At 37.5% G+C, this 144,179-nt stretch overlaps 4 protein-coding genes and 4 pseudogenes across 4 annotated transcripts; all 8 read left to right on the top strand.

Moving 5' to 3' along the window:
* Positions 1-13,590: 13,590 nt before the first annotated feature.
* On the top strand, positions 13,591-14,520 carry LOC114081448 (olfactory receptor 14C36-like; annotated as a pseudogene).
* A 19,202-nt stretch (positions 14,521-33,722) lies between these two features.
* LOC114108454 (olfactory receptor 14C36-like) lies at positions 33,723-34,655 on the top strand. Its single transcript, XM_027956085.2, has one exon. It carries the CDS (start codon positions 33,723-33,725, stop codon positions 34,653-34,655), a length of 933 nt encoding a protein of 310 aa, XP_027811886.2.
* Positions 34,656-68,173: 33,518 nt separating this feature from the next.
* On the top strand, positions 68,174-70,282 carry LOC139703661 (olfactory receptor 14C36-like; annotated as a pseudogene).
* An 8,326-nt stretch (positions 70,283-78,608) lies between these two features.
* Positions 78,609-79,541, top strand: LOC114108453 (olfactory receptor 14C36-like). Its single transcript, XM_027956084.2, has one exon. The coding sequence runs from the start codon at positions 78,609-78,611 to the stop codon at positions 79,539-79,541; it is 933 nt and encodes a 310-aa protein (XP_027811885.2).
* A 6,857-nt stretch (positions 79,542-86,398) lies between these two features.
* Positions 86,399-87,331, top strand: LOC114108452 (olfactory receptor 14C36-like). Its single transcript, XM_027956083.2, has one exon. The coding sequence runs from the start codon at positions 86,399-86,401 to the stop codon at positions 87,329-87,331; it is 933 nt and encodes a 310-aa protein (XP_027811884.2).
* A 15,044-nt stretch (positions 87,332-102,375) lies between these two features.
* LOC114108451 (olfactory receptor 14C36-like) lies at positions 102,376-103,310 on the top strand (annotated as a pseudogene).
* Positions 103,311-104,210: 900 nt separating this feature from the next.
* Positions 104,211-110,380, top strand: LOC114108456 (olfactory receptor 14C36-like; annotated as a pseudogene).
* A 9,993-nt stretch (positions 110,381-120,373) lies between these two features.
* Positions 120,374-121,306, top strand: LOC114108455 (olfactory receptor 14C36-like). The gene has a single exon (XM_027956087.2). The coding sequence runs from the start codon at positions 120,374-120,376 to the stop codon at positions 121,304-121,306; it is 933 nt and encodes a 310-aa protein (XP_027811888.2).
* Positions 121,307-144,179: the final 22,873 nt, after the last annotated feature.

Here is a 144,179-nt window from a genome sequence, read left to right as displayed (position 1 = left end):
ACAATCTGTGCACTTAAGACTACAAACTATTGATGAGTAAAATTAAGAAAGAAAAAAAAATAAATGGACTCAGGCCTCTGGACAAGGTAGGATTAGCTGGGGTAGGCACTGATGGCAATGGGCCATTCAGGCTGGAGTTGCAGCTCCCCTGGTCTGTCTGGGGCCATTAAGCCAGGCAGAGAAAAGATGCGGAAAGAGCAAAGGACAGTGGAGGAGATCAGATCCTAGAAGAAGTGAAACATATTAGATTGGACTTTCCTGCCTTCATACCCACTGTGAGGATTCCCAGTGTAAGGGGAATCTCTGAGCAACTGTGAGAAGAGGGAAATGTCCCCTCAAGGTTTGTGACTGAGGCTGTGGGTTATATTCAACATGAATAAATCAAATAAAAAGCAAAGGAGAGTAAAATGATATTGACAAGCCATAAACTTCAGGTCAGTTGGTGGAACTCTTGTAGCTACAGTTGAGAGAAATCAGGGTACTACTGACAAGAATAAAAGTTAGTCCACTATCATATGCACAAACTTGTCTATCAAATATTGGCATAAGAACAACACAGAATTTTTTGCAAAGAAATTTACAAAATGACAGAAAAAAATATATTCTTATAAAGGCAACAAGAGGACAAAATGCCAAATGTCTTGTAGGTGACAAGGAGGTAGATAAGAATTTATTTGTGCAAATGACATACATTCATAATTTTTAACAACTGTTGGAGACAAAAACATTTACCAGTATGTACAATTTTCATTGAACCATTTTGACTTCATTAACCTCAGCTTTTTGTCCTGATCACAATTATGTTCTCCTTTTCAATGATTTTTCCCATTTCATATTAAAAGTATATTGTGTGTGATGAGCATGTGTGTCCAGTGGCAAAATGATTAAAATAGGGTTACAGACCTTTGGAAGCACATTATGATGTTCATCATGTAATAAAGTGTCCCTCAGCATTCCTCATTGGTTGATCAATAGCACTAAGAGATCATTGTTAATAGGGGGCGGGGGAAAGAAATTTAGAAAGTAATTAATTCCCATATCTTACAATCCAAGCAATCTTTTGCATTTTTTACATGCAATCAATTTACCATACTTAAATTTCCTTATTTTAATCAGAATAAAGAGAAGAACCAAAGGGGAAACCCCCAGCTTCCCAACATACAGAGAAAAGTACTTGCCGCAGTCTTTCTTCAAATCATTGGCATTAAAAATATGCTAACTTCTCCTCATACTCCTTTTCATGACCCTCCTGCTAACAGAGATTTGTTTTACTTATGAATCATCTTATGGTTTTTCAGAGGGAATTTTCAATAAACCTTTTCACCCTTAAAGGAGAATGTAGTTCTGAACACTCTAAAATTATTGAAATCAAACTACAGAACATAAAGCTTATTCCTTATTTAAAAAAAAAAAAAGTAGGTTCATAAAGTAATCATATTTTGTAGATCTATAGGATGTGAGGCTGTTTGAAACCTAGGATGTGATTCATATATGTATTTTACCATCACCATAATCTGAAGTTTCCTATGGGAATGATCCATGAAAAAAGTAAGTCAAATTTAGAGAATAATTTTTCAAAAGTTAATTAAACAACAGAATCAAAGAAAGATATCAATTAAGTTATATAATTCAAACTACTTTACTAGAGAATTTGATAAGTTCTTTTGGAGAAACTAAAATAGTACACTGTTTAGTAGGAAAATAAATAGAAACAAAAATGTCTCTATAATTCTAGGTGAGCTTCCATATCCTGAAAACATATTTATTTTTCCATCTTGTATTTGACACAAATGTCTAGGGCTGGTCAGAAAGGACCCCCTACAGGGCCTGAAAGTCAGTACAGAAATGAAAAGCTGCAAGGTTTTTAATATGGATTTGTCTCTTCACCCATCACCTTCTGAATTTGTTATATGTATTTACATGCTTACATATTATATTATTGTATTTTTTCTGTCATGGTAATCAAAATACTTAAAAATATTAATATTTTTCTTCTTTCCAAAACTTCACCATCTGAAATAGCAGTGGCCATATTTGTGTCATAAACAATGCTTTTTGAGTGATTACAGCTGTACAGAGACCTTACCTTGCAAGTGCACGGGCCCCTGGGCTTGCATGGCCTTCGAACAACATACACTGTGTGTGCTGCAGCAGTGGAAAAGGGGCTGAGTCTGCTTGGGAGCTATTCCTTTGTAAATTAGTAGCATAAAGGAAGTCAGTCCAGGGGAATGGTCAGTCAGTAAAGCCACCAGGCTTTAACTATTGTTCAGGAAGTAATGCACTTGCTCCTAAAAGGGTATAAAGTTGAAGATACAAAGTCCCAAATCAAAAAATTTACACCAGTGATTTGGCTGATGAATACCTACTGACTTAGTGAAAGGTAGTACAACAAGCTGATTTCTAACACTACACAAGAGTGGAAAAAAATTGAGATTGGAAAGCAGTTTCCAGAGAATTTTTTGCATTTGACTGTTCTTTAAAGCCCAGTACATAGTAATGGGTGAATTTAAATCATTATGTCACAGTAGAAAAGGGGCTCTCTCAACAATTCCTAGGGTAGATTGTGAACAAGGAGTGAGATTCAGGTTTGTGACATGTAGGGATGTGGGATGGAGCTAGACCCAGATTGCAGGTAGAGGGAGTAGGGCCCCTTGAACATCACCCACACTATGAAATTAACAGCAGCCTACCTGTGTTTGGCCACCCCCCCGACCATGGGAGACACAAACATTTCCAGGGTAGCTAAGGCAGGTTCAGCATGAGGTCACATTTCTAAGTGTGAGTGTGGTTAACCTGTCAAGTTGCTGAGGAGGACCCAGATTTTCAGAGGGCAGAGGAAATGACAATGTAGGTGATGTGAGAATGAACTTGTCTGAGCTACTGCAGAAGTGCTACAACTATGAGCAAAACCTTTCTTTTAAGATATACAGGCAGTGTCTTTTTGTACACTTGTGATGCCATTGAAAAGATAGGAATAAAATAAAGTGTCAAGAAGAGGAAAGCAAATTATTGTATAGACAAAGGAATCTTCGACTTTGTGCTGCTGAATACAGAGTAAAATCATTTATGTAAAATGATATTGACTAGTCATAAACTTCAGGTCAGTTTGTCAAACTCTTGTAGCTACAGTTGAGAGAAATCAGTGCCGTCACATACTGCTGACAAGAGCAACAGTTAGTCCAATATCATATGCACAAACTTGTCCATCAAATATTGGCAAAAGTGAATCCCAAGATCAACTGACCTAGATGCTGCCTGAACTGTGTACCTTCCATGTATTATGTGTGAAAATGTCTGACATTTTATATGTGGTCATAGTCTGTTGGTTGATCATTCTTTCACACTTCTGAAATTGGGAAAAATGTTATGTATGGACTTTGTCCTGAAGATCAAACTTCTTTTTTAAAAATCAAGAATAGGCTAACTTTAAATGAGAGACATTAGAAGCCACTTTTACTAAGATTTATTAATGAAAATAGAACCATACAAGGCAAAACCTATGACATTCATGAAGCACTACTAAGGCAGAAGGTGTTGCACTAAATGCCTCCATCAAAGAAGCAGAAAGTCTAAGTGGAGACCCTTACCACAACAATATAAAAAGACACCCACATGTATAAAAAGCAGTTGGAAAAGAAATGATAAAACATTGAATCAGAAATAAGAAATCAACACTAAATACCAATAAAAAATATCAATGATACAAAAGGTTGTTTGTGAAAATAGAAACAAAAGTAACAAATCTTTAGTTATACTAACATTTAAAATGCTCCAAATGAATAAAATATCAGAAAATTAAAAGGAGACCTTTTCACTAATGCTACAGAAATGCTAAGGCCTACTAGCAACTCTTATCAACAAACACATATCAACATATTGGAAAATCTACAAGAAAGCATTAAATTTGGGACAAATATAACATACCAGAACTGAATTATGAGAAAATATAAGACCTGCACATCAATATAGCCAATAAACTTGAATCAGGAAGATCAGTTTTCGGTAAAGAAAACTCCAGCAGCTCATGGATTCAGTACTGTTCTATCAAACATTTAAAGAGAAGTTTCACCATGTCTTCTGAAAACATTCCAGGGAACTGAAATGAACTTGAACTCCTCAAGTAACGTTCCACAAAACCTTTATTTTCCTAGATTCAGACAACTACACAACAATTCAGTCTCAGGAATAAGCAGATAAACGACGCTGTGAGGAGAGTAATGCAAAGACAGTTGTTCTCAGGGAAATGATAAAGCTGCCTTTAAGCATCATCCTAATTTCTCTGAGTGAAATTCAAGATTCGGTCAAATGTTCTTCATATCTGGGTGACACAAGTTAAAGTGCCTACTCTAATGTCACTTTGTTTGACTCTGAGAATTTTTATTATTTGATTTTTTTCATTTACCTATTATTCCATGAATCCTTTATGCAATGTGTAATTTAATCAATGTAACTTTTAATGAGTAAATATAATTTAATATATTTGTTGAAATCATTTGTGGAGGCATGCATTAAAGATTCATAAAATACAATGCAGTACCTGTATCAAGTACTATCACAGAGGAAAATTTTAGCAATCAAATCTGAAAAAAACTTACACTCCCATAATGTGCTATTATTCAGAGAAATGTCAAGCAAATTTCTAAGCACTGTGGTACATAACTGTATCTATCAATTTAACTACTTTGAATATATGCAATAATTAAATCCTAAAGAAGTTATAACCAATCTATTTGGCACATGAGAAGAGTAATACCTTGTCCATGAATAAACAGGGCCATGTTTACCACACCCTGTGTCCCGACAGTCAAATCCACCAACCAGGAAGAGCACCCAATGCTTCCTTGGCAGTGGCAGCTGACAGTCTTTTATTATGTCCATGAGTGATTCAGTATGGGGGACAAAGTCTGGAGCATGAGTTGCAGGTCAGCCCTGATGGTTTACCTCCCACACATCTTACTTCTGTGACATCTATGCTAATGTGCCCGGCCTCAAAGTTATGACATGGTGGATCATTATTTTTTGACCTAAATTTCTGACTTGGGTAAACTCCTAAATTTCCCTCAGTTTACTGTACTTCTTAAAGTACATCTGTCTATACTTGTTCCCTAAAACTTTATGGCAGTGTATGTGCTCTCTGATTATTATTATTATTATTATCATCATCATCATCATCATCACCATCATCATCATCATTATTATTTTCATTCTTCATTTTTTTAACCAAAGATTGAACTTAAGTTCTCATCCCCAGTCCCTTTTTTGTGTGTTTTACTTAGACCGGAGACTTGCTAAGTGGCTTCAGGCTTTGCTTCATTGCTAATTCTGTCTTGATACCTCTGATCCTCCTGCCTTAGCCTCCTTAGGCATTGTGATTGCAGGCTTTCAACACCACACCTGTCTTGTAGCAGTCTTTCATCACCTCCCACAAGATATTTCTCTCCAAGTATTCTAGTGCCCTCACTGGCATATACTTTGATAATTAACAATAATAACTGACATATTCTTAAGAACAAGTTTATCTAGAATTACTTATATAATACAATGAGAAAAAATATTTATTTAATATCACATTCAAGATTTTAAATTACAAATTCTGAAAAACAATTTTTTTCACCATTACACTAATATGAAAATATGGAGAAAAATATAAATGTACTTATTACCTAAGAAAATACAAAATAATAAACATATATGATTAATTGATGAATACACTTATTAAAGTTTTTAGGCAAGGGAATTCTTGTGGTAGGAGCAGATGAGCACCCCAACATTGACTGCATCAGGAAGCTTAAGAGGATCCAACCATCCCCACACTGTGTCCCATGGCTTCTGGTTCTGACTACTCCAATGTTCCCTGCTAGAACAGAAAGACATTCAATGAACCTCAGATAAAGTCTGTACACTCCACCTTTACATGAATTTCCTCTACAACTATAGCTTACTGAATCCTAGTGAGTAGTATTGGACATTTTACATAGATGAGAGGGCTAGTTAAATTAATTTTAAATTTAATGTAAAAAGTTGAAAAGAAATTAAATTATACACACCAGTTCTTTTTTTTGTATAGATGGTAATTATTTTATTTGTCCTAATTAATTAGTTTTACATGGTAGCAAAAGGCATTTTGACTCATTGTACATAATTGGAACACAACTTCTCATCCTCTGGCTGTACATGAGGCAGAGTCATGTGTGGTGCAATCACACGTGTATATAGAATAATAATGTCCTCATTCCACTGTCTTCCCACCCCACAATCTCCTACCCTAACTCCCCTCTGTCCAATTTAAAGTTTCTCCATTCTTCCCTAGCCCTCCCACCATTACAGATCAGCATCTGTGTATCAGAGAAAATATCAGGCCTTTGGTTTTTATGAATTGGCTTATTTCCATCAGCATGATTTTCTGCACCTTCATCCATTTACCTGAAAATGCTGTAATTTCATTCTTCTTTAATGCTGAGTAATATTCCAATTATATATACCACATTTATTTATACATTCTGTTGAAGGGCACCTAGGTTGGTTCCATAGTTTAGCTATTTTGAATTGAGCTGCCATAAATATTGATGTGGCTGTGTCACAATTGTTTGCCTACATTGTCCTTAGGATACAAACCAAAGAGTGGGATAGCTGGGTCAAGTGGTGGTTTGTAGGAGTTCTGCATTTGAGATTGGGTCTCTGATTAACTTCATTTTTTTTTAATATTTATTTTTTAGTTTTCAGCGGACACAACATCTTTGTTTGTATGTGGTGCTAAGGATCGAACCCAGGCCTCACGCATGCCAGGCGAGCGCGCTACCGCTTGAGCCACATCCCCAGCCCCCTCTGATTAACTTCATGACTGTGGCAAGCTTGGTGGATAGGAATTTTCTGTGCAAAGGTGCAGAATGCCTGGCTGCTGGAAAACTTCCATGTTAAAGACAAAGGATGCCTGGCCACTCTAGTAATGCTCTTCACGAGGGTTTCCATCTTGATCTTAGGCACATAGCTCCTGGGAATAGAAGAATTTGCTGGCTAGATAACTACAATGTTTCATCAAGCTCCTGTGCTCCTGGAGCTGCCCACCTAATAGTAACTTCAGACAATGGACTTTCTGGAGAGCTGCACAAAGCTCCTGACATCACAAATTGTAACTGTGAAATGTAACTGCAGAATAAGCGACCTCAGTGATACTCCAAACAATAATGTGGTTATGGTACTAACGACCTAATGTAACCTATTGATATAGATAAATGTGGCAGCTTACACAAAGCACCACTCTGTCATTCTAAATTTTCTGTAGAATCTCGATAGTGATTTCCAGAGTGTTTGCACCAATTTGCAGTCCCACCTGCAATGTATGAATGTACCTTTTCACCCACCTCCTCGACAATGCTTATTTGTATTCTTGATAATTTCCATTCTGATAGGAGTTTTAATTTACATTTCTCTAATTGCTACAGATGTTGAACATTTTTCACATATTTGTTGATCAATTGTATTTCCTCTTCTGTGCAGTGTCTGTTCAGTTATTTAGCCCATTTGTTGATTGGATTATTTGTTTTTTTATCTTCTCATTTTTTTGAGTTAAGTTTTTTGAGTTCTTTATATATCCTGGAGATTAACGCTGTACCTGAGTTGCATGTTGTAAAGATTTTCTCTCATTATGTAAGATGTTTCTTCATGTTATTTTTTGTTTCTTTTCTGAGAAAAAGCTTTTTTGTTTGACTCCATTCCAAAAGACGGCCCAAATTTTTATCATGTCAGCTTAGGCCTGGACTTCCTTAACAAGACTCCTAAAGCTCAAGAAGGAAAATCAAGAATCAACAAGTGGCATGGATTCAAACTAAGAAGCAAACACCTGTTCTATTGAAAGGTGTCCCTTTTGATGAAAGATGTTGGATATTTAACACCTGTTTTAAGATGTTTTATATCATAGTATCTGGTAGCAATAGATAAAAAAAAGGAAACATTGGTATAAGAATATGTGATATCTCACATCTTGTGTCAAATAACACAGAACCCTGCAGGTGCATGAGAATGGTATAAAATTTCTGCAGAATTTAACAAAAACATTTTCTTTGTGTATTAGTCATGAACAAAGAAATAGATTTTTACAGTAATATAAATTATGTGAAAGATATGTATTGGAAAGAGAGCTCTTCTGAAATATTAACTCTACCCTTTAAGGAAACAATATTTAAGAGTACTTGTTAGATCCTTTATTGTGATTGTGTTTTTTCAGTGCTTTATAGAATCAAAACTTCAGAAGACAAAAGACTTAGAACAACACATAGTTAGAAATTTGATGTGAGTTTAGCAACCACCAAGAAAATGTTGTAACTTATTCTAGAGTGTGTTTCACAGTAATGTTTATGAATATTATGCCAGAACATTCAAAATTCTCTAAGTTTTATAAAGACTTTAGAATATTTATATTAATACCAGAGATATATTGCATTATAATAAAGCAGTTGTTTATATTAGTAGAGTTAAAATCTAAATTGGATCAGAGATTTGAAGGGATTGTTTAAGAAACTAGGGCCAAGGAAGGTGTAATTGTAATAGATACCAGCACCTAAAGAGATACTAAGCATTTCACACAGAGACATCAGGAAAGTGGCTGAGAGCATCTAAGGAATTTTTTTTTCTTTTTGCAGTACTGGGGATTGAACTGAGGATCATTCAACTACTGAGGCATATCCCCAGCCCTATTTTGTATTTTAGTTAGGGACAGGGCTTCACTGAGTTTCTAAGTGCCTTGCTGTTGCTGAGACTGGCTTTGAACTCACAATTCTCCTGCCTCAGCCTCAGGAGCTGTTGGGATGATATGCATGCGCCACAGTGCCTGCTGTTTTTTGTTTTTGTTCAGGTATTTTTGTCACAGCAATGCAAAGCTCATGGAAACAGGTTCTAAACATAATCATAGAGAGTGTAGAGTGTTTACCAGAGAAGTCAAATACGACAAAATATAAGGTAACAAAACAAATCAGTCAAATTATAGTAGAAAATGAAAAATATGTCCACAAATAGATATGTTGATTAAAATATTTCTGGCATATGCAAATAATGGTTTTCTTTCATCTTTCAGAAATGATCAAATGATACATGCTATAAGGTGGACTAATTTCAATGATGTTACGCTCACTTCAGCCAGAATACACATCATATACTGAGCGACTTTATTTATATGAAATTTCACAAATATGTAAATTCAAAGATACAAAATACATTTAGTTTCCAGTGACTGCAAGTAGGGATTATATGGACAATGTATGTAATGGGTTAGGTGGTCATTTTGAAGTAAAAATTATTTTGGAAAAGATGTAGCTGGAAATTGTATAATTATGCAGTGTGGTAACTCACACTGACATGAGAACTATAAACTGTTACAAAGGTTAATTTTAAATCATGTGGATTTCATCTTAATGATAAGAAACTTCTGCTGCTGAACTGGTGGTAGTTTTAGATGTTTCCCTCTTACAGGTTGGTGAATGAGTTAGAGCTCTCCACCACACTTAATGTTAACTAATCCATACAAACACCTACTGCGAAATCACACTGAGGTGAAGGAGGGCAGAGATGAAAACACACACAGTGAGCACCATCAGTCTCTCCTCAGTGTCGTTAGTTTATCAATAACGACTAAAGTCAATGCCCAGCAGAGGAGTTCCCATGTGTCATCCACTGTCCATACTGGCATATGGCCAGGTCCTCTCCCCTGGGCTCTGCAGGTTCCACTGCCTGGTGGTGGGCTCAGGCCTCCTGCTGGCCCTGCAGCCTGAGCTCTGGGCTCCCAGGGGCCCTGTTCCCACTGGCCTGGTGCAATGCTCACATAAAGCAGTAGTGACTGAGCTCACCACATCCCACAAGGCACTGGGCTGACTGGACAGATCCACCCTGGCTGCAGACACAGTGGATGGGAGAAGCCAAGGAGAGATTCGGTACTGCAACATCATGGAGAACAGGTGACACTCAGGAGTGAGTACTTGGCATTTAGAGTCCAAATGCATCTAAGATTCATAATTATTCTGCTCTGCAAATTGCAATTTCATCCAAAGAGTCAGGTAGCCCAGGAAAATTTTGTGAATTTTGAGAAGAACACAGGAAGCACAGAGAGTCCTTATAACTGCATTATGATGTTTGCGGTGATTGTGACCACTGCAATAGGAACACAGGGACCCTGGGGACATCTGCATGGTGTATGGAAGTAAAGTGTGTAATAGTTCTTTGTGTTGCTTCTTGTTGGTTTAAAATTCTTTTATTCAGATTACTTTAACTATTAGTACACTTGGATAACGCCCAAAGTAGTCTGCACAGAAATTCCATAGAATACTAATAAAAACATTCACATTAAAACAACAAGAATAAAATGCAAAACATGGTATAGGATAGATAGGTAGATAGGAATGATTTTATATATCTGATACACATGCACCTAAGTCAATAACTATGGGAAAAAATATTTAATGTGGTAGGCAATATTCTTTGAAATATTTTGAACATTAATCTTATTTCTTTTGTTCACAGAACATGTTTTCAATTATATATTGTTTGTTTGTTTGGTGTCAGGGATTGAACCCAGGGCTGCCTAATCATTGAGCAACATCCCAGCCCTTTTGAACATTTATTCTGAGACAGGGTCTTGACAAGTTGCTGAGGCTAGCTTTGAAGTTGAAATCTTCCTGTCTCAGCCTCCTGAGCTGCTGGGGTTATAGGCATGCACCACTATGCCCAAGTTTTCAATTGCATTCTTAAGTTTTTATACTAAATATATGTTATGTATGACTATGAGGATGTGTGTATCCAGTGGAATAAATATAAAAATAATGTTGTGCAACATTTGGAAACATATTTTTATTTTCATTAAAAATGCCTCAGTATTTTAAATGCCTTATAAGAACACTAATCAATAATTCCTAATATGGAAAATATAATTTAGAAAATAATTCATTCTTGTGTCTTCCAAACCAAGTAATATTTGCAGTTTTGAAGTGCTCTATTCATTATGTAATTCATTATTTGAAACACTATCAAGAGCAATTAAAAAGAGAAAATTCTCAGCTTTTACCAGTTACAGAGAAAGCACCTGGGCAGTCCCTCTTCATGTTCCTGGAGTTAAAACATGCTAGTTCTCCTCACAAACATTGTGCTGACTCCCACTTCTACCAATGCTTTCTGTTATTTATACCTTCATCTTATTGTCTTTATGAGAGAATCCTCTATAAGCATTTTTGCCCCTTAAATGAGAATGTAGAATTGAATCACACCAAAATATTAAGGCCAATCTATGCAATCTAAGCCATACTTTTATTTTTAAAAATCCAGGTTCAAAAAGTCATCCTATCTTTAGAATCTAATGAAATTATCTGAGGCTCTCTGTAAAAATTAGGTGGTGCTTTGTACAATTATTTTATTGTATTTATACATGACTTTGGATTGGTGCTCCATAAATGGAAGTTTTTGAAGACTGATACATGAAAAAAGAAATTCAAATTCAGAAGAATTTTTGAAACCATACCTAAATCACACAAAGGAGGGCATCAAGTAATTAATGTAACTCAAACTGGTTTGTGGAGAATTTGCTAAGTTCTATTGGAGAAGGAAAGACAGTATTTGCCTTAGTGTAGAAAACAATAATAAAGAAAGAAAATGTCTCTGTAGTTTTATGCACCTTCTAGATTTGAACCCACCTTGATGTCCCATCTGTATATTACAGGATGTCCTGGGGTGATCAACAGGAGCTCCTGTAGCTCCTGGAATCCAGGTTAAAGGGTAAAAAGTCTGGCAGATTTCCTTATTAGTCTCATCATATATCACATTCAGAAGTTTTCATATTAATTTGAATATTTATGTAGGTATCATTTTATTTTTTCCCTCACAGTACTGAAATAATGTTTTTTAAAAAACAATCTTTTACTAAAACTCAGTATCTGCAGCAGATTTTGCCATATTATAAATCCTTAGTAAATATTTGTCAAGATTGCCTGCTTTGAAAAAAAATCTTTCTTTCTGCACAGAAGTGGGGATATGTTCAAATGAACACACACTGTATTTCTTACAGAAGTGAAGAATGGGCACCACTGATTTAGAAAGTACTCACTTGTAAATTAGTGGAATAAAGAATCTTAGTTCATGTTAGAAGTTAGTCAATTGTGCTACATTGCATTTTTTATTAACTACTATGAACGAAGTCACTTACTTGCTACTAAGAGAATAAAATGATGAATGATACAACGTTCAAAAATCAAGGAATTTATTCCAGTGATTTGGTTGACTAGTACATATAGATCTACTAAAAAGTAAAATAACACTAACAGAAATGTATAAGAAAAATTAGAGGCTAAGAAAGGGATTTGGAGAAAAAGTTGCATTTCAGCCTCTTTAAAGAGCAGTATATAATAATGGGGAAAACTAAATCAATTATGTCTTGGTAGAAAAGAGGCTCGGTCACCAAGATCCAGGATATGCTGTGAACAAGGAGGTCACTGAAGTTTGAGTTCAGTTTTGTGTCAGGGAGGAATGGGGGATGGGGCTAGCAAAAGATTGCAGGTAGATTAAGTAGGACCCCTTGAACTTCACCAACACTGTGAAATTAACAGTAATGTTCACATGTCTGGCCACCCACCAATGACCTTGGGGGGCACACACATTTTCAGAGCAGCCCAGGTGGGCTCAGCAAGAAAGTCTCTTTTCCAAGGGTAAGTGTGGTTAACCTGGCAAGGTGCTGAGATGGACTCAGGTTGCAGAGGGCTGAGGAGATAATGATTTTGGTGACAAAGGATTGAACCAGTCTGAGGTGATGCAGGAGTGTTATAACTATGAGCAAAACATTCCTTTTAGGGTATGCAGTCAGTAACTTTCGGTACACTTATGATAACTTTAAGAAGATTGATATATAAGGGGAAGTGTCAAAAAGAAAAGGAAAAATTATTATGTAGACAAAAGAATCTTCAACTTCATGGTGCTGAGCAATAAGTAAAAATATATTAAGGTAAAAAGTAGAAGTTTTGTAGAATGTCAGTCTCTAAAGACCTTACACTGATCTGCTGGAGAAAAAAATAGCCCCTGGGGGAGCTGAAACAGGTCTGGTGAGCATGTATGAGTTTTTATGTCCATGATGATAAAGTCTCTGAAAGCACACCTACAAAAATATTTATAAAATATAATTTGAATTATTTAGTGTGTATACAATGGCAAAAAAGTGGTGAACTTTAATTTATGGAAGACAATGAGTTAACTAAATTACAGAGCATTAAAGAACGCACAGTCGCACAGGTCTCAAACAGGAAAGAAGGTGACCAATGCTTGCTAGTACTCTGCATGGGAGTCTCAGGAGGTCAGAGGAGGCCTGATGAGAAGCTGAGGAAAAGCTCTGAATGTCACACACAGATCCTAGGCTGCAGACCTCCACTCCTGCACTGGGAGTTGCACTATGCTTAAAAATGTTTAAAAATATCAGAGAAAAAGAGTGACCTTTCCTCTGTAGGGAAAGCTAATGCAGACTACAAGAAAACAATCTGGACATAAATATGTAAAATAATTGTATTAATTATTTTTTGCTTCCTCTCACATCTATTTATCTTATTAGGTAACCAGATTTTCCATCAAATGACCAATACCTCCATGGTAACTGAATTTCTCCTCCTGTGCTCTCCTGATGGCTGGAATCTGAATTTTCTCTATTTCACAGTATTCCCAATGACCTACCTGGGTACCTTGTTAGGGAACCTTCTCATTGTCACTGTCACCACTGTGACCAGAACCTGCACACACCCATGTACTTCTTCCTCAGGAACCTGTCCATCTTGGACATGTGCTTTATTTCCATCACTGTCCCCAATGCCTTTGTCAACTCTCTCACTATCAACTGGGTCATTTCAGAGACTGGTTGTGCAACACAGATCTTCTTGGTCCTTTTTTGTGCATATGTAGAGATTTTGATTCTCTCTATCATGGCCTGGGACTGCTATGTGGCTATCTGCCAGCCCCTCCAGTACCCCGTCATCATGAACCCTCAGTTTTGTGTCCACATGACCCTGGCTTCCCTTCTCAGTGGTCTGCTGTATGCAGGTGTGCACACTGGGAACACATTCCGGCTGTCTTTCTGCCAGTCAAACGTGGTACACCAGTTCTTCTGTGACATCCCCTCTCTGCTGAGGCTCTCCTGCTCTGACACCACCAGCAACATGGTCCTTCTTCTTGTCTCTGCTGTGGTCATTTGCGGTGGCTGCTTCCTTTTTATTGTCGTGTCATACATTCGCATATTTTCTGCTGTGCTGAAATTTCCCACCAGACCCATGGAAGGCCTTCTCCACCTGCACCCCTCACATCCTCGTGGTGTCCGTCTTCATCAGTTCTGGCTCAGGTGTCTACCTGAGGTCCTCAGCAACCTCTGACACCCTCCAGGACATGGTTCTCTCTGCCTTTTACACCATGATTCCTCCCTTCCTGAATCCTCTCATCTACAGTCTCAGGAATAAACAGGTAAAAGAAGCTGTGAGGAGAGTAATGCAAAGACAGTTATTATCAGGGAAATAATATAGATAACGTTTCAGCATCATGCTAATTTCATTGATCTTGGTTCTTAATTAGATACAATACTCTTCATATTTATGATTTACAAGTTACATTGTCTACCTTTCTATTACATTATTAGAAGCTGAGTTATTTCATAAGGTATTTTTCTGTTTTACCATATCATTTCCATGGCCCTATTATAGAATGTGTAATTTCATCAATGCATCTTTTAATGATTAAATATAATTCAAAATATTTGCTGAGATCATTTGTGGTTATTTATTTTAAAGAATCATCCCATATGTCAATTACCTATATCAAATTCTGACACCAAAGAAAACTCTAGGAGATAATTTATTCTTATATAATTTGCTCTTATTCAGAACAGTGTAGAACCTACTTGTAAACACTGTGATACAGAATTTGTCAATTTATTTACTTTTAAAATATATTAAAAAATCAAATCCTAAAGAAATTGTAGTCAAAATGTAAAGAATTTTTTTTTTTTTTGTATGTTCAAACAGCAACTCTTTACTCCCGAACTCTCACTGGCACTCTACACACACTTCTCGGGAATACACTCCCTCCACCGGGCTCCGTGTGCCAATTCTCAAAATGTAAAGAATTTAACAGTAATATTTTTCTCCATCTGGACCAGGCAAGAAGAAGAGACTCCTTTCTGTGAAGTAAAAAGAGGGCAATGGTTAATGCACCCTGTGTCCCAACATTCACATCTTTCCACAGGGAACAGCAGCCTGTGCTTCTTTGGCCATGACAGGGGCCGGTCTTTGATTATGTCCATGATTTGATGTCAGCTTTCTGATGGTTTATCTTCCACACATCTTACTCCTGTAGTGTTGTGCTAATGACTTAGTTCTAATAGTCATGTAGAAATGGACCATAGTTGTCTGGCACATGTGTCTGGGCCATGCCAACTCTTACATTTCCCCTCACTTTTTTTGAATTTGTAATGTAAACTTCTATCTTTATTTGTGATAGTCATTTTGTTGTTTTCTTGCTGGTAGTGTTTTATTTATTTATTTTTTTAAATTTTAATTTGTTATATATGACAGCAGAATTCATTATAATTTATACTGCACATATAGAGCACAATTTTTACTTGTTTAAAATAAATGACAGCCGAACGGATTTTCTTTCTTATTACACATTTTTTATATCTCTTTGTATATAAAGTATGATCATGCCAATTCATGTTTTCATACATGTACTTTGGATACTAATGTCCTTCACATTCTTCCAACCTTGCTAACATCCTGCTCCTTCCCTTCCCCTCCCATCTCTCTGTCCTATCCTTGCTAATCCCCTGCCCCCTCCCTTCCCCTCACATCCTCTTCCCTATCTAGAGTACATCTATTCCTCCCATGCTCCTCCTCCCTACCCACTATGAGTCAGTCTCCTTATGTCAGAGAAAACATCGGCATTTGTTTTTTGGGATTGGCTAACTTCACTTAGCATTATCTTCTCCAATGCCATCCATTTACCTGCAAATGCCATGATTTTATTCTCATTTACTGCTGAGTTATATTCCATTGTGTGTACATGCCACTTTTTTTTATACCTTCATCTACTGAAGGGCATCTAGGCTGGTTCCACAGTTTTGCTATTGTGAATTGTGCTGCTATAAACATTGATGTGGCTGTTTTGCTGGAGTAGGCTATTTTTAAGTCCTTTGGGTATAGACTGAAAAGAAGGATAGCTGGGTCAAATGGTGGTTCCATTCCAAGTTTTCCAAGGAATCCCCATATTGCTTTCCATATTGGCTGCACCAATTTTCAGTCCCACCATCCATGTATGAGTGTGCCTTTGTCCCTTTTTCCTCACATCCTCGCCAACTCTTATTGTTGTTTGTCTTCATAATAGCTGGCATTCTTAAAGGAGAGAGATGAAATCTTAGAGTAGTTTTTATTTGCTTTTCTATAATTGCTAGCAGTGATGAACATTTTTTTCATAAATGTGTTCATTGATTGTATATCCTCTTCTGAGAAGTGTCTGTTCAGGTCCTTGGCCTAAATATTGATTGTTTTATTTCAATTTTGGTGTTTAGCTTTTTGAGTTCTTTATATGCCCTAGAGATTAGTGCTCCATCTGATGTATGAGGGGTAAAAATTTGCTCCCAAGTTGTAGGCTCTCTATTCACCTCACAGATTGTTTCTTTTACTGAGAAGAAACTCTTCAGTTTGAATCCATCCCATTTATTGATTCTTAGTTTTAATTCTTGCACTATAGGAATTTATTAAGGAAGTTGGGGCCTAATCCCACGTGATGAATATTAGGGCCTACTTTTTCTTCTATTAGGCTCAGGGTCTCTGGTTTAATTCCTAGGTCCTTGATCCATTTTGAGTTGAAGTTTTGTGCATGGTGAGAGATAGAAGTTTAGTTTCATTTTGTTGTGTATGAATTTCCAGTTTTCCCAGCACCATTTTTTGAAGAGGCTATCTTTTCTTCAATGCATGGTTTTGGCACCTTTGTCTAACATAATTGTAATTTTGTGGGTTAGTCTCTATGTCCTCTATTTTGTACCATTGTTCTACCCATCTGTTTTGGTGCCAATACCATGCTGGTTTTGTTACTATTGTTTAAGTTTAAGTTCTGGTTTAGTGATGCCACCTGCTTCACTCTTCCTGCTAAGGATTGCTTTAGCTATTCTGGGTCCCTTATTTTTCCAGATGAATTTCATGATTGTTTTTTTCAATTTTTATGAGGAATACCATTGGGATTTTTATTGGAATTTCATTAAATCTGTATAGTGCTTTTGGTAGTATGGTTATTTTGATATTAATTCTGCCTACCCAAGAGCAAGTTAGATCTTTCCATATTCTAAGATCTTCATTGATTTCTCTCTTTAGGGTTCTCTAGTTTTCACTGTACAGTTCTTTCACCTTTTTCATTAAGTTGACTCCCAAGTATCTTTTTTTTTTTTTTTGAGGTTATCATGTATGGGGTAGTTTTTTCCTCATTTCCTTCTCAGAGGATTTGTCATGGATATACAGAAATTCCTTTGATTTATGGGTGTTGATTTTATATTCTACTACTTTTCTGAATTCTTTTACTAGTTCTAGAAATTTTCTGGTGGAGCTTTTTGGATCTTCTAGGTATAGAATCATATTGTCAACCAATAGTGCCAATTTGAGTTTTTGTTTTCCCATGTATCTCTTTAATTTCTTTCATCTGTCTAATTGTTCTGGCCAGTGCTTCAAGAACAATATTAAATAGAATTGGTGAAAGAGGGCAGCCCTGTCTTGTTCCAGTTTTTAGAGGGAATGCCTTAAATTTCCTCCATTTAGAATGATGTTGGCCTGGGGCTGAGTGTTGATAGCCTTTATGATGGTGAGATATGTTCTTGTTATCCCTAGTTTTCCTGGTGTTTTGAAAATGAAGGAGGTGAATTATGTCAAATGCTTTTTCTGCATCTATTGAGATGATCATATGATTTTTGTCTTTAAGTCTATTGATGTGATGAATTACATTTATTGATTTTCATATGTTGAACCAACCTTACATCGCTGGGATGAATCCCACTTGATTTTGGTGCACTATCTTTTTGATATGATTTGTATTTGATTTGCCAGAATTTTATTGAGAAATTTTGCATCTATGTTCATTAGAGATATTGGTCTGAAGATTTCTTTCTTTGGTGTGTCTCTGCTCTGCCTGTTTTTGGAATCAGGATGATATTGACCTCATAGAATACATTTGGGAGTGCTCTCTCTTTTTCTATTTACTGAAATAAATTGAAGACTATTGGTGTTACTTCTTCTTTAAAGTCTTATAGAATTTGGCTTTGTATCCATCCAGTCCTGAGCTTTTCTTGGTTGGTAGTAGACTTCTGATGGTGTCTTCCATTTCATCACTTGATATTGGTCTGTTCAAATTGTATATTTCATCCTACTTCATCCTGGGAAAATTGTATGACTTAAGAATTTGTCAATGCCTTCAATATCCTCTACTTTAATGGAGTGTATGTTTTCAAAATAATTTCTAATTATCCTCTGTATTTTTGTAGTATCTGTTGTGATAGTACCTTTTTTATCACATATGCTGATAATTTGATTTTTCTCTCTTCTTCTCCTCATTAGCATGAATAAGTATCTGTCATTTTTAAAAAATTTTTCAAAGAACCAACTTTCTCTTTTGTCAGTTTTTTCAGTTGTTTCTTTTGCTTCAATTTCACCTCTAATTTTGATTATTTCTTGTCTTCTACTGCTTTTGGTGTTGATTTGTTCTTATTTTTCTAGAGCTTTCAGATGTAGTGTGAGGTGATTCATTTGTTGACTTTTTCTTCTTTTAAGTAATGAACTCCATGCAATGAACTTTCCTCTTAGTACCACTTTCATAGTTTCCCAGATATTTCAATATGTTGTGTCTATGTTCTCATTTGCCTCTAGGAATTTTTCAATTTCCTCCTTGATATCTTCTACAACCCATTGTTCATTTAGTAACATATTGTTCAGTCTCCAGGTGTTGGAGCAATTTTTATTTAAAATTTTATCTTTGATTTCAAATTTCATTTCATTGTGATCTGATAAAATGCAGGGTAGTATCTCTACTCTTTTGTATTTGCTAAGAGTTACTCTGTGGCAATTTATATGGTCTATTTTAGAGAAGAATCCATGTGGTGCTGAAAAGAAGGTATAGCCACTTGATGCTGGTTGTTATATTCTATACATGTCAGTTAAGTCAAAGTTATTAATTGTATTATTGAGATCTATAGTTGTTTTTTTATTCAATTTTTGTTTGGAAGATCTATCCAGGTTTGAGAGAGGTGTGTTAAAGTCATCCAAGATTATTCTGTTTTGGTCAATTTGACTCTTAAATTTGAGAAAAATTTGATGAACATAGCTGCTCCATTGTTTGGGGAATATATATTTATGATTGTTATGGCTTGTTGGTATGGTTCCCTTGAGCAGTATATAATTTCCATCTTTTTCCCTTTTGATTAACTTTGGCTTCAAGTCTACTTTACTGACATGAGGATAGAAACCCCTGCTTACTTCCACAGTCCATGTGAGTGGTATGATTTTTCCCAATCTTTCATTATCAGTCTGTGTATGTATTTCACTAACAGATGAGTCTCCTGGAGGCAGCATATTTCTGATTTTTTAAATCCAGTCTGCTAGCTTATGGTTTTTGATAGATGAGTTTAAGCCATTAATATTCAGGGTTATTATTGAGACATGTTTTGCATGTCCAGCCATATTTATTTACTTTTGTTATTTAACTTGACGTGATTTTCTTCTTTGATTAGTTTTTTTTTTTTTTTTTTTTTTTTTAGGGCACTACCTCACTCTGCTGATTTCATTGTTGTTGTTTTTTTCCTCTTCATGGAATATGTTTCAAGGATGTATTGTAGTGCCAGTTGTCTAGCTATAAATTCTTCTAACTTTTGTTTATCATGAAATGTTTTTATTTCTTCATCAAATCTAAAGGTTAAATTTTTTAAAAGAGAGATAGAGAGAGAGAGAGAGAGAGAGAGAGAGAGAGAGAGAGAGAGAGAGAGAGAGAGTTTAATATTTATTTTTTAGTTTTCGGTGGACACAACATCTCTGTTTGTATGTGGTGCTGAGGATCGAACCCGGGCCGCACCCATGCCAGACAAGCGCGCTACCGCTTGAGCCACATCCCCAGCCCCTAAAGCTTAATTTTGCTGGATACAAGATTCTTGGCTGGCATCCATTTTCTGTTGGAGCGTTATATATGTTTTTCCAGGTTTTTTTTTTTTTTTTTTTTTTTTTTTTTTTAGCTTTTAGAGTCTGTGCTTAAAAATCTGCTGTTATTCTAATTGGTTTTTCCCTATTTGTAATTTGATTCTTTTTTCTCATGGCTTTTAAAATTCTCTCCTTATTCTGCATGTTGGGCATTTTTATTATAATGTGCCTTGGTGTGGCTCTTTTGTGATTTTGTACATTTGGTGTTCTGTAGGTTTCTTGAATTTGGATTTCCTATTCATTCTTCATGTTTGGAAAGTTTCCTGACATTAGTTCATTAAATAGATTGTTTATTCCTTTGTTATGAACTCTATGATTTCTTCTATCCCAGAAACTCTTAAATTTGGTCTTTTTATGATATCCCATATTTCTTAAATGTTCTGCTTGTGGTTCCTTACCAATATTACTGTGTGTTCTTTCAACATTATATATATATATATATATATATATATATATATATATATATATATATATATATATATATTGTCCTACTTCAAAGGCTGAATAGGACCCCTTGAACTACACCCTCACTGTGCAATAGCAGCACCCTACTTGTGTCTGGTCTCCCAACATCTACCCCAGGAGACACACACACATTTTCAGAGGAGCCCAGGCAGGCTTAGCAGGGAGGTCATTTTACTAAGGTTGAGTGTGTTTAACCTGTCAAGGTGCTAAAGAAGACCCAGGATGACAGAGGCCTGAGGATATTATGATGGAGGTGACCTGGGATTGAAGTGGTCTGAGCTGTTATGCAAGTATTCAACTATAAAAAATTCTTCCTTTCAGTGTATTCAGTCAGTATTTTTTTGTATGATTATGAAATTGTGAAGAAAAAATATAGGGCTGTGGTTGTGACTCTGTGGCAGTGTGCTTGCCTTGCATATGTGAGGCACTGGGTTCAATCTCAGCAACACATAAAAATGAATAAACAAAATGAAGATATTGAAATTAAAAAGAAAGAAAAAAACAAAATAGAAGATGTCAAAAAGACTAAGGCAATTTAATTTTTAGACAAAGGAATCTTTAACTTCAGGGTGCTTGTTAGGAGTCACCCCAGCTCCAAAGACTAACTTCGCCATCCCTTAAGAAGAACCATCCAATTGTGAGCCCTGCTGGCTCACATGATCCTGCTATCTAATGGTGATTGCTGCTGGCTTACATGACCCTTACCCACCAATCAGACTAGCCCTGCTGGTTCACATGATCCTTATCCACAAATCAGACTGGCCCTGCTGGCTCACATGATCCTTACCCACCAATTAGACTGGCCCTGCTGACACACATGATCCTTACCCACAATCAGAAAGCACCCCATGTCAATTGTCAAACCCTTCAACCATGAATCTCTCATAACTGTCAAACCACTCCTGGCTCTATAAATATGGAGAGCTATTCCTCAATAAACGGGCATTTTCTCCAACAATGAGCCTTGTTCTTTCTTTCAGTGCTGAACATGAAATATAAACACCACAGGGTAAAAATAGAAGTTTAGGAGAATGTCAGCTGTGGGTATGAAGACCTTACTCTGATCTGTTGAAGAAGGAAAAAGAGCCCCAGTGAGAACAGGAACAGGTTCCTGTTTGATGGTGTGTTACCATGAGACAGACTCATGTCCTGGGGAGCAGCAGGGAGAGTAGCCAGGTGTAGTCAGGTCACCTCAGTTTACTGTAACACCAGACCTGTGAGCTTTGAATGGGAAAGTGTTGTGGAGAACTTTCCTCATCAGAATTTTTTTTGATGTTCATGAGAATAAATACTCTAACATTATGAATTACTTCGAACCTAAAATTTTTTTTGAATTATGATTTGAATTATTAATGTGGGAAAAAGGAGAAAATAATTTGGACAATTACATTAATGAAATAAAATGAATGTGACAAAAATGGAGAACAAAATGAATGCATGGTGACACACAAGGTCATGGGGAAGAGGAGGTGGGCCACCCTGGAAGTGCTCTGCATGGAGTCTCAGGAGGTCAGGGAGGCCTGATGGGGAGCTGAGGACAAGCCCTGCAGATCACACCCAGACCCTGGGCTGCAGACCTCCACACCTGCACTGGGAAGTGCACTCTGCTCAGAAATGATTAAAGATATCATAAAACCAAGAGTGTCCTTCCTCTGCAGGGAAAACTACTAAAAAGTACAAGAAAACACATTGGGCATGAATGGGTAAACTAACTGTATTATTTTTCAAATATGTTTCAGTTGTCTATAAATATTTATATTTTATTTATTTTTTATTCATATGCAGGGCTAAGAATCCATCCCAGTGGCTCACACATGCTATTAAAGTGCTCTACCACTGAGAAACAGACCCAGGCTCAACCACTTGTATTAATCATATTTTTGCTTCCTCTCTCTCATCTGTTTATCTTCTCAGACAACCAGAATATCCACTCTATGTCCAATTTCACCATGGGTACTGAATTTCTCCCACTGGACTCACCTGATATCTGTAATCTGAGTTTTCTTTTTTTTTTCACAGTATTCCCACTGACCTGCCTTGTTAGGGAAACTATTTTCATCACTGTCCCCAATGTCTGTGTCAACTCTCTCAGGAGCATCAGGGCAATTTCAGTGGCTGGCTGTTCAACACAGATTTACCTGGTCATTTTCTGTACATGTGTTGAACTCCTGTTTTTCAACATCATGGCCTGGGACCACTATGTGGCCATCTGCCAGTCCTCCATTACCCTCTCATCATGAACCCTCAGTTTTGTGTCCACATGACCCTAGCTTTTCTGCTCAATTGTATGCTGTATGAAGGTATGCACACTGGGAATCTATTCTGGCTGTCCTTCTGTCAGTGAAACGTGGTCCTTCAGTTCTTCTGTGACGGCCCCTCTCTGCTGAGACTCTCCTGTTCTGATACCACCAGCAGCATGGTCCTTCTTCTTGTCTCTATTGCATATTTTATGCTGGGCTGAAATTTCCACCAGAGCCCCAGGGAAGGCCTACTCCACCTGCACCCCTCACATTCTCATGGTGTCCCTCTTCCTCAGTTCCATCACAGGTGTGTACCTGAGGTCCTCAGCAACCTCTGACACCCTCCAGGACCTGGATCTCTCTGCCTTTTACACAATCATTCCTCCCTTCCTGAATCCTCTCATCTATAGTCTCAGGAACAAAGAGGTAAAGGAAGCTGTAAGGAGACTTATGCCAAGACAGTTATTCTCAGGGAAATGCTAAAGATGTGCTTCAGCATCATCCTTATTTTACTGATTATAGTTCATAATTGGATAAAGCTCTTCATATCTGGGCTTTCCATTTTACACGAATATCCTAGTATCAACTTATTAAGACCAAGTATAGAAAAATTTACCATAATAGTTATGTGATTTATACTTTTATATCTATCCTTCATAAAATGACACTAGGTTCAGCTATAGAAAAAGATAAGGCAGTAATATATTTAAAAGTTACACAATATGTCAGTGAACATGCTGAGTTAAGTAAATAGCTTTACACATTTTGACAATAATATATTTTCTCACAGTCACATATAAAATGATTAAAAATCAGAGTAAAATTTGTTTTGTCTCTGTGCTCCTCTTCATGTGAAAGGGTGCAAAAGTATAAGTTCAAATGAAAACTCTTGAGTGAGCAGCCAGGAGATCACTTTAGGCTCAACAGCATTGTCCAGTGACCACTGAGCAGGACTGTGGTGCATGGTGAACATGAGTCTGATCATGCACAGGAGTGTGCCTGGAGCAGACAGGCTGCTTTTGGTTGCAGGGATCATTATTGCTCCAGCCTGTCCTCTAGAAAACCTTGTTTTCACACTGTGCTTGCTAAAACTCAGGGCTCAATGCATCCCTCAATTAAAGCAGCCCACAGGACAACTGGATTTGCTCCAGCGCTGAGTACAGGGTTCTCACTTCCATAAAAGCCATCTGCATAGGAGAGCCAGGCCCCCACCTCACATGCCCACCTTGACCTGTGCACTATGAATGAGATTGATGAGTGTCATGTGATCAGAAGTCTGCAGCTAGCTCTATCCTGGAAAATGGGGCTCACTTCTTTGGCTTGTGGGGTTTGGGAGGAAAAATAATTACAATAGTAAATGACAGACCAAGGCCAAGATCAAGCAGGAGTCCACTGTAGGCTATAGTGCTCCTTTCCCTCCATGGCCTACAAGGCGGTCAGTACTGTAAACACTGGACTCCTAGAGGGCTCCAAGAAGCTGATGCCCATTTGTTATGGTTTGAATGCGGTGTCCCCTGAGAGCTAAGTTGTGAGACAATGTAAGAAGTTTCCAAGAGGCACTGATTGGGTTGTAAGGGTATTAACCCAATCAGTGATTTAATCCTCTGATGAGGATTAACTGAGTGGTAACTGAAGTGGTGGGGTGTGGCTGGGGGAGGAGATGGAAATTAGAGCATGGATTTGGTGTCTATATTTGTATGTGGAGAGTGGAGTCTCTCTCTGCCTCCTGATCACTGTGATGTGAGCTTCTTCCCCCCACCACACTCTCACACCATGTTTAGCCTCACTTGGGCCTTGAGGATTGACCCTGGCCTTATATAGACTAAAAGCTCTGAACTGTGAGCCCTCACATAAACTATAATTGTGTGTGGTTGAGTCCTTTAATCACAGCCAAAAAGAAAAAAAGAAGAAAGAAAGAAAGGAAGGAAGAAAGAAAGAAAAATCTGACTAAAACACTATTCTTTATTATTGATAACTTTCTTTCCTGATTCCCTAATCATTCCTTTTCATAGATATAAAAAACAGAGGTGTGCTTTTTATCTTGCATCCCTCACCTGGGAGAACACAGATAGACATGAAGAGAAGGTGACCACCCATGTCTCCCTTTCTCCATGAAACTTAAACTTTCTCCATTAAGCTGTCTCTAGACAGTTGACTTGATTTTATTTCATAACACTTTTTATATTCTTGTACTCATGCCCCAGATATTCAGAAAGGTTATACTAGAAGTGGTAATATAAATTTTTAAATAAATAAAACAAAAAACAAAGACCAGTCCACCATAAGATCATTTTTGTTTTTACAAGCTACATTGTTCTGAGCACCAGTGCCAGGTCCTGCTCTCCACATATCAGGTGGGATATTCATAAGGCATGGAGGTTGCTGGCCTTGGCCCAGGTTCTGCTGAAGATCATGAGTGAGACAGGGGGTCGATGCTCTCTGGTCACTCTCTGACTGTCCTTCAGCGGGCTTACCACTGTGGCTCATCATAATCAGTGTTCCTTCCATGTGCTGGGTCCTGGGCCACAGACAGTGTGGTCTGTACACCTACAATTATAATAGGTAAAACATACCTTAGTTACATTTTATACTTTTTAAGATATCCATTAATCTATCCACCAGTTGCCAAGTCAAATACTGACTTCTATTCCTGGACATTTTCCATCCTTTCATAGTCCATGGGAGCTCAAGTTAAATAATCCTGTAGACATAGTAATTAATGTTGTCTCCATTGCAGTGAAGTCCTTAACATTGCACTCTTTTACTAGCCTGTGAACACCCTGGGTACATCCAGTGACATGTCTGCTCATTTAGTTCTCCAATTTTAGAGACATTTTGGCCTGAAGACAAGGTGACCATCATTCTTGGTGCCTGTAGAGATATGATCTTTGTACTTTGTCTATTTGGCTGGTTTAACACACATTTTTTTTTTCTTTAAAATAGGTACAAGGTATGGGATTAGTAGCTAGGACAATGAAGAAAATGCCAGAACAAGAAAAGAAGACCTCAATACAATATCCCTGACAAGAACATAGGCAAACCTTCTCAATAAAATCTAGCCAAAAAATTCCACAGAACACCAAAACCAGAATAGACCATATTCATATGGTATCAATCCCAGCATGCAATAAAGCACTTACAGAAAATCCCCAACAAATCCTACAGTGGGTTAACAGAACAAAGGGCAATTCATCCATCAATAGGTCGATTTTGAAAATGCTGGTGTATACATATAATGGAACTTAATTCATCCATTCAAAAAATAAAATAGTGATAAATGCTACAATGTGGACTTTCTTTGAAAACATCAGGATGATTCAAATCATGAAAAATAGCACATATTTAATAATTCTAGTCATACAAAATAATCAGAACATATATATTCAAACATGGTGATTACACTTAGTGGTTTCCAAAGTAAAGATAAACAGGGACTATGTGCAATGGATTAGATGGTTCATTTAAAAAATTACAAATACTTGGGAACAAGAGGTAGTTGAAAGTCATACAGTTTTGTCATGTGGTAAATAATATGGAATTGGTAACCACAAACTGTTACGAATTTAACCTCATGACACATGAATTTCATCTCAATGATAAGAAATTTTGCTGCTGAACTGCAGACAGCCTTAGATGATTCCCACTTACAGGTTGAGGAGTGAGTGGGAGTTGCCCATCACCCTCAGTGTTAACTGATCACCATAAACACCCCTAACTCACACTGAGGTGAAGGAGGGCAGAGATGAAAACACACAGTGAGCACCACCAGTTTTTCCTCAGTGTTACTGGATTCTCAATGTGAATAAGCATGATGTCGAGCACAGAAGTTCCACTTTGCCATACACTGTCCAAGTGGAAAAATTAGCACACATTTCCTTATTTTAAGCACTACCAAGAGAACTACCAAATGGGAAAACTCCCAGCTTCCCCACTTGCAGAGGAAAGTACTTGCGGCAGCCCTTCTTCAAATAATTGCCATTAAAAATATGATAACTCTTCCTCATACTTGTTTTTCTGAACTTCATGCTACCTGATCCTGGTTTTATTTTGATTCCAAACTTTTGTTTTTATACCAAATTCTACATATACATTTGCACTCCTTCAAGGACAATGTAGTTCTGAACATTCTAAAATTATTGAGGTCAAACAATAGAAGCTAAAGCTTATTTCTTACTTTAAAAAAATCCAGGTTCCTAATGTAATAATATTTTGTAAATCTGCAGGAACACTCTGAGGATCCATGCAAGTTAGGTGGTGATTCATATATTTTATCACATCCAAAATCTAAAGTTTCATGAGACTGATCCATGAAAAAAATCAAGTCAAATTTGGAGAAGTGTTCAAGTTGTAGTTAAAGCAATATGCAAAAATGACATAAATTAAGCTCATGTGATTTAAACTACTTACTGGAGAATTTACTAAATTCTTCTTATGAAACTAAAACAGTACATTGTTTAGTAGGAAAAAGAGAACAGAAATGAAGAAAATATATCTGTAGTTCTCTGCCAGCTTCCAGATCTTGAACACATGTTTATTTTTCCATCTTATATTTGACAAAAGTTTGTAGGGGTAGTCAGCAAGGACCCCTGGAGTGCCTGGAAGACAGAATTGAAGAGTGAGAAGCTGCATGATTTTCCATATGGATTTGTCTCATGACCCATCACCTTCTAAATTTGTCAAATTGTATTATTTTATAATTTCTATCATGGTAAACAGATTACTTAAAAAATACCAATATATTTCTTCTTTCCAAAATGTCACCAACTGAAGCAACTGAGGCCCTATTGGTGTCATCAGTAATGTTTGTTGACAGATTACTGCTGTAAAGAGATCTTACCTTTCAAGTGCACAGGGCAGTGGGCTTGCATGACCTCCCACCAGACTGCACTGTGTGTGCTAAGGAAGTGTGGAAAGGGCAGAGCCTGTTTGGGAGAGACTTCTTTGTAAACCAGTATTATACAGAAAGCCAGTTCACGTGAGTGGTCAGTCAACAAAGCTACCAGGTTTATTAACCACTGTGCAGGAAGTCATGCATTTGCACCTAAAAAAATACAAAGATGAATGATACAAGGCCCCAAATTAATAAATTTCCACAGACTGATCTCCAATGCTACACAAAAGTAGGGAAAAAATTAAGATTATTCAGCAGTTTCCAGAGAAAAGATTGCATTTGGACCTCCTCTAAAGACCAGTACAAAGTAAATGGGTAAAATTAAACCATTATGTCACAGTAGAAAAGGGCTCTATAAACAAGTTCCAGGATATTCTGTGAACAAGAACATCACTCAGGCTTGAGCTTTAGGTTTGTGTCATGGAGAAATGGGGGTATATGACAAGAAACAGATTCCAGGTAGACTGAGTAGGACCACTTGAACTTCACCCACACTGTGCAATTAGCTGCACCCTACCTGTGTCTGGCCACCCACCATCTCTCTGGGAGACACAAAAATTTCCAGAGGAGCCCAGGAAGGCTCAGCAGGAAGGTCATGTTACTAAGGGTGACTGTGTTTAACCTATCAAGATGCTGAGGAGGACCCAGGATGACAGAGGCCTGAGGAGATTATGATGGAAGTGACCTTGGATTGAAGTGATCTAAGCTCTTACAGAAATGTTGAACTATGAGCAAAATCTTTCTTTCAGTGTATTTGTTCAGTATCTTTTTGTATAATTATGATACTGTGAATAAAAAATATAGGACTGGGTTTGTGATTCAGTGACAGAGTGCTTGCCTCGCACATGTGAGGCATTGGGTTCAATCTCAGCAAAACATAAAAAGGAATAAACAAAATAATAATATTGAAAATAAAAGGAAAGTAAGAAATATAATAGAAGATGTCAACAAGACTAAGGCAAATTAATTTTTAGACAGAATAATCTTTAACTTCATGGTGCTGAACATGAAATAAAAACACAACAGGGTAAAAATAGAAGTTTAGGAGAATGTCATCTGGAGGCTATGAGGACCTTACTCTGATCTGTTGAAGAAGAAAAGAGAGTCCCTGTGGGAATAGGAACAGGTGCCTCTCTGATAGTGTGTGACCATGAGACAGCACCACTCATGTTCTGGGGAGTGAGCAGGGAGAGAAGGGGACTGCAGAGAAGCCAGGTGCAGTCAGGTCACCTCAGTTTACTGTAACACCAGAGCTGAGATCTCAGAATGGGAAAGTTTAGTGGATAACTTTCCTCATGAGAAATTTATTTTCATGTTCATGAGAATAAATAGTACAACATTCTGAATTATTTCCTACCTATTTTTTTTTAATTTTGATTTGAATTATTAATGTAGAAAAAATGAGAAAATACTTTGGATGGTAACATTAATGAAATAAAATGAAGGTGACTAAAATGGAGAACAAAAGGAATGCATGGTGACCCACATGGTCATGAAGAAGAGGAGGTGGGCCACCCTAGAAGTGCTCTGCATGGAGTAAAGAGAGCCCCTGTGTTCTGCAACTGGCAAGGCCAAAGGGCAGGAATTACCAGTCCTTTTGGAAATATTGTTTTACACTCAAGAGTCCTAACTGCTTCATGAGGAATTACAGATGGAGTTGTTTTCTCAGCTGGTTTTATATTTCCTCTACACCATCCATTCTTTCGACAGCCCTACTAAGTCCTTTTAGAATAAGAAAGTTTATGTTCTACAGTGGATATTGATGCATGTAACTTGCTTTTGATTTTTATGGGGGCTCACAATGAAGATTTTACCTTCAGTTTTAGGTGAGATTTTTGGCTAAAACTTTAGGATAAAGCTGGAATTTATTAGACTATCAGACACTTGGAGATGGGCTAAATTCATTTTGCATTGTGAAATGGACATGAGTTTTGGAGATCTGTGGTTGAAACATTATGAATGGGATGTGAGATGTCTCAAAAAGTTCCTGAATTGAGGCAGGAATTTTCTTCTTTCTTTCTTTCTTTCTTTCTTTCTTTCTTTCTTTCTTTCTTTCTTCGTCCTTTTGCATTCCTGAGTGTTTTTATCAGTGATATAAAATCTTGTTTTCACACAAGAATTTTTTGAATCAAATGGGGTATAATATCTCATTTTTCCAAGTGTACAGGTTGCAGAATCACATTGATTATATAGACATGTATAAACATTCAGCAATACTAGTGTCTATTTATTCTGCTGCCCGTTTTATCAGGCAGGAATTTTCAAAGGTAGAATGATTGGATTATGAGAGCTGCAACCTAATCAATCCATCTTAATTTGAACAAATTGACTGGGTGTTAGCTTTAGGCATTTGGACATTGGTTGATTAGGTGGACCACTGGGATTAATCCCTGATAGCTTTCCTCTAACCCTAACCCTCTTTCCCCTTCCCTGTCTTTGCCTACCTGGAGCCATATTCTGAGCATCTTTCATCTGCTGTGGTGGTCCTCAGTGTGCCACCACCATGGGCACAAAATCATGAAATTGGATGAAGATAGACTAAATCTCTGAATCCCTGAGACATAATATGCTTTCCCAAATCTGGGAAAGATTTTTTTTTTTTTTTATTGTGGGTGTGTTGTTTTTAAAACCACATATTTTGGTCACAGCCATGCAAATCTGACACAGTTATTCATCATAATCACATAGAGTGCAGAGTGTACAACAGAGATGACCAAATGGCCAAAATTATGATAAACAATAAATAAGTCACATTATATTACCAGACTGAGGTGAAATAAGTCCACAGATGGACGTGCTGATTTAAAGATCTGTGGAATATACATGTAACAGAATGACGTTCATCCTAAGGAATGAACATACGATGCCTGTACAAGGTGGACTGATTTTGAAAAAGTTAGGTAAGTCAAGTCAGAACATATATTGAATGATTTTATTTATATGAAATTTCTCAAATATATAATTTCAAAAGTACAGAATATACTTAGAGTTTTCTAGTGTCTGAAAGACCATGTGTAACAGATTAGATGGTTCATTTGAAGTAATGAAAGTATCTGGGAACAAGTTGTAGTTGGATGTTTTACAACTTGGTAATGTAGTAAATATCACTACATTTATAAGCATGAACTGTCACAAAGGTAAACTTTGTGTCATGTGAATTTCATGTCAATGAGAAGAAATTTTTCTGCTGAACTTCAGATAGAGTGAGATGTTTCCAACTTACAAGTGAGAGTTGCTCAATTGCCTTAAAGTTGCCTGTTCCATACAAGCACCCTTAATTCATAATGAGGAGAGGAGGGCAGAGATGAAAACACACAGGGAGAACCATCAGTCTTTTCAGTGTTAATCACTTCTCAGTAATGACTGACAGCAATGTGCACCAGAGCAGTTCCACTGTCCATGCTGGCACATGGCCAGGTCCTCTCTCCTGGGCTCTGCAGGTGCTGTTGCCTGGTGGTGTGTGCAGGCCTCCTACTGTCTCTGCAGGCTGAGCTCTGTGCTCCTGGGGGCCCCGCTCCCACTGGCCAGGCCCCAGATTCACATAAAGCAGAGGTGACTGAGCTCCCCACATCCCACATGGCACTAGGCTGACTGGACAGATTCACCCTGGCTGCAGACACCATTGATGGGAGAAGCAAGGGGAGACACAGTTCTGTTCCATGTTTACAACAAGTGACACTCAGGAGTGAGTAATAAGCAGTTAGAGTTTAAATGCATCTGAACTTCACTTTTATTCTGTTCAGCAAATTATAATGTCATCCAAAGTGTCAGCTAGTCCAGGAAAAGGTTTCTTAATTCTGAGAAGAACACAGCAAGCGTGAAGAGTCCTTAAAACTGCACTATGGTTTTGAGTGATTGCCACTGCTCCAATAGGAACACAGGGACCTTGGGGACATCTGAACTGTATATGCTAATATAGTGTGTGAAAATTTTTCATCTGATTCTGGATGGTTTAAAATTCTTTTCTTCAGATTACTATTACTTATAGTATACTTGCAAAGTTCACAAAATTTCAGAGAAAAACAAACACATTCACATTAAGATAACAAGAACAAAATGCAAAATATGGTATAGGATATGTAGATAGATAGGAATGCTTTTATACAACTGATAAACATGCACATATGTCAATAACTGTGGGAAATAAGATATTTAATGTATAATACAATTTTCATTGAAATATTTTAAACATTAATCTCACCCCTTTCTTTTGTTCACAAATACATTTTTTCACTTATTCAGTTTGTTACATATTTTTTTGGGGTTTCAGGGATTGAACCCAGGGGTGCTTAACCACTGAGCCACATCCCAGCACTTTTGATTATTTATTCTGAGACACAGTCTTGACAAGTTGGGAGGCTAGCTTTGAGTTTACCATCCTCCTCTCTCAGCCTCCTGAGCTGCTGGATTACAAGCATGTGTCACTGTGCCCAAATTTTCAATTGTATTCTTAACATTTTTTACTGAGTATATGTTCAGTATGACTATAAGGATGTGTGTGTCTAGTGGTATCAATATAAATATTAAGTTGTGCAACATTTTGGAAGCATATTTTAATTTTCAGATTATATGTACCTCAGCATTCCTCAATGGTTTATCAAAGACACTAATCAATTTCCTAATATGGAAATGTAATTTAGAAATAATTAATTCTTGGATCTTTCAAACCAAATATTTTTTAGCAGTTTTGAAATGGTCTATTTATCATATATTTAATTATTTGAAACACTATCAAGAGAAATGCAAAAAATAAAAACTCCTGGCTTTTCACTTCCAGAGAAAGCACCTGGGCAGTCCCTCTTCATGTTCCTCGAGTTAAAACATGCTAGTTCTCCTCACACACATTGTCCTGATTCTGTATAGACAAAAGAATCTTCAACTTCATGGTGCTGAACACAGAGTAAAAACACATTGAGGTTAAAAAAAAATAAAAGTTTAGGAGAATGCCACTCGGGTGGAATCTGGAGCTTTAAACACCTCACACTGATGTGTTGGAGAGAAAAAGAGAGCCCCAGTGGGAACAGGACCAGATCCCTGTCTGAGATTGTGTGGCCTGCATACAGTACCACCCCACCCTGGGGAGCACCAGGGAGAGTGGGGGACTTCAGGAGAGTCCAGGTGCAGTCAGATCCCCTCAGTTTACCACAGCACTGGACCTGAAGCCCTGGAATAGGAAAGTTTGAATACTTGAAATGCTTTTTTCATGAATAAAATTTTTTCATGTTCATGGAGATAAATACTCCTATATAATGAAGTGTTTCCTTTGAAAAATATTAGAAAATTGGGCTGGGGATGTAGCTCAAGGGGTAGCACGCTCACCTGGCATGCGCAGGGTGCCTGGTTTGATCCTCAGCACCACATACAAATAAAATAAAGATGTTGTGTACACCAAAATGAAAAAAATAAATATCAAAAAAATTCTCTCTTTCTCTCTCTTTAAAAAAAATTAGTAAGTTGTAAATCTTGAGAGACAACACAACAAATATTAGAAAATTAATGACAATAGGAATTATTAATTACACTTTTAATAAATTGTATTCATGGAAGAGAATAAAGGTAACTATATTATAGATCATTAAAAAAAGAAAAACATTGTCACATGCTCTGCATGGAGTCTCAGTAGGTCAGGGGAGGCCTGATGAGGAGCTGAGGACAAACCCTGCAGGTCAGGCCCAGACCCTGGGCTGCAGACCTCCACACATGCACTGGGAGGTGAACTCTGCTCAAAAATAAGTAAACATATCAGAAAAACAAGAGTGACCTTCCTCTGAAGGGAAAAAAACTGCAAAATACAAGAAAACATGGTATATATGAATATATAAAGTAATTGCATTAATTCTGGTGGTTTTTTTTTTTTCACTTTATCTCTTTATCTTCCCAGACAACCAGAATTTCCAGCAAATGGCTAATGCCACCATGGTAACTGAATTTCTCCTCTTGGGCTCTCCTGATGGCTGGGATCTGAGTTTCCTCTATTTCACAGTATTCCCAATGACCTACCTGGGTACCTTGTTAGGGAACCTTCTCATTGTCACTGTCACCACTGCTGACAAGCACCTGCACACACCCATGTACTTCTTCATCAGGAACCTGTCCATCTTGGACATGTGCTACATTTCCATCACTGTCCCCAATGCCTGTGTCAACTCTCTCACTGGCAACTGGGCCATTTCAGTGGCTGGCTGTGCAACACAGGTTTTCCTGGTCATTTTCTGCGCATGTGTTGAACTTCTGTTTCTCACCATCATGGCCTGGGACCGCTATGTGGCCATCTGCCAGCCCCTCCAGTACCCGCTCATCATGAATCCTCAGATTTCTGTCCGCATGACCCTGGCCACCCTGGTCAGTGGTCTGCTGTATGCAGGTGTGCACACTGGAAACACATTCTGGCTGTCCTTCTGTCACTCAAACGTGGTCCACCAGTTCTTCTGTGATGTCCCCTCTCTGATGAGGCTGTCTTGCTCTGACACCACCGGCAACATGGTCCTTTTTTTTGTCTCTGCTGTGGCAATTGGTGGTGGCTGCTTTACTCTTATTGCCATGTCATATTTTCGCATATTTTCTGCTGTGCTGAAATTTCCCACCAGAGCCCCAGGGAAGGCCTTCTCCACCTGCACCCCTCATATCCTCGTGGTGTCCGTCTTCTTTAGTTCTGGTGCAGGTGTATACTTGAGGTCCTCAGCAACCTCTGACACCCTCCAGGACATGGTTCTCTCTGCCTTTTATACCATGGTTCCTCCCTTCCTGAATCCTCTCATCTACAGTCTCAGGAACCAGCAGGTAAAGGATGCTGTGAGGAGCGTAATGGGAACACAGTTGTTCTCAGGGAAATGATAAAGATGCATTTCAGCCTTCCCTGTGTGATGATCTTAATCAGAGATCATGCTTTTCATAGCTGGGCTTCAGAAGTCATACTGCTTACTCTAAAGTCACCTTATTTGGTCCTGGGTACCTCAACTTATAAAATAATTTTTATTTTAATTTATGCCATCATTTCTACTTATTCTTCATAAAATGTATAATGTTAACAAATGCATCTTCAATGAATGAGTATAATTCAAGTTTTTTGCTATAAACATTTGAGATTATATTTATTTATGATTCATCAAATACTTTATAGTACTTCTATCAAGTAAACTCACAGATGTAAACCTTACAAATTAATCATGAAAACATCCTGAAATCATTTGATCATATTTAGTGATCTCATTTTAGTGATGTGTGAAATAAATATGGAAGGTCTCTGGTACATAATTGTGTCAATATAAATACATTGAAAATACACAAAAATCAAATCCTAAAGAAGTTATAACCAAAAGTGTAGAGGGAATCATAGTAACATTTCTTTCCTTCTGGAACTTAGAAAACGAGGAAAGTCCTTGTCCATGAAGTAAACAGAGGGCCATGGTTACCAACCCCTGTGTTCTGACAGTCAAATCCATGCCCTGGGCCATGGTGGCTGCCAGTCTTTTTTATGTCCATGATTGACTCAGAGATGGGGACCAAACCTTGGGGCTAAGTTGCATGAGCATTCAGATGGTTTCCTCCCCCTTGTAAATTAATTCTGTAATATTTAAGACATCTATCATGTCTGATAAAAATGAAATGACAGACACTAATTATCTGATCTAAGTGTCTCCCCTATGTCAACTGTCAACTTTGTATAAGTGTAATGTAAGCCTGTATCTGTACTTGTCTTCTAATGCCTTTTTGTAGTCTTTTATCCTCTCACACAGGTTATTTCTTTTGAAATATTTTAGTGGCCTAACTGGAATGTGTTTTGCTAGTTATTAATTGCAACTAACATATACTCACTGTCAACGTATCTAGAAATTTTAATATAACAAAATAAGAAAAAAAAGAGTTCATACATATTGCAGGAAATGCATCAAACTCCAAATTCCGAGAACACTAACACTAACTTCACTAATAAGAAAATAGTGGACAAAAATATAAATATATGTATTACCTAAGAAAATACAAAAGTCTAAATATATGTGATTATTGAATAAAAGCATTTCTTAAAATTTGCAGGCAAGGGAATACTTGTCGCAGGAACCAATGAGCACCCCAGACAATTAGCAGGAAGACTTGCCTTGCTGTCATGTGATCCAACCAGAACACAGACTCCATCCACTGTGTTCATGAAGACTGAGTATCACTGCTCCAGTGATCCCTGCTAGAGCTAAAGGGCCTTCAGAGCACCAAAGTTGAATTCTGCGACCTCCACCTTTACATGCATTTCCTCTGCAACTAGAACCTACTGAATCCTAATGAGTGGCATTCAAATTCTTACATGAGTTGAAGTGAAAAGTAAATTAAGTTTAACTTTAATGTATAAAGTTAGAAAAAATTAAATAGCATACACCAGTCCTATTGAGAGACATCCATCTTGGTGAAAGTCATTGGATGTTTAACTTGGGTTCTAAGATGTTTTATACCAAAAAAGCTGGTTGCAAAGGAGATGCAAATAACTAAATATTGGTACAAAGACTATATGGAATTCCATATCTGATGTCAAATTATGCAAACCCCTGAAGATAACTTCCCCAAGGGGGAAAAAAGAGAACATCAGTTAAAAATATATAATAGCAGCAGCTAATTATTAAGATATTTCTTTCACATATAAAATAAGGGATTGTTTTAATCTATTTTCTGTTGTTCTTCTCTGGGATTACCAAATTATTTAGAATACATTAAAGAATATAAAAATATGAAATATTATTTTGTGCTGAAATTCAGTCTAATGTTCTGAAAAGAGGCCATGACATGAAACATAAATTCCAATTTCAGTATCTGCACATCATATTTCAACCTAGTCATGTGAATTTTAACTGAATAAAACATTTGTGTGTACATATCTAAATCTGTATCAGAGTTGTCTCAGGTATATTAAACAGCTTATAACTTATTGCTTCATTTAATATCTACATTAAATCCGATATGAAAATAATCAATGTTAATGAAAAGATTTTCAGTTTTAAATTAATTTTTTAAAAAATAATTTCTCTCTCATATACATGGTCATTGAATCAAAAACAAAAACATAGCATTTCCCGGCACACCTCCTTTAAAATTCATTTATTTCACTGCCAATAGCCTTGCATCACAATGCATTAAATAAATATGGGAGCTTACTGATTCATTATCAATTTCCTACTTCTTTTTTTTTAGAGAGGGAGACAGAGATAAATTTTTAATATTTATTTTTTAGTTTTCGGTGGACACAACATCTTTATATTATTTTTATGTGGTGCTGAGGATTAAACCCAGGGCCTCGCTCATGCTAGGCAAGTGCTCTACCACTGAGCCCAGCCCCAGCCCCAGGCCCTTGACTCTGCTTTCTCAATAAGTACTTACAGGACCCCTCGGTTTGTTAGTGTATCTGGTGATGCAAAGCTGGAGTGTGGAATATGCCCAGGGATGGAAGTGACCAATTCAGATGTGCACTGGTGTTGGCTGAATCATCTGGGCAGATCCATAATTACATCAAGATCAATTCAAAGTTTTAGATGTTCTTCTAATTTTTGTAATTTTATGGATGCAAACTTCTTTTTTTTAATTTTTATTGTTGGTTGTTCAAAACATTACATAGTTCTTGATATATCATATTTCACACCTTGATTCAAGTGGGTTATGAACTCCCATTTTTACCCCGTATACAGATTGCAGAATCACATCAGTTACACATCCATTGATTTACATATTGCCATACTAGTGGAGGGGAGGGGAGATAGTAGAGGATAAGAAAGGCAGCAGAATACAACAGACACTAGTATGGCAATATGGATGCAAAATCTGTTGAAATAGTTGTTCAACATTTCAAAAATCAGAGATACACACCAACAGCAGAGAAGTAGAATCAGAGTCTGTGGTGCATCTGCACCTGGTCCAGCAGCCAATCATGCTCAAGTCAAAGACAGAAAGTTTCCTTTCTAATGTACCAACCAAAGTGGATTTCCTATGAGGAAAATTGCTTTTACTTTGATTTCAAGATACTGGTCCCAATGCAATGGCATGACAGGCCACAGACTTCTGTAGGACATAAGATTCCCAGTAAGACAGGATGTTCTTCCATCTTAGGAATCCTGTGTCATGTCCACATTTGCTCTGTCAAACTAACATGTGTCCAGCTCAGTCTACTCATCAGAGTGAACATTTTATGGTGTTTGGGGCATCAGTAGCACTTTCCCCCAATTTAGCAAGCCTTATTTAAACTTGGAATTGTATAGGTTCTAGGATAAAAGATGGGGTGCAGAACTTCCTTTCAGAAGTCAAATTGTTGATTTTTCAACTGGAAGTGAGCTTTTCTCCTCCCTTAGTCACATCTCTTATGATGACAGTGGAAAATGCAAGGCCAGTATCAGTCCTGGATGTTTTAAGTGTTGATTTGAATGTAAGAAGCAATCCCTGGGATCTACCCTGCCTAGTCTAAGAGCAGAAAGCAACATTTGCTCAGTGGCTTGGACCACATACCAGTCCCTGTGAAAATGCAAATAATTTATTTTTGGTAAAATACCTCTTTAGAATTGTGTAATTGCACAGTGTGAGCCTCACTTCTCAAAACTGGTGTTTTACTAGATGGAGAGATTTCAAGTAGAAAGATCAGCAAACTGAACTACAGAGAAGCATAAAACCACAACTAATGAGTTTACTGTGAGTTTCCCAGATGGAAGATTTGAATTTTGTATTCTGATATCCAGAGTCTCTCTCTAAGCCCCATTTTTGTGAAAATCTGGAGAAGTAGCTAAAATCTCCAGAAAGCCCATGTGTTATTTCAGCAGTCACACTCCATTCTGGCTTTTACTTACTGGGCCTTACAGAATTGTGGTCACTTCCACTTGGGGTATTTTCATCTAAAATGCTGTTCATTGTTTGAATGGAGTCAGGTAAAAAAATAAATAAATCACTACCACTTCTTAGTTACAAATGGATTTTGGTGGCACTCAAATAGAAATAAGAACAAGCACAACATTGGCTTGAAAGTTTTAAGCAAATTCTGAGTCAAATCAAACCACATGTGTCTTTTTCAGGGAGAAAGTAGGAATATTAAGGACAAGATGACAAGAGTGACAGGAAAGAAGGGCTCCAATTGGTAAAAACACCATAATGCATCCAAAGTCTTAAACAGGAGGGCAGCAAAGAAGAGAGCTCAGACATGAGAAAGAGCACTCAGCCAAGGAACTGTGATCGGCAACTTCAGCTTGACAGGGGCTGCCTGGTGTCCCAGGACCTGGGAAGGCTTCCCTCTGCATGGCAGGGAACACTGGCTCTGCATTGTCCTTTACAGAGGCCAGATTGAGTTCTCCTGCTTGGGCAGCCTGTAGTCTTTTCCAGGATGACTGCTTAGGTTTACGTCTGAGGGAGGAGTCCACAGGGCACACTTTCAGGATCTCACTGACTTGCTAGCTAACCACAGTTGATGAAGGCCCTTTTCAAATGGACCCAAAGTCCATGTTTCTCTGCATCCTCTTATAAAGCTGTAGTCTCTTACCTGTGGGGAGCATGAGTCATTGTCAAGAGGTTAAAAACCATCATATCTAAGCTCCTTACTGACTAACAGTCATTCATTTGATTCTCTTCTTTTTGGTGCTAACTATGAGCAAGCAAAAAAAGAATGAGTACCATCTTGAACAGTTTTGTGGGAATCTCCCTGGGAGAATCCCCTGTTTCACTTTCCATGTCACTTCAGGAAACTCAGGGCCAACCTCATGCCACAGCAGAAGTACTATATACCTTGTGTCTCCATGTACCTGGGCGGAAGCCTCACAGGGAAGCAGGAGGCTGTGTCAACGAGCCCACCTTCACTCACATACTGCAGCCAACACACCCTGACATCAGAAACACTGCTCTGTCTTGGGTTGGCTCCTGCTGTCCTTGTGTCAGTATCCACCCATCAGTACCATATCACAATCATGAGCCCTGACTGAGGGAACAAGTCTCCATTGAACCATGAAACCCCAGAGTCCCAGCTTTTCAGCACATTCCTCACCTGAGCCAGGAGGCAAACTTTAACTCCCAGTGAATCTTAAGATGGGTTCTATTAGAAAGAGACATTGAAGTCCTGCTAAAGCTGTACAGGAACTCTTAAGTATTGCCAGTCATCTGGGAAAGACCCACAGTCTTCTACCAGGGTGACTGTGCACCAAGAAAAATAAAATAATGAGATCTTTTTGGGCTCTCTGACATGGGCAGTTTTTTTTTTCTCCAGTTTAATTTAGTACAGGCTACTGGAAGCAAACTTCTTTCACCTGGTAAGACCAAGAACACACGCTTAGTGGCCTCATCAGGTACATATCAACATTTCAGTCATACATCATGATTTTTAGCAGAGACTTTGACAACCTGCACCATCTCCAGTACTAGCAATGGGTCGATTGTGCAATACTGATTGGACAAACCAAGCAAGAAGCAGGAACTGCTCTTGGCTGGCTGGCAATAATTTGTGTGTCAGAAACTGAATAAAAACATCAATAAAAGCTCAGGGGTCTCACATATCAGGAAAACAGCTGGGATATCATAGTCTGGGTCATGAGATCTGCCCTCTTATGTGAAATATAAGTCATTCTATCTGGTCTCTTCAACAACTGAAAGGAGTCACGCTGGGTAGAAAAAAATGCTCTGAATTTTCAAGACATCCTACTACTAGCATGGATGTGCTACTTCAGCCCATTGACCAGGTGGCCATGAAGCCTCTGACTCTCAGTGGGAAAGAGTAGAAGAGATGGCTATGTGAAAATTCCAAGCTGGATGCAAACTTCTCAGTCACTTGAGCCCTAGGCTTCAGCAGAACCAGACATATCTGAAGTGACAGTGGCTTCCAGTGACACTGCTCAGAGCATTTGGTTGGTCCCTATAGGTGAAGCACAATACAGACACTTCAGATTTTGTAGCAGATTCTTGCCATATTCTGTGAATACATTTCTTCATTTTAATTGGTATATATTAATTAATTTAAAATGGAGCTTTGTAGAGACACAAAGCACTACAGGAAACCAGCATGAAGAAATGCATGCTGAGCAGCAGAAGAGGAGTCCTTGAAAGAGAAAAGGAATCTTAAGTTCATGCACCTGCCACAGGCCAGGGGAGAAGAACTACAACCTCTGTTCAGACCAGTAATGTGCAAAGTGAAGGTATCTGTGAGAAGTTATGAAACAGGCATGAAAGCATCTTCCTGAAACTTCTACTCAGCAACGAAGACTTCAGGACAAGGAGGTGAGATAGAGCAAGAGCATGCATCCAATAGGATAGGAAGAAGAGAAATTTTCATTGTCATTGTCTGATACATAGAATTCACATGCGCATATGCAAACATACACGTAGAAATAATAATTGCAAAATTGATAGCACATTTGAAATAAAATTTTATTTTATTTACTCTAGCTTGGGGTGGTGTGATATCTTTTAACCACTCTTATCAGTCACATATATCCTTGGTGCAGAAAGAAAGGTAAATTAGATGGAGAACTTCATTGTTTTTAAATCTGCATCATAAGTAAACATAATGTTTGAATTGCTTAAGTTTAGGAAGATAAATTTAATATATAGCATCTGCTTTTTATCTCCAATATTTTACAAGGAGAAATTTTTCAAAATTATAGTTGTATACAAGAGTAACTCTATTGATCAATATAGACTTTAGATATTGTAAAGAATTTGAAGAAAGAACTAAAGTTGAGGAAAATATGCTTCCTCCTTACTTATCATTTCCTCTGTAGTGTCAACTTCAGGTGGCACCCATTGGCACCATCAGTGTGGCATATCCTGGCCAGCAGCTGGCCTCATGATGTGTGGTCAAAGACATCTCCTTTCTATCTTCTGTCTCTAAAAATCTGAAAAATTTCCTCCAAATAATCTATAATAAATTGCATTTATAACATATTGCATACTGTTAATTCATTTTGAAGCAATCCATTTCATGACACCAATGTAATACTTTGATTTTGCATGCAGCTCAACACTGATTTTGATGTAGACTATCATGTTAATTTGAAGTCTACTCATGAACAATCAGATGAAAAAATAGACACTTTATCTTTTGATTTCTTATACTAACATCTTTTCCCATGTTGCAAAAATTTCTCTTAAATGACTGGAATTTCATTTTACTTTTTATAAATCATTTTAATATTAATGCATGCTATAATTGAACTAGGTATACAACGTCTAGCATATAAAGATTGCAGTGAATATGTTGATCTAAGAAAATGAAATAGATAAATGCTTTTAACTTCAAATCTAATTTTGACTCATTTTGATTTTTATTTTTTAGTTGAGATGTAGTGTCTGTATGTGTTAGACAGAACACCATGTTAACGTGATCCCCTGTCAAACGTGTGATGATCAAAGCTGAGCAACCTCCTTAGACCTTAGCCTTCCTGTGTGCTAGGCATGTCATCCTCCTCTTCTCCAGTCCTTCTGACACCTCGCCCCACCTGCTCTCTCCAGTAGCTTCCCACTGCCCTACAGCAGAGCCAGTGCACAGTCCCCTCCTCTCACTAGCTGGGTGGCCACCCTGACACTTCTTTCTGTCCTCCCTTCCCAGGCCTTCCATGTCTTTAGTGACACCATCCCATTCTCTTCTTCCCTCAGATCTGCTTTTCAGCTTTCACAAATGAGTTAGAGTGTGTGGTGTCTGCTTTCTGTGTCCACTTTATCCCACACAATGACTCCCCTTCCACCAATCTGTGTCCAGCTTCAAGTGAAAGCATTTCACCATTTTTCACCCTGAGTAACATTCCTTGTGGCCATATTCCACACGTGTCTCCATTAACCCACTCAAGGATATCCAGATGGAGGCCATTCTTCAGCTGCAAGGTTAAGATGATGTTTTTTGCTAGCATTTCTCATACTAAAACTGAATAATATAATCAAAACAATGTAATATGTTCAAAAAAAGATGCCTCAGCATTTAAGTTTTTCTAATTCATTTTCATTATTGGTAACACATAATAAGTTTACCATTAATGAGATTCATTGTGAAAATGAATAGTCTGGTGAATATGAGGCTTATGTACAGTAGGACCATTCTACAGTTTCATGTCCTATGGAACTGCGGAGCAGGAATATAATAACAGCAAACTTGGAGATTGTGAAAAAGATAAATTTTTAGATATGATTATATCCCTAAAATTTATGTTTTGCAGAAACCAAAAATATTTAAAAATTATAGGCTAGTTGGAGGGATGTCTCCCATAGCTAAGCTTTCCTGGAAATTCTGTTTAAACTGACGTGTGTTGTCATATGAAGTCATGTGGGGACTGCAAGGAGGGCAGGAGTTGATAGTCATCTATTTGTGAATTAAGTTTTATTAAGAGGGATGGGAAGAAACTCTTTGTATTAAGGTTTTGTTAAGGTCAGGGGAAGGTGTTTGCTGTCTGAGCCTGTCCTACAGCACACATCTGGGAAATGGCATGGAGACACACATGACTTGAAAACAAATTAAGCAAAGTTAATCAGGAAATGGTTAATGATCATGTGTGGAATAGGAGATAAAAGGAAGTACCTTTCTTCTATAGGGATAGTGTAAACACTCTGGGTTTGCATTGATTGTCAGACAGAAGAATATGCACATTTGCTAGTGTCACAGTAGTGAAAATAATGTCTTCATATATTTCTACATTAATCAGTCATAACTTTTGTGGTTAACTTGAATGTGCTAACACATAGATATTTTCCATCTTTAGATAGCTATTTCTTTTAATTCTCTTTTTTACTAGACACAAATTTTAAGCAATTAAAGAATTATATCTGTCAATTAATTCATTGTGGTGTTTATTTTGTTAAGCAGACTATGTTAACATCACATAATACACATTCTGCATCACTGTCATTTTATAAATAATGATGAGCATGTGTATCCTGAATTCAAATGATTTAGAATTGGTTTGCATAGAAAATTTGAAGAAAAGCAGAAGACCTATCCCTGAATATTCTCAAACTTGCATCAACCAAGGCCCTTCCAACCCACTGACAGGCATGAGGAGCTGCCCCTCCCAACGGGAATGCACACACCCTGATGGTGAACACAAGAGGGCACAAGCACTTGGCATTGGTCTCCACATTCTTTTTTCTTTTAAAGTACTATCTTTTTTATTTATTTTTGTTTGTTTGTTTTTAGTTTTATTGATTTTATTTTTTTAAATACACAAAAGTGGAATGCATTACACTTATAGAGTACAATTTTTCCTATTTTTGTATATAGAGTATGTTCACGCCAATTCATGCCTTTATACATGTACTTTGTTTTGGGGTTTTTTGCATTACAATTCTTAATACACATATACACCACAATTTTTCATATCTCTGTTTATATATAAAGTATTTTGCCACCCAATTTGAGTCTTCATACATGTATTTTGGATAATGAGGTCCATCATTTTCCACTACCCTTGCTAATAACTTGCCCCATACCTTTTACTCCCACCTCTCTTCCCTATCTAGAGTTCATCTATTCCTCCAATGCTCTCCCTTCCTACCCCACCATGAGTCAGCCTCCTTATATCAGAGAAAACTTTAGGTATTTTTTTTTGGGGGGGGAGATTGGCTAACTTCACTTAGAATTATCTTATCCAACACCATCCATTTACCTGCAAATGCTATGATTTTATTCTCTTTTAATGCTGAGTAAAATTCCACTGTGTATATATGCCACATTTTTTTATCCATTCATCCACTAAAGGGCATCTAGTTTGGCACAGTTTAGCTATTGTGAATTGTGCTGCTATAAACATCAATGTGGCTCCACCAGAAACCTATTAGAACTAGTAAATAAATTCAGAAACGTCACAGGGTATAAAATCACCAACATAAATCAAAGGCATTTCTGTATATCAGTGACAAATTCTCTGAGAAGGAAATGAGAAAAACTACCACATTCACAATAACCTAAAAAAATAATAAGATACTTGGGAATCAACTTAACAAAAGAAGTGAAATATTTATACCATGAAAACTACAGAACCCTAAGGATAAAACTCAAAGAAGATCTTAGAAGATGGAAATATCTGCCTTGATCTTGGATAGGGAGAATTAAAATTATCAAAATAACCCTACTACCAAAAGCACTATACCGCTTTAATGCAAATCTGATGAAAATTTCAATGGCATTCCTCATAGAAATAGAAAAAAAGCAATAAGGAAATTCATCTGGAACAATAAGAGGCCCAGAATAGCTAAAGCAATCCTTGGGAGGAAGAGTGAAACATGTGGCATTGCTATAACAGACCTTAAACTATACTATAGAGCAATAGTAACAAAAACACCATGCTATTGGCACCAAAACAAACTGGTAGACCAATGGTACAGAATAGAGGACACAGAGACTAACCCAAAAAATTACAATCATTTTATATTAGACAAATGTGCCAAAAACATGCACTGGAAAAAGAAATCATCTTTAACAAATGGTGGTGGGAAAAATGGAAATCCATATGCAACAAAATTAAATTAAACCTTTATCTCTCATCATGCACAAAATTTCACTCAAAAATGGATCAAGGACGTAGGAATTAATAGGAGAAAAAGTAGATCCTAATCACCATCATTTGAGACTAGACCCCAACTTCCTTACTAAGACACCTATAGCACAAGAATTAAAACCAAGAATCAATAAATGGGATGGAATCAAACTAAAAAAGTTTCTTCTCAGCAAAAGAAACAATCTGTGAGGTGAACAGAGAGCTTATATCCTAGAACCAAATTTTTACCCCTCACACATTAGATAGAGCACTAATCTCTAGGATATATAAGGAACTCAAACAGCTAAGCACCAATAAAACAAATAACCCAATCCATGAATGGGCCAAGGACCTGAACAGACACTTCTCAGAAGATGATATACAAATATATGAAAAATGGCCTAGACCTTCTTGACTGTCCGCATCTCCACTAAGCAAGTTTCTAAGCAGTGACTTGAGACTGTGCAGGTTACTTGATTTTATAGGTGTCACCACTTATCTTTGGCCTCTCATTTTACCCAGAGGACCAAGTGACCAGCTCATGCCCCAGTGTTTAGAAAAGAGCAAGCACAGTGTCTCTATAAATCTTATGTCAATAATGCAAGTGCTGGGAAGGGGCCCCCAGCAAATGCTGTTGGTCACTCCTCAACTGTCACTGATGGAGAACCTACTGCTGTACAGACACTGTGGCTGACGCCACCATCACACTGAATAGTTTTATGCAGATTCTACTCTGGAAGCTCTGTGTGATTTTAACTAATGTCTTCCCTTATAATCTTCCTGAGCAGAAAATTAAAACTAAATAAAAATAGGAGCCCCTGGAGCACTCCTGTGAGAAAGCATGGTCCCAACAAGCAGAGGATGGAGATGCCCTGTGCTTTGTGCCACACACCTACAGGGTGTCTTGCCCTCTACAGGACTGGTCTTCAGCAGGCTGGCTTCCTGTGCGCGAGTGATCAGGGCTCTATTTTCACATATGGACCAATCATTAACTATATATTTCACTTGACATTTATGTTTATATTTTCAAATAGTGAAATAAATATGAAAAAATCAAACATTTCAAATGACAGCATTTTATACACTTAAAGAATGTGCAATTGTATTAAATATTATGTTTGCAAAAATACAAAGGACTAATGGAAAATTATAGGACTAATGGAAAATAAATGAAAAAAAAAACGTGCAACCAAAGAGTAGAGATAAAAATTTATAGAAGAATACTACAAAAATATTCAGGCAAAGACATTTTGTAAACTATATTTTTATTGGAAAAAATCCATCTGTGAAACAACAAATGTAAACAGGAGAAACAACAAGTGAAAATGATGACTGATAGCCAGAAGTATCCCACATCCTAAGTCCATGGCTCCATTCCAGCAGTGATAGAACTTCATCAAATGCTTTTCCTTCAAAATACAGGCACTAGATGTGTTTTTGCACATGACAGTAAATTTAAAGCTTTCTTCACACATTAAATGTGACTATACAACCTTTATAACCAAATGAGACCAGATGACATCCAGTATATAAAATTATACAGGGAAGAAACTCATGAGCATCAGTAGAACATTCTACCATATACAGACAAATGACTCATATACAGACAAACACACACACACACAACACAACACAACACAGCATATTGGAGACTAATCTGCAAAAATAAGAGGTGGTTGAATACAGAGCCCAATACAACGTGTGCCTTGGATTTTAAGAAAGTGCCTTCCCTCTACATGCCCAGTGTCCCAGGACTGGAATGGCATTCTCTCTTTATCCTGAGGATGACATCACCAGGAATTACTAAGGGCAAATACTGAGAGGGGTACAATCTCAATTGAACTTTCAACTCCTTTAAACATATATGTATGAATTCCAGAAAAAAAATTAGGTATTGCATCCAGAAGATGTTGCAGGAAGTTGTGGGAACAACCAGGAATCAGAATCAAAGCTCAGACTACAGTCTCAGGTTAACTTCTTTATATTCACTTGCTTTACCTGCTACACACTACAATGACCCTTCTTTAATATTCATTAATGCATAAGTAAAACTCTTGTGTGGAATTTAATGTTTTTTAATGAAAGATGATGGGTTTGTCTTGTGCATATCAAATATCATCTATTTTGCTGTTACTTTTCATTCATTTCCATATTATAATTTAAAACAAATAATGTTCTGTTTTGAATGTCTTTTGAGTATTTCCTTTAAGGTTTTATGTGCTAGAGAATGGTCCCCAATTTAACAGTATGGGTGGTGTTTACCCAAAAGCATTAAAGTCAGCATACTGTACTGATAGATGCATACCCATGTTCATAGCAACACAATTCACAATAGCCAAACTATGCAAACAGCCTAGATGTCAGTCCTTGGATGAATGGATACAGAGTATGTGGTAATATAAATTTTTTTACTCAGCCATAAAGAAGCATGAAATTATGTCATCTATTGAAAAATGAATGGAGATTGAGAAAATTAGATTGAGCAAAATAAGCCAAACTCATAAAGTCCAGGGTCATATATATTATCTCAGATGTGGAAGCTAAAAAGGACAAAAATATGTGTGGGTTGGACCTCAGGAAATCACAGGGAGATAGTAGAGTATAGGAAATTGTCCAGTGGAGAGAGGAGGACAGGGGAAGTGGAAAAGTGGGGCTCAATGGGGGTGAATTACATTGTCATATCTGCACAAGTATGAATATGTAAAAATGAGTCTAATTATTTACTACTCTAATGCACCAACAAAAATATGTAACAAGAACAGTCCTGAGGTGGTGAGGCCTGGAATGATTCCACATGGGAGCAGCACCATCTGAGAGACTAGTGGGGCTCTGATAGGACTAAATCCATTCCTGTCAGACCTGGCTGTTGTAAAGTGTGACCAAGGACTTCCTCCCTGTCCTCAGGCCTCCTGGCTCACACGGTGCTCCTTCTTCATATGGCCAGTTCTCTTTTTGATTCTCCATTGTTTTTGCATATTCAGTGGTGGTACCATGATGTTTTCACTTCCCAGCAATCAAAATGGTCAGACAACTCTTCTTCTTTCTTTAGACATTACACAAAATTAGGTATTATTTTATGGCAACACAAACACCAGGAAAATTCTCCTTTAGTTAAAATTATAGGAAGTCAGCATGATCGTGGGCTAGGCAGTAACAAACCATCAGTCCCCATGGATATATTGAAAATCTATACATTGGCTAAGATAGACTCTTAAGAAATATAGACACACTTCAATGACCCATAAGAACCCTCTGGATGTCCAAACATCAAAAACTCACATCCAGTTAGTAGGGAAATTTGTAGAGTCTTTTCATATTCTTTTTTTTTTCTTTTAAATCTTTATCACATTTATACATCATGACATACAAGAGGATGTTGTCATATTCTCAGTTTTCTCCCTTGGGATGGAGGGAAAGGACAGAATTTGATGCAGTCTGTCCTATCTGTGGGACATCATAGGAGCTATTTCTGTATCACTTGACTCATATTTCACAGACAATAGCAGCAAAATTGTTTCCCAAAGTTGGAAATTGCCAATTTCTGTGGCAGGCACCATGGGAATGAAAGATCAAAAAAGAGAGACCTACAGATATGGGGTCAAGTTATTTTAGGCCAAAGAACATAAAAGAACATTCAGTCACTAAGAAAAAGAGTAGATAAGAATCACAGGAAAGTGAAGACATGACCCTGGAGGATTGTGGAAAGACACATGGCAGGGTGAGAAAAGATGTCTCTCAGTGAGCCTTCAGATCAATGATGTTTCTAGCACACAAAGAACCAGCCTTCAATGGCAGAATATAGTTGATGCCTTATAAAAATCCCCCTTGTCAATAAAAGATCATACAATGCACAAAGAAACAGGGAAGTGTCTAGTTAAAGGAACAATACGAATCTACAAATACTAAAGACACCAACTCCAGATTTACTAGACAAAGATTTAATATCCATTGCTTTAAATACATTAAAAAAGCTAAAGGAAAATACTAAGAAAGAGTGAAAGCAAAACAGAAAAATTATACCTGGAAAAAGTGAAATTACCAACAATTACATAGAAATTGTAAAGTAAAAGAAATGGAAAAATCATGAAGCCACAAGTCAGAAATGAATTGAAAAATGTACTTAAATGTCCAATATCAAATTCAAACTCACCAAAAGAAGAATCAAGAAACTGTAAGACATTTAAATTGAAATTATCAAATCTAACAAAAAGAAAATGAAAAAAATAAATATTCTTAGAAACTTACAAGATAATGTCAGATTGTAGAGAAAGATTTGAGATTTTCTGAAAAAACCTACAAAAACTATACATACTTAAATAAATATATATGTAAATATATCTGCAAATCAAGATGCTCAATGTACTCCCAGTAAAATAAATCCAAAGAGATGAAGACCAAGAGTCATTACTATCAAAGCGTCTAAAGCAAAGGCAAAGAAAATATTAAAAGACACAAGAGAAAAGCAACCCATCACATAAAACTAATCCTCTAGAATATTACTGGTCAGTCACTCAGTAGAATCTTTGCATGCTAGAGAACAGTGGTTTGATATAATTAGAATTGGGAAAGAAAAACTAACAGCTGAGAATTTTATATATGGCAAAACTACTCTTTAAAATAAGAGAGAAATAATGATATTCCAGAAACAATAAAAAGTAAGCAAGTTAATTAGCCCTATACATGTCCCAAAAATGGTTAAATTAAAATAAAAATGACACTAGAGAGTGATATGTAGTCATATAAAAGTAAAGTTCTCTGATAAAGGAATATATAAAACTATTAATATTGTTATTTCAGTTGAATTCTCCACATTTAATTTTTCTTACAGTTTAGAATAAAAAACATCCAAATGATTTTAGGTTTATTATTTGGTAGATAACATATTAATATGTCATTTGTGACATTGTTAATGTAGTAAGGTAAAATAGAAGAAAGTAGAAATTTTGTGCATGATCAAAATTAAGTTAGTGACTTTTAAAACAGAGTGTTATGAACCAAGATAAACTTAGGTTGACAGATATCATTCCCAAGTTAACCAGACATGCACACACTCACACACAACATGTATATATATATATATATATATATATATATATATATATATATATATATATATATATATTACTTAATACAAAGGAGAAGTGAATCAAAACATATCACTACAGATAATAATCAAACACAAAGGACATCCATAAAGAAATGAATAAAAATGAAAATAGCTCCAAGACACATAGAAAACAACAAGTGACAAGAAGTCCTCTGACATTAACATCATTAAATGTAACTGGATTCAATTTTCCAACGATAATGCACAATCAGCAAATTGAATTTAATTTTTTTTTTTTTTTTTTTGGTCCCGAGGATTGAACACGGGGGACTCAATCATTGAGCCACATCCCCAGCCCTATTTTGTATTTGATTTAGAGACAGGGTCTCAGTGAGTTAGTTAGTACCTCATTTTGCTGAAGCTAGTTTTGGTCTTGAAATCCTCCTGTCTCTATCTATCAAACAGCTGGAATTACAGATGAGTGTCAATGCACTTGGTGAGCAAATTGGATCTTAAAAATCATACAACCATTTTCTGTCTCTTGGAGTATCAATTCAGATTTTTGTACACACAAAGGCTAAAATAAAGAAATCCATCCCATTTAAAAAGCAACTGAAAGAGACCAGAGTGCTATAATAATATCAGAATGCAAATTAATTCAAAGTCAAAAACTTTTAAAAATACAATGGCCATTGCATAATGATAAAAGGTCATGCACACATGGGGTTAACAATCATGAGCACATATTCACCACATATTAGAGCTTCATTATAATTTGAGAAAAAATGGCAGAAAGGAAAGAAAGAGACAGCTCTGAATTAATAGTCATATACTACAATACCCAACTGAATTTAACTAGTAGCTACAGCAGAGAACAGATAGGAATATAGAAAACTAAAATAGTACCACATACCACCTGGACCTAACAGACCTCTTTATAGCACTCCACCCAGTGATAGGGAAGGGATAAACTTGAAATACGCATTGCAACTACATAGCAAAAACAGAAGAAAAATGATAAATACACAAATGTGTGTAAATTAACATTGTCTCATGAGAAAACAGGCAGTTAAAGAAGAAATTGCAATCACTATCAGAAAATTTATGTATAAAAATGAAAATAAAAGCAAAACACACCAAAACTAAAAGGAAAATGAAATTTGTATTTGAACATACCCAGATTTGAAAAAGAAACACTTCACAGCAGTCACTTAACTTTACACATTGAAGACGCAGCACAAGCAAAACAAATTTAGACAAAAAAAAAATAAGAAAGAATGGAGTAATAGGAATTGAAAAAAAAAGAAAAACTAAATAGAAAATCACAAAGAAAAACCAATGCAACTTATACTTCATTCTTCAAATGCTTAAAAGAATGACACCAAGCTCAGCAAAACAGCAAGACTTATTTCAAAATAAAATGAATATTAAAGACCTGGGGATGGAGCTCAGAGATAAAGTGCCTGGGTTCAAAACCAGTACCACAAAAAGAACTTTTACAAAACTCTTATACAATAAAAGACAGAAAGTATATCCTGATTCATTTTTCTGAGACTGGCATTAATTTATGCCAAGCCAAAGGAAAAAAGATATTAAACACAAAACAGATATCTCTGGTGAGTATTTTTAAAATCATACTCCTTGGTATTGATCCAAAAGAAGTAAAATCAGCATACTACAGTGAAACAGGCTCATCAATGTTTACAGCAGAGCAATTCTCTCTGGCCAGTCATAGTCTAGCCCAGAAGCCTGTCAGTAGATGATGGGTTAAGAAAATGTGGTACAAAAACACAATGGGGTTTGAGTAACCATAACCCTAACACTAACCCTCATGTGTGGAGAGCAAAATTAAGAAAAAAGGGAGAAATCCCATCAACAAAGTAGGTAAATCAGTGGAATAGAGAAAGGGGGCTGGAGGAAAGGGAAGAAGGATGGAAAAGAGAGGAATGGTGGAATGAATTGATCAAATTATCCTATCTACATATATGAGTATTTCACAGTGATTCTACATTTTTGGGTATCTATGGAGATCAATTTAAAAGACACATAAACAGAAGGAACATCAGAAGAGCAGAGGGAGGGGAACTAGTGAGGGAGGAGAGGAAGGAAAGAGGAGACACTGGGTCCTGGATTAGAGTAAATTATGTTCCATGCTTGTATGACTGTGTCATAATAAACCCCAACATATGAATAACTAGATTGTACTAATAAAACATTGAAATGTACTATCTAACAGAGTTTAACAGCAAACTGAAAGTGTTACATAGCATAAATAACTGGCACTTATCCCAAAAAGCAAGAGAGTTTCAATGCCCACACACAAACGTAATCTATCATGTCACAATACACGATAGCAGGAATAAGGGAGAAAAATCACTGATGATCCTCTCCACTGGTGGAGAAGAGGCACTCTGTAAAACTCAGTATAGTTTCATGATAGGTTATTAAACTGGAAATTGAAGGAGATGGGAATCCACTTAGGAAAACAATAGGAACAGGAAAAGAATTTGAATAGCAGGAATAATAAGAAGGATTCTACCTCTGAACAGTCAGAGTCTTACAGTAAATCTCAAAGCAAAGACAATGACCAGTGATTAATTTCTGAAAGTTTCTTTCTAAGAGAAGAACAAGAAAAATTTCCTACTTTCACTTAATGAAGAACTGTATGTCACAGCCAGAATAATGAATTAAATAAAAGTAAATAAAAGACATCTAACAAAATAACTGACAAAATTATCTTAATTTACCAATAGCATGATCTTATTTATTTAAAAAATCCTGAAGTTTTCCCAATAAACTGCTATAATTAATAAATGAGTGCAGCTAAGATGCAGAATACAAAACCATAGAAAAAAGACAGTGATTCCTATAATATAACCATGAGCAATTGGAAGAGATAAAGAAAACAATTCCATTGGTAGTAGCAACAAAAAGAATAAACATTGTTGTCTTTTTTTCTGATTTCCTTCCAATGTGGATTTGAGGTCTCTCCCTTGACAGTGGCCAGAGGCCAAGGTGGGCACTCCATGGAAGAGCCCTGATTGGGGAACATCAGGTTCAAGTGTGTCAGACAGAAGGCACAAGAGAAAGTGAAAGCCCAGCACATGACACAGAAGAAATGTATTGCTCTCCTATGCTCACATCCCAGAGGTGTCAAAGGTAACAACTGATAGTTGGAGGTGACAATGAGAAAGAGTTAAGTTTGGGGAGAGAAACCATGGGACTCTTCTTTCATCAAGGTCCACAGGGGTTATCTATAGGCTTTCCCAGGGAACTGGCTAATGTAAAGAAAACTCAGCAAAAGGTGCTTGTATACCTCACTGTGGTGCTGGCCAGCAGCTGTGGGGGTGTTGGTTTTGCGCTCAGTGAGATAGGTAACCAGCTGCCTCATCTCCACAGTGACATGAGAAAGGCTCGCTTCACTCAGGCCAAAGGCGGTCCGTACAGCTAGGCTTCAAACCCCTTAGATGAGGTCTGTAAATGGACCCCAAGGAATTCTATTAATCAAGGCACAACAATAAAACATTCAGGAATTAACTTGGACAAAGAGTTGACAGGTTCGTGTACAGAAAATTACAAACACGGCAGAAAGAAGTCATAGTAGGCTCAGATAACTGGAAAGGAATTCCACACATAGGTAGTTGAAGACTTGAGCATTCAGAAAACCTGATAGAAATGTTCAAGTGACCTAAAAACATGCCTGTAGGTGAGATACAGAGAGGAATCATGCAGAGTTCGAATAATAATAAATGTTGGAGAGGAAGTGGGTAAAGGAACAATTTTAAACTGTTGGTGGGACTGTAATTTAATACAACAACTATCGGAGTCAGTATGGAGGTTCTATGAAAGACTGGGCATGGAGCCACCATGTGACCCAACTATACCACTCCCCAGTATTTATAAAGAATTAAAGTCTTCAGACTACAGGGATACATGCAGACCCATATTTATAGCAGCACAATTCAAAAAAGCTTCCAACTATGGAACCAGCCTTGGTGTCCATCAATGAATGATCAGATAAAGAAAATGTGTTGTATGTATACAATGAGGTTTTAGTCAGCCAGGAAGAACAATGAAATTGTGTCATTTGCAGGAAAGTGAATGAAACTTGAGATCATTATGTTAAGTAAAATAAGTCAAACTCAGAAGTCAAATGTATAAGGGAAAATAGAAAAAAGAAAGAAAAGATGGGGAGTCTCCTAAAAATAGAAATGACATCAGTAAAGTTTGAGGGGTGGGAGGAGGGGAGGAAAAAAGGAAGTACTGAGGAATGATATTGGCCAATTATATTGTTATAAATACTCATATGTATCAATGAGTCCCACTAATACCAAGACTATAATGCACAAAAAATTTCAAACACAAAAGAAGAATAAATAATATACTATAAAGTCAAAACACAATCCTAATATATATAAGTATATTTAAAACACCTTATAAACAAATGGATTGATATCTTATTTTAAAATATAAAATATTCTTTGGTCTTATTTGAGAGAAGACATATTTCATAAGGAAATAGGTAAAGAGGACATGAGGGCTTCACAAGTCCAAAGTTAATGAACATCAAAAATAATAACCAAAGAATGTTACACATGTAGAAATATGTAAAAGAACACATTTTGTGTTAATAGAAAGTGAAATGCATGACATAATTCATTTTTTTTTTTCTTTCAGGGACTGGGGATACAGCTCAGTAGATTAAGCGTTTGCCTCACATGCACAAGGCCCTTGGTTCAATCCCCAGCACCACTAAAAACAAACAAACAAACAAACCAAAACCTCTTATAAAAATGCAGTTATAATACACACAAGTTCTGAAATATTAGTATGAAGATTAAGAGTGATATATGGACAACCAGATTTCTACATGCAGAATACCACTGAAAACTCCTAGCACTTCCTTGATGTACAAACTCAACTGTATTAACGACTTTAACAAAAGGCTGGATTCTGCACTATAGCACAGGGAATCCCACTCTCACAGCTCTACCTCCCTGTACTGGAAGTACTAGGAAGAAGTATCAGAAAAGAAAAAGGGATCAAAGTCATCCCAATCAAAAAGGAAGTTACAAAATGATTTCTATTTGTGGATAACATAATTTATATATAGAACTTATCAAAGGCATTACAAAAATTTAGAATTAATAAATAAATTCAGGAAAGTGCATGATACAAAATCAACATACCATGGTGAAATGAGATGGACATCATTACCCTAGGTACATGTATGAAGGCATGAATGGTGTGACTCTACTTTGTGTACCACCAAAGAAATGAAGAATTGTGCTCAATTTGTATACTATGAACTGAAATGCATTCTACTGTTATGTATAACAAACTAAAACAAATTAATTAATTAATTTTAAAAAACTAGAAAAAATCAACATACAAAACTCAGTAGTACTTCTCTGCAGAAATAATTACCTAGGAGAAAAGGAAATCAAGAGAATAATCACACTTATGATTGGATAAAAATAACTGTAGAAATCAATTAAGCAAGGAAGTGAAAGATTTTTACACTCAAAACAAAGCATTGGTGAAAAAAGTAAAGAAGGCATAAATAAATGGATATATACCATATGTTCATGGTTATTCTATGGAAATTATATGGTTAAAATATCCATGCTACCAAAATAAGTGTAGATTTGATGGAGTCTTTATTAAATCTCAGAAACATTCTTCACAAAATAAATGGAAAATAATTTTATGGAGCCACAAAAATTTGAAATGTTCATAGGAACGCTGAGGAAGAAAAACAAAGTTGGAGGCATTACACTTTCTAATTTAAGATATTTTTACAAAGCCATAGCAATCTACAGTATAACACTGGCACAAAACTAGGAACCTAAATAAATGGAACAGAGTAGAGAGCTAAGAAATCATCCAAATATATGTGGTCACGTAGAAAGAATTTCAACAAAGGCACCAAGAAGACACATTGAGAAAGAGGAGTCTCCTCCAGAAATAGATGAGAAAAAAAGGAATATCCACATGTGAAAGGATGAAACTGGCCTTTTTCTTACATCACATGTATAACCATCTTGAAATGGATAAATGACACAAAAGGAAGGCCTGAAACTACAAAACTTCTAGAGAGGAGCTTAAGGGAAAATGTTTTCAATACTGGTCTCCATGGTGAGATTTTTGGATTCCAGTAATGGAAAGTTGCAGACAGCCTGCACTCAGAGCAAGCACTTCTAACCCCTTCTGGGCACAGTTAGAGGGCCACAAAGGACAGAGGCACAATAATGAGCAAAACATAGAGATAAGCAATGGCTGGAATAATGAGGGAAAGGTTTGGAATCTGGCAAATGAAGTTTTTGAAGAATAGTCATGAGTGTCATTAAGCTAAGGAGATAGCAGATAACCTCTGGGAGCTCATCTTCAGAGTTCTGCCTACTGAGCATCCCTCCCACATGAACCTTGGTGCACCTAACAGGCAACACACAGAGGCATCTGATGTAAGCTTCAGGTGTCTGATGCAGGCAGTATCTTTGGGGAAATTAGGTGGCCAAAAGGACTGGGAAAATTAGTGCCCTAAAGCTTGTTGCAAGAGCAATGTACCAAGAAAGAAGAGAGAGTACTGAAGATGTTGGGCTAATTGTGCTGCCAGAGGAAGAATTCGGCTCCTGGCATGAAGAGGCAGCACTTCCCATGCTTCTGTGAGAGAATTCTGCTTACCTTAACATGCTTTTTTTTCAAATAATGTGATATTGAAACTTTGATAGTTTAATCTTTTAGAAAGATGATTTTGATTGGCAAATTTTCCCTTTGACAAATTAAACTAGACACATGACTTACTAGATAATTCTAGAAAACATTTCAAGAGTTTACAGCAATCTTCGTGAAACTCTTTTGAAGAACTGAAGAGAAAGTAGCCCTCCCATAATTCATTCTGAGAGGGCAATAATTGCCCTGAAACTATAAAGAAGAATATAACAAGAAAAGAAAACTAAAGAGCCATATCCCCAAGGAACTAGTAATACAAAAGTCCTGGAAAAAATCAAATTGAATTGGACAGCACATTAAAATAAAAAGTCATACTCCTGAGCAAGTGGGATTTATAAATGGGATGCAAGAGTGGTTCAACTTACATCAATCAAGCAATGTAATACATCAAATTAACGAAATGAAATACAAAATACCTGATCATTGGGGAGACTGAAATCAGTGTATCTAACGTCAGGAATAAGGCAAGGTCCACTGTCTCAGTACGACTATTCAACAGAACACTAGGATGTTACATTCTATCCAGAGGACAGGGATATGAGGAAGAAGCAGGAGTCATTCAGACACATTAGCACGTTTACCACTTCACATAGTTATCATTAATTTTTTTATGTCTGTGATGAGAAAATTTAGGATCTGCCCTCTGCAACCATCAAGAATACAATGCCCTGGAGTGCAGTCTTCATGCTGGGCAATAGCTGACCAGAACTTATTGACCCCAGCCAACCTCACTCCATTTCTGTTCCACATAATTTTGTGGGCTCAAAATTCCCAGAGTTCACATTCTAAGAGCCTTATTATGATTATCATTTTGTATGTAGTACACAGCTACCTCCTATATACTTGAAACGTATATATATATATATATATATATATATATATATATATATATATATATATATTACGTATATATATATATCGTCATACAGAGTAAATGTAGGCAAATTTTGTTGTTTTATTATATCTCTATAATATGGAAATTATATTATTAGTGAATATTCTTTTTAATAGCACTTTTTGTTTTTCTTTATTTCTGCTTATTGAACTCAGGGAATTAAACTGAACTATGTTCATAGCAATTTTAATTTTTTAACTTGAGGCATGATCTTGCTACATTGCCCAGGCTGGCTTAGAACTTGAGATTCTCCTACCTTGGGATCCTTGTGATAAATCCAGCCTAATTCCATGTTAAGTTTGGGAGCCATCTCATCACAAAGTCATGAAAAGTTAATTTCTGTTTCACTATAAATTACTGCAATTTCTAAACTTATGTGGGATTCCTGCCCATGCCTTGAACTCACCCATGCCTTGCTCTCCCTGACCAGAAAATAACCCTCTCTGAATCCACCATGGTGCCTCATAAATTCTAATGTGGGGATCTAAACTTATTCCTTACCTTGAAATGTTAAGCCATGTAGATCATTAACTTACTATCTTCCTTTGTATTATGCTTGTCAAAATACTGTTATCTGTAAGTTCTCATGACACATCCTTTGCAACTTTTTGTGCTATAAAACTGTGTTCCTAGAGAGCTGGGGTACTACTCTCTAGCCTGGGGTTTTGGGAGAGATCGTCCTAGCCAGTTCCTGTGTACACAAAGATAAGCTTGCTTTAATTTGATTCACAATTCGAGTTGGTGGTCTTTTCTTTGCATCGTGGTTTAACACTGAGTCACTGGGATTACGGGTGTGCACCACCATACCAGGCCTCATCCACACCCTCAAAGAGAGACAAACTATTAACTCCTCACAGTTGATATGTTCCCTAATGGCACTGAAAATGCTGAATTAGGACATACTGTCTCTTTGCTCTCATAATAAATGCAGTTAGGTCCCACAACCCTGATAAAAACTGATCACAGCCTTTTTACCAGCCACATAACCCTGTTCTGGGGTAAGATCAGGGATAAGGGAGAGAGCTATTGTTCATTGCACCCTGTGGGTTCATTCATCAGCTCTGAGATCATCACCATCAATACTGTGATGGAAGACACTCAAAGCTCCTCACACACGTGTATACTCCTAGTAAGACATATCAGAATCTAATGGTTCTCAGGGACACTGGACAGCACCTAATACCACACCTGGGTGGCATTTTGAACAGCAAAGCACCAAGAGCAGAATAATGACAGCAGTAAGACAGGACCTTGACAGAGAAGAGGACATTAGTGTATGAACTGAGAGCCCAAACAAGAAGGCAGAGTCCTGCTCCATCCTTCCTAAACCAGGAGTGTGCACTGGAGGTAACTCAGATAGTGCACTGTTCTTGCATTTAAGGAGTGGTTCTTAAGGGCTGCAAGTACAGAGTCTGTGGTCACATTTGTGGGAAAATCACAACGAGCAAGCTCACAAACACTGAATCTGAGGAGAAGAAAATTCACCTGTATATGGTCTGATTTAAAGAAGTCTGATAAATAAAATTATGAATATATAACAAGAAATTGTCTCAAATGGACTGACAGGATAAATTGGGGAAATTACATACACCGCAAGTTTGCCATTAAAAATTCACCATTAATTTCAAAAGAAAAAAATCATTGAGATTGATATAAAAAAAGAATTTATAAAGCACATTATTTTACATATAAAGTACCCTAAAGCTCACCAAAAAATTTGTTAGAACTAACAGCTAATTTAAAGAAGTTGGAGGATACAAAAACAACACTCAAATTTTATCATTTGTACTAACAATGACTAATCAAAAAAGGAAACCAAGAAAGTGATTCATTCAATTTTGTATCAAAAAATATACATTTAATAAAAAGTTTAAAGATTCTTACATGAAGTTATAATAAAAACAATGTCAAAATAAAAAAAAAAATATGTATAAGTACAAAGAATGATGTTTTATGTCCAGGATAAGAATTCTTAATGTTATTAAAATATAAATGTAGTTCCTTAAATATTCTACAGCTTTATTGCAATCATTGTCAAAAATTTTAGCCCTCTTTTCCTTTCAGAAAAAAAAAAAAAAAAGTATTGTAAAACTCATGTAGAATGAAGCTGTCCGGAAAAGCTAAATTAGTCTTGAAAAGAACTGAGCAAAATTAAATGCCTCACACTCTGGTTTCCAAGACAGGACCTTGTCAGAGAGGAGGACACTAGTGTATAAACTGAGTGTATAATTGAGGTTCTGGAGTTGCCTGAATTGTTTAGACCTAAAGTTACTTGCTCTCCTACTGGTACTATGGAGACTACTGATAATTCATGGTGTGAACAGTTTAAAGAGATTTGTGAAGTAAATGAATTTGATGCTCCCAATTTGCCACTTGTAAAAATCAAGGAATGGGGCTGGGGATGTGGCTCAAGTGGTAGCACACTCGCCTGGCATGAACGGGGCACTGGGTTTGATCTTCAGCACCACAGAAAAATAAAGATGTTGTATCCACAAAAACTGAAAAATAAATATTAAAAAATTCTCTCTCTCTCTCTCTCTCTCTCTCTCTCGCTCTCTTTAAAAAAATCAAGGTGTTCAGTGACTATATGTGCTATCTTTGAACAGTTCTGAAAACCTAAGAAATATGATGATATAGATTGGTTGGTTCTGGCTTCACTGGGAAAATTAAGAAGGAGAATCATCATCTCAAAAATTCAGTTTCTTAGCTGCACTCATGTGTAACTGATCTGAAAGCTGCTAAGTTATTTCTCAAGGAGACTCTTCTGTCTTGTTGTCATAGGGCTGAGGTTGCTGAAAACCAAACATAAATCCTAATCCTGCAATTGGCTAAATTAAGCAGAAGTTTAACTCTCAGCCTTGGAAGGTGTCTGCAGTTAATGAGGGCACTGCTTGGAAAAGAATGGGATCCTGCAAATTGGGATGGAGATGTATGGGAGGAGGCTGAAGGCGCTGGGGTTACTCATCTCCCATATTCTGATGGGCTTACTTTTCCAGAAGTTGTTGAGCCCCCATTTTAGCCATGACTGAGACATTCCTACCCGTACCCTGTGTTGAATTGGCTTCTCCACCCTCCTGGAGGGAACTAATCCTGCTTTGCTTATAGAAACAGTAAAAACCTTCTGTGATTCAGTTGCTCAGCATGAAGATGTTCATACTCCTTAAGACCCACCCTCACCACCCACTTTTGCCTCCTGGCCTACAACTAGATCTAAATCTAAGCAGCCCCTAGAGGTGAGGTACAGAGTGTGACCCCCAAGGAGGTACCCCACATTCTGAAGGAATTTCTTGGGTTTTCTAATTCATACAAGTAGAGGTCTGGGGAACATGTGTGGGAATGGATTATAAGAGTGTGGGATAATGGTGGGAGGATCATAAACTTAGGTCAGGCTGAGTTTATTGATATTGGCCCATTAAGCTGATATTCTAGATTTAATGTAATAGCTTGCAGTGTTAAAAAGGGTACTAATAGTTTGTTTGGATGATCAGCTGATGTATGGGTCCAAAGATGGCCTACTATAAATGATCATGAAATGACTGACATCCTTGTATTGGTGTCAGATCAATATTGGCATCGGATTTACAATTTTAGGTCAGGAGCCATTTTATCTAGAGGCTCCAAAGTTCTGATTCTGAGGCAATGCTGCTTAACATGTACCTATGTTGTGATGGACAAAAGGTGAGAGTTAAGCAGTCCAAGGGGAGAAATAAAGAATGTCCAGATGCTTCTGCCCTAGTCAATGCTTTATTCACTCAAATCACTCAATACAATTTTAATCTATAGGCTCCTAATCAAGAAAATGATAACCCTTAATGCTAGGCTCTGCAATAGACATAATCAATTCATAGCAAACAATTCTAGATTAATTCTAAGCACTTCAAACACACTTAATAATGACAGGATCATGACAGGCATTCCATCTGCATGCTAAGCTCAGATGTCAGATCAAAAGTCTGAAGCCTTAGGCTTTAAGTCCAGCAGATGCACACTCACTCAGACAGTAGTGATTAGGTCAGGAATCAAGGCAGGATTCTCCTGGGTTGAGCTTAGTGCCAGTGGGAGGAGAGGGAGAAGTGGGTCATAGGAGACAAGTTGCAGCTCTCACAAGGGTCAAGATGTGGCAGCAGAGTCTGAGAGTGGTGAAGAAAATGCAGAGGATCAGCAAATATTGAAAAGTGTTGGGATATCAGTCCAGGTCCTCATCACGCTCTCAGAGTGAGGGCATTGGCTGACTGAATATCTGTTCATTTGCTCCATTATTTATACCAAATTTTATGGCTTTTGACTCCCCTTTAATGCCATTGGGGCCTCTCAGTGACATCACTTACCCTGGGGTTAAAACATCTGATCTGATGGTCAGACCCTGATCTTTTCACCTTTCCCTCTTATTGGGTACCTTTCCCTCTTATTGAGCAAGGACAGCCTGCCAGAAGCTTCACTCTGAGTTTGTCAGGGTTGGGGAAGTGACTTGTTTGTGTCTGAGGGCCACACTGGAGGGCTCCATAGGTGTGCCTGGTGAGACTGCAGGTTTCAAACTGGAGTTTTTAAAATGGAGATGTTTAAGCTCAGACCTGAGGCCATCCTCACAGCCTGCTAAAGGATCAACCGTACTCCATCTTAGGACACAACTCCTTCATAGCTTATGAAATTCTTTTTGTGGGCTCTAAAGCTGCTCTGTGAGTGCCAACTGGCTGCTGCTCTCCTCAGAGGAAGAGCCTTGTCCATGTGCTATTGACAATAAATCTCTCCTGAGATTCTGGTGTGTGGCATGGTCTTTAGACTTTGTGTCAAATCTGCAAATGTCCTTTCAACATGGTTTAATATTGATGAGGGAATTCAGAGTCTCAAAACTATTGGAATGCTTGGGTAGATCTGTCATGTGCCACCTTCTCCTCCATACCTGGGCAGTCCAGAACATGTGTGCTTAACCAAAATTATAAGAAACACATTTATGAGGGGAGCACCAGGCATCCATGAGGGGCTCTGTCCTTGCTCTGCTCTGCATGCCAGACCTTATTGTGGGAGCTGGGGTCAATCAATGGAAGACTTCAATGTGATGGGCATGATTGAATCTTAGGGAAGAAGAGGCCAAGTGGTAGCCTTCAATCACCAAAGATGGGGTAGTCATAGTTAGCATGTGGACAGCAAAGGATAAGAAATGAACACAATGGCCTGGCCCTTGTAGATCTCTGGTGTTGGCTAATTAATCATGGTATTTCAGGAAGCCAAATAAATGAGAAACCCACCAAATTCTTACTTGATTTATATTAACAGAAAATTTCCATGGCAAATTGTATAAAAGACTTCCCCAAATCATAACACCACAGAATCATGGCCCCTCAACCATTTCCAAATTTTGAGTCAATTTACAGATCCAGAACCTGTTGAATGAAGGTGAGGCCAGGTCCCCTTGAGGGGGGACCTTGGTACAATATCAAAAATCTTTACTGTTAATCTTTCTCCCATCCTTCCCCAAAGGAACCTAAGGCCTGTTGCCAGGGTAACTGTACATTTTGGAAAAGACAATGATCAGACTAGTGGGGACAACTAGACACAGGCTCTGAACTGATATTGATTCTGGGAGATCCAAAACGTCATTATATCCTTCCAGTAAATATTGGGGCTAATGGAGGTCAGGTGATCAGTGGAGTTTTGGCCAAGGTCCAACTCACAGTGGGTCCAGTGCCCCCCCCCCCAATATATCCTGTGGTTATTTCTAAGTCTCAAAACATATCATCAGGATAGATAGACTTAACACTTGGAAAAACTCCCATATTCCTTCTCTAACCTCTGGAGTGAGGGCCATTATGGTGGGAAAGTCTAAAGTGAAGCCTCTGGAATTGCCTATACCTGGGAAAATAGAGAATCAACAGCAATAGCACATCCCTGGAGGGATTGTAGAGATTAATGCCAACATCAAGGACTTGAAGGATGCAGGGGTGGTGATTTCCACTACAGCCTCATTTAACTCTCCTATCTAGTCTGAGTAGAAGACAGATGGGTCTTGGAGAATGGCAGTTGGTTATCATAAGCTTAATCAGGTGGTGAATCCTGGTACCTGGTAAGTGGCTATTGATTTGGGAAATGCTTTTTTCTCTATCCTGGTGCATAAGTACCACCAGAAACAATTTGCTCTCAGCTGACAAGACCAGCAGTGTACCTTCACTGTCCTTCCTCAGAGGTATGTCAACTCTCCAGCTCTGTGTCACAGCTTAGTTTGCAGAGACCTTGATCATCTTTCTCTTCCACAAGGTATTGCACTTGTCTATTATATCAATGACATTAGCTCCAGTCTTTTTCAAATTTTTCCAAGAAATTTAAAGACTGGGAACACCCCCAATTACATTTTATGAAGCCAGTATAACCCTGAAACCAAAACCAGACAACAACACACCAAGGAAAGAAAACTACAGATCAATGTCCCTGATGAACACAGATATAACAATCCTTAACATTTTTTTTTAGCAAATCACATTTAAAAATACATTAATATGGTAATACACCATGATCCAGTGGATTTTATCCCAGGGATGCATGGTTGGATTAACAAATGCAAATCAGTAAATGCAATAAACAACAATAAATATATTCAAGACCAGGAATCACATGAGCATCTCAATACATGTGGAATAATATCTTTGATAAAATTCCCCACCCCTTCATGTTAAAAATCCTGGATAAAATAGGGATAAAAGGAACTTATCTCAACATTATAAAGGATATATGTGAATAACTCAAAGCCAACTTCATACTAAATGGAAAAAAAACTGAAAACATTTTTTTCTAAAATTAGGAAAAAAAAAACATGGATATATACTCTCACCACAGGCAAGATAAGAAAAATAAAAGGATTCACATAGGAAAAGAACAAGTCAAACTATCTCTATTTGGTGATAACATGATTCTATATCTAGAAAACTCCAAAAATTCCACCAGAAGACTGCTAGAGCTGATAAATAACTTTAGCAAAATACTAAGATAAAATATCAAAATCAATAGACTTTCTATACTTCAACAATAAATCTGCTGAGAAAGAAATCAATAAAACTATTCTATTCACAACCAACCTCAAAAAAATTTTAAAAAATTGACAATATAACCAAGAGGATGAAATTCTCTACAATGAAAACTATAGAACACTGAAGAAAGAAATTGAAGAAACAAATTTAAGAAATTTAGAAGATGGAAATAGCTCCCAGTTCTTAGATAGAAAGACTTAATATTGTCAAAATTATCACATTACCCAGAGAACGGTACATACTCAGTGTGATCCCTATCAAAATGACAATGATGTTCTTCACAGAAGTAGGAAAAACAGTCCTAAAATTCATTTGGAAGAATAACAGACCCAGAATAGCCAAAGCAATCTCAAGAAAGAAGAGCAAAGCTGGAGGCATCACAATAACATATCTCAAACAATACTACATACAAATATGTCAAAATATACTCTACTGTCATGTATAACTAGAAAGAACAAATATAAAAAATATGTATCAACTACTCAGGACCAAATTTAACCTAAGAGGTGAACAATCTGTGCACCTAAGACAAATATTGATGAGTGAAATTAAGAAAGAAAAAAAAATGGACTCAGGCCTCTGGACCAGGTAGGATTAGCTGGGGTAGGCACTAAGGGCAATGGGCCATTCAGGCTGGAGTTGCAGCTCCCCTCGTCTGTCTGGGGCCATTGAACCAGGCAGAGTAAAGATGTGAAAGAGCAAAAGAACCAGTGGAGGAGATCAGATCCCAGAAGAAATGAAACATTGTAGATTGGATTTTCCTGCCTTCATATCCACTATGAGGACTCACAGTGTAAGGGGAGTCCCTGAGCAACTGTGACAAGAGGGAAATGTCCCCTCAAGGTTTGTGACTGAAGGTGTGGATCATATTCAACATGAATAAATTAAATAAAAAGCCATATATGTAGGTCAGGTGGTGGAACTCTTGTAGCTACAGTTGAGAGAAATCAGTGTACACACATACTGCTGACAAGAACAGCAGTTAGTCCAATATCATATGCACAAACTTGTTCATCATATATTGGCATGAGTGCATCCCAAGAACAACACAGAATATTTTGCAAAGAAATTTACAAAATGACAGAAAATTACATTCTTATAAAGGCAACAGGAAGAAAAAATGCCAAATGTCTTTCAGGTGACAAGAATGTAGATAAGAATTTATTTGTGCAAATGACATACATTCATATGTTTTAGCAACTGTTGGAGATAAAAACATTTAACAGTATGTACAATTTTCATTGAATCATTTTGAATTCATTAACCTCAGTTTTTTGTCCTGATCACAATTATGTTCTCCCTTTCAATAATTTTTCACATTTCATGTTAAAGGTATATTGTGTGCAATAAGGATGTGTATCCACTGGCAAAATGATTACAATAGGGTTACAGAGCCTTTGGAAGCACATTATGAAGTACATGATGTAATAAAGTGTCCCTCAGCATTCCTCATTTGTTGATCAATAGCACCAAGTGATCATTGTTAATAGGGGGAAAAAGTAATTTAGAAAGTAATTAATTCCGTATCTTACAATCCAAGCAATCTTTTGCATTTTTTACATGCAATCAATGTACCATACATAAATTTTCTTATTTTAAGCACTATAAAGAGAAGAACCAAAGGAGAATCCCCCATTTTCCCCACTTACAGAGAGAAATACTTGCAGCAGTCTTTCTTCAAATCATTGGCATTAAAAATATGCTAACCTCTCCTCATACTCCTTTTCATCACCCTAATGCTAACAGAGCATGTTTTATTTATGCATCATCTTATGGTATTTCTGAGGGAATTCTCAATAAACCTTTTCACCCTTAAAGGAGAATGTAATTCTGAACCCTCTAAATTATTGAAATCAAACTACAGAACATAAAGCTTATTCCTTATTTAAAAAAAAAAATAGGCTCATAAAGTAATCATATTTTTTAGACCTACAGAATGTGAGGCTGTATGAAACCTAGGATGTGATTCATTTATGTATTTTATCATTACAATAATCTGAAGTTTCCTATGGGAATGATCCATGAAAAATTAAGTCAAATTTAGAGAATAATTTTTCAAGAGGTAATTAAACAACAGAATCAAAGAAAAATATCAAATAAGTTATATAATTCAAACTACTTTACTAGAGAATTTGATAAGTTCTTTTGGAGAAACTAAAATAGTACATTGTTTAGTAGGAAAAAAATAAAAACAAAAAAATTCTCTATAATTCTAGGTGAGTTCCATATCCTGAAAACATATTCATTTTTCCATCTTGTATTTGACACAAATGTCTAGGGCTGGTCAGAAAGGACTCCCTACAGCGCCTGAAAGTCAGTACAGAAGGGTGAAAAGCTGCAAGGTTTTTAACATGGATTTGTCTCTTCACCCATCACCTTCTGAATTTGTTATATGGATTTACATGCTTACATATTATATTATTTATTTTTTTCGGTCATGGTAATCAAATTATTTAAAAATATCAATATTTTTCTTCTTTCCAAAACTTCACCATCTGAAATAATGGTGGCCATATTTGTATCATAAACAATGCTTTTTGAGTGATTACAGCTGTAAAGAGGCTTTACCTTGCAGGTGCACAGGGCCCATGGGCTTGCATGGCCTTTGACCAAGGTACACTGCGTGCTACAGCAGTGTAGAATGGGCTGAGTCTGCTAGAGAGCTATTCCTTTGTAAATCAGTAGCATAAAGGAAGTCAGTCCAGGGGAATGGTCAGTCAGTAAAGCCACCAGGCTTTAACTACTGTGCAGGAAGTAATGCAATTGCTCCTAAAAGGATATAAAGTTGAAGATATAAAGTTCCAAATCAAAAAAATTGACACCAGTGATTTGGATGATGAATACCTACTGACTTAGTGAAAGGTAGTACAACAAGCTGATTTCTAACACTACACGACAGTGGAAAAATATTGAGATTGGAAAGCAGTTTCCAGAGAAATTGTTGCATTTGATTGTCCTTTAAAGCCCAGTACATAGTAATGGGTGAATTTAAATCATTATGTCACAGTAGAAAAGCAGCTTTGTCAACAATTTCTAGGGTAGGTTGTGAACAAGGAGTGAGATTCAGGTTTGTGACAGGGAGGGATGGGGGATGGGGCAAGACCCAGATTGCAGGTAGAGGGAGTAGGACCCCTTGAACGTCACCCACACTGTGAAATTAACAGCAGCCTACCTGTGTCTGGCCACCCCCCTTCCCGACCATGGGAGACACACACATTTCCAGAGGAGCTGAGGCAGGCTCAGCAGGAGGTCACGTTTCTAAAGGTGAGTGTGGTTAACCTGTCAAGTTGCTGAGGAGGACCCAGATTTGCAGAGGGCAGAGGAAATGACAATGTAGATGACTTAAGAATGAACTAGTCTGAGCTACTGCAGAAGTGCTATAACTAGGAGCAAAACCTTCCTTTTAAGATATACAGGCAGTATCTTTTTGTACACTTGTGATGCCACTGAGAAGAAAGGAATGTACTGAAGTGTCAAGAAGAGGAAAGCAAATTGTTGTATAGACAAAGGAATCTTTGACTTTGTGCTGCTGAATACAGAGTAAAATCATATTATTGTAAAAAGAAGTTTAGAAGTATATCACCTGGACTGGAACCTTATGCCAATTTTTGGAGAGGAATAGAGAGTCCCAGGGGGAGCTGGAAAAAGTTCCTGGCATAGGTCGAGTGCCCAGGGGCAGCAACATCCATGTGGAGGTGTGCAAAAGGGAGAGTGGGGAACTGAAGGAGAGTCCAGGTGCTATCAGGTCACTACAGTTTTCACCACGCAGGACCTGCAGGCCTGAAATGGAAAAGTTTGTGTATTAGAGACTCTTTCCTTTTTAGTGAACTTTTTCATGTTCATGGTTATAAGTACTCCAAGGTTATCTACATTTTTCAAAATAAAAAAATAATTATAATCTGAATTAGGAATTATAATTTGAATTACTAATTGTAGATTAAATGAGAAAATAATGTTTAAATTATATTTATGGAAGAAAGTGAAGGTAACAAATACACAATTAAGGAATGCAATATCTCCCAGATGATCATGCAGGTGAGGAGGTGGGCCACACTGGAAGTGCTCCACATGGGAGTCTCAGGAGGTCAGGTGAGGCTTGATGGGGGAGCTGAGGACATTCCCTGTAGGTCACACCCAGACCCTGGGCTACAGACCTCACACCTGCACTGGGAGGTGCACTCTGTTTAGAAAGATTATACCAGAAAATATATGTTTATACCAGAAAACCAATAGTGACCTTTTATCTGCTGGGAAACCTACTGCTAAATAGAAGAAACTAATGTGCATATGAATATGTAAAGTAGTAGTATTGATCTTGCTTTGCTTTCTCTCTCTTATTTCTCTATCTTTTCTCACAACCAGAATTTCCAGCAAATAGCTTATTTCACTATGGTAACTGAATTTTTTTCCTCCCAGGCTTTCTTGATGCCTAGAATCTGAGATTTTTTCTATTTCACAGTATTCTCACTGACCTACCTGGGTACTTTGTTTGGGAATCTTCTCATTGTCACTGTCACCACTGTTGACCAGAACCTGCACACACCCATGTACTTCTTCCTCTTGAAACTGTTTGTATTGGACATGTGCTACATTTCCATCACTGTCCCCAATGCCTATGTCAACTCTCTCATTGGCAACTGGACCATTTCAGTCACTGGCTGTGTAATCCAGAATTTCTTGGTCATTTTGTACATGTGTTGAACTTCTGTTACCATCATGGTCTGGGACCACTAGTGCCCATCTGCCAGCCCCTCCAGTATCCAGTATCCAGTCATCATGAACCCTCAGTTTTGTGTCCACATGACCCTGCCTTCCCTGCTCAGTGGTCTGCTGTATGCAGGTGTGCACACTGGGAACTCATTCCAGCTGTCCTTCTGCCAGTCAAACATGGTCCATCAGTTCTTCTGTGATGTCCCCTCTCTGTTGAGGCTCTCTTGCTCTGACACCACCAGCAACTTGGTCCTTATTCTTATCCCTATTATAGTCATTGGTGGTGGCTGCTTTGCTATAATAATCATGTCATATATTCGCATATTTTCTGGTGTGCTGAAATTTCCCACCATTGCCTCAAGGAAGGCCTTCTCCACCTGTACCTCTCACATCCTCTTGGTGTTCCTCTTCCTCAGTTCAAGCACAGGTGTGTACCTGAGGTCCTCAGCAACCTCTGCCACACTCCAGGACATGGTTCTCTTGTCTTTTACACCATGGTTCCTCCCTTCTTGAATCTTATCATCTAGAGTCTCAGGAACAAATAGGTAAAGGATGCTGGGAGATCACTAATGCAAAGAGAGTTATTCTTAGGGAAATAATAAAGGTGCATTTCAGCATTATCTTAATTTTACTCTTTGTGGTTCTTAGATAAAGCTCTTCACATCTACTTTCTTTTTCTATTAGGCACAGGGACTCTTGTCTAATTCCTAGGACTCTGATCCATTTTGAGTTGAGTTTTGTGCAGGGTGAGAGATAGGGGTTTATATTCCTTTTGCTACAGACGGATTTTCAGTTGTCCCAAAACTATGTGTTGAAGAAGTTATCTTTTCTCTGAAGTATTTTTGGCACCATTGTTTAGTATGTTATAACTGTATTCATGGGGGTTAATCTCTGTTGGTGTCTATTCTGTACCATTGGTCTACATGTCTATTTTGTTACTATAGCTGTGGTATAGTGTAAAGTTTGGTATTGAGATATCTCCTGCTTCACTCTGCTTCCTAAGAATTGCTTTGGCTATTCTGTGTCTTTTATTTTTCCAAATAAATTTTGTGATTTCTTTTTCTAGTTCTATGAAGAATGTCATTGGTATTTTAATTGGAATTGCATTAAATCTGTATAATATTTTTGTAGAGTATGGCCATTTTGACAACATTTATGTAATCATTATATGACCCAGCTGTACAATTCCTTGGTATTTACCCAAAAGAACTAAAATCAGTACACTACATTGAAACAGCCATATCATAGCTTATGGAAACTCAGTTTACAATAGCCAGTTATGAAACTAGTCAGATGGTGGTTGACAGATAAATGAATGAAGAAAATGTAAAAAATGTACATAGTAAAGTTTTATTCATTCAAAAGGAATAATTAAATTGTGGCATTTTCTGGTTAATGGATAGAAGAAGAAAGCATCATGCTAAGTGAAATAAGACAGACTCAGAATCTCAAAAGTCAAACAAATTCTTTCATGTGCAGAATCTAGAGGAAAGTAAGTGAGAAAACAGGGTTGGATATTATAAAGACATAGAGAAGATCAGTGGAATAGAGGAAGGAGATCCAGAGAAAGGAAGAAGGGATGGGGAAAAGGTTATGAATGTGTGTAAATGTACCACTGTGGATTCCAACTCTATGTGCATCCATAAAACTCCAATTGAAAATAAATAAATAAATGAGGATAAGGTAGATTAGTAGAATACACCAAGGGAATCAGAGAAATGAGGAGGGGAGAAAGGCAATCCAGGGTCTGAAATAGAGTAAATTAAGTTCCATGTGTGTATGATTATGTTAAAGTGAATCTTTATATACAACCAAAAAGCATTAATGAAAGCAAAATAAATTAAAAGTGTTCCATAAATAAATTCTGAGATAAGCAGTTTCTACCATTGGAACTGTAGCATATCAGGTAAATGCTGGGGACAAGTGGAGATATGACCCCTCAAAGCTGCAGAAGAGACCTCTGAAAGCAAGATCTATCCAGTGAACTTGGCATTGGGGGTTCTGAGCTGGATCTCACAATGCCAGGATGTGGACTTCTGGTAGGGAACTGTGCCTGGCCAATACAGGTATCCCTGAAGAGTTCAATGAGGCTGGTTCTCAATATGACCTGAGATAAAGCAGAAGAACCCAGTGACTGGTATTAACTGCTGTTATCACACACAGGGGAAACTGTAAAAAATAATGTATAATATGCCCAATTCTCAGGAATTACTGAGGAATAATTACAGAGGATTGATATGCATTGAACTACAGAAGATGTTGAGATAGAGAAGAAATTTTTTATTTTGATAATTTTGCCAACAATGGCTTTTCTGTTCATCATATTGTACTATTAAAAAATCAATTAAGCGGCTTAGGGTTGTGGCTTAGTTTTCTTAGTGTTTTCCTTGCATGTGTGAGGCACTGGGTTCAATCCTCAGCACCACATAAAAACAAATAAATAAAATAAAGGTATTGTATCTGTCCACAGCTAAAAGAAATATTTTTTTTAAAAATCAATAAGACAAAGCATTTTTTATAATAACATCAAACAATGTATATGCTTCAAAGGACTGGGATTCACATTAGAATAAGATGTACTCCATGTTTGTATAAATCTGTCAAAATATACCCTACTGTCATGTATAAGTAAAAACAACAATTTTTTTTAAATATGTCTAAACTACTTAGGAGTAAATGTAGACTAAAAATTGAACAATCTGTGGACTTAAAACTACAAAATATTGATGAGTGAAATTAAGACAGAAAAAATAAATGAAATTAGCCTGAATGCACACAGCTGGACCAGGAACTGAAGGCAAAAGGCCACCCATCTGGAGTTGCAGCTCCCTCTTATCTGTTTGGGGACACTGAGCCAGGCAGAGAAAAGATGTGGTAAGAGCAAAAGAGACAGTGGAGGAGATCAGAGCCCATAAGATATAATACACAGTAGATTTGATTTTCCTACCTTCATACCCACTGTAAGGGGAGACTCTGAACCAATATAAGGAGAGAGGAATGTCCCCTCAAATGTGTGATTGAAAGTGTGGGTTGTGTTAAACGTAGATAAATCAAATTTAAAAAAGGAGAGTAAAATGATATTGGCTAGTCATAACTTTCAGGTCAGTTGGTGGAACTCTTGTAGCTACAGTTGAGAAATCAGTGCAACAGTTAGTCCAACATCATATGAACAAACTTGTACTCAAATATTGGCATAAGTGTATCCCAAGATCAATCCACCTAGGTGCTGCCTGAACTGTGTACTTTCCATGTATTATATGTGAAAATATCTGACATTCTATATGTGGTCATAGTCTGTTGGTTGATCATTCTTCCACACTTCTGAAGTTGGGAAAAAATGTTATGTATGGACTTTGTCCTGATGATCAAACTTCTTTTTTAAAAATCAAGAATAAACTAATTTTAAATGAGAGACATTAGAAGCCACTGGGAAACACCCCTTTTACTAAGTCTATTAATGAAAATAGAACTATACAAAGTTAACCTCTGACATTCATGAAGCACTACTAAGGCAGAAGGTGTTGCACTAAATGCCTGCATCAAAAAAGCAGAAAGAGTAAGTGCAGACTCTACCATGACAATAGAAAACAGACAAATCACACCTATAAAAAGCAGTTGGAAAAGAAATTATAAACATTGGAACAGAAATAAGAAATCAAAACTAAATACCAATACAAAATATCAATGATACAAAAGCTTGTTTGTGAAAATAGAAACAATAGTAGCAAACCTTTAGTAATACTAACAATTAAAATTCCCCAAATGAATAAAATATCAGAAAATAAAAAGGAGATCTTTTCACTAATGCTACAGAAATGCAATGGCCTAACAACAACTCTTACCAACAAACACATACCAACATATTGGAAAATCTACAAGATCTGAATTATGAGAAAATATAAGAACTGGACATTGATATGACTAATAAATTTGAATCATGAATAACATTTTCACTACAGAAAACTCCAGCAGCTCATGGATTCACTACTGTTCTATCAAATATTCAAAGAGAAATGACAACATGTGTTCTGAAACCACTCCAGGGAACTGAAATGAACTTCAACTCCTCAAGTCACAATCCACAAAACCATCATTTTTCTAGATCCAAACAATAACACAACAATACCACAAAAAAAGGATTACACACACGTTTCCTTGATAAAGACATAGGAATGCATTCTCAGCAAAAACTAGAACACCGAATCCTAGAGCACATCAAAAAGATGGCACATGGTGTTCATTTGAAATCTATCCAGAGAGGCAACAAAGCCCACCAGACAGTGACTGACAAATCTTACACTATGTTAATAGAACAAAGGAATGAAATGGCTATTGCTGTATATATGAGCTTTTAAAAGTGCTGGTATACACATATAATGGAACTATATTCATCCACTAAAAGAATGAAATAGTGATAAATGCTATAATGTGAGCCAATTGGGACAACATCAGGCTGAGTGTAGTCATAAAAAAAGAGCACATACTGAATTATCTACTCATACAAAATCCCCAGGACATAAATTAAAATGTGGAGATTATACGTAGTGGCTTCAATTGACAGGAAGTAAAGTTGAGAAGGGAAAATGGATAGGTGTCTCATTAACAATGAAACAAATACTTGGGAGGTGTATGAATGTTGTACAATTGCATATTTTGTACATAACACTGAATTGAGAATTACAAACTGTTACAAAGGCTAAATTCATGACATGTGCCTTTCATCTCCAAGATAAGAAACTTTGCAGCTAAAATGCAGACAGCATGAGATATTTCCCACTTACAGGTTGGGGAGTGAGTGAGAGTTGCTCACCACCCTCAGTGTTAACTGATCCCCATAAACACCCCTAACTCACAGAGGTGAAGGAGGACTGAGATGAAAACACACAGTGAGCACCATCAGTCTCTCCTCAGTGTTACCCAATTCTCAATAACCACTTAGGGTGATGCCCAGCAGAGGAATTCCATTGTGTCATCCACTGTCTACATTGGCACATGTCCAGGTCCTCTCTCCTGGGCTCTGGAAGTGCTGCTGCCTGGTGATGTGCTCAGGCCTCCTCCTGTCTCTGCTTAGCTCTGGGTACCCTGGGGCTCTGCTCCCACTGGCCAGGCACCAGGTTTACATAAAGAAGAGATGACTAGGGTTCCCACATCCCACATGGCACTGTGCCGACTGTACAAATCCAACCTGGCTGCAGACATGTTAGATGGGAGATGCCAAGGAGAGACTCAGTTCTGCTCAGGAGTGAGTACTTGGCATTTAGAATCTAGAGGAATATGAGCCTCATCTTTATTCTGCTCAGCAAACTGCAATTTCATCCAGATTGTCAGCTAGACCAGAAACTTAATTCTGCAGAGAATAACTGGCACACAGAAGTCTTGTAAACACTGTAGTTTTGTGATGATTTCTATTCTTCACTAGTAATATACCTGGAGTGTAGTGGACATCTGCAAGTGTTTGCAAGTACCACATGTGATAGTTGTTCATGCTGCCTCTTGTGGGTTTAAAATCCTTCTTTTCAATTAGCTTTTACTTACCACACACACAAATGCAGAAACTTATGTGCACAGATTTGAGGGATAACAAAGAAATATATTCAGATTAAGGCATCAGGGACTCAATGCCAAATATCTTGCAGGTGACAGGGAGGTAGATATGAATTCATTTATGCAAATTACATACTTACATATTTTTCAGTAGCTGTGGAAAATAAAAACATCTCATATTGTATACAATTTTCATTGTAGCATTTTGAATTTATCAACCTCAACTTTGTGCGCTGATCACAAATATATTTTCTTTTTCAATAATTTTTCACATTTTATATTAAAGGTTTATCAAATGTGAGTATGAGGATGTGTAGCCATTGGTATAAATAAAAGAAAAAAAAAAGAGACTTGTGCAGCTTTCAGAAGAACCTTATGAAAGTCAGGAAGTAATAAAGTGCCCCTCAGCATTCCTCTGTGGCTGATCAACATTATTAAGACATAATTGTTAATACAGAAAAATATAATTTAGAAAATAATGAATTCCTGTATCTTACAACTCAAGAAATCTTTACATTTTTACATGCAATCTGTGTACCATACCTTTCCTCATGTTAAGCACTGTCAAGAGAAGTACCAAAAGGAAAAGCTCCCACTTAAGAAGGAAAGCACTTGGAGCCGTCCCTCTTATATTTGAGCATTAAACACATGGTAACTTCTCCTCCTACTTCTGTTCCTGGGCTCATGCTACCTGAGATTTGCTTTATTTATGTCCCTATCTTTGTACTTTTCTGAAGGAATTTTCAATGATCACTTTCACCCTTTAAAGGAGAATGTAGTTCTGAAAACTCTAAAATTGTTAAGGTCAAGCTACAGAAACTAAACTTTACCTCTTATGTTAAATATTCTAGATTCACAAAGTAACCATATTTTGTACATCTGCAGGAATACTCTGAGTGCCCATGAACATTAGGTGGTGATTCATATATTTATTGCATCACATCCATAATCAGAAATTTCTTAAGAGACTCATCCAGGAAAACAGTAAGTCAAATTTAGAGAAGAATTTTTCAAGTTGAAGTTGAATCACATAAGCAAAGAAGAATTAAGCTCATAGAATTCAATCTATTTACTGGAGAATTTACTAAGTTCCTTTGGAGAAACAAAAAGAGTACAAGTATTATTAGGAAAAACTAGAAAAAAGAAAATGTCTGTATAGCTCTGTGCTAGCTTCCAGATCCCAAATAAATATTGAATTGTCTGTCTTATATTTGGCACAAATGTCTAGGGGTGGTTGGCAAGGACCCCTGGAGTGCGAGAAGTCAGTATACAAGGGTGAAAACCTGCAAGGTTTTTAATATGGATTTGTCTCATCACCCAACATCTTCTGAACTAGTCAAATTTATTTACTTTCTTACACTTTGTATCATTGTATTACTTCTCTCATAATAATGAAATTATTTTAAAATATCAATACCTTTATTCTTTCTAAAACATCAGCATGTGAAACACCTGTAGCCATATTTGTATCATTGGTAAACACCTGTTGACAAATTACTGCTTTAAAGAGAGCTGACTTTGCAAGTGCACAGACCCTTGGGTTTGCATGACCTCATAGCAGCCTGCACTGTGTGTGTTACATCAGTGTAGAAGGGGCAGAGCCTGCTTGGGAGCTCTTTATCTACAAATCAGATTTATCTAGAATACAGAAAGCCAGTGCAGGTGAGTAGTCAGTCAACAAAGTCACCAGGAATTATTTCACTAACCACTGGGCAGGAAGTCATGCACTTGCTACTAAAAGGAGAAAAACACAAATGATACAATGTCCAAAGTCAAGAAATTTGTACTAGTGATTTGAGTGATGAATACATACTTGTTTAATGAAGGGTAGTATGATGTACTGTTACTAACAGTACATAAAAGTGAAAAAAAATAAATTGTACAGAGTTCCCAGAGAAAAATTTTCATTTGAGTCTCTATTGTAGCCCAATACATAGTAATGGAGAAAGTAAAATTAACATGTCAAGTAGAAAAGAGGCTGTGTCCCAAAGTCCAAGGACCATGCTGTGAACAATGATGTCACTCAGGTGTGAGCTTCAGGTTTGTGTCAGGGAGGAATCAGGCAGGGGAGAAACAGATTGCAGGTAGATTGAGTGGGACCACTGGAAATTCACCCACACTGTGAAATTAACACCAACCTATCTGTGTCTGCACACCCACCCTTGAACCTTGGGGACACACACATTACCAGTGGAGCCCAAGCAGGCTCAACAGGAAGATGGCTTTTCTAAGGGTGAGTGTAGTTAAACTAGCAAGGTGCTAAGGAGAACCCAGGTTTTCAGAGATTAAAGGAAATGACAATGTAGGAGACTCAATATTGAACTGTCGGAGCTACTTCAGAAGTGTTTTAACTATGAGCAAAACCTTCCTTTAGGAAATGTAGTCAGTATAATTCTGTATACTTATGATGTCTTTGAGAAGAAAGGAAGATAATGGAAGGTGTCAAGAAGAAGTAAGCAAACTATTATATCGGAAAAGAATCTTCAACTTCATGGTGCTGAACACAGAGTAAAAACATATTAAGGTAAAAAAATGGAAGTTTAGGAGAATGTCAGCTGGCCTGGAAACTGGAGACTTTAAAGACCTCACACTGATGTGTTGGAGAAGAAAAGAGAGCCTCAGCTGGAGCTGGGTCAGATCCCTGTCTGAAGGCATGAGGCTGTGAGACAGCCCTGTCCATGTCCTGGGGAAGCAGCAGGGAGAGTGGGGAACAGCAGGAGAATCCAGGGGCAGTCAGATCACCCCAGTTTTCCACAGAATGATCCTGTGGGCCTGAAAGGGAAACTTTGAATTCTTGAGATGCATTTCCATGAATAAAAGTTTTTCATGTTCCTGGTGTTAAGTATTTCAAGGTTATGGTCATATTCCAATGTAGAAATGTTAAAAAAATAATTATAATTTGAATTGTTATTCATGATTTGAATTGTTAAGAATTGATAAGTGGCAAAATAATGTTATAAATGTATTTATGGAAGAGAATGAAAGCAATTAATTTATTAGTTAAAGACAGCATTAAAGAACACACTGTCACACAGGTGGCCATGCAGAAGAGGTGGGCAACCCTGGAAGTGCTCTGCATGGAGTCTCAGGAGGTCAGGGGAGGCCTGATGGGGAGCTGAGGACAGGCCCTGTAGGTCACGCCCAGACCCTGGGCTGCAGACCTCCACACCTGCACTGGGAAGAGCACTCTGCTCAGAAATGAGTAAACATATCAGAAAACTAAGAGTGACCTTCCTCTCCAGGGAAAGCTACTGCAAAGTACAAGAAAACACTTTGGACATGAGGATCATTATATTATTCATTATAATTGTATTATTCATGCTTTTTTCCCTTCCTCCCTCTTCTCTCTTTCGCTTCTCAGAGAACCAGAATTTCCAGCAAATGGTAAATGTCACCATGGTAACTGAATTTCTCCTCCTGGCCTCTCCTGATGGCTGGGATACGAGTTTCCTCTATTTCACAGTATTCCTAATGACCTACCTGGGTACCTTGTTAGGGAACCTTCTCATCATCACTGTCACCACTGCTGACCAGAACCTGCACACACTCATGTCCTTCTTCCTCAGGAACCTGTCCATCTTGGACATGTGCTTCATTTCCATCACTGTCCCCATTGCCTGTGTCAACTCTCTCACTGGCAACAGGGCCATTTCAGTGGCTGGCTGTGCAACCCAGATCTTCTTGTTCATTTTCTGTGCATGTGTTGAACTTCTGTTTCTCACCATCATGGCCTGGGACCACTATGTGGCCATCTGCCAGCCCCTCCAGTACCCCCTCATCATGAACCCTCAGATTTGTGTCCACATGACCCTGGCTTCCCTGCTCAGTGGTCTGCTGTATGCAGGTGTGCACACTGGGAACACATTCCGGCTGTCCTTCTGTCAGTCAAATGTGGTCTATCAGTTTTTCTGTGACATCCCCTCTCTGCTGAGGCTCTCTTGCTCTGACACCACCAGTAACATGGTCCTTATTCTTGTCTCTATTATAGTCACTGGTAGTGGATGCTTTGCTATAATAATCATGTCATATATTCACATATTTTCTGCTGTGCTGAAATTTCCCACCAGAGCAGCAGGGAAGGCCTTCTCCACCTGCACCCCTCACATCCTCGTGTTTTCCGTGTTCCTCAGTTCCAGCACAGGTGTGTACCTGAGGCCCTCAGCAACCTCTGACACCCTCCAGGACATGGTTCTCTCTGCCTTTTACACCATGGTTCCTCCCTTCCTGAATCCTCTCCTCTACAGTCTCAGGAACAAACAGGTAAAGGAAGCTGTGAGGAGAGTAATTCAAAGACAGTTGTTCTCAGGGAAATGATAAAGATGCCTTTCAGCATCATCCTAATTTTTCTGAGTGAAGTTCAAGATTAGATGTTCTTCATATCTGGGTGACACAAGTTAAACTGCCAACTCTAATGTCACTTTGTTTGAATATGAGATTTTTTTATTAATTGATTTTTTGATTTACTGTATTATTCCATGGATCCTTTATAAAATGTGTAATTTAATCAATGTATCTTTTAATGAGTGAATATAATTTAATATATTTGTTGAAATCATTTGTGGAGACATGCGTTAGAGATTCATCAAATACATTGCAGTACTTGTATCAAGCACTGTCACAGAGGAAAACTTTACCAGTTAAATCTGAAAAAACTTACAGTCACTTAATATGCTCTTATTCAGAGAAACATCAAGCAAATTTCTGAGCACTGTCGTACCAAACAGTGCCAATTTAACTACTTTGAATATATGCAATAATTAAATCCTAAAGAAGTTATGACCAATCTCTCTGGATCATTAGAAAAGTAATTACTTGTCCACAAATAAACAGAGGGCCATGTTTACCACACCATGTCCAGACAGTCAAATCCATCCACCAGGAAGAGCACCCAGTGCTTCCTTGGCAGTGGCCACTGCCAGTCTTTTATTATGTCCATGAGTGACACAGTGTGGGGGACAAAGTCTGGAGCATGAGTTGCAGGTCACCTGTGATGGTTTACCTCCCACACATCTTACTTCTGTGACATCTATGCTAATGTGCCAGGCCTCTAAATTATGACATGGTGGACCATTATTTTCTGGCCTTAATTTCTGACTTGGGTCAACTCTTAAATTTCCCCCAGTTTACTGTACTTCTAAAAGTACATCTGTCTGTGCTTGTTCCCTAAAACCTTATGGCAGTGTATGTGCTCTCTGTTATTATTATTATTATTATTATTATTATTATTATTATTATTATTATCATCATCATCATCATCATCATCATCATCATTATTTTCATTCTTCTTCTTCTTTTTTTAACCAAAGAATGAACTTAAGTTCTCATCCCAGCCCCTTTTTTTGTGTTTTACTTAGAACGGGGTCTTGCTAAGTGGCTTCAGGCCTTGCTCCATTGCTAATGCTGTCTTGGAACCTCCTGCCTTAGCCTCCTGAGGCACTGTGATTGCAGGCTTGCACCACCACACCTGTCTTGTGGCAGTCTTTCATCATCTCCCACAGGTTATTTTTCCCCAAGTATTCTAATGTCCTCACAGGCATGTACTTTGAAAATTATCAATAATAACTTACATATGCTTAATAACAAGTTTATCTAAGATTACTTATATAATACAATGATAAAAAATATTTATATAACATCACATTCAAGATTTTAAATTACAAATTCAGAAAAACAATTTGTTCACCATTACACTAATATGAAAATATGGAGAAAAGCATAAATGTACTTATTACCTAAGAAAATACAAAATAATAAACATATATGACTAATTGATGAATACACTTATTAAAGTTTTTAAGCAAGGGAATTCTTGTGGTAAGAGCAGATGAGCACCCCAGCACTGACTGCTGCAGGAAGCCTTGAATTGCTTAACAGGATCCAACCATCCCCACACTGTTTCCCATGGCTTCTGGTTCTCACTGTTCCAATATTCCCTGCTAGAACAGAAATACCTTCAAAACCCCCAGATAAATTCTGTACACTCCACCTTTATATGTTTTTCCTCTACAACTATAGTTTACTGAATCCTAGTGTGTGGTATTGGATATTTTACGTGGATGAGAGGGCTAGTTAAATTAATTTTAAATTGAATGTAAAAAGTTGGAAAGAAATTAAATTATAAACACCAATTCTATTTTTTGTATAGATGGTAATTTTTTATTTGTCCTAATTAATTAGTTTTACATGGCAGCCAAAGGCATTTTGTCACATTGTACATAATTGGAGCACAACTTCTCATCCTCTGGCTGTACATGAGGCAGAGTCATGTGTGGTGCAATCACACATCTATATAAAATAATAATGTCCTCATTCCACTGTTTTCCCACCCCACACTCCCCTACCCTCACTCCCCTCTGTCCAGTTTAAAGTTTCTCCATTCTTCCCTAGCCCTCCCACCAGTACAGATCAACATCTGTGTAAAAGAGAAAACACTGGGCCTTTGGTTTTTATGAATTGGCTTATTCCATCAGCATGATATTCTGCAGCTTTGTCCATTTACCTGCAAATGCCAAATATCATCCTTTTTTAATGCTGAGTAGTATTCCATTTATATATACCACATTTCCTTCATCCATTCTGTTGAAGGGCACCTGGGTTTGTTCCATAGTTTAGCTATTGTGAATTGAGCTGCCATAAATATTGATGTGGCTGTGTCACAATAGTTTGCTGACATTTTCCTTTAGATATAAACCAAAGAGTGGGATAGCTGGGTCAAGTGGTGGTTTGTAGCAGTTCTGTGTTTGAGATTGGGTCTCTGATAAACTTCATGACTGTCACATGCTTGGTGGCTAGCAAGTTTCTGTGCAAAGCTGCCTGGCTGCTGGAAAACTTCCAGGTTAAAGACAGGGGATGTCAGGCCACTGTAGCAATGTTCTTCAGGAGGGTTTCCATTTTGATCTTAGGCACATAGCTCCTGGGAATAAAAGAATTTGTTGGCTAGAAAACTACAATGTTTTATCAAGGGTGCTCTTGGAACTGCCCTCCTAATAGTAACTTCAGACAAAGGACTTTCTGGAGAGCTGCACAACGCTCCTGACATCGCATATTGTAACTGTGAAATGTAACTGCAGAATAAGCAACCTTACTGATACTCCAAATAATAATGTGGTTATGGTACTAATGAACTAATGTAACCTATTGTTATAAAAAATGTGGACGCTTGGACAAAGAACCACTCTGTTATTCTAAATTTTCTGCAGAGTCTCTATACTCTTTTCCAGAGTGTTTGCACCAATTTGTAGTCCCGCCTGCAATGTATGAGTATACATTTTTACCCACCTTCTTGCCAATGCTTATTTGTATTCTTCATAATTTCCATTCTGAGTGGAGTGAGATAAAAATCTTAGAGTAGTTTTAGTTTACATTTCTCTAATTGCTACAGATGTTGAACATTTTTCATATATTTTTTGATCAATTGTATTTCTTCTTCTTGTACAGTGTCTGTTCAGTTATTTAGCCCATTTGTTGATTGGATTATTTGCTTTTTTCTCTCATATTTTGAGTTAAGTTTTTTGAGTTCTTTATATATCCGGGAGATTAGCACACTACCTGAGTTGAATATGGTAAAGATTTTCTCTTGTTCTGTAGGATGTCTCTTCATGTTATTATTTGTTTCTTTTCTGAGAAAAAGCTTTTTAGTTTGACTCCATTCCAAAAGTCAGCCCAATTTTTTATCATGTCAGCTTACCACTGGACTTCCTTAAAAAGATTCCTAAAGCTCAACAAGGAAAATTAAGAATCAACAAGTGGCATGGATTCAAACTAAGAAGCAAACACCTGTACTATCGAAAGGTGTCCCTCTTGATAAAAGCTGTTGGATATTTAAGATATTTAAGATCATAAGATCTGGTAGCAAAAGATATGAAAAATGGAAACATTGGTATAAGAACTTTGTGACATCTCAAATCTTTTGTCAAATAGCTCAAAACCCTGCAGGTGCATGAGAATGGTATAAAATTTCTGCAGAATTTACAAAACCATTCTCTTTGTGTATTAGTCATGAACAAAGAAATAGGTTTTTTATAGTAATATAAATTATGTGAAAGATATCTATTGAAAAGTGAGCTCTTCTGAAATATTAACTCTACCTTTTAAGGAAACAATATTTAAGAGTGCTTGTTAGAGCCTTTATTATGATTATGTTTTTTCAGTGTTTTGTAGAACCAAAACTTCAGAAGACAAAAGACTTAGAACAACACGTAGTTAGAAATTTCATGAGAGTTTAGCAACCAAGAAGAAAATGTAGTAACTTATTCTATAGTGTGTTTTAAGGTAATATTCATGACTGAGAATATTATGCCAGAACATTCAGACTTTTCTAAGTTTTATAATGACTTTAGAATATTTATATTGATGCCAGAGATTTATTGCATTTTAAAATAAAAGCAGTTGTTGATATTAGTACAGTAAAAAACAAATTGGATCAGAGTTTTAAAGGGACTGTTTAAGAAACTAGGGCCACGGAAGGTATAATTGTAATAGATACCAACACATAAAGAGATGCTAAGCATTTCACACAGAGACAACAGGAAAGTGGATGAGAGTATCTAAGGAATTTTTCTTTTTAATACTGGGGTTTAACCTGAAGATCATTCAACCACTGAGGCATATCCTCAGTCCTATTTTGTATTTTAGTTAGAGACAGGGCCTCACTGAGTTGCTTAGTGCCTTGCTGTTGCTGAGACTAGCTTTGAACTCGCAATTCTCCTGCTTCAGCCTCAGGAGCTATTGGGATGATATGTATGCACCACAGTGCCTGGCGTTTTTTTGGTTTTTTTTCAGGTATTTTTGTCACAGCAATGCAAAACTCACCGAAAGTGTTTCGAAACATAATCATAGAGAGTGTAGAGTGTTTACCAGAGAAGTCAAATATGACAAAACTTAAGATAACCAAACAAATCAGTCAAATTGTACTAGATAATGAAAAAATATGTCCACAAAGAGATATGTTGATTAAAATATTTCTGGCATATGCAAATAATGGTTTGTCATTCATCTTTCAGAAATGAACAAATGATACATGCTACAAGGTGGACTAATTTCAATGATGTTACACTCACTTCAGCCAGAATACACATCATATACTGAGTGACTTTATTTATACAAAATTTCACAAATATATAAAGTCAAAGATACAGAATACATTTAGTGTTTTCCAGTGACTGCAATTAGGGATAATATGGACAATGTGTGTAATGGGTGAGGTGGTCAATTTGAAGTAAAAATTATTTTGGAGAAAGATGTAGCTGGAAATTGTACATTTATGCAGTGCAGTAACTAACACTGACTTGAGAACTGTAAACTGTTACAAAGGTTAATTTTAAATCATGTGGATTTCATCTTAATGATGAGAAACTTTTGCTGAACTGGAGGCAGTTTTAGATGTTTCCCTCTTACAGGTTGGTGAATGAGTGAGAGCTGCCCACCACACTTAATGTTAACTAATCCATACAAACACCTACTGCTAACTCACACTGAGGTGAAGGAGAGCAGAGATGAAAACACACATAGTGAGAATGATCAGGTCTCTCTTCAGTGTCATTGTTTGTCAATAACAACTAAAGTCAATACCCAGCAGAGGAGTTCCCATGTGTCATCCACTATCCATGCTGGCATGTTGCCAGTTCCTCTCTCCTGGGCTCTGTGGGTTCCACTGCCTGATAGAGGGCTCAGGCCTCCTGCTGCCTCTGCAGGCTGAGCTCTGGGCTCCCTGGGGCCCTGCTCCCTAGGGCCAGGTACCATGCTCACATAAAGCAGTGGTGACTGAGCTCCCCACATCCCACATGGCACTGGGGTGACTGGACAGATACACATTGGCTGCACACACAGTGGATGGGAGAAGCCATGGAGAGATGTGGTTCTGCACCATTGTGGAGAACAGGAGACACTCAGTAGTGAGTACTTGGCATTTAGAGTCCAAATGCATCTAAGATTCATAATTATTTTGCTCTGCAAATTGCAATTTCAGCCTCTTTAAAGAGCAGTACATACTAATGGTGAAAATTAAATCAATTATGTCTTGGTAGAAAAGGGGCTCGGTCAACAAGATCAAGGATATGCTGTGAACAAGGAGGTCACTGAAGTGTGAGTTCATGTTTGTGTCAGGGGCTAGCAAAAGATTGCAGGTAGATTAAGTAGGACCCCTTGAACTTTACCCACACTGTGAAATTAACAGTAATGTTCATGAGTCTGGCCACCCAACAACTGACCTTGGGGGACACACACATTTTCAGAGAAGCCCAGGCAGGCTCATCAGGAAGGTCTCTTTTCTAAGGGTGAGTGTGGTTAACCTGGCAAGGTGCTGAGGGGGACCCAGGTTGCAGAGGGCTGAGGAGATAATGATTTTGGTGACAAAGGTTTGAACCAGTCTGAGATGCTGCAGGAGTGCTATATCTATGTGCAAAACTCCTTTTAGGGTATGCAGTCAGTATCTTTCTGTACACTTATGATAACTTTAAGAAGATTGGTAAACAAGAAGAGGTGTCAAAAAGAAAAGGAACAATGGTTGTCTAGACAAAAGAATCTTCAACTTCATGGTGCTGAGCACTGAGTAAAAACATATTAAGGTAAAAATTTCAGTCTCTAAAGACCTTACACTGATCTGCTGGAGGAAAAAAAAATAGCCCCTGGGGGAGCTGAAACAGGTCTGGTGAGCATGTATGAGTTTTTTATGTCCATGATGATAAAGTCTCTGAAACCATACCTACAAAAATATTTATAAATTATAATTTGAATTATTCAGTGTGGATACAAAGGCAAAAAAGTGGTGAACATTCATTTATGGAAGACAATGAGGTAACTAAGTTACAGAGCATTAAAGAACACACTGTCACACAGGTCTCAAACAGGAAAGAAGGTGACCAATGCTTGCTAGTGCTCTGCATGGGAGTCTCAGGAGGTCAAAGTAGGCCTGATGAGGAGCTGAGGACAAGCTCTGAACATCACCCACAGACCCTGGGCTGCAGACCTCCACTCCTGCACTGGGAGGTGCACTATGCTTAAAAATGATTAAAAATATCAGAAAACAAAGAGTGACCTTTCCTCTGTAAGGAAAGCTAATGCAAAATACAAGAAAATAATCTGGACATAAATATGTAAAACAATTGTATTAATTATTTTTTCCTTCCTCTCTCTTATCTCTTTATCTTCCAGGCAACCAGATTTTCCAGCAAATGGCCAATTCCACCATGGTAACTGAATTTCTCCTCCTGGGGTCTCCTGATGGCTGGAATCTGAGTTTCCTCTATTTCATAGTATTCCCAATGACCTATCTGGGTACCTTGTTAGGGAACCTTCTCATTGTCACTGTCACCACTGTTGACCAGAACCTGCACACACCCATGTACTTCTTCCTCAGGCACCTTTCAATTTTGGACATGTGCTTCATTTCCATCACTGTCCCCAATGCCTGTGTCAACTCTCTCACTATCAACTGGGTCATTTCAGTGACTGGTTGTGCAACACAGATCCTCTTGGTCCTTTTTTGTGCATATGTAGAGATTTTGATTCTCTCCATCATGGCCTGGGACCGCTATGTGGCCATCTGCCAGCCCCTCCAGTACCCCCTCATCATGAACCCTCAGTTTTGTGTCCGCATGACCCTGGCTTCCCTACTCAGTGGTCTGCTGTATGCAGGTGTACACACTGGGAACACATTCCGGCTGTCTTTCTGCCAGTCAAACGTGGTCCCTCAGTTCTTCTGTGACGTCCCTTCTCTGCTGAGGCTCTCCTGCTCTGACACCACCAGCAATGTGGTCCTTATTCTTGTCTCTGCTGTGGTCATTTGTGGTGGCTGCTTCCTTTTTATTGCCATGTCATATATTCGCATATTTTCTGCTGTGCTGAAATTTCCCACCAGAGCTGCAGGGAAGGCCTTCTTCACCTGCACCCCTCACATCCTCATGGTGTCCTTCTTCCTCAGTTCCAGCACAGGTGTGTACCTGAGGTCCTCAGGAACCTCTGCCACCCTCCAGGACATGGTTCTCTCTGCCTTTTATACCATGAGTCCTCCCTTCCTGAATCCTCTCATCTATAGTCTCAGGAATAAACAGGTAAAGGAAGCTGTGAGGAGAGTAATGCAAAGACAGTTGTTGTTAGGGAAATGATAAAGATAACGTTTCAGCATCATGCTAATTTCATTGATCATGTTTCTTAATTAGATACAATACTCTTCATATTTGTGCTTTACAAGTTACCTTGTCTACCTTTCTATTACATTATTAGAAGCTGAGTTATTTCATAAGGTATATTTCTGTGACTTAACATATCATTTCTTTTTGGGACTGATTTATTTTATTTTTTTTAAATTTTTTATTGTTGGTTGTTCAAAACATTACATAGTTCTTGATATATCATATTTCACACTTTGATTCAAGTGGGTTATGAACTCCCATTTTTACACCGTATAGAGATTGCAGAATCACATCAGTTACACATCCATTGATTTACATGTCGCCATACTAGTGTCTGTTGTATTCTGCTGCCTTTCCTATCCTCTACTATCCCCCCTCCCCTCCCCTCCCCTCCCCTCCCCTCTTCTCTCTCTACCCCCTCTACTGGCATTCATTTCTCCCCCTTGTATTATTTTTCCCTTTCCCCTCACTTCCTCTTGTATATAATTTTGTATAACCCTGAGGGTCTCCTTCCATTTCCATGGACCTATAATAGAATGTGTAATTTCATCAATGCATCTTTTAATGATTAAATATAATTCAATATATTTGATGAAATCATTTGTGGTTATATATTTTAAAGAATCAACCCATATGTCAATTACCTATATCTAGTACTGACACCAAAGAAAACTCTAGGAGATAATTTATTCTTATATAATTTGCTCTTATTCAGAACAGTGTAGAACCAACTTGTAAAGACTGTGATACATAATTTGTCAATTTATTTACTTTTAAAATATATAAAAAATCAAATCCTAAAGAAGTTATAGCCAAAATGTAAAGAATTTAACAGTAATATTTTTCTCCATCTGGACCAGGCAAGAAGAAGAGACTTCTTTCTTGAAGTAAAGAGAGAGCAATGGTTAATGCACCTTGTGTCCCAACATTCACATCTTTCCACAGGGAGCAGGAGCCTGTGCTTCTTTGGCCATGACAGGGGCCAATCTTTGATTTTGTCCATGAATTGAAGTCAGCTTTCTGATGTTTGTCTTCCACACATCTTACTCCTGTAGTGTTGTGCTAATGACTTAGTCCTAATAATCATGGAGAAATGGACCATAGTTGCCTGGCACATGTGTCTGGGCTATGCCAACTCTTACATTTCCTCTAACTTTTCTCGAATTTGTAATGTAAACTTCTATCTTTATTTGTGATAGTCATTTTGTTGTTTTTGTTGTTGGTAGTGTTATATTTATTTATTTATTTTAAATTTTAATTTGTTATATATGACAGCAGAATTCATTATGATCTATACTGCACATATAGAGCACAATTTTTTTTATTTTTTTTAAATAAGTGACAGCAGAATGCATTTTATTTCTTATTACACATAGACAGCACATTTTTTATATCTCTGTTTGTATATAAAGTATGTTCACGCCAATTCATGTCTTCATACATGTACTTTGGATAATGATGTCCCTCACATTCTGCCAACCTTGCTAACACACTGCTCCCTCCTTCCCCTCCCATTCCTCTGTCCTATCCTTGCTAATACCCTGCCCCCTCTCTTCCCCTCCCATCTCTCTTCACTATCTAGAGTTCATCTATTCCTCCCACGCTCCCCCTCCCTACCCACTATGAATCAATCTCCTTATGTCAGAGAAAACATTCGGCATTTGTTTTTTGGGATTGGCTAACTTCACTTAGAATTATCTTCTCCAATGCCATCCATTTACCTGCAAATGCCATGATATTATTGTGGTTTACTGCTGAGTTATTTTCCATTGTGTGTACATGCCACTTTTTTTAATACCTTCATCTACTGAAGGGCATCTAGACTGGTTCCACAGTTTAGCTATTGTGAATTGTGCTGCTATAAACATTGATGTGGCTGTGTTGCTGTAGAATGCTATTTTTAAGTCCTTTGGATATAGACTGAAAAGAGGGATAGCTGGGTCAAATGGTGGTCCAATTCCAAGTTTTCCAAGGAATCTCCATACTGCTTTCCATATTGGCTGCACCAATTTTCAGTCACACCATCCATGTATGAGTGTACCTTTCCCCCCACATCCTCGCCACCTCTTATTGTTGTGTGTCTTCATAATAGCTGGCATTATTAAATGAGAGAGATAAAATCTTAGGGTAATTTTGACTTGCATTTCTCTAATTGCTAGCAATGATGAACATTTTTCATAAATATGTTCATTTATTGTATATCCTCTTCTGAGAAGTGTCTGTTCAGGTCTTTGGCCATTTATTGATTGGATTATTTGCTTTTTGGTGTTTAGCTTTTTGAGTTCTTTAAATACTCTAGAGATTAGTGCTCTACCTGATGTATGAAAGGTAAAAATTTGCTGCCAGATGTAGGCTCTGTATTCACCTCACAGATTATTTCTTTTGCTGAGAAGAAACACTTTAGTTTGAATCCATCCATCCCATTTATTGATTCTTAGTTTTAATTCTTGCACTATATGAGTCTTATTTAGGAAGTTGGGGCCTAATACCATGTGATGAAAATTAGGGCCTATTTTTTTCTTCTATTAGGCTCAGGTCCTCTGGTTTATTTCCTAGGTCCTTGATCCACTTTTGTAAAGTTTTTTGCATGGTGACAGAGATTTAATTTCATTTTGTTGTGTATAACATTTCAGTTTTCTCAGCACCATATTTTGAAGAGGCTATCTTTTCTCTAATGCAAGTTTTTGGTACCTTTGTCTAATATAATTGTAATTTTGTGGGCTAGTCTCTGTGTCCTCTATTGTGTACCATTGGTCAACTAGTCTTTTCTGGTGCCAATACCCTGCTCTTTTTGTTTCTATTGCTCTGTAGTATAGTTTAAGGTTTTGTATAGTGATGCTACCTGCTTCACTTTTCCTGCTAAGGATTACTTTAGTTATTCTGGGTCTCATATTTCCAGATGAATTTCATGATTGCTTTTTCTATTTTTATGAGGAATGCCATTGGGATTTTGATTGGAATTGCATTAAGTCTGTATAGTGCTTTTCGTAGTATGGTTATTTTTATATTAATTATGCTTGTCAAGAGGAAAGTAGATCTTTACATATTCTAAGATCTTCTTTGATTTCTCTCTTTAGAGTTCTGTATTTGTCATTGTATAGATCTTTCACCTTTTTCGTTAAGTTGATTCCCAAGTACCTTTTTTTTTAGGTTATTGTGAATGGATTAGTTTTCCTCATTTCCTTCTAAGAGGATTTGTCACTGATATACAGAAATGCCTTTTATTTATGGGTGTTGATTTTATATCCTGCTACTTTTCTGAATTCATTTACTAGTTCTAGAAGTTTTCTGGTCTAGCATTTTGGATCTTCTAGGTATAGAATCATATTGTCAGCAAATAGTGCCAATTTGAGTTTTTGTTTTCCTGTGAGTATTTCTTTAATTTCTTTCATCTCCCTAATTGCTCTGGCCAGTGTTTCAAGAATTATGTTAAATATAAGTGGTGAAAGAGGGCATCCCTGTCTTCTTCCAGTTTTTAGAGGGAATGCTTTCAATTTTCTCCATTTAGAATGATGTTGGCCTGGGGCTTAGCATAGATAGCCTTTATGATGTTGAGATATGTTCCTGTTATACCTAGTTTTCCAGGTGTTTTGAACACGAAGGAGGTATGTTTTGTCAAATGCTTTTTCTGGATCTATTGAGATGATCATATGATTTTTATCTTTAAGTCTATTGATGTGATGAATTACATTTATTGATTTTTGTATGTTGAACCAACCTTACATCCCTGGGATGAATCCCACTTGATCTTGGTGCATTATCTTTTTGATATGTTTTTGTATTTGATTTGCAAGATTTTTTTGAGAATTTTTTCATCTATGTTCATTAGAGACATTGGTCTGAAGTTTTCTTTCTTTGATGTGTCTTTGGCTGGTTTTGGAATCAGGATGATATTGGCCTCATAGAATGAGTTTGGGAGTGCTGTCTCTTTTTCTATTTACAATAAATTGAAGAGTATTGGTATTACTTCTTGTTTAAAGGTCTTGTAGAATTTGGCTGTGTATCCATCCAGTCCTGGGATTTTCTTGGTTGGTAGTAGAATTTTGATGGTGTCTTCCATTTCATCCCTTGATATTGGTGTGTTCAAATTGTGCATATCATCCTGGTTCATTCTGGGCAAATTGTATGACTTAATAAATTTGTCAATGCCTTCACCATCCTCTACTTTATTGAAGAATATGTTTTCAAAATAATTTCTAATTATCCTCAGTATTTCTGTAGAATCTGTTGTGATATTACCTTTTTCATCACATATGCTGGTAATTTGAGTTTTCTCTCTCCTTCTCCTCATTAGCATGGCTAATGCTTTGTCAATTTTATTTATTTTTTCAAAGAACTAACTTTTTGCATGGCATTTGCAGGGAAATGGATGTCACTGCAGCAGATTATACTAAGTGAAGCTAGCCAATCCCTAAAAAACAAATGCCAAATGTCTTCTTTGATAAAAGAAGAGCAACTAAGAACAGAGCAGGGAGGAAGATTTTGAGAAGAAGATTAACATTAAACAGGGAGGAGAGGTGGGAGGGAAAGGGAGAGAGAAGGGAAATTGCATGGAAATGGAAGGAGACCCTCATCGTTATACAAAATTACATATAAGAGGAAGTGAGGGGAAAGGGGAAAAAAACAAGGGAAAGAAATGAATTACAGTAGATGGGGTAGAGAGAGAAGACAGGAGGGAATGGGAGGGGAGGGGGGATAGTAGAGGATAGGAAAGGCAGCAGAATACAACAGAGGCTAGTATGGCAGTATGTAAAAATGTGAATGTGTAACCGATGTGATTGTGCAATCTGTATACGGGGAAAAAATGGGAGTTCATAACCCACTTGAATCAAATGTATGAAATATGATATGTCAAGAGCTATGTAATGTTTTGAACAACTAATAATAAAAAAATAACCAACTTTTTGTTTTGTTAGTTTTTTTCAGTTGTTTCTTTTGCTTTGATTTCATTGATTTCAGCTCTAATTTTGATTATTTCTTGCCTTCTACTGCTTTTGGTGTTGATTTGTTCTTCTTTTTCTAGGGCTTTGAGATGTAGTGTGAGGTCATTCATTTGTTGACTTTTTCTTCTTTTAAGGAATAAAATCCATGCAATGAACTTACATCTTAGTACTGCTTTCATAGTTTCACAGATATTACAATATGTTGTGTCTATATTCCATTTATCTCTAGAAATTTTTCAATTTTCTTCCTGATATCTTCTGCAACCCATTGTTCATTCAGTAGCATATTGTTCAGTAGGCGGTTGTGGGAGTAATTTTTATTTTTTAATTTATCATTGATTTCCAATTTCATTCCATTATGATCTGATAAAATGCAGGGTAGTATCTCTACTGTTTGTATTTGCTAAGAGTTGTTTTGTGGCTTATTATAAGGTCTAATTTAGAGAAGGATCCATGTGCTGCTGAGAAGATGGTGTATCCACTTGATGGCAGTTGAAATATTCTATATATGTCAGTTAAGTCACAGTTATTAATTGTATTATTGAGATCTATAGGTTTTTTATTCAATTTTTGTTTGGAAGATATATCTAGGTGTGAGAGACGTGTGTTAAAGCCATCCAAGATTATTGTGTTTTGGTCAATTTGACTCTTGAACTTGAGAAAAATTTGATGAACATAGATGATCCATTGTTTGAGGAAAATATATTTATGATTGTGGTGAATATATATTTATGATTGTTGTGGCTTGTTGGTATGGTTCCCTTGAGCAGTATATAATTTCCATCATTTTCCCTTTTGATTAACTTTGGCTTAAAGTCCACTTTCTTTGATACACGGATGGAAACACTGGCTTACTTCCGCAGGCCATGAGAGTGGTTTGATTTTTACCAACCTTTCATCTTCAGTCTGTGGATGTCTTTTTCTATCAGATGAGTCTCCTGGAGGCAGCATATTGTTGATTTTTTTAATCCAATCTACTAGCCTATGTCTTTTGATTGGTGAGTTTAAGCCATTAACATTCATGGTTATTATTGAGATATGTTTTGTATTCCCAGCCAAATATACTTACTTTTGTTATTTAACTTGACTTGATTTTCTTCTTTGATTAGTTTTTCCTTTAGGGTCCTACCTCCCTCTGCTGATTTCTTTGTTGTTTTTTGTTTCCTCTTCATGGAATATGTTTCCAAGGATGTTTTGTAGTGCCAGTTTTCTAGCTGTAAATTCTTGTAACTTTTTTTTTTTTAATCATGAAAAGTTTTTATTTCTTCATCAAATCTAAAGCTTAATTTTGCTTGATAGAAGATTCTTGGTTGGCATCCATTTTCTTTCAGAGCTTGATATATGTTGTTCCAGGATTTTCTAGCGTTTAGAGTCTGTGTTTAAAAATCTGCTATTATTCTAATTGGTTTTCCCTATTTGTAATCTGATTCTTTTTTCTCATGGCTTTTAAAATTCTCTCCTATTCTGTATGTTGGCATTTTTATTATAATGTGCCTTGGTGTGGATCTTTTGTGATTTTGTACATTTGATGTCCTGTAGGCTTCTTGAATTTGGATTTCCAATTCATTCTTCATGTTTGGAAAGTTTTCTGACATTATTTCATTAAATAGATTGTTTATTCCTTTGGTTTGGAACTCTATGCATTCTTCTATCCCAATAACTCTTAAATTTGGTCTTTTTATGCTATTCCATATATCTTGAATGTTCTGCTTATGGTTTCTTACCAATATTTCTGTGTGTGCTTTCAAGATGATATATTTCGTCCTACTTCAGAGGCTGAGTAGGACCTCTTGAACTTCACCCTCACTGTGCAATAGCTGCACCTTATCTGTGTCTGGCCACCCACCATCTACCCCGGGAGACACACATATTTCCAGAGGAGCCCAGGCAGGCTTAGCAGGAAGGTCATTTTACTAAGGGTGAATGTGTTTAACCTGTCAAGGTGCTGAGGAGGACCCAGGATGACAGAGCCCTGAGGAGATTATGATGGAGATGACCTGGGATTGAAGTGGTCTGAGCTGTTATGGAAATGATGAACTATGAGACAAATCTTCCTTTCAGTGTATTTGGTCAGGAACTTTTTGTATTATTATGATATTGTGAAGAAAGTAATATAGAGCTGGGGATGTGGCTCAGTGGCGGAGTGCTTGTCTTGCACTTGTGAGGCACTGGGTTCAATACTCAGCAACACATAAAAAGGAATAAACAAAATTAAAATATTGAAAATAGAAAGAAAGAAATATAATAGAAGATGTCAACAAGACTAAGGCAAATTAATTTTTAGACAAAGGAATCTTTAACTTCATGGTGCTGAACATGAAATAAAAACACAACAGGTTAAAAGTAAAAGTTTAAGAGAATGTCACCTGGAGGCTATGAGGACCTTATTCTGATCTATTGAAGAAGAAAAGGGATCCCCAGTGGGAACAGGAACTGGTGCCTGTCTGATGGTGTGTGACCATGAGACAGCACCACTCATGTCCTGGGAAGCAGCAGGGAGAGTAGGGGACTGCAGTGAAGCCAGGTACAGTCAAGTCACCTCAGTTTACTGAAACACCAGACCTGTGAGCTTGGAATGTGAAAGTTTGGTGGAGAACTTTCCTCATGGAAATTTGTTTTTCATGTTCATGAGAAAAAATACTCCAACATTATAAATCATTTCTTACTTAAAATGTTTTTGAATTATGATTTGAATTATTAAGTGTATAAAAAAATGAGAAAATAATTTGTACAATTATATTAATGAAATAAAATGAAGGTGACTAAAATGGAGAAAAACAGGATGCATTGTGACACACATGGTAATGGGGTAGAGGAGGTGGGCCACCCTGGATGTGCTCTGCGTGGAGTCTCAGGAGGCAGGGAGGCCTGATGGGGAGCTGAGGACAAGCCCTGAAGATCAAGCCCACACCCTGGGCTGCAGACCTCCATACCTGCACTGGGAGGTTCACTCTGCTCAGAAATGATTAAATATATCAGAAAACCAAGAGTAACCTTCCTCTGCAGGGAAGGCTTCTAAAAAGTACAAGAAAACACGTTGGACATGAATGTGTAAACTAATTGTATTCTTTTTCAAATATGTTTCAGTTGTCTAGGAATATTTATAATTTATTTATTTATATTTTATTTATATACAGTGCTAAGAATCAATCCCAGTGGCTCACACATGATATTCGAGTGCTCTACCACAGAGCTACAAACCCAGAACCAAGTACTTGTATTAATCATAATTTTGCTTCCTCTCTCTTATCTCTTTATCTTCTAGACAACCAGAATTTCCACTAAGTGGCCAATTCCACCATGGTTACTGAATTTATCCCACTTGGCTCTCCATATATCTGTAATCTGAGTTACCTTTACTTCACAGTATTCCCACTGACCTAACTGGGCACATTGTTAGGGAAACTATTTCCATCACTGTCCCCAATGCCTGTGTCAACTCTCTCAGTGGCAACAGGACCATTTCAGTGGCTGGCTGTGCAACACAGATCTTTTTAGTCATTTTCTGTGCATGTGTTTCATTTCTGTTTCTCACCATCATGGCCTGCTCCCTTCTTAAAGCATCTTACATAAAGTCTCAGGTACAGACATGTAAAGGAAACTGTGAGAAGAGTGATGCAAAGATAGTTGTTCTCAGGGAAATGATAAAGATGCTTTTCAGCATAATCCTCATTTCACTGAGTGGAGTTAAATGAGATCAAATGCTCTTCTAATGTGGGCTTTACAAGTTACCCTGCCAACCCTATTATCACCTTACTAGAATCTCAGTTATTTTATAGCATATTATTTTGTTTTTACCCTATTATTAGCATGGATCCTTCATAAAAGTTTAATTTTATCAATCCATTTTAATACATAAATATGATCCAATATATTGTCTAAAATAATTTCTAATGATATATATTAATGTTTCATCAGTTACTGTCACAGAGGAAATCTTTACAAATAAAACATGAAGATAATGTACAGTCACATAAGCTGCTGTCAAACTGTGATACAAAATTGTGTCAATTTAATTACTTTAAAAATATATAAAAATCAAATCCTTAAGACTTTATAATAATAAATGTAAAGATAATCACATATGATATGTTTCTCTATTTAAAATATTTAAAAAAGGAAGATACTCCTTGTCCATGAAGAAAAGAGAGAGCAAAGGTTACATCCATCATGAACCAACAAAAAAATCCATCCACTGGGGAAGATCACCTTGGGATCCCTGAGCTGTTATGGATGCCAATCTTTTATTAAGTCTACAAGTGGTCTAGTTTGGGGGACACAAACATGGGGCTGAGTTGCAGGTAAGCTTTCTAAGGGTTTTCATCCCACACATCAAACTTCTATAATAACTATGATAATGAGTCATGCCTTATCATTAAGAAAAAGTGGCCAGGAATTGTCTGGCCTCACTGTCTGACCCGTGTAAACTGGAAAATTTCTCTCAGTTTTTTTTGGAATTTTTGAAATAAACCTCTAGGTGCATTTCTGGCCATCTTTTTGGTTGTTGTTGCTGTTGTTTGTGCTCAGCAGGACTGAACCAAACTTTTTTTTCTGGTTCTATTGTGGGACAATCTATATATGCTTTGACCAGACAAACTTTATTTTACCCTAAAACACCATTTCATATGAGAAACGCTTCTCTCATTAGAAAACCCTGCCTATGTAACGCACCTCCTGCCAAGCACACCCTGTGTGGCAACATATAAGGCTAAAAAAATGTTTCAATTATTCTTTCACAGTGTATTATTAGGAAATACATATGTAAGTTGGTCTCATTTTAATTCCTACTTTTCTTGGGCTGCATACTGTACCCTGAACTGGGTAACTCTGACCCACTCCCCATGTTACTATGGTTTTGACTTACTGGTAGCTTGTAGTTTGGGGCTATAAAAATGAACCCAACCTTCTGCAAAAAGTTGAAGGATGCAGATCTGACTTTCTATCTGCCATTCCTACCCATCATCTAATAAACTTAATGTCTTACTTCAAGACTCACCCAGTGATTTATTTCTAATGTGCCACATTGTATCACAGAAAATGGGGTCTTGCTAAATTGCTTAGGGATTCCAGGAGTTTCTGAGGCTAGATTCAAACCTGTGGTCATTGTTCATCAGCCTCCTCATGTGTGGGATTGCAGGTGTGCACCCCTTTGTCCAGTTTGTGGCAGCTCATTTTCTTACATGAGTTATTTGTCTCCAAATATTTTAGTGTTCTCATTGTCATGTGCTTTGTTAATCATTAATTATGACTGACATAGGCTCAATATCATGTTACCAAGAGTACTTATATAACAAAATTAGGAAAAAAATATTTATACCAAAAACAGTCAGTGTATTCACTTCCAAATTCTAAACAATCAATTTTGTACACCAATGCACTAATAGGAAAATGTGGAGAAAAATAAAAATGTATTTATAACCTAGGAAAATATGAAAGCCTAAATATATGTGATTGATTAATAAAGGCATTTTTTTAAATTTTCCAACAAGGGAATACTTGCAGTAGAAGCCAATGAGCACCCCAGTGCTGTCTGATGTGCGAAGGCTTGATTTACTCTGACAAGATCCACCAGAGTTGAGGCTCCATCCACACACTATGTCAATGGCTTTTGGTTCTCATTGCTCCAATGTTTCCTGCTAGAGCAAAGGACCTTCAGAGAATCCCAGATAAATTCTGCAAACTCAACCTTTACATCATTTCCTCTTCAACTATGGCTTACTGAATCTAAATTTATGAGTTTTTCGAGAGCTGAGGTGGCCAAATAAATGAAGTTTACATTTAACAGATAAGGATGGAAAGAAATTGAATTGCAACCACCAGTCCTATTGAGAGGTGACCTTTGGGGTATAATTTTGGATATTTAACTTATATTTTATTTGAAAGACCTTGAGTCAAAAGAGAAAAAGAAAGAAATATTGATATAAGGACTTCATTATAGCTCACATTATGTATCAAATAATGCAAAGCCCCATCAATTGGTGTGGTATGAAACATATGCAGAAATTGGCCAAAATTAGGCAGGGTGCTCAAGTCCAGGAGTCATGGAGACTTCTACTGTCATTTTGAAGAAAGGAGGTCAAGCAAATTATAGCAATTTCTGAGGCACTGCAGGCTACCCCTGACAGGGTGAAATGTGAGGCTCTGTAGGTGAAGCCAAGTGTTGGAATTTATTCTCCAATTATTAATACATGGATGTAGCGTGGACTCTCTTCCAAGAAAAGGTGCTCACTGCAGAAATTATATTATATTATATTATAAGAATAAGAGCCAAAATAAAAGACATTGGTTTGCTCTATAACTGGCAAAGACAAAAGTACAGAAATTACAAGGCCCTTTGGAAATAACAGCTTGCATTCAATGGCCCTAGATGCTAAGCGAGTAATTACAGGTGAACTTGTATGACCTATTTGCTCAGTAGGGTTTTGGTATCCCTCTGGGACAATCCAGAGTTTATTTTCCCCTATTATTTAATTTTTGAATGGGATGGTTTACTCTCGGCCAATGGATATGGATGTAGGTAACTTTCTTTTGATTTTTATAAGGGCTCATATCCAATAATTTTCCCCCTCAGTTTCAGGTGAGATTTTGGACTTAGAGTTTTGGGCAATGCTGAAATTATTAGGGCCATAGATGCCTTGGAATGGAATGAGTTCACTTTCCATTGTGAAGTGGACATGAGTTTTGGAGTATCAGTATTGAAATGTTACAGTTCTGTTGTGAGGTGTCTTCCCAAAATTCCTGTGTTGAGGCAGTAAAATTTCAAAAGATAAAATGATTGGATTGTGAGAGCTACAACATAATCAGACCCTCCAAGTTTGAATGAATTGCCTGGGTGGTGGCTGTAGGCATTTGGGCGCATTGCTGGAGGAGGTGGGTTGAGCCCTGGAAGCGCTGATCCATCCTTTTGTGTAACATGAGGCAATGCAAATACAGGAACCACACCTTAATTTCTACATAGGGCCTTATTCAATTACGGTAGACTTCAAACATATCATTTCTTCAGGAAGAGAGATATTTTAAATAGCAAACAGGCTTTAGTTCAGATATCTGCACCACAATAATTTTAGTGGGTCTCAGGACTGCATCCACATTTACAGGCTAAGAAATGCCTAATATAAAATTTCCTTGTACAAACAATTAGATGAATGTAAAAAATAACACAAATACTAGGTGGAAATGAGAAACACATAAATATATATGAGGACAGGTTAGCAGGTCTTAATGCCAGGAACATAAAGAGGGATTTCCCCAAGTGTTTCCTCTGAAAGTGGTGAAAACTGGGTGTTTTCACTTCTCATATTTTTTTGACAGTGTTTAAAATAAGGAAATGAGTAATAAATAGATCATTTCAACATGGCAAAGGATTATTTAGTTTGGAAGATAAAGGTGTTAATTATTTTCTAAATTATATTTTTCCATTTTAACATTATTAACTTGTACAATTGATAAACCATTGATAAATATTGAGGTGATATCTATATGTCCTGAAGTTCATATGCATCTCCAAATGTTGTATAATATCAATTTTTGTATTTTTACCAATGGACACAGAGATCCTCATAGTCATACCTTATATATCATTAGTTAAAAAAATGCTAAAAATTGTTGAAAGAGAGAACATAAATGTAATCAGTACAACAAGCCAAGATTGATGAATTCATAATACTTCAAAGAACACTGTTTCTACAGTTATTGATCTAGTTGAATGGATATAATTTACATAAATAAGTTCCTACCTACTTATCTATTGTCTATCAGCTATTTTGCATGTTATATTTTTGACTTAATTTGAATATATTTATTTGTCTTATATGAAATACCTGTGCAGACTATTTTGTGCCTTTTCTCAATATAGTATCAGTAAGAGTATGTTTAAAAAAACGGATTTTAAGCCAACAAGAATCAGCTTGAAGAATAATTACACACTCTATTTGGTTGCACCCTGCAGACATCCACCATTATCCCTGTGTTCCTGTTGCAACCCTGGAAATCACAGCAGATACCATAATGCAATTTCAAGGACTCTCTGTCCTTGCTGTTTTCTTCACAGAATTAACCATTTGTCTCCTGAGATAGCTGAATCTCTGGATGAGCTTGCAATTTGCTGAGCAGAACTAAAATAAGACAAAGATGCATTTGGATCTGCCAAGTACTCACTCCTGAGTGTCGCTTTTCCATCTTAGATTTGAGACAAATGTCTTGAGGTGATAAAGAAAACAACAACAAATGCCTGCAGTTCCTGAAATCTGCATGAAGTGTGAGAATCCTGGCACATGTGCATACTGATTTGTCTCATCACCAATCACCTTCTGAACTTTTTATATTTATTTGCATTTTTACATAGTTTTTTATCAAATTCCTCTCTTCCAGAGTAATCAAATTAAGTAGAAAACACCAATAATTTTCTTCTTTCCCTTAAGTCCAGTATCCGGAATAGATGTGGCCATATTTGTGTCATCAGTAAATATCTGTTGAGCAATTACTGCTTTAAAGATATCTTATCTTCAAATGCACAAAAGGAAGCATTTGATTTCATTATTTCAAATCAGCATGTGCTATGTTTGTTACAGTGGTGAAGAGGTTCCAGATACTGTTTGGGAGCCCTTCAGAGGTAAAGCAGTAGAATAAAGAAAGTCAGTCTAGATTATTAGCAAGTCAATAATATCGCAATCTATCTATTTATTGACTATTATACAGAGAGTCATTTAATAGCAACTACATGTGGATAAAGACAAATACTACATGATCCAAAATTTAATGATTTGAACCAGTATTTGGGGGTGACAATTACTAACTGATTAATTACAATTTGCTATGATATGTCAATTTTTAATAAAAATAGAAAAGTGGAAAATTTAGAGATATGAAGAAAGATTCAGAAGAAAAGTTGATTTTGAGCCTCCTCTCAGGTCAAAAATATACTAATGGGAAAAATTAAAACATTCTGTCATAGTAGAAAAGGGGGCTCTTTCAGGTGTGAACAATGAGGTTCCTCAGGAGTGTGGTCAGGTTTGTGTCAGGAAAGAATGGACAGGGAGACAAGAAGCAGATTGATAGGTAGCCTGAATAGGTCCCCTTAAACTTCACACAATGAAATTCACAGCAACCTACCTGAGTCTGACCTTCTATCTACAACACAGGAGACCATATACTCTTCCAGAGGAGCTCAGGCAGGCTCCCAGGAAGGTGATCTTTCTAAAGGTAGTGTGGTTAACCTGGCAAGGTGCTGAGTAGAACCCAGGTTTTTGGGGGGCTGAGGAAAGACCATGTAGGTGACATGGGACTGAGCCGGTCTGAGCTCCTTCAGAAGTGTTGAACCTATGAGATAGTAGGATTTAGAGTCAATATTTTTTTAAATGATCATGGTACAATTGAGAAGAAACAAATATAAAGGAAGGTGTCAATGAGACCAAAGAAAATTCTTATGTAAAAAGGAATCAAATTTCATAGAGTAAAAACACTGAGTATAAACATTATTATTCGGGCCTAAGTTTGTGGGTCAGTGGTAGAGCAATACTACATGATCTACCATGAGTGAGGCCCTGGGTTCGATTCTCAGCACCATATAAAAATAAATAAATAAATGAAGGTATTGTGTCTAACTACAATTAAAAACCATTTTAAAAAAACATTATTAGCACTGGAGAGAGTGCTAGATCAATCTTGTCAGCTGTGGTTCATGAAAGAGAATGAATGTAACTAAATTACAGAAGATTAAAAAAAAAACTGTCACATAGGTGGCATGCTGAAGTGGAAGTGGGCAACCCTGGAAGTGCTCTGCATGGAGTCTCAGGAGGTCAGGAATGTCTGATGGGGAGCTGAGGACAAGCCTTGCAGGTCAGGCCCAGACCCTGGGCTACAGATATCCAGACCTGCACTGGGAGGTTCACTCTGCTCAGAAATGATTAAACATGTCAGAAAACCAAGAGTGACCTTCCTCTGCAGAGAAAGCAACTGTAAAATACAAGAAAATACCATAGATATGGACATGTAAATGAATTATATTAATCATGATTTGCTTCCTATTATTCTCTTCTCTCTTTATCTTCCCAGAACAATCAAAATTTCTAGTAAATGGCCAATGTCACCATGATAATGGAATTTCTCCTCCTGGGCTCTTTTGATGGATGGAATCTGAGTTTCCTCTATTTCACAGTATTCCCAGTGACCTACCTGGGTACCTTGTTAGAGAACCTTCTTATCGTCACTGTCACCACTGCTGACCAGAATTGCACACACCCATGTACTTCTGTCTCAGGAATCTGTCCATCTTGAACATGTGCTACATTTCCATCACTGTCCCCAATGCCTGTGTCAACTCTCTCACTTGGCAAAGGTCCATTTCAGTGGCTGGCTGTGCAACACAGATCTTCTTGGTCATTTTTTGTGCATATGTGGAGATGCTATTTCTCACCATCATGGCCTGGGATTGCTATGTGGCCACCTGCCAGCCCCTCCAGTACCTGCTCATCATGAACCCCCAGTTTTGTGTCTGCATGACCCTGACTTCCCTGCTCAGTTGTCTGCTGTATGCAGGTGTACACACTGGGAACACATTCCGGCTGTCCTTCTGCCAATCAAACATGGCCCATCAGTTCTTCTGTGACGTCCCCTCTCTGCTGAGGCTCTCCTGCTCTGACACCACCAGCAACATGGTCCTTATTCTTGTCTCTATTATAATCATTGGTGGGAACTGCTTTGCTATAATAATCATGTCATATATTCACATATTTTCTGCTGTGCTGAAATTTCCCACCAGAGCAGCAGGGAAGGCCTTCTCCACCTGCACCCCTCACATCCTCGTGGTGTCCATCTTCCTCGGTTCCATCACAGGTGTGTTCCTGAGGTCCTCAGCAACCTCTGACACACTCCAGGACATGGTTCTTTCTGCCTTTTACACCATGGTTCCTCCCTTCTTGAATTCTCTCATCTACAGTCTCTGGAACAAGCAGGTAAAGGAAGCTGTAAGGAGAATAATGCAAAGACAGTTGTTCTCAGGGAAACGATAAAGATGTGTTTCAGCATCATCCTTATTTTACTGGTTATAGTTTATAATTGGATAAATCTCTTCATATCTGGGCTTTCCATGTTACACTAATACCCTAGTATCACCTTATTAAGACCAAGTATAGAAAAATGTAACATAATACTAATGTGATTTACACTTTTATATCTATTTATCCTTCATAAAATGACAATAGGTTGAGCTATAAAAATATAAAGCAGTAATATATTTAAAAGTTACACAATATCTCAGAGAACATGCTGAGTTATGTAAATAGCTTTACACATTTTGGCAATAATATATTTTCTCACAGTCACAAATAAAATGATTAAAAATCAGAGTAAAAGTTGTTTTGTCTATGTTTTCCTCTGCATGTGAGAGGGTGTGAAAGTATAAGTTCAAATGAAAAATCTTTACTGAGTAGCCAGGAGATCGCTTTAGGCTCAACAGCATTGTCTACTGACCACTGAGCAGGACTGTGGTGCATGGTGAACATGAGTCTGAGCATGCTCAGGAGTGTGCCTGGAGCAGACAGGCTGCTTTTGGCTGCAGGGATCAGTATTGCTCTAGTCTGTCCTCTAGAAAACCGTTTTCACACTGTGCTTGCTAAAACTCGGGGCTCAAGACATCCCTCCATTAAAGCAGCCCACAGGACAACTGGATTTGCTCCAGCCCTGAGTACAGGGTTCTCACTTCCATAAAAGCCATCTGCATAGGAGGGCCAGGCACCTACCTCACATGCCCACCTTGCCCGTGCACTATGCATGAGCTTGATGAGTGTCATGTGAACAGAAGTCTGCAGCTGTCTCTGTCCTGGACAATGAGGTTCACTTCTTTGGCTTTCGAGGTTTGGGAGGAAAAATGATTACAATAGTGTAGTGACAGACAAAGGCCAAAATCAAGCATGAGTCCACTGCAGGGTATAGTGCTCCTTTCACTCCATGGCCTGCATGGGGGTCAGTACTGTGACCACCGGACTCCTAGAGGGCTCCAAGAAGCCGATGCCCATTTGTTACGGTTTGAATGTGGTGTCCTCTGAGAGCTAAGTTGTGAGACAATGTAAGAAGTTTCCAAGTAGAAGTGATTGGGTTGTAAGGGTCTTAACCCAATCAGTGATTTAATCCTCTGATGAGGATTAACTGAGTGGTAACTGAAGTGGTGGGGTGTGGCTGGGGGAGGTGGGAATTAGAGCATGGATTTGGTGTCTATATTTGTATGTGGAGTGTGGAGTTTCTCTCTGCCTCCTGATCACTGTGATGTGAGCTTCTTCCCCCCACCACACTCTCACACCATGTTTAGCCTCACCTCGGGCCCTGAGGATTGACCCTGGCCTTATATAGACTAAAAGCTCTGAACTGTGAGCACTCAAATAAACTTTTCCTCCTCTATAATTGCATGTGGTTGAGTTCTTTAAAAAGAAATAAAGAAAGAAAGAAAGAATGAATGAAAGAAAGAAAAAACTGACTAAAACACTATGCTTTATTATTCATAACTTTCTTTCCTGATTCCCTAATCATTTCTTTTCATAGATATAAAAAACAGAGGTGGACTTTTTATCTTGGATCCCTCACCTGGGAGAATACAGATAGAAATGAAGAGAAGGTGACCACCCATGTCTCCCTTTCTCCATGAAACTTAAACTTTCTCCATTAAGCTGTCTCTAGACAGTTGACTTGATTTTATTTCATAACACTTTTTATATTCTTGTACTCATGCCCCAGATATTCAGAAAGATTATACTAGCAGTGGTAATATAAATTTTTAAATAAATAAAAGAAAAAGCAAAGACCAGTCCACCATAAAATTATTTTTTGTTTTTACAAGCTACATTGTTCTGAACACCAGTGCCAGGTCCTGCTCTCCACATATCAGGTGGGATATTCATAAGGCATGGAGGCTGCTGGCCTTGGCCCGGGTTCTGCTGAACATCATGAATGAGACAGGGGTCGAATGCTCTCTGGTCACTTTCTGACTGTCCTTCAGCGGGCTTACCTCTGTGGCTCATCATAATCAGTGTTCCTTCCATGTGCTGGGTCCTGGGCCACAGACAGTGTGGTCTGTACACCTACAATTATAATAGGTAAAACATACCTTACTTACTTTTTAGGATATCCGTTAATCTAATCTACCAGTGGCCAAGTCAAATACTGACTTCTATTCCTGGATATTTTCCAACCTTTCATAGTCCATGGGTGTTCAAGTCAAATAACCCTGTAGACATAGTAATTAATGTTGTCTCCATTGCAGTGAAGTAGTTCCCATTGCACTCTTTTACTAGCCTGTGAACACCCTGGGTCCATCCAGTGACATGCCTGCTCATTTAGTTCTCCAATCTTACAGACATTGTGGCCTAAAGACAAGGTGACCATCATTTTTGGTGGCTGTAGAGATAGGATCTTTGTACTTTGTCTATTTGGCTGGTTTAACACACATTTTTTTTTCTTTAAAATAGGTACAAGGTATGGGGTTAGTAGCTAAGGACAATGAAGAAAATGCCAGAACAAGAAAAGAACACCTCAATACAATATCCCTGACAAGAACATAGGCAAACCTTCTCAACAAAATCTAGCCAAAAAATTCGATAGGACACCGAAACCAGAATAGACCATATTCATATGGTATCAATCCTAGCATGCAATAAGCACCTACAGAAAATCACCAACAAATTCTACAGTGGGTTAACAGAACAAAGGGCAAATCATCCATCAACAGGTCGATTTTGAAAATGCTGATGTATACATATAATGGAACCTAATTCATCCATTCAAGAAATAAAATAGTGATAAATGCTACAATGTGGACTTTCTTTGAAAACATCAGGCTGATTCAAATCATGAAAAATAGCACATATTTAATAATTCTAGTCATACAAAATAATCAGAACATATATATTCAAACATGGTGATTATACTTAGTGGTTTCCAAAGTAAAGATAAACAGGGATTATGTGCAATGGATTAGGTGGTTCATTTTAAAAATTACAAATATTTGGAACAAGAGGTAGCTGAAAGTTGCACAGTTGTGTCATGCGGTAAATAATATGGAATTGGTAACCACAAACTGTTACAAATTTAACTTCATGACACATTGATTTCATCTCAATGATAAGAAATTTTGCTGCTGAACTGCAGACAGCCTTAGATGTTTCCCACTTACAGGTTGAGGAGTGAGTAGGAGTTGTCCATCACCCTCAGTGTTAACTGATCACTGTAAACACCCCTAACTGACACTGAGGTGAAGGATGGCAGAGATGAAAACACACAGTGAGCACCACCAGTCTCTCCGCAGTGTTACTGGATTCTCAATGTGACTAAGCATGATGTCCAGCACAGAAGTTCCACTTTTCCATACACTGTCCACGTGGAAAAATTAGCACACATTTCCTTATTTTAAGCACTACCAAGAGAACTACCAAAAGGGAAAACTCCCAGCTTCCCCACTTGCAGAGGTAAGTACTTGTGGCAGCCCTTCTTCAAATAATTGGCATTAAAAATATAGTAACTACTCCTCATACTTCTTTTTCTGAACTTCATGCTACCTGATCGTGGTTTTATTTTGGTTCCAAACCTTTGTTTTTATAGCAAATTCTATATATGTATTTGCACTACTTAAAGGACAATGTAGTTCTGAACACTCTAAAATTATTGATGTCAAACTACAGAAGCTAAAGCTTATTTCTTACTTTAAAAAAATCCAGGTTCATAAAGTAATCATATTTTGTAGATCTGCAGGAACATTCTGAGGACCTTTACAAGTTAGGTGGTGATTCATATATTTTATCACAATCAAAATCTGAAGTTTCATGAGACTGATCCATGAAAAAATTAAGTAAAATTTGGAGAAGTGTTCAAGTTGTAGTTCAAGTAATAAGCAAATAAATTAAGCTCATGTGATTTAAACTACTTATTGGAGAATTTACTAAATTCTTTTGAAGAAACTAAAACGTACATTGTTTAGTAGGAAAAAGAAAACAGAAATGAATAAAATATATCTGTAGTTCTATGCCAGCTTCCAGATCTTGAACACATGTTTATTTTTCCATATTATATTTGATTTAAGTGTGTAGGGATGGTCAGCAAGGACCCCTGGAGTGCCTGGAATTCAGTATTGAAGAGTGAAAAGCATGGTTTAACATAAGGAATTGTCTCATGACCCATCACCTCCTAAATTTGTCATATTGTATTATTTTGTAATTTCTATCATGGTAAACAAATTACTTAAAAATACCAATATATTTCTTTTTTCCAAAACATCACCATCTGAAACTACTGTGGCCCTATCTGTGTCATTAGTAATGTTTGTTGACAGATTGCTACTGTAAAGAGATCTTAACTTTTCAAGTGCAGAGGGCCTTGGGCTTGCATGATCTCCCTCCAGCCTGCACTGTGTGTGCTAAGGAAGTGTAGAAAGGGCAGAGCCTGTTTGGGAGAGACTTCTTTGTAAACCAGTATTATAAAGAAAGGCAGTTCAAGTGAGTGGTCAGTCAACAAAGCCTCCAGGTTTATTAACCACTGTGTAGGAAGTCATGCATTTGCACCTAAAAAAATACACAGATGAATGATACAAGGTCCCAAATTAATGAATTTGCACAGAATGATCTCTAATACTACACAAAAGTGGGGGAAAATTAAGATTATTCAGCAGTTTCCAGAGAAAAGATTGCATTTGAACCTCCTCTAAATACCCATAAAAAGTAAATGGTTAAATTTAAATCATTATGTCACGTAGAAAAGAGCTCTGTCAGCAAGTTCCAGGGTATTCTGTGAATGAGAACATCACTCAGGCTTGAGCTTTAGGTTTGTGTCACGGAGAAATGGAGGATGTGACAAGAAACAGATTGCAGGTAGACTGAGTAGAACCTCTTGAACTTCACCCACACTGTGCAATTAGCTGCACCCTACCTGTGTCTGGCCACCCACCATCTACCCTGGGAGACACACAGGTTTCCAGAGGAGCCCAGGCAGGCTTATCAGGAAGGTCATTTTACTAAGGGTGAGTGTGTTTAACCTGTCAAAGTGCTGAGGAGGACCCAGGATGACAGAGGCCTGAGAGATGATGATGGAGGTGACCTGGGATTGAAGTGATCTGAGCTGTTACAGAAGTGTTGAACTATGAGCAAAATCTTCCTTTCAGTGTATTCGGTCAGTATCTTTTTGTATGATTATGATATTGTGAAGAAAGAAATATAGGGCTGGGTTGTGGCTCGGTGGCAGAGTGCTTGCCTTGCACATGTGAGGTACTGGTTCAATCCTCAGACCCACATAAAAATGAATAAACAAAATAAAGATATTGAAATAAAAAGAAAGAAAGACATATAATAGAAGATGTCAACAAGACTAAGGAAAATTAATTTTTAGACAAAGGAGTCTTTAATTTCATGATGCTGAACATGAAATAAAAACAAAACAGGGTAAAAGTAGAAGTTTAGAAGAATGTCAGGAGGAGGCTATGAAGACCTTACTTTGATCTGTTGAAGAAGAAAAGAGAGCCCCAGTGGGAACAGGAACAGGCATGTATCTGATGGTGTGTGACATGAGACAGCACCACTCATGTGCTAGGGAGCAGCAGGGAGAGTAGGGGACTGCAGAGAAGCCAGGTGCAGTCAGACCACCTCAGTTTACTGTAACACAGACCTGTGAGCCTGGAATGGGATAGTTTGGTGGAGAACTTTCCTTATGAGAATTATTTGTTCATGTCTATGAGAATAAATATGCCAACATTATGAATCATTTGCTACCTATAAAAATTTTGATTTGAATTATTAATGTGGTAAAATGAGAAAATAATTTGGACAATTACATTAATGAATTAAAATGAAGGTGACTAAAATGAAGAACAAAAGAAATGCATGGTGACACCCATGGTCATGGGAAAGAGGAGGTGGGACACCCTGAAAGTGCTCTTCATGGAGTCTCAGGAGGTAAGCCAGGCCTACGGGGAGCTGAGGACAAGTCCTGGAGGTCACACCCAGACCCTGGGCTGCAGACCTCCACACCTGCACTGGGAGGTGCACTCTACTCAGAAATGAGAAACATCAGAAAACCAAGAGTGACCTTCCTCTCCAGGGAAAGCTACTGAAAAGTACAAGAAAACATGTTGGACATGAATGTGTAAACTAACTGTATTATTTTAAAATATATTTTCAGTTGTCTATGAACATTAATATTTTATTTATTAATTTTTATTTATATATAATGCTAAGATTCGATCCCAGTGGCTCACACATGCTATTCAAGTGCTCTACCATGAGCTACAGACCCAGGACCAAGTACTTGTATTTATCATATTTTTGCTTCCTCTCTCTTGTCTCTTTATCTTCACAGACAACCAGAATTTCCACTAAATGTCCAATGCCACCATGCTTACTGACTTTCTCCCACTGGGATGTCCTGATATCTGTATTGTGAGTTTCCTTTATTTTACAGTATTTCCACTGACCTACCTGGGTACCTTGTTAGGGAAACTATTTCCATCACTGTCCCCAATGCCTGTGTCAACTCTCTCACTGGCAACAGGGCCATTTCAGTGGCTGGCTGTGCAACCCAGATCTTCTTGGTAATTTTCTGTGCATGTGTTGAACTTCTGTTTCTCTCCATCATGGCCTGGGACTGCTATGTAGCCATCTGCCAGCCCCTTCAGTACCCCCTCATCATGAACCCTCAGTTTTGTGTCCTCATGAGCCTGGCTTCCCTGCTCAGTGGTGTGCTGTATGCAGGTGTGCACACTGGGAACACATTCTGACTGTCCTTCTGCCAGTCAAACGTGGTCCACCAGTTCTTCTGTGATGTCCCCTCTCTGCTGAGGCTCTCCTACTCTGACACTACCAGCAACATGGTCCTTCGTGTCTCTGCTGTGGCAGTTGGTGGTGGTCACTTTACTCTTATTGACATGTCATATATTCACATATTTTCTGTTGTGCTGAAATTTCCACAGAGAGTTGGGGAGGACTGCTCCACCTGCACCCCTCATATCCTTGTGGTTTCGGTTTTCCTCAGTCCCATCATGTGCATCTACAGATGGCTTTCAGTGACCTCTGACAGTACAGGACACTGTTCTCTGCCTTTTACACCATAGTTTCTCTCTTCTTGAATCATCTTACATAAAGAATCTGGTACAAACAGGTAAAGAAAACTGTGAGAAGTGTGATGCAAACATAGTTGTTCTCAGGGAAATGATAAAGATGCTTTTCAGCATTATCCTCATTTCACTGAGTGGAGTCAAATGAGGTCAAATGCTTTTCTAATGTGGGCTTTACATGTTACCCTGCTTACCCTATTATCACCTTATTAGAATCTCAGTTATTTTATAGCATTTTTTTGTTATTTACCCTATTATTACCATGAATCCTTCATAAAAGCTTAATTTTATCAATTCATTTTAATATATAAATATGATACAATATATTTTCTAAAATCATTTCTGGTGATATACATTAAAGTTTTATCAGTTACTGTCACAGAGGAAATTTTTACAAATAAAACATGAAGATAATGTACATAATCCGCTGTCAAACTGTGATACAAAATTGTGTCAATTTAATTACTTTGAAAATATATAAAAATCAAATCCTTAAGACTTTACAATAATAAATGTAGAGAGAATCAAAATGATACTTTTCTCCATTTAACATATACAGGAAAAGGAAGATACTCCTTGTCCATGAAGAAAAGAGAGAGCAAAGGTTACATCCATCATGAACCCACAGCACAATCCATCCACTGGGGAAGAGCACCTTGGGCTCCCCTGACTGTTATTGCTGCCAATCTTTTATTATATCTACGAGTAGTCTAGTTTGAGGGACACAAACTTGGGGCTGAGTTGCAGGTCAGTTTTCTAAGGGTTTTCCTCCAACACATGGTACTTCTGTAAAAACTATGATAATGAGTCATACCTGATCATTATGAAATAGTTGCCAGGAATTGTCTGGCCTCACTGTATAACCTGTGTAAACTTGAAAATTTCTCACAGTTTTATGGATTTTGTAAACTAAACCTCTAGGAGCATTTATGGCCTTCTTTTTGGTTGCTTTTGCTGTTGTTGTACTCAGCAGGACTGAACCAAGGCTGCATCCCTAAACTTTTTTTCTGTTTTTGTTGTGGGACAAACTATATATGCTTTGAGCAGACAAACTCCATTTTACCCTGAGACTCCATTGCATATGAGAAATGCTTCTCACATGAGAAAACCCTGCATATGTAAACCACTTTTTGCCAAGCACACCCTGTATGGCAACATGTAAGTCTAAAAAATGTTTCAATTATTCTTTCCCATTGTATTATTAGGAACTACATGTGTAAGTTGTTGTTCTCATTTTAATTCATATTTTTCTTGGGCTGCTTACTGTACTCTGACTGGGTAATTCTTACACACTCCCCATGTTACTATGGTTTTGACTTACTGGTAGCTTGTACTTAGGGGCTATAAAAATATACCCTACCTTCTGCAAAAGGTTGAAGGATGCAGAGCTGACTTTCTATCTGCCATTCCTACCCACCATCTAATAAACTTAATGTCCTACTTCAAGACTCACCCAGTGATTTATTTCTAATGTGCCACATTGTATCACAGAAAATAGGGTTTGCTAAGTTGCTTAGGGACTCCAGGAGGTTCTGAGGCTGGATTTAACCCTGAGATCATTGTTCACCAACCTCCTCATGTGTGAAATGGCAGGTGTGCACCCGTGTGCACAGTTTGTGGCAGCTCATCATCTCATATAAGTTATTTCTCTCCAAATAGTTTAGTGTCCTCATTTGCATGTGCTTTATTCATTGTTAATTATGACTGACATAGGCTCAATATCAAGTTACCTAGGAGTACTGATATAACAAAATGAAGAAAATATATTTACACAAAAAAGTCAGTTTATTCAATTGCAAAAATTTAAACAATCAATTTGTTCACCAATACACTAATAGGAAAATGGGGAGAAAAATAAAAATGTGTTTATTACCTAAAAAAACATGAAAGCATAAATATATGTGATTATTAATAAAGGCATTTCTTAAATTTTCAGACAAGGGAATACTTGCAGTAGGAGCCAATGAGCACCCAGGGCTGCCTGATGCAGAAGGCTTGACTTGCTCTGACATGATCCACCACGGTTGAGGCTCCACCCAAACTATGTCCATGGCTTTTGGTTGTCACTGTTCCAGTTTCCTGCTAGAGCAAAGGACCTTTGGAGAACCCCAGATAAATTCTGCAAACTCCACCTTTACATGCATTTTCTCTTCAACTATGACTTACTGAATCTAAATTTATGAGTTTTTCGTGAGTTGAGGTGGCCACATAAATGAAGTTTAAATTTCACAGATAAATTTCTTTGAAAATAAATTGAATTTTAACCACCAGTCCTATTGAGAGGTGTCTTTTGGGGTACATTTTTGGATATTTCACTTATATTTTATTTGAAAGACCTGAGTCAAAGGAGATGAAGAAAGAAATATTGATATAAGGACTTCATTATAACTCACATTGTGTGTCAAATAATGCAAAGCCCTGTCAATTGGTGTGGTATGGAACATATGCAGAAGTTGGCAAAAAATTTACTTTGTATATTGTCATGAGCCTAGGAATATATTTTTATAGTAATATCAATTATGTCAAAGATATATTTTGGATACCAGGTTTTCTGAAATACTAGGTCTATTTAGATAGCCAGTTTTTATGAAATATTAGGTTTACTCAAATAAGGACACAATATTTAAGAGTACTTGTTAGAGCCTTTTGTGTGAATATGTCCTGCCACCTGCATGGCCATTAATTCAGATACCAGACAGGGATGACCAGAGATTTTTAAAAAACATGCAAAAACCTTTACAGAGAATTCCAGGATCAGGTGGGAAACTCATCTTTGGTTGAGATTAGTGACCCAGAGCTGGCTCAGCACATTTATTTTATAGGTTATGTCAACAAAAGGTTATTTGTGGAAAAGTTTCAACAAAGCAGGCAGGTGTGAAGCTCCCACCACCAATGAGACATTGTGGTTCTTGTTACATTTCTGTGCACAGAATCCCCTATCCTTGGGAGATATTATCTCAGTTTCAAGGTTCAGACTGATAACTCTGAGCCTTTGCCCTGATTTTTCACAGGCCAGGTGTCACCATAGCAACTGGGGGATTTTCAACTGTGTATTTTCTCAGGGAGTTCCCAGTGCAGCAGCACACCACAACCATGAGGCAATCACAAAGCTGATGCACATCACCATCGCCCATGGTTATCTATCTAAGTGTCTGTGGGATGAAAGCTAAGAAGACAGAGCCTTAGCCCAGTACATAGTTAGAAGTATGATGAAAGTTTAGCAATCAACAAGGCAATGTAGTAACTTATTCTATAGAGACTTTTAAGATAATATTCATGACTGAGAATATTATACCAGAACCATTAGATTTTTCCCAGCTTCATAAACCTTTAGGATATTTATGTTGAATGCTTTTAGAATACTATATCAACTTCAAGAAAGCAGTTGTTTGTATAAGTAGAGTTAAAAGCCAGATTTGATCAGAGTTTTAAAGAGATAATTTTAAAAACTAGGTCCAAAGAATGAGTGGTTATAAACAGACTGCAGGCCCTAAGGAGAGGCTAAGTATTTCATACCTCTTCAATAGGAAAGGAGCTGAGAGCATCTAATAAATATGTAGGACCATACCTGTTGCACACTAAAGGATGTAGACAGGAAAATTCCCTTGATAAGTGTCTTATGGCCACCCTGCTTGCACAGAGGGCACAGGAAGTTGTTTTACCATAATAAGCAAGGAAGACATTAAGAAACCACCACTGCACTAATTTTGGGGACCCATCTATGGCATCAGACATTAGCATCATTGACATTGTGCCATCTCTGCAGGAATGTAGAGTGCCCAAATTAATGGGTCATGATGACTTCCACCATCAATTCAAAGAAAAGCTTCGTAGCCCAAGTGAACTGTAGCATAGTCTAGGCCCTACAGACCCGCCCCCTGAGAGGGTGAATAGGTGTACCTGTGACTGTGAAGCCAAAGTTGGCATGGAATCCCAAGAAATTAATAGTTACTAGCAGCATAAACTTTCTGCCAAGGAAAGGCAAAGAGAGCCACTGTGTTATGCAACTGGCAAGGCCAAAGGGCAGGAAATACCAGTCCTTTTGGAAATATTGTCTTACAGTCAAGAGTCTAGCTGCTACATGAGGAATTACAGATGGAGTTGTTTTCTCAGCTGGTTTTATATTTCCTCTACACCTCCATTCTTTCCACTGCCCTACTAAGTCCTTTTGGAATAAGAAGGTTTATGTTCTATAGTGGATATTGATGCATGTAACTTGCTTTTGATTTTTATGGGGGCTCACAACAAAGATTTTACCTTCAGTTTTAGGTGAGATTTTTGGCTCAAACTTTAGGATAAAGCTGGAGTTGTTTAGACTATTAGACACTTGGAGATGGGCTAAATTCATTTTGCATTGTGAAATGGACATGAGTTTTAGAGATCTGGGGTTGAAACATTATGAATGGGATGTGAGGTGTCTCAAAAAGTTCCTGAATTGAGGCAGGAATTTTCTTTCTTTCTTTCTTTCTTTCTTTCTTTCTTTCTTTCTTTCTTTCTTTCTTTCTTTCTTTCTTTCTTTCTTTCTTTCTTGTCCTTTTGCATTCCTGAGTGTTTTCATCAGAGATATAAAATCTTGTTTTCACACAAGATTTTTTTTAAATCAAATGGGGTATAATATCTCATTTTTCCATGTTTACAGGTTGCAGAATCACATTGATTATATAGACATGTATATACATTCAGCAATACTAGTGTCTATTTTATTCTGCTGCTCTTTCTATCAGGCAGGAATTTTCAAAGGTAGAATGATTGGATTATGAGAGCTGCAACCTAATCAATCCATCTTAATTTGAACAAATTGACTGTGTGTTAGCTTTAGGCTTTTGGACATTGCTGGAGGAGGTGGCCCACTGGGATTAATCCCTGATAGCTTTTCTCTAACCCTAACCCTAACCCTCTTTCCCCTTCCCTGTCTTTGCCTACCTGGAGCCATATTCTGAGCATCTTCCCTCTTTTATTGTGCATGGTTTTTTTTTTTTTTTTTTTTTTTAACTATGTATTTTGGTCACAGCCATGCAAATATGACACAATAACTCATCATAATCACATAGAGTGCAGAGTGTATACCAAGATGACCAAATGGCCAACATTATGATAAAAATAAATCAGCCACATTATATTATCAGACTGAGGAGAAATAAGTCCACAGATGGACGTGCTGATTTAAAGATCTGTGGAATATACATGTAACAGAATGATGTTCATCCTAAGGAATGAACATAAGATGTCTGTACAGGTTGGACTGATTTTGAAAAAGTTAGGGTAAATCAAGTCAGAACATATATTGAATGATTTTAATTATATGAAATTTTACAAATATATATTTTCAAAGGTACAGAATATACTTAGAGTTTTCTAGTGTCTGAAAAACCATGTGTAACAGATTAGATGGTTCATTTGAAGTAATAAAAGTATCTGGAAACAAGTTGTAGTTGGATGTTCTACAACTTGGTAATGTAGTAAATATCACTACATTTATAAGCATGAACTGTCACAAAGGTAAACTTTGTGTCATGTGTATTTCATGTCAATGAGAAGAAACTTTTCTGCTGAACTTCAGATAGAGTGAGATGATTCTGACTTACAAGTGAGAGTTGCTCAACTGCCGTAATGTTACCTGATCCATACAAACACCCTTAATTCATAATGAGGAGAGGAGGGCAGAGATGAAAACACACAGGGAGAATGATCAGTCTTTTCAGTGTTAATCACTTCTCAGTAATGAGTTACAGCAATGTGCGCCAGAGCAGTTCCACTGTCTATACTGGCACGTGGCCAGGTCCTCATTCCTGGGCTCTGGAAGTGCTGCTGCCAGGTGGTGTGCTCAGGCCTCCTGCTGTATTTTCAGGCTGAACTCTTGGCTCCTGGGGGCCCTGCTCCCAATGGCCAGGCACCAGGTTCACATAAAGCAGAGGTGACTGAGCTCCCCACATCCGACATTGTACTAGGCTGACTGGACAGATTCACCCTGGCTGCAGACACCATTTATGGGAGAAGCAAGGGGAGACACGGTTCTGTTCCATGTTGACAACAAGTGACACTCAGGAGTGAGTAATAAGCAGTTAGAGTTTAAATGCATCTGTGCTTCACTTTTATTCTGTTCAGCAAATTACAGTGTCATCCAAAGAGTCAGCTAGTCCAGGATGAGGTTTCTTAATTCTGAGAAGAACACAGCAAGCACGGAGAGTCCTTAAAACTGCAGTATGGTTTTGGGGTGATTGCCACTGCTGCAATAGGAACACAGGGACCTTGGGGACCTCTGCACTGTGTATGCTAGTATAGTGTGTGAAATTTTTTCATGCTGATTCTGGATAGTTTAAAATTCTTTTCTTCAGATTACTATTACTTATAGTATACTTGCCAAATTCACAAAATTTCAGAGAAAAATAAACACTTTCACTTTAAGATAACAAGAACAAAATGCAAAATATGGTATAGGATAGGTAGGTAGATAGGTATGTTTTTATACAACTGATAAACATGCACATGTCAGTAACTGTGGGAAATAAGATATTTAATGTAAAATACAATTTTCACTGGAATATTTTGAATATTAATCTTACCCCTTTCTTTTGATCACAAATATATTATTTTTCACTTTTTCAGTTTGTTACTTTTTTGTTTTCCGGGTTTCAGGGATTGAACCCAGGGGTGCTTAACCTCTGAGCCACATCCCAGCCCTTTTGATTATTTATTCTGAGACACAGTCTTGACAAGTTGGGAGGCTAGTTTTGAGTTTACCGTCCTCCTCTCTCAGCCTCCTGAGCTGATGGATTACAAGCATGTGTCACTGTGCCCAAATTTTCAATTGTATTCTTAACATTTTTTACTGAGTATATATTAAGTATGACTATAAGGATGAGTGTGTCTAGTGGTATCAATATAAGTATCAAGTTGTGCATCATTTTGGAAGTATATTTTGATTTTCAGATTATATGTACCTCAGCATTCCTCAATGGTTTATCAAAGACACTAATCAATTGCCTAACATGGGAAATGTAATTTAGAAATAATTAATTCTTGGATCTTTCAAGCCAAATAATTTTAGCAGTTTTGAAATAATCTATTTATCATATATTTAATTATTTAAAACACTATCAAGATATTTGCAAAAAATAAAAACTCCTGGCTTTTCACTTACAGAGAAAGCACCTGGGCAGTTCCTCTACATGTTCATGGAGTTTAAACATGCTAGCTTCTCCTCACACACATTGTCCTGACTTTCACTTCTACTAACTCTTTCTGTTATTTACACGTTCATCTTATTGTCTTTAAGATGGAATTTTCTATAGGTATTTTTTGCCCCTTAAATGAGGATGTCATACTGAACCATACTAAAATTTTAAGGTCAGTCTATGCAATTTAAAGCCATAGTTTTATTTAAAAAAATCCAGGTTCAAAAAGTCACCATATCTTTAGAATCTACTGAAATTGTGTCAAGGCCTATGTAAAAAATAGGTGGTTTTTGTACATTTATTTTATTGTATTTATACATGACTTTGCATCAATTCTCCATAATTGGAAGTTTCCTAATATTGACTAGCATATGAAAAAAAAAAGTTGAATTGAGAAGAATTTATCAAACTATACCAAAATCACACAAAGAAAAGGGAACATGAAGTAAGTTCATATAATTCAAAGGAGTTGTGGAGAATTTTCTAAGTTCTATTGGAGAAAGAAAAGCAGGAGGTGGTTTAGTGTTAAAAACTATAATAAAGAAAGAGCACTAAGGACATATCACAGTTGATGGAGTGCTGGCCTCGCATGCACCAGACTCTGGGTTCAACACTCAGCACCACATACACAAAAAATTAAAACATTTTTAGAAAGAAAAAAAAGGTCTCTATAGTTCTATGCAAATTTTAGATTTAAACCCATGGTTATGTCCCATCTGTATGTGACAGGATGTTTTGGGGTGGTGAACAAATACTCCTGGAGATCCCAGAATCCAGGATAAAAGGTTAAAAACCTGGCAGATTTCCATAAAGAAACCTGATTAGTCTCATATCAATTTCAAAAATTTTCATGTTTATTTGACTTTTTACATATGTACCATTTTATTTTTCCTTCACAGTACTCAAATTATCTTTTAAAGATGATAATTTACTTCTTTTAGTTATACCCTGTATCTAGAGCAGATTTTGCCATGATATGAATCATTAATAAATAATTGTGGAAAGATTACCTATTTTGAAAATATGTTATGCCCAGAGGCAAGGGTAAGTTATTTCAAAAGAAGGTACACTGTCTTTCTTATGAATGTGAAGAAAGGGCTTCACCAATTTAGGAGTTACTCATTTGTAAATAAGTCAAATAAAAACTTAGTTCATGTTAGCGGTTAGACGATTATGCTACATTGCATTTTTTTATTAACTATTACGCATGAAGTAATGCACTTGCTACTAAGAGAATAAAAACATTAAGCAATACATGGTCAAAATCAAGGAATTTGCAACAGCAATTTGGGGGATAAATGCATACTTATTTACTGAAAGGTAGAATAACATGTCGATTTCTAACATTACAGAGAAATAGTAGAATAACTAGAAGCTATGAAGAGGGTTTCTGAGGAACAGTTGCATTTGAACCTCCTTTAAAGCTCAGTATGTAGTAATGGGAAAAGGGAATCTTTATGTCACAGTAGAAAAGGGCCTCTGTCAGCATTTTGTAGGGCATCCTGTTAAAAATGGGGTCACTGAGGTGTGAGATTCAGGTTTGTGTCAGGGAGAAATGGGGAATAGGGCAAGCAAGAGATTGCAGCTAGACTGAGTAGGGGTTCTTGAAATTAACTGTGAAATTAACACCAACCTACCTGTGTCTTGGCACACACCCCTAATGCTGGCAGACACAAATTTTAAGTAAAGGCCAGACAAACTCATGAGGAAGATCGCTTTTTTAAGGGTGAATGCGGTTAAACTGGCAAAGTGCTGAGGAGGACCCGGGTTTTCAGAGGGCTGAAGAAATGACAATTTTGGTGATTTGGGATTGAACCAGTCTGAGATGCTTCAGAAGTGCTATAAGTATGAGAAAAATCTTCCTTTTAGGGTATACAGCCAGGATCACTTTGTATAATCATGACATTTGGAAGAAAGGATTAAAATGGAAGGTGTCAACAAGAAAATGACAAATTATTGTCTAGACAAAGGAATCTTCAACTTCATGGTGCTGAACACAGAGTAAAAACACATTAAGGCAAAAAATAAAAGTTTAGGAGAATGTCATCTGGGCTTGAATCTGGAGCTTTAAACACCTCACACTGATCTTTTGGATAGAAAAAAAGAGTTCCAGTGGGAAAAGGAACATATCCCTATCTGAGATTGTGTGGCCTGCATACAGTATCACCCCATCCTGAGAAGCAGCAGGGAGGGTGGGGGACAGCAGGAGAGTCCAGGTCCAGTTCAGTCAGATACCCTCATTTTACCACAGCACTGGACCTGCAGCCTTGGAATGGGAAAATTTTGAATACTTGAGATGCCTTCCTCATGAGTAAATTTTTTTTCATGGTCATGGAGATAAATACTCCTACATTATGAATAGTTTCCTATTTAAAAATATTTGAAAATTAATTATAATTGGAATTATTAATCTTACTTTGAATTATTTAGTGTGGAAAAATAGCAAAATAATGTTGAAATTATATTCATGGAAGAGAGTGAAGGTAACTATATTATAGATCATTAAAAAAAAAAAAAACATTGTCACATGCTCTGCATGGAGTCTCAGAAGGTCAGGGGATGCCTGATGGAGAGCTGAGGAAAAGCCCTGCAGGTCACGCCCAGACACTGGGCTGCACACCTGAACTGAGAGGTGCACTCTGCTCAGAAATGAGTAAACATATGAGAAAACCAAGAGTGACCTTCCTCTCCAGGGAAAGCAACTGCAAAATACAAGAAAACATGGTGCATATAAATATATAAACTAATTGCATTAATTCTGTTTTCTTTCCACTTTTATCTCTTTATCATCCCAGGCAACCCAAATTTTCAATAAATGGATAATTCCACCATGGTAACGGAATTTCTTCTCCTGGGCTCTCCTGATGGCTGGGATCTGAGTTACCTCTATTTCACAGTATTCCCAATGATCTACTTGGGTACCTTGTTAGGGAACCTTCTCATCATCACTGTCACCACTGCTGACCAGAACCTGCACACACCCATGTACTTCTTCCTTAGGAACCTGTCCATCTTGGACATGTGCTTCATTTCCATCACTGTCCCCAATGCCTGTGTCAACTCTCTCACTGGCAACAGGGCCATTTCAGTGGCTGGTTGTGCAACCCAGACCTTCTTGGTCATTTTTTGTGCAAGTGTTGAACTTCTGTTTCTCACCATCATGGCCTGGGACCGCTATGTGGCCATCTGCCAGCCCCTCCAGTACCTCCTCATCATGAACCCTCAGTTTTGTGTCTGCATGACCCTGGCTTCCCTGCTCAGTGGTCTGCTGTATGCAGGTGTGCACACTGGGAAAACATTCCAGCTGTCCTTCTGCCAGTCAAACATCATCCATCAGTTCTTCTGTGATGTCCCCTCTCTGCTGAGACTCTCCTGCTCTGACACCACCAGCAACAAGGTCCTTATTGTTGTCTCTGCTGTGGTCATTTGTGTCGGTTGCTTCCTTTTCATTGTCATGTCATATTTTCGCATATTTTCTGCTGTGCTGAAATTTCCCATCAGAGCCCCAGGGAAGGCCTTCTCCACCTGCACCCCTCACATCCTTGTGGTTTTCGTCTTCCTCAGTTCTGACACAGGTGTGTACCTGAGGTCCTCAGCAACCTCTGACACACTCGACGACATGGTTCTCTCTGCCTTTTACACCATGGTTCCTCCCTTCCTGAATCCTCTCCTCTACAGTCTCAGGAACAAACAGGTAAAGGACGCTGTGAGGAGATTAATGGGAAGACAGTTGTTCTCAGGGAAATGATGAAGATGCTTTTCAGTACTATTCTTATTTCACTGTTTGAGGTTCTTAATTAGAGATCATACTCTTCATAGCTGGGCTTCAGAAGTCATACTGCTTACTCTAATGTCACCTTATTGGGTCCTGGGTACTTCAACTTGTAAAATATTTTTTGTTTTAATTTATGCCATCATTTCTATTTATTCTTCATAAAATGTATAATGTTTGCAAATGCATCTTTAATGAATGAGTATAATTCAAGTTGTTTGCTATAATTATATGTTTATGATTCATCATATAAATTGTAGTACTTCTATCAAGTAAAGTCACAGATGCAAACCTTACAAATCAATCATGATAACAACCTGAAATCATTTGATCATATTTAGTGATCTCATTTAGCGATGTATGAAATAAATACGGAAGGTCTCTGGTACACAACTGTGTTCAATTTAAATACATTGGAAATACACAAAAATTAAATCCTAAAGAAGTTATAACCAAAAGTGTAGAGGGAATCATAGTAACATTTCTCTCCTTCTGGAACATAGAAAGAGAGGAAAGTCCTTGTCCATGAAGTAAACAGAGGGCCATGGTTACCAACCCCTTTGTCCTGACAGTCAAATCCATCCCCTGGGGAAGCCAAATTGCCTTCCTAGGCCATGGTGGCTGCCAGTATTTTTATGTCCATGACTGACCCAGAGATGAGGACCAAACCCTGGGGCTAAGTTGCAGGAGAGCATTCAGATGGTTGTCTCCCTTATGTAACTTAATGCAATATTTAAGACATCTGTCATGTCTTATAAAAATGAAATGACAGACACTAATTATCTGACCAAAGTGTCTCCCCTATGTCAACTGTCAACTTTCTGTAAATATGTAATGTAAGCCTGTATCTGTACGTGTCCTCTAATGCCTTTTGCAGTCTTTCATCCTCTCACACAGGTTATCTCTTTTTTATATTTTAGTGGCCTAACTGGTATGTGTTTTGCTAGTTATTAATTACAACTCACATATTCTCACTGTCAATGTATCTAGAAATTTTAATATAATAAAATAAGAAGAAAAGTGTCCATACATATTGCAGGCAATGCATCAAACTTCAAATTCTGAGAACAGTTTTTTGTGTTTTTTTTTTTTTTTTTTTACCAGTTCACTAATAAGAAAATAGTGGACAAAAATATAAATGTATATATTACCTAGAAAAACACAAAAGTCTAAATATATGTGATTAATGAATAGCAGCATCTCTTAATGTTTGCAGACAAGGGAATATTTGTAGTAGGAATCAATGAACACCCCAGATAATCAGCAGGAAACCTTGACCTGCTGTCACATGATCCAACCAAAACACAGGCTCCATCCACTGTGTCCATGAGGACTGGGTCTCACTGCTCCAATATGCTTGCTAGAGCAGAAGGACCTTCAGAGCCTTTCCTCTCCAACTAGAACCTACTGAATCCTAATGAGTGACATTCAAAGTCTTACATGAATTGAGGTGACAAGCAAATTAAGTTTAACTTTAATGTATAAAGTTGCAAAAAAAGTAAATAGCATACACCAGTCCAATTGAGAGACATCCATCTTGGTGAAAGCCATTAGATTTTTAACTTGTGTTTTAAGATGTTTTATACCCAAAAAGCTGGTTGCAGAGGAGATGCAAATAACTAAATATTGGTACAAAGACTAGATGGAATCCCATATCTGATGTCAAATTATGCAAAGCCATGAAGACTACTTCCTGAGGACAAAAGAAGGAGAATATTAGTTAAAAATAGGTAAAAGCAGCAGCTAATTTTTAAGATATTTCTTTCACACATAAAATAAGGGATTGTTTTAGTCTATTTTCTGTGGTTCTTCTCTGGGATTACCAAATTATTCAGAATACATTAAAGAAGATGAAAATATGAAATATTATTTTGTGCTCAAATTCAGTTTAATGTTCTGAAAAGGTGCCATGCCATGAAAAATGAATTCCAATTTCAGTATTTGCACATCATTTTTCAACCTAGTTATGTGAATTTTAACAGAATAAAACATTTGTGTGTACATATCTAAATCTGTATCAGAGTTTTCTCAGGTATATTAAGCAGCTTATACCTTATTGCTTCATTTAATACCTAGGTTAAATCTGATATTAAAATAATCAATGTAAATGGAAAGATTTTCACTTTTAAATTAATCTTTTTAAAAATCATCTCTCTCTCATATACATGTTCTATGAATCAAAAATAAAAACATAGCATTTCTCAGTGCAACTCCTTTAAAATTTTTTTAGTTCACTGCCAAAAGCCTTGCATCACTATGCATTAAATAAGGATGGGTGCTTACTGATTCATTATCAATTTACTACTTCTTAACAAACATGCTGTCTTACCTCACAAGTCAGCAGGTAGTCACATGTGATCATGTTATTTATTAAATTATCTGCATCAAGAGACATTATCATCTTTACAGACATGGATATGGAAGAAGTTACAAACCATGTGATTTAGTGGAGTCTACCTTTAAATGATTTAAAATAGAATGAAAAGTAATGTCATTTTGACTCGGTGAAATTGGCTATGTGAAGGCTCAGACTGGGGATGACAGAGGCACAGGTACTGAGTTTGGACTCTTGGGTGCAAGGGGAAAGTCTCAGCAGCTTGGCTTAATAAGCCATTTCCTAGGAGCAGAGTGACAGCCGATGAGCTCACAATGGGCCCTGATTTACTGGATCTAATGACTTTCCTTAAAAAAAAAGCTCAAGTTACTCTGGTTTTTCAATTCTGCTTTCTTTCTTTCTTTAAATATTTATTTATTTATTTATTTTAGTTGTAGTTGCACTCAATACCTTTATTTATATGTGTCGCTGAGGATCAAAACCAGGGCCTCCGCTCATGCTAGGCGAGCGCTCTTCCACTGAGCCCCAGCACCAGCCCCTTGATTCTGCTTTCTCAGTAAGAACTTACAGGACCCCATGGTTTGTTAGTGCATCTGGTGATGCAAAGCTGGAGTGTAGAATACACCCAGGGATGGAAGGGACCAATTAGATGTGCACCGGTATTGGCTGAATCATCTGTGCAGATCGATAATTACATCAAGATCAATGGAAAGTTTTAGATGTTCTTCTAATTTTTGTAATTTTATGGATGCAAACATAGGTGTTCAACATTTAAAAGATCAGAGATACACACCAACAGCAGAGAAGTAGAATCAGAGTCTGTGGTGCATCTCCACCTGCTCCAGCAGCCAATCATGCTCGAGTCAAAGACAGAAAAGTTCCGTTCTAATATACCAACAAAAAATGTATTTCCTATGAGGAAAATTGCTTCTACTTTGATTTCAAGACACTGGTTCCAATGCAATGGCACGAAAGGCCACAGACTTCTGTAGGACATAAGATTCCCAGTAAGACAGGATGTTCTTCTATCTTAGGAATCCTGTGTCATGTCCTGATTTCCTCTGTCAAACTAACACGTGTCCAGCTCAGTCTACTCATCAGGGTGAATATTTTATGGTGTTTGGGGCATCAGTAGCACTTTTCCCCAATTTAGCAAGCCTTATTTAAACTTGGAATTGTATAGGATCTAGGATAAAAGATGGGGTGCAGAACTTCCTTTCAGAACTCAAATTATTGATTCTTAAACTGGAAGTGAGCTTTTCTCCTCCCTTAATCATGTCTTAGGATGACAGTGGAAAATGCAGCCAGTATTAGTCTTGGATGTTTTAAGGGTTGATGTGAATGTAGGAAGCAATCCCTGGGAACAACCCTGCCTTGCCTAGGAGCAGGAAGCAACATTTGCTAAGTGGCTGGGACCACATACCAGTCCCTGTGGAAATGCAAATAATTTATTTTTGGTAAAATAACTCTTTGGAATTGTCTATTAGCACAGTATGGGCCTCACTTCTCAGAGCTGATGTATTACTAGGTGGAGAGACTTCAAGTAGAAAGATCAGCAAACTGAACTAAAGATAAGCAGAAAACTTCAACTAATGAGTTTACTGTGAGTTTCCCAGATGGAAGATTTGAATTTTGTACACTGACATCCACAGTCCTTCCCTAAGCTCCAATTGTGTGAAAATCTCTAGAAGTGCTTCTAGCCCAAGACTCACGCTGGCTTCATGAAAGAAGGTTTGAATTGTGAGAAAACGCTGGGAAGTTTTAAATTAAAGAGACAAGACTCTAATTACCTTTAAAACCAGATCCAGGATGGCTCCTCCCAGCTCCAGCCTCAAGCCACTGAATGTGGTAGCGAGGTTTACTGAAGAGGCTAGTGAGAGAGAGAACACGCCAGGTAGTGGACTTTTATTGGGGAACAAGAAATTCTGGGGAAAATCTAATCCAATTAAGATTAAGGGGGGGAAGCATCCCAAGATCAGGGGTGACAATTGGGTCTTCAGGGCAGTTGCCATATGTGCCTCTGCATGGACAAGCCCTGGGACCTGGAAACGGGTGGAGAAAGCTCTGACACACCTGTGTCAAAGCACCTCTCACCCAGCCAGAGAGGTAACTCAAATCATGTGTGAGCATGGCCTCCCACAGTGGCTAAAGTCTACAGAAGGCCCACATGTTATTTCAGCAGTCACACTCCATTCTGGCCTTTATTTACTGGGCCTCATGGAATTATTGTCACTTCCACTTGGGGTATTTTCATCTAAAACACTGTTTCATGTTGAATGGAGTCAGTTAGAAACATAAAAAAATCACCACAAATCTTAGTAATAAGTGGATCTTGGTGGCACACAAAGAGAAATAAACACAAGAACAACATTGGCTTGACAGTTTTAGGCAGATCCTGAGTCAAATCAAACCACATGTGTCTTTTTTGTGGAGAAAGTAGGAACATTAAGAACAAGATGACAAGAGTGACAGGAAAGAAGAGCTCCAGTTGGTAAAAATACCGTAATGCCTCCAGAGTCTAACAGGAGGGCAGCAAAGCAAAGAGCTCAGACACGAGAAAGAGCACTCAGCCAAAAATCTGTGATAGGTAACTTCCCACCTGGTGTCTCAGAACCCTGGGAAGGCTTCCCTCTGCATGACAGTGAACACTGGATCTGCAATGTCCTTTACAGAGTCCAGATTTAATTCTCCTGCTTTGGCAGCCTGTAGTCATTTCAAGGATGACTGCTTAGTTTTAAGTCTGAGGAGGAGTCCACAAGGCACACTCTCAGGATCTCACTGACATGCTAGCTAACCACAATTGATGAAGGCTCTTTTCAAATGGACCCAAATCCACGTTTCTCTGCAGCCTCTTCTAAAACTGTAGTCTCTTAACCTTGGGGAACATTTGTCATTGTGAAGAGGTTTTAAACCATCATATCTGAGCTGTTTAATTTCTAAGAGCCATTGACTTGGTTTGACTCTCTTCTTTTTGGTGCTAACTATGAGCAAACAAAAAAAAAGAATGAGTGCCATCTTGAACAGTGATGTGGGAGTCTCCCTGGGAGGATCCCCTGTTATAGTATCCATGTCACTTCAGGAAACCCGTGGCCAAGCTTATGGCCACAGCAGAAGTACCATCCACCTTGTGTCTCCATGCACCTGGGCGGCAGCCTCAGGGGGAGGCTGTGTCAACGAGCCCACCTTCACTCACAGGGTACACCCAACACACCCTGACCTCAGAAACACTGCCCTGTCTTGGGTTGGCTCCTGCTGTCCTTGTGTCAGTATCCGCCCATCAGTAGCAATTCACAATCATGAGACCTGACTGAGGGAATAAGTCTCCATGGAACCATGAAACCCCAGAGTCCCAGCTTTCCAGGACATTCCTCATTTGAGCCATGATGCAAACCTTAACTCCCAGCAAATCTTAAGATGGGTTCTGTTAGAAAAAGCCATTGAAGTCCTGCCAAAGCTGCACAGGAACTCTTAAGTGTTGCCAGCCATCTGGGAAGAACTACAGTCTTCTACAGGGTGACTGTGCACAAAGGAAAACAAAATAATGAGACCTTTTTGGGCTCTCTGACACGGGCAGTTGTTTTTCTCCCAGTATAATTTAGTACAGGCTACTGGAAGCAAACTTCTTTCACCTTGTAAGACCAAAAATACACCCTAATCAGATACATATCAATATTTCAGCCTTACATCAGGATTTTTAGCAGAGACTTTGACAACCTGCACCATCTCCAGGACTAGCAATGGGTCGATTGTGCAATACTGATTGGATCCACCAAGCAAGAATCAGGAACTGCTCTTGTCTGACTGGCAATAATTTGTATGTCAGAAACTGAATAAAAACAGTAAAAGCTCAGGGGTCTCACATATCAGGAAAACAGCTGGGATATCATAGTCTGGGTCATTAGATTTGCCCTCTTATGTGAAGTATAAGTCATTATATCTGGTCTCCTCTACAACTGAAAAGAGTCACGCTGGGTAGAGAGCTGCTCTGAATTTTCAAGTCATCCTACTAGTTGCATGGATATGCTACGTCAGCCAATTGACCAGGTGGCCATGAAGCCTCTGACTCTCACTGGGAAAGAGAGGAAGAGAGGGCTCTGTGGCAAGTCCAAGTTGGCATGCAAACTTCTCAGTCACTTGAGCCCTAGGCTCCAGCAGAACCTGACATCTGAAGTAACAGTGGCTTTCAGTGACACTGGTCAAAGCATTTGGTAGGTCTTATAGGTGAAACACAAAACAGACACTTCAGATTTTGTAGAAGATTCTTGCCATATTCTGTGAATATATTTCTTCATTTTAATTGGTATATATTAATTAATGTAAAATGGATCTTTGTAGAGACACAAAGCACTACAGGAAACCAGCATGAAGAAATGCATGCTGAGAAGCAGAGGAGGAGTCCTGGAGTGAGGAAAGGAATCTTAAGTTCATGCATATGCCACAGGCCAGGGGAGAAGAACTACAACCTCTGTTCAGACCAGTAATATGCAAAGCAAAAGTATCTGTGGGAAGTTATGAAACAGGAATGAAAGAATCTTCCTGAAACTTCTACTCAGCAAGGAAGACTTTAGGACAAGCAGGTGAGATAGAGCAAGAGCATGCATCCAATAGGGTAGGGAGAAGAGAAATTGTCATTGTCATTGTCTGATATATAGAACTCACACAAGCCTGTGCAAACACACACCCAAAAATAATAATTGCAAATTTGATAGCACATTTAAAATAAAATTTTATTTTATTTACTCTGGCTTGGGGTGGTGTGATATCTTTTAACCACTATTATCAGTCACATGAATCTCTGGTGCACGAAGAGAGTTAAATATAGATGGAGAACTTCATCGTCTTTAGATCTGTATCATAAGTAAACATACTGTATGAATTGCTAAAGTTTAGAAAGATAAATTTAATATATAGCATCTGCTTTTTATCTCCAATATTTTACAAGGAGAAATATTTCAAAATTATACTTGTATACAAGAGTAACTTTATTGACTAATGTAGACTATAGATATTTTAAAGAATATGAAGAAAGAACTAAAGTTGAGGAAATTATGCTTCCTCCTGACTAATCATTTCCTCTGTAGTGTCGGCTGCTGGTGGGCACCTCTTGGCACCACCAGTGTGGCTCATCCTGGCCAGCAGGAGGCCTCATACTGCTTGGTCCAAGACATCTCCTTTCTATCTTCTGTGTCTAAAAATCTGAAAAATTTCCTCCAAAGAATCTATAATAAATTGCATTTATAACACATTGAATAATGCTAATTCATTTTCAAGCAATCCATTTCATGACACCAATGTGAAACTGTGATTTTGCATGCAGCTCAACACTGATTTTGATATAGACTACCATGTTAGTTTGAAGTCTGCTCATGAACAGTCAGATGAAAAAATAGACACTTGATCTTTTGATTTGTTACGCTGACATATTTTCCCATGTTGCAAAAATTTCTCTTAAATGACTGGAATTTCAATTTACTTTTTGGAAATCATTTTTTATTATTAATGCATGCTGTAATTTAACTACCTACACAATGTCTAGCATATAAAGATTGCAGTGAATATGTTGATCTAAGAAAATGATATAGACCACTGCTTTTAACTTCAAATCTAATTTTGAATCATTTCGATTTTTATTTTATTTTTTAGTTGAGATGTAGTGTCTGTGTTTGTTCGACAGAACACCATGTTAACGTGATCCCATGTCAAACGTGTCATGATCAAACTGAGCAACCTCCTTAGACCTTAGCCTTCCTGTGCCTGGGCACATCATCCTCCTCTTCTCCAGTCCTTCTGAGACATTGCCCCACCTGCTCTCTCCAGTGGCTTCCCACTGCCCTAAGGCAGGTCCAGGGCCCAGTCCCCTCTTCTCACTGGCTGGGTGGCCACCCTGACACTTCTTTCTGTCCTCCCTTCCCAGGCCTTCCATGCCTTTAGTGATACCACCCCATTCTCTTCTTACCTCATATCTGCTTTTCAGCTTTCACAAATGAGTTAGAGTGTGTGGTGTCTACTTTCAGGATACACTTTATCCCACACAATGACCTCCCTTTCACCAGTCTGTGTCTAGCCTCAAGCAACAACATTTCACCATTTTTCACCCTGAGTACCGTTCTTTGTGACCATATTCCACACGTTTCTCCATTCACCCACTCAGGGTATCCAGATGGAGGCAATGCTTCAGCTTCAAGGATTAGACCATCTTGAAACCATTATTGAGATCATGTTTCTTGCTAGCTGTTTTCATACTCAGACTTAATAATGTAAGTAAAACACTGTAATAAATAAGTTCATAAAAAGATGCCTTGTATATTTAAGTTTTTATAATTCATTTTCATTATAAGTAGCACATAATAATTTTGCCATTAATGAGATTCATTGGGAAAATAAATAGTAAATGTGGCTCCACCAGAAAACTTCTGGAACTAGTAAATGAATTCAGAAAAATAGCAGGAAATAAAATAAACACCCATAAATCAAAGGCATTTCTGTATATCAGTGACAAATCCTATGAGAATGAAATGAGGAAAACTACCCCATTCACAATAATCTCAAAAAAAAAAAAAAATGAGACACTTGGGAATCACCTTAGCGAAAGAGGTGAAAGATCTATACAATGAAAACTACAGAACCCTAAGGAGAGAAATCAAAGAAGACCTTAAAAGATGAAAGATCTACCTTGCTTTTGGATAGGCAGAATTAATATTATCAAAATAACCATTCTACCAAAAGCACTGTACAGATTTAATGCAATTCTGATCAAAATCCCAATGGCATTCCTCATAGAAATAGAAAAAAGCAATCATGAAATTCATCTGGAAATATAAGAGACCCAGAATAGCTAAAGCAATCTTTAGCAGGAAGAGTGAAGCAGGTGGTATTGCTATACCAGACCTTAAACTATACTGCAGAACAACAGTAACAAAAACAGCATGGTACTGGCACCAAAACAAACTGGTAGACCAATGGTACAGAATAGAGGACACAGAGATTAACCCACAAAATTACAATTATCTTATATTAGACAAAGGTGCCAAGAATATGCACTGGAGAAAAGATAGCATCTTCAACAAATGGTGCTAGGAAAACTGGAAATCCATATGCAAAATAATGAAATTAAACCTCTATCTCTCACCATGTACAAAACTTCACACAAAAATGGTTCAAGGACCTAGGACTTAATACAAGAAAAAGTAGACTCTAATCTCCATCATGTGAGATTAGGCCTCAACTTCCTTAATAAGACGTCTATAGCACAAGAATTAAAACCAAGAATCAATAAATGGGATGGAATAAAACTAAAAAGTTTCTTCTCAGAAAAAGAAGCAATCTGTGAGGTGAACAGAGAGCCTCCATCCTGGGAGCAAATTTTTACCCCTCACACATCAGATAGAGCACTAATCTCTAGGATATATAAGGAACTCAAACAGCCAAACACTGAAAAAACAAAAAACCCAATCAATAAATGGGGCAAGGACCCAAACAGACACTTCTCAGAAGACGATATACAATCAATCAACAAATATATGGAAAAAAATGGCCTAGACATTCTTGACTGTCCAAATCTCCACTAAGCAAGTATCTAAGCAGTGACTTGAGACTATGAAGGTCACTTGATTTTATAAGTGTCACCACTTATTTTTGGCCTCTCAATTTACCCAGGGGATCAAATGATAAGCTCATGCCCCAGTGTTTAGAAACAAGAAAGCACAGTATCTCTGTAAAGCTATATCAATAATGCATGTGCCAGGAAAGGGCCCTCAGCAAATGCTTTTGTTCACCCCTCAACTGTCACTGATGGAGGACCTACTGCTATGCAGACACTGAGGCTGAAGCCACCATCACACTGAATAGATTTATGCAGATTCTTCTCTGGGTGGTCTCTGTGATTTAACTAATGTCTTCCCACATAATTTTTCTGAGCAGAAAATAAAAACTAAAGAAAAAGAGAAGCCTCTGGAGCACTCCTGTGAGAAAGCATGGTCCCAGGGAGCAGGGAAAGGGGAGGCCCTGTGCTGGGTGCCCATGCCCCTACAGGGAGTGGAGCCCTCTACATCCTGGACTTCAGCCAGCTGGCTTCCTGTGCACAGTTTTCACATGTGGCCCCAGTCAGTAACTATATATTCCACGTGACACTTATATTTTCAAACAGTGAAATAAATATGGAAAAATACAATATTTCAAATGACAGCATTTTATACACTTAAAGAATGTACAATTAAATATTACCTTTGCAAATGTTCATGAAAATTAAAGGATTAATGGAAATTAAAATTTAAAAAAATCATGTGTAACCAAAAGAGTAGAGATAAAAATTCATAGAAGAAAATTACAAAATTGTTCAGGCAAAGATTTTTAAAAAGTAAACTATATTTTTACTGGAAAAAAATCCATCTGGTGCAACAATAACTGAAAACAGGAGAAAACAGCAACTGAAGATAATGGCTGATAGCCATAAGTATCCAAGTCCTAAGTCCATGGCTCAATTCCAGTGCTGATAGGGCTTCATTAAATGCTTTTTCTTCAAAATACATGCACTAGATGTGTTTTTGCACATGACAGTAAATTGGAAAGCTTTCTTCAAACATTAAATGTGACTATAGAACTTGATATCCCAATGAAACCAGATGTCACTTAATATATAAAATATACAGAGAAGAAACTCACTTATGAGCATCAGTAGAACATTCTACCAAACTTCTAAATAAAGCAGGGGATGCACAATGACTCATATACAGACACACACACACACACACACAAACACACACACACACATACACAAACACAATGCAGCAAATTGGAGATTAATTGATAAATAAAATAAGAGGGACTGCATTATAGAGCATGATACAATGTGTACCTGGGCTTCTAAGACAGTGTCTGCCCTCCACATGCCCAGTGTCCCTGGACTGGAACAACAATCTCTCTTCACCCTGAGGATGATATCACCAGGAATTACTGAGGGCAAAGACTGAGAAAGATGGAATCTCAATTCAATTCCCAGTCCCTGTGAACATATATGTTAATTCCATAAAACAACATTATTTGGATATTGCAACCAAGTAGATGTGTTGTAGGAAGCTATGGGAACATCCAGCAAGCACTATCAAAGCTCAGACTACAGTCTTCATGTGGGTTTATCTCAGGTTAACTTCCTTATATTCTCTTGCTTTACCTGCTACACACCACAATGACCATTCTTTAATATTCCACAATGAACAAGTAAAACTCTTGTATGGAACTTGAGTTATTTTTTTAAAAGTTGAAAGAGGATTGGCATATATATGAAATATAATCTATATTGCTGCTGTTTTCATTCATTTCCATATTATAATTAAAAACAACTAATGCTCTGTTTTGAATGTGTTTTGAGTATTTACTTTAAAGTTTTATGTGCTAGAAGAATGGTCCTCAAATAAACTATACAGTTGGTGTTTATCCTAAAGAATTAAAGTCAGCAAACTGTACAGATACATGCATACCCATGTTCGTAGCAGCACAATCCACAATGGCCAAACTATGAAAACAGCCCAGGTGCCTCTCCTTGGACAAATGGGTAAAAAGTTTTGTGGAAATATACACAAAAATCTATTCATCCCTAAAGAAGCATGAAATTATGGTCATTAGGAAAATGGATGGAGCTTGAGAAAATTAGATTAAGTAAAATAAGCCAAACTCAGAAAATCAAGGGCCATATATTTTCTCTCAGATGTGTTAGCTAGAAAGGACAAAAAGGTGTGTGTGGGTGGATCTCATGAAAATCAAAGAGAGATCAGTAGAGTAGAGAAAAGGTGCAGTGGAGGAAGGAGGAGAGGGAAAGGGGAATATTGGGTATGATATTGACCAAATTATATTGTTGTAGGTACATATGAATCTGTGACCATTTATCCCATCATGTACCACTGTAATGCAACAATGAAAAATAGGAAACAAAAGAGTCCTGAGGTGGTGAGGCCTTGGGTGATTCCATCATCTGAGCAGCACTGTCTGACGAGAATGACGCAGTCCTATAGGACTAGATTCCTTCATGTGAAACCAGGTTTTTATAAAACAGTGAGCTCAGTTCCTTCCTTCCTTCATGCTTCCTGGCTCACACAGTGTCCCTTCCTCACCTGACCAATTCTCTTTGTGGTTCTTCATTGTTTTGGCATATCCAGTGGTGGTACCATGATGTTTGAACCATGATATCTGGACTTCCCAGCCACTAAAATGTTAATCCAGTTAATTTTGTTTCCTTTAGACATTACCCGAAGCTGTATACTCTTACAGCAACACAAGCACCAAGAAAACTGTTCTTTAAACAAAATTATGAGACGTCAGGAAGATAATGGGCTATGAAGTCAGAAACAACCAATCCACATAGAAATATTGAAAATCTATAGATTGACCAAAATAGAATTTTGAGAATTATGGACACTCTTCAATGACCCATATTAACCCAGTGGATGTCCAATCACCAAAAACACAAATCAAGTAAGTTGGGAATTTTGTAGAGTCTTTTTTTTCTTTCTTTCTTTTTATTTTTTTAATCTTTATCACATCATGACATAGAGGTAGTCCAATTCCCAGTTTCCTCCCTTGGAAGGAAAGGGACAGAATTTGATGCATCCTGTCATGTTTGTGGAATATCACAGGAGTTACTTCTGTATCACTTGGCTCACAGGTCAAATAGTAATAGTGGCAAAGTTGGCTGCCAAAGCAGGAAAATTCCAATTGCTGTGACAGGTACCACAGGAATGTGCCGCAGTCTGGCTGGGCAAAATTCAGGAGCCACTTGTCAAAAGAAACTAACTTTATTTTTAAAACACACACACCACACCACACCAGACAATCACCTTAGTTAATATCTCTGGAATCCAAATTGGCTGCTGTTCTCCCTGTGGAAACACACAAACAGAACCCCGACTCCAGACAATTACTGGGTCAGGACCTTTTCATTGTCCTGTTAGAATATCCTTCCAAAGTACCTTGGGCTTATGTACATTTTTTGGACACATATGCCTTTCCGCAGCACTAAGCCCTGATGAATCCAAATTTTAAAAGTTTAGAGTAAAAAGGGTTATTTTAAGTTTATCTTTGGGGAATATATACCCCTTCCCAATTCCCTCTTTTTGCTTTAATAAGTACATTTTAATAGTTTGATGAGCTCTTTCAACTATGCCTTGTCCCTGTGGATTGTATGGGATTCCTGTTATATGAGTAATGCCAAATGATGAGCAAAATTGTTTAAAAGAGGTAGAAGTATAACCAGGGGCATTATCTGTTTTTAACTGTCTTGGAATGCCCACAGTGGCAAAATTTTGTAAGCAATGAGCTATAATATCTTTAGTTTTTTCTCCAGCATGAACGGAGCCCATCAAAAATACAGAAGAAGTGTCAACTGTTACATGCAAATATTTTAGTTTTCCAAATTCTGGCAAGTGTGTGACGTCCATCTGCCAAATATGGTTAGGTATCAGTCCTCTAGGATTGACTCCAAGGTTAACTTGTGGTAAAAAGGTCACATTTTGACATTGTTTTATTATTTGTCTAGCTTCTTCCTTAGTTATTTTAAAAGGCTTTTGTAAAGTATTAGCATTGACTTGGAACTATTTATGAAAATTTGTAGCTTCTTCTAGTGTAGAGAAAATATATAAGTCATGTGTAGTTTTATCTGCTAAATCATTGCCCAAACTAAGGGCTCCAGGCAATCCTGTATGTGCCCTGATATGTCCTATAAACAATGGATCTTTTCTGTCCCAGATTAGACTTTGTATAGTGGAAAGCAAAGAGAAAACAGTAGAGGAAGGGGCAATCCTACCAGTATCTTCAAGGGATACTATAGCATTAACTATATACTGACTATCGGAAAATAAATTAAATACAGAATCTTTAAACATCACAAAAGCTTGTAATACTGAATTAAGCTCTACCTTTTGAGCTGATTGTTTGGGTACTAAAACTGTAAAAGTTTGATCAGGTGTAACTATTGCTGCTGTACCATTATTTGACCCATCAGTGAATATATTTGGAGCATTCATGATAGGTGTTTTTCTTGTCATTTTTGGAAAAATTACAGGATGCAATGACCAAAAAGACAATAAAGGATTAGATGGTAAGTGGTTATCAAATGAAACATTAGATTTGCACATGATTATTGCCCAAGTATTTAACTCATTAGCTAACTCATCAATTTGATCCATAGTATACGGAGTAATAATTTTATTGGGAGAAATTCCAAACACTCTCTTTGCTGCTTTTATTCCTTTGAGTATTAATTGTCCAACAGCCTCAGGATACCTAGTAAGAATAGTGTTAGGAGAATAAGATAAATGTATCCACAATAATGGACCTTCTTGCCAAAATACTCCTGTAGGAATATTTTTTGTTGGTAGTACAATAAATAATAAAGGCAAACTTATATCAATTCTATCCAAATGCATGTTTTCCATATGTGTTTCAATGCTTTTTAATGCCTTTCTTGCTTCAGGCATTAACCTGAGGGGTAAATTTGGATCTAATGGACCTTTTAGGATATCAAATAAAGGTCAGAACTCTCCTGTTGGTATACCTAGATAAGGCCTTATCCAATTTATGTCTCCTAATAACTTTTGAAACTCGCTAAGTGATTTGAGTTGATCTACTCGTATTTGAATTTTTGGTGGATGGACCATGGATGAGGATAATAGAATTCCTAAATAATTAATTGGAAAATTTAATTGTAATTTATCTATTGCTATCTCTAGATTGTAATTTTTTAATAAGTTTGTAAGTGTGGCATAACATTCTAGCAATGTGTTTTTATCTTTGTGTGCTAACAATACATCATTCATATAATATTTATACTTCAGGATTTTGATTTCTAAGTGGCTGGATTACTTTGTTGACATAAACTTGACACATAGTTGGGCTGTTAGCCATCCCTTGAGGGAGTACTTTCCATTCATATCTCTGATCAGGACCTTCATGATTCAGTGCAGGGATAGTAAATGCAAAACGTGGACTAGCCTCAGGATGAATTGGAATTGAAAATAAAACAATCTTTAATATCTATAACTAAAACATACCAGGTTTTTGGCAAAGCAGACAATTGAGGAATCCCTGATTGAGAAGGTCCCATAAAAACCATCTCATTATTAATGGCTCGTAAATCTTGTAATAATCTCCATTTACCAGATTTCTTTTTGATGACAAAAATGGGAGTATTATGGGGAGATATGGAAGGTTGCATATGTCCCTACACTAATTGTTATTTGACCAGGTCATGAGCTGTTTGTATCTTTTCTTTAGTCAGGGGCCACTGAGGAACCCATATTGGTCTTTCTGATTTCCAGGTAATTTTTATTTTCTCAGTGACCCCTTCTGAAAATCCAATCCATGTCTGTCTGTTCCTTGATCTATTTGTATTGGTGCTGCTATACCTTGTTCTTGTTCTCCTAATCTTTTTCCTTTCCTAAAACCTTGTCTAGCCACAATAGTGGGCACATTTGGATTGATGTTATTTGTTAATGTTAGTCGTAATTGATCTAGGACATCTCGTCCCCATAAATTTACGGGAAGATGATCCAATACATATGGCTGTATAGTTCCTTAACATCCTTCAGGATCCTTCCGATCTAATACCATTGCACTTCTATGGGGATTACTCGCCACTCCTAGGCCTCGAAGCATTTGAGTGGCTTGTTGTAATGGCCAATGTTTTGGCCATTCTTGACGAGAGATGATGCTAAGGTCCGCACCTGTATCCAGTAGTCCATTAAATTCATGTCCTTGAATATTTAGTTTTAGCATGGGGCGAGAATCTAAATTTAAAGAAAGCATAGCTCAATCAACACCTATGGAGCCTAATCCCCTGGAACCTCTTCTACAGTACAACTGGAAAATGTATCATGTAGGCTGGGTATTATTAGTAAATGTGCTATTCTATCTCCTGGTGAAATTACTGATATACCCTTTGGGGAACTGGCTATAATTTTTATTTCACCTTCATAATCAGGATCAATTACCCCAGGACTTATCATAAGTCCTTTTAGAGTAGAAGAGCTGCATCCCAATAATAAGCCTACTGTTCCTTTGGGAAGAGGTCCTTTTACCCCTGTGGGAATGATTTGAACTCCCATCTCTGGAGTTAGTACTGATCTGGTGGAGGTGCAGATGTCCAACCCTGCGCTCACTCTGGTTTGTCTGATGAGGGATCTGATGGACAATATGTCCTGGGCACTACCCTGATGGGGTTGCTGGGTTCCTCCAGTGCTCCGTATATTTGTGGTTTGGGGCCCTGGAGCATTGGGCCCCCCGTCCATTTTTTGGCAATGGAGACCGATGCCTTTCTCCACAATATCGTGGATAAACACCTGATCCTTGATCATTTTTTGATAATGGAGTACCCTCTATGGTGGTTTGAGAACGGCATTCATTAGCCCAATGTCTCCCACTATGGCACCATGGGCAAATACCTGATATTCTACTCCTTTGATACCTAGTTTTGTTAAACCCTCCTCCAATGGGGCAATTCCTTTTAAAATGTCCTGTTTGTTCACAATTGTAGCATGTTCTTGGCTTGGCATCTAAAGCCTGTTGTACTGCAGCTGCCACAGTTTGCCCTTGTTCATTAATGTCTCTGGCATCTAAAGCCTGTTTTACTGCAGCTGCCACGACTTGCTCTTGTTCATTAATGTCTCTACATAATTTAATATATGTGTTTAAATCTTCATGTTTCCATGGTCTAATGATTTCTCTGCACCAACGATTCGCTTGGTCATAAGCCAGTTGTTTTATTAATGGCATTGCTTGTTCTGTATTCCCCAAAACTCTGGTAGCTGTTTGAATAAGCCTATCTACAAATTCAGCATAAGATTCATTAGCTCCTTGTATTACCTTAGATAATTGACCTTGTAAACCTCCATGTCCTTGTAAAGTCTTCCATGCCCTAACCGCCTCTGCAGCAATTTGTGCGTATATGCCAGGATCATAGGCAATTTGTTGCTGCTGATCCTCATAAGGTCCCTTTCCTAACAACATATCTAGATTTCTCTGAGGATAACCAGCTGCTGCATTTCGCCTAGCCATCTCCTTGCAAAATTCCTCATTGGCAACCTTCCATAACAGGTATTGTCCTCCATTTAGCACAGCTTTACACATATTAGCCCAATCTGCTGGTGTCATGTTCAACTTGTTAATGGATTCGACCAAGCTTACAGTGAAGGGTGCTTGAGGACTACAGGTTGTTATAGCCTCTTTTATCTGCTTCACTGTTTTGAAATTTAAAGCATGGTGAATTCGCTGCCCTTCTACCTCAAATACAGGGCATGTTAATATTTGAAGTCTTGTCTCAGGATCCCATCTATCAACTGCGGGGGTTGGGGGCCTCCCAGCATATGGAGGTGGTGCTGTTGGTTGAACACTTAAGTCCTCTGGTGATACACAGGTGTTAGTAGCAGTCTCCTGTAGAGGTGGCACTGTTGGTTGGACACTTATGCCCTCTGGTGATAGAAAGGTGTTAGTAGCAGTCACCTGTAGTAACTTTTCCCCTGATGGCTTTTTGTGCTCTAAACTTTCTTCCTCTGTCTGACTAGTTCGAGAGACCTTCTTTTTTACTTGAACTTTTTTCTCTGTCTGACTAGCTCGAGAGACCTTCTCTTTTACTTGAATCTTTTCCTCTGTCTGACTAACTTGAGAGACATTCTCTTTTACTTGAATCTATATGTCTTCTCCTTCCTATACCATTGTCTGAACTGAAGGCTTTTAGACTAAGCAACCAAGAAACCAATGCCCACAATGGCAATGTGCCAACTGGCAGAGTTCCTGGGTTTTTCTTTTCCTTTTCCCTTAAATCTTCACCATGATGGTCCCATTGTGATATATTTAACAACTCCTCCTTAAAAAGCCATGGGCTACATTTTTGTATTGTATCAACATATGCCTGACTGCTCTTGATTTTACTGGGATGCCTCCTTCCTCTAACAACTTACTTAACACTCTTTCGGTTTGTTTTTTACTAATTTCTGATCCCATATTTCTACTATAATACAACGCAACAAGATGATGCCAAACAAAACCGAAACAGAATGGAACAACAAAGAATTATTATATCAGCCTTTCTATCCTCCTGAAATGTCCATCCGTCCTTTCTCCCTATCTGTTCCTCAGATGCAAATAGTTTTTCCTCAGATATGAGCAGTTTTTTCTTCCATCTCACTCATCTCCAGGGACAGGCAACTTAAAACAAAAGCGAAACAAAATGAAAGAAGAATCTTAAAATGGCTACCCATTCCCTCGCCCTGCCCTCAGGGGTGAGCAGTTTACCTTATCACTTACCCTCAGTTGTTCCCCTTGCAGACCACCAAATGCCACAGTCTGGCTGGGCACAATTCAGGAGCCACATGTCAAAAGAAACAAACTTTATTTTTAGAACACACACACCACACCACACATATCTTCAGGAATTCCCTCAGAGCCCAACTGCCACCACCAGCTTCCCACAAGCCTCTCAACCTCCCCCCTCCTCCTGCTCTTGAGGCCGATTGGCTGGGTCAAATGGGTGGAGCCAAAAAAAGTCCCCCAATGAGCAGCTCCGTGGTCTGAAAGGGTGGGGAAACAGCCCAGTGAGCATCACTGCAGAGGAGCCAATCAGTTGGCAGCTAGAAGTTTGCTAGGGCCACTGTGAGCCAATCATCAGCTGGCAACTGGAAATTTGCTGGCAGCTGGAAGTTTGCTGGGGCCCCTTCAGCTGTGGCTCTCAACAGGAATGAAGGATAAAGGACCTGCAGATATGTGAGGGCAAGAGATCTTAGGCCAAGGAACATAAAAGAACAATCAGTTACTGAGAAGAAAAATAGATACGAATCTCAGAAAAATGAAGACATTTAAAGCATCCATTAACTTGGGAGGATTGTGGGGAGACATGTGCATGTAGACATGTAGACATGTGTCTACATGCTGAGAAAAGATGCCCTCAGTGAGCCTTCAATCAAGCAGGTTTCTAGCACACAGAGAGCCAGGCTTCAATGACAGGTGATGTCTTATAGTCGATGTCTTATATAAAGCCCATTTGTCAACAAAAGATCACAAGACACACAAAGAAACAGGGAAATGTGTCCCATTAAAAGAACAAAATTGATTTACAAATACTAATGTAAAGACACTAACTTCAAATTTACTAGACAAAGACTAAATATCCATTGTTTTAAATAATTCAAAAAAGATAAGGGAAAATACTAAGAGAGTATGAAAGCAAAAGAGAAAAATATATATGAAAAAAGTAAGAGTACTAAGAAAATTGTAGAAGTTATAAAGTAAAGTAAATGGAAAAAATTCTGAAACCAAAACTAAGAAATGAATTGAAAAGTGTAGTAAAAGTTTCAATGTCAAATTTAAACACATAGGAAGAAGAATCAAGAATTGGAAGACAGTTAAATTGAAATGATCAAGTCAAACAAACAAAAAGAAAAGAAAATGAAAACAGTAAACATTCTTAGAAACTTACAGGATAATATCAAACTGTAGAGAAAGAAGTTAAGATCTTCTTTTAAAAAATAAAAAAATTACCTATTTTAAGATATGATATGTACATCCAAGACATTCAAGTACTCCAATAAATCCAGAGATGAAGACTAAGAGTCATAACTATCAAAGCGTCTAAAGCCAAAGGTAAAGAGAATATTGAAAGACATAAGACAAAAGCAGCTCATCACACAAAACTAATCCTCTATAATATTACTGGTCAGTATCTCAGTAGAAACTTTGCACACTAAAGAACAATGGTTTGATATATTTAGCACAGGAAAATAAAACCCATCAGTTAAGAATTCCCTATATGACAAAACTATCGTCTATCTCCTTAAAATAAGAGAGAAATAATGATACTCTATGAATAAAAGCAATCAACTTAATTAGTAATATACAGATCCAACAAGATATGGTTAAAATAAAAATAAAATGACACTAGATAGTGATCTGTAGCCATATAAAAAATAAAATTCTCTGGTAAAGGAAAATATAAAAAATATTAATATTGGTGTTTCAGTTTATTACTCCACATTTAACTTTTCTTAGGGATTAGAACACAAAAGCAACAAAATGATTTTAGGTCTGTTAATTGGTAGACCATATGTGACATCAATAATATAGTGTATAAGGTCAAAACTAAGAGACTAGAACTTTTGTACATGATCAAATATAAGTTGGTATCTGTTTAAAACATATAGTTATAAACCAAGATAAACTAAGATTGATAGATGTAATTCCCAAAATAACCACACACACACACACACACACACACACACACACAACATCTATATGTATTGCTTCAATACAAATTAGAAGTGCATCAAATATCACTACAAAATTAATCAAACACAAAGGACATAAATAAAGGAATGAATAAGAATGAAAAGAGCTCAAAGACATACAGAAAACAATAAATGGCAAAAAGAAGTGTTCCCGTCATTAATTTCACTAAAATTAACTGGATTGAATTGTCTAATCAAATCACACACATCATAAAATAGGATTTTAAATATTATACAACCTTGTTCTGTCTCCTAGAGTATTGACTCAGATCTTAGTCCACACATAGGATAAGACCAAAAGGATGAAGAATGCATAAACAGCAACCCAGAGAGTCCAGGGTGCTATAACAATGTAACAATGAAATTAATTCAAAGTGAAAATTTTTTTAAAATATAGTGATCATTACATAATGATAAAAGTGTTAATGTACAGGTGGGATTAACAATCAAGAGAACATACATACCACGTATCAGAGCTTCACAATAAATTGAGAAAGATTAGGCAGGAAGAAAAGAGAGAGACAGCTCTGAAATAATATTCATATACTTCAATATCCAAATCTATTGAACTAGTGGCTACAACAGACAGAGAAGAAATAGGAACACAGAAACTAGAAGAGCACCCCAGTCCTACATACCCCACCCCACCCAGTGATGGGGAAGGCATGGACTTGGGTTCACAATGGATTGCAACTATAAAGCAAAGACAGAATGATAAAATATGGTAAATATGCAAATATGTGTAAATTAACATTGTCTCCTATGAAAATAAGAGGTCAGAAAAGAAGTTGCCTTCTCTATCAGAAAATCTCCTTATAAAAATGAAGTGAAAGCATAACACACTGAAATTGAAAGGATGCAGAGAGAACAGTGGGAAAGGGAGATTTGTATTTGAAAATACTCAGACTCATAAAAGAAAGATTTAATATCAGTCACTTAACTTTACACACTGAAGACACAGAACAAGAGAAACAAATTAGACACGAAGTTAATAGCAAGTGGAGTAATAGAGATAAAATAAAAGGAAAATAAAATACAAAATCCTCAAGAAAAATCAATGAAACTTAGATTATTGATTCTTCAAAACAAAATTTAAAGGAATGACACCAATCTTAGCAAATCAGCAAGATCTGTCTCAAAAATGATAAAAAATAAAAACATTGAAAAGGCCTGGGGATGGAGCTCAGTGTTAGGGTGTCTTGTGTTCAATTCCTAGTACCACAAAAAAGAACTTTTATAAAACTTATACAAAAACAAAAGGCAGAAAATATATCCTAACTCATTTTTTGAGACTAGTATTACCTCATAGAAAGCCAAAGTCAAATTAAGAAAATTAAACCCAAAACAGATAGCCCTGATGAGTATTTTTAAAATCATACACCTTGGACTTCTCCAAAATAACTAAAACCAGTGTACTACAGTGAAACAGGCTCATCAATGTTTACAGCAGAGCAATTCACTCTGGCCAGTCAAGGACCCACCCAGAAGCCCACCAACAGATGACTGGATTAAGAAAATGTGGTACAAACACACAGTGGGGTTTGACTCAGCCACAAAGAGGAAGGAGATCATGGCCCTTTCAGGTGAATGGATGGAACTGGTGAACATCATGCTAAGTAAAGAAGTCAGACTAAGAAATCAAGGGCTGAGTGCTTTCCCTCATGTGTGGAAAAGCAGAATTAGTAAAGAAGTGAGGATACCATGAATGTAGAAGGAAATCCATGGAGTAAAGTTCAGGAGTTGAGGGGAGTGAGGAAGGATGGGAAAAAGATCAAACTATTGTATGTTCATATGTGAATACATCCTAGTGGATTCCACCTTCAAAACATTAAATGAAAAAAAAAATGAATGGAAGGAATATCAGGAGAGCAGATGAAAGGGAACATGGGGAGGGAAGAGAGGAGAGGAAAAGGAGACACTAGGGACTGGATTAGAAGAAACTATGTCCTGTGCTTGTACAACTGTGCCATTATAATCCCCAATATTATGAATAACTAGACTGCACTAATAAAATATGAAATATGATATCAAAAAGAGTTTAAAAGTACAATGAAAGTGTTACACAGCAAAAATAAGTGGTGTTTATTCCTAAATGCAAGAGAGTTTCAATACACACACACACACACACACACACACACACACACACACAAATCTATCAATGTCACAAACAGGCTAGGAGTCATAAGGGAGAAAAATCACTCATGATCCTCTCCACTGGTGGAGAAGAAGCACTCTGTAAAACTCAGTATTT

Source organism: Marmota flaviventris (genome assembly GCF_047511675.1).
Source record: "Marmota flaviventris isolate mMarFla1 chromosome 5 unlocalized genomic scaffold, mMarFla1.hap1 SUPER_5_unloc_2, whole genome shotgun sequence".
NCBI lineage: Eukaryota > Metazoa > Chordata > Mammalia > Rodentia > Sciuridae > Marmota > Marmota flaviventris.
Note: the sequence above shows the minus strand (reverse complement) of the source record. Positions and strands in the feature narration are given on the sequence as shown.

Coding starts and splice junctions, on each gene's coding strand:
- LOC114108454 (XM_027956085.2), top strand. CDS start 33,723: ATGGCTAATGCCACCATGGTAACTGAATTTCTCCTCTTGGGCTCTCCT.
- LOC114108453 (XM_027956084.2), top strand. CDS start 78,609: ATGGTAAATGTCACCATGGTAACTGAATTTCTCCTCCTGGCCTCTCCT.
- LOC114108452 (XM_027956083.2), top strand. CDS start 86,399: ATGGCCAATTCCACCATGGTAACTGAATTTCTCCTCCTGGGGTCTCCT.
- LOC114108455 (XM_027956087.2), top strand. CDS start 120,374: ATGGATAATTCCACCATGGTAACGGAATTTCTTCTCCTGGGCTCTCCT.